This window comes from Pseudopipra pipra, chromosome W, assembly GCF_036250125.1.
Source record: "Pseudopipra pipra isolate bDixPip1 chromosome W, bDixPip1.hap1, whole genome shotgun sequence".
Classification (NCBI taxonomy): Eukaryota; Metazoa; Chordata; class Aves; order Passeriformes; family Pipridae; genus Pseudopipra; species Pseudopipra pipra.
Window position 1 is genome coordinate 1149182 of NC_087580.1, and position 121896 is coordinate 1271077.

The 121896-nt window shown below is 49.6% G+C and overlaps 4 protein-coding genes and 2 long non-coding RNA genes across 8 annotated transcripts; 4 read left to right on the plus strand and 2 right to left on the minus strand.

Annotated features, from left to right (window-relative positions):
- Positions 1–28994: 28994 nt before the first annotated feature.
- Positions 28995–66994, minus strand: LOC135404772 (dynein axonemal heavy chain 5-like). The gene is made up of 19 exons (XM_064639507.1): positions 66968–66994; positions 66529–66709; positions 66375–66430; positions 49976–50131; positions 49358–49540; positions 44364–44607; positions 43224–43338; positions 42597–42787; positions 41578–41699; positions 40989–41138; positions 39120–39365; positions 37591–37810; positions 36751–36956; positions 36212–36415; positions 35408–35623; positions 34364–34576; positions 32892–33044; positions 30811–31042; positions 28995–29467 (listed from the first exon to the last, which is right to left on the minus strand). The coding sequence occupies exons 1-19, from the start codon at positions 66992–66994 to the stop codon at positions 29316–29318; spliced, it is 3267 nt and encodes a 1088-aa protein (XP_064495577.1). The 3' UTR covers positions 28995–29315.
- A 1004-nt stretch (positions 66995–67998) lies between these two features.
- Positions 67999–75618, plus strand: LOC135404773 (zinc finger protein 239-like). Its single transcript, XM_064639508.1, has 3 exons — positions 67999–68071; positions 68209–68811; positions 75548–75618. The coding sequence occupies exons 1-3, from the start codon at positions 68020–68022 to the stop codon at positions 75616–75618; spliced, it is 726 nt and encodes a 241-aa protein (XP_064495578.1). The 5' UTR covers positions 67999–68019.
- Positions 75619–85590: 9972 nt separating this feature from the next.
- Positions 85591–86292, minus strand: LOC135405807 (uncharacterized). Its single transcript, XR_010426016.1, has 3 exons — positions 86255–86292; positions 85761–85868; positions 85591–85685 (listed from the first exon to the last, which is right to left on the minus strand). It is a non-coding gene; the product is annotated as an uncharacterized LOC135405807 (long non-coding RNA).
- A 4001-nt stretch (positions 86293–90293) lies between these two features.
- LOC135405808 (uncharacterized) lies at positions 90294–91727 on the plus strand. The gene is made up of 3 exons (XR_010426017.1): positions 90294–90351; positions 90932–91041; positions 91625–91727. It is a non-coding gene; the product is annotated as an uncharacterized LOC135405808 (long non-coding RNA).
- A 13239-nt stretch (positions 91728–104966) lies between these two features.
- LOC135405760 (class I histocompatibility antigen, F10 alpha chain-like) lies at positions 104967–111735 on the plus strand. Of its 3 annotated transcripts, none has more exons than XM_064640340.1 (7): positions 104967–105348; positions 108162–108425; positions 108651–108920; positions 109210–109482; positions 109598–109708; positions 109807–109845; positions 110431–111735. In XM_064640340.1, exons 1-7 carry the CDS (start codon positions 105273–105275, stop codon positions 110811–110813), a joined length of 1416 nt encoding a protein of 471 aa, XP_064496410.1. In that variant the 5' UTR covers positions 104967–105272; the 3' UTR covers positions 110814–111735. The 3 variants fall into 3 exon arrangements, with proteins under 3 accessions (XP_064496410.1, XP_064496412.1, XP_064496411.1); XM_064640342.1 differs by having other exon boundaries at positions 104982–105348; positions 110200–111735; XM_064640341.1 differs by lacking the exon at positions 110431–111735 and adding an exon at positions 110197–110317 and having other exon boundaries at positions 104982–105348.
- A 6756-nt stretch (positions 111736–118491) lies between these two features.
- Positions 118492–121120, plus strand: LOC135405797 (class II histocompatibility antigen, B-L beta chain-like). The gene is made up of 5 exons (XM_064640396.1): positions 118492–118766; positions 119279–119548; positions 120225–120506; positions 120774–120880; positions 120982–121120. The coding sequence occupies exons 1-5, from the start codon at positions 118682–118684 to the stop codon at positions 120988–120990; spliced, it is 753 nt and encodes a 250-aa protein (XP_064496466.1). The 5' UTR covers positions 118492–118681; the 3' UTR covers positions 120991–121120.
- The last annotated feature ends 776 nt before the right edge of the window (positions 121121–121896 follow it).

The following is a 121896-nucleotide window of genomic DNA, read 5'->3' on the forward strand; positions in this document are numbered from 1 at the left end:
GGGACGGCAAAATGGCAGCGACGGCCCCAAGATCCTCTAAACCATCTTGCCTGAACAGAGGTGGCCCAGGCAATGCCAGGGCTGCTTGCCGTGCCGTGCTGAGCCAAGGTGCCCCAGCTGGCAGGGGGACAGGGGTGCTGTGGCTGCTGGAGGTGCCGGCAGGGCTGGAGGAGCCAGGGCAGGCCTGGAGGCTGGAGGGGCTGGGGGGCAGGGAATGCCGAGGGGCCAAGGCAGATGGGACTGCCATACCTGCTGCTGGGGCAGAGGGAGCTGGCAAGGGCTGCTGCTTCTGCCCAGGCTGTTGGCCGAGGTTGGCTGATCCTGCGAGAAAGAGCAAACGCTGGAGGTCACATGCCAGTCGGGGGGTGTCGGGCGCTCAGAGGACTGAGGAGGAGGAGAGGAAGGGGCAGGGGAGCAAGGGCTGTAACTGTCCCCGCCGTGCGTCCTGGGGCTTTCGGGCTCAGGGTCTGTCCTCACCTGTGGGGCAGGAGGTTCCGCGAGAGACCAATGGCTGCAGGAGCTGGGCTATGGCTGAGCTCCAGCTCACACAACGCTGCCACAGAGCTGACAGGGCCATGCTCAGTCAGCTTCGGCGGCCGCTCCGGTCTGTTGACGGGACCCAGGTCTGGATGCTCCTCTTGGAGCGTCTCCAGGGACGGAATGTTGGGGCTCCCATTGTCATGTCAGAGAGGCAGCAACAATGTCATAGAGGTAGCAACGATGTCATAGAGGCAGCAACAATGTCATAGAGGCAGCTTCCCTTGTTCTGCCCCACCCCCAACAGCTTTGCCAGCTCTTCATGGGGAGACAAAGGGTTAACCAAAGAGTTAGAATCACAGAATATCCTGAGCTGGAAGGGACCCACAAGGATCATCCAGTCCAACTCCCGGCCTTGCACAGGACAGCCCAGCAACCCCACCACGTGCCTGAGAGCGTTGTCCAAACGCTCCTCGAGCTCTGGCAGCCTTGGGGCCAAGACCACTGCCCTGGGGAGCCTGTTCCAGTGGCCGACCACCCTCCGGGGGAAGAAACTTTTCCTAATATCCAACCTAACCCTCCCCCGACACAGCTCCAGCCGTTCCCTGGGGTCCTGTCCCTGGTCACACGCAGCAGAAATCGCTGCTGCCCCTTGGCAGGAAGCTGCAGCCCCCCAGGAGATCTCAGCTCAGCCTCCTCCAGGCTGAACAAAGCCAGCGACAACAGACCTCAAGCGCAAGGTCCTGCACCCGGGTCAGCCCTTGGCTGCTGGCACAGCCCTGGCACAGCATCAACTTGCAAATTTTGCAACACAACAGGGAGGACCAAGAAGGCTTGGATAGGAGAGACTGTTTACGAGGGACTGCAGTGACAGAACAAGGTGGAACGGCTTCACACTGGCAGAGGGCACGATTAGATGGGATTCTGGAAAAACATTCTTCTCTGTGAGCGTGGTGAGGACCTGGCACAGGTCGTCCAGAGAAGCCGTGGCTGCCCCGTCCCTGGAAGTGTTCGAGGCCGGCTCGGGCGGGGCTTGGAGCAACCTTGTCTAGATGAGCTTTAAGGCCCCTTCCGACACAAACTCTTCTAGGAGTCTAGGAGTCTCGAAAAACAGGGGGCACCTGCAGAAAGCAGGAGGGGAATAAAAACCTTGGCCATTCAAAGTCAAACTCTTGTTGCAGAAGGTCATAATCTCATGACTTCTCACCACTGGAAGTTAACATCGCTGGAAGCCATCTACATTGATACAAAACCACACAATGCACCCCAAACTGCCCGATGGAAGGATCCTGGAGCAGGCTCACCATCCTGGAGGCAGGGATAGGGCAGTTTCTCTGCCTCTGCCGTAAACCTGGCTGTTCTGGCCTTACACTGGAGAGTCCTTTTCTGCTCTCCATTCCATGGGAAGACAAGAGCGTGGACAACAAGAAGGGGGTTCTGTCAGGTCCCGGTCAAAGGCGCTTTAGGTGTGTGCTGCCATCTGCTGCGGTTGGAGATTTGGTCTAGGAAAGGGGGTTCTTGGGGAGTGCTCAGCATCTGGCTCCTCACGTGGAATCTTGAGGTTCAAAGCGGGCAAGGCCACATCCAAGACAGCTTCTGCCCACTTGAGCCGCTGAAGTGGTGGAGTTCTCCTGGCAGTTCTGGGCATAGTGATTGCATGTGTGTCAGTTGGCTGTTTTGGAGAAAACCTGGGCATTGAAAGAAACAGGGACAGGACCAGATTGAAAACTGTGAAACTGTTGCAGAAAGTGAGGCTGGGCAGCAAGAGCCCAACCATAAAAATGAGGGTGCTTCCCATTCCCTGGCATTCGGAGAAGGGCAAAGGGAAACAAGGAGCTCGGCCCATCAAGAAAGACTAGCTGGGCGGTGCTTTAGGAGACAGGGTGTGCAGCAAATCAGGTTGTGGGGTTAGAGCAGCGAGTGAGGGGAAAAAAGGACGTCAGACACGAAGGAAGAAGATCCCTGAAGAGGCTCAAGTCAGCTCTCCTGAGGTGCGTGTTCTGATCTTCCATGCTGCCCTGCTTCCTCCTCCCCCAGTCCTCAGCTCCACTCTTAGGAAGAAGAAAGGGTGCTTGCAAAGTTTGTAGGGTAGTCGCAGTTCGCAGTAAGAAGCAGTAAGTTACTGGTGGTTCAATTGTTGGCTACCAAGTGGTGCCCTTTGCCCAGAGACAGGGGGACCGATCAGCAGCAGAGAAGGTCTCGGGTGGCCACGTCCTCTGTTTTGAAGTGTGCTGTGGCCTCCATTTTGAAAAGCACCAGTGACCTTCCCAGCCCCCTCCGAGGGACATAATGGGGGACACAGAGCAGGCGTGTCGGGAAGCCTGTAACCCCGGCGTATGTCAGCCAGGGGAGAAACGCTGGGGAGGGAGCAGCGCTCCGGGCAAAGGGGATAAAAGGGGGCTGCGACCTCCACTGACTTGAGAGGCCTCACTGAGGTTTGTTCAGTGAACTCTCCCTTTCATTGGAATAAAAGTTTATCCTTCTTAGTTAGCTCCTCTGTCTCCTGGTATTTATGTGTTTCCCAATACCTGGAATTTCAGAAGACCACAGTCCCATGGTCTCGACAGCCAAGGCTGTCCCTTACCCTCCCATCTCCAACAAGGCCTTTCCTGTGTGTTAGTATGAGGTGGAGCAGCACGGCATTGCTTGTGAGAGGCATCACCCCCTTGGGTCGGGAAGCTGTCGCCACTGCTTTCTGGGAACCTCCGGGACTCTTTGTGCTTGGCTGTGTTGCTTTTCCAGCTGCTCTCAGGGTAGTTGAATGCCCCACGAGAGCCAGTGACTGTGACTGGGAGGCAGCTTCAAGCTGCCCGTGGAGCTCTCATCCCCATCCTGCTGCTGTTCAGGAGGCCTGCGGTGTCCCCGCAGTGCCCTCCGCAGTGCCCCCATCCCCGGCCTGCCTTTTGATCCTGACCCACCAACCGCCGAGTGGCTCGCCATCCACCCCTCGACAGAGCTCCATCCATTCCAAGTGCTGCCTCCCAGAGATCTACGGATGTCGTCTCCCTGCACTTCTGTGAGGCCCTGCATTAGGGTTCCCAGCACATTCTTCCCTCTCCCTTACCGCCCCTGCCCAATGCAGCCCCGGGGCAGCCTGGGGGAGCTCTGTCTGGGGCTGCAGTGGGATGACTGGGGACATGCTGAGGTCACTGGGAGCAGCGGGAGCAGCCTTCTAAAGCCCCAGAGTGGGAGGACGGTGCCCAGGCTGTGCTTGGGGCTGTTTTCGGTGGTGGGGCCGTGTGCGTGAGTCCTGCACGGACCCCTCTGTCCTGGCTCCCACGCCAAAGGGCTGCTTCCCCAGAGGAAGGGGACCTTCCATGAATGCCTGCACCTCCGGCACTGACTCAGGCCTGGAGTGCCCTTTGGGTGCCCTTGGAGCCCTTTCAGCCTTGGCGGATCTGCTTGGGACCATTTCCCGCTGCCGCCCTGCACTCCCTCCCCATTCCATGCAGACACAGACAGCTTATGCAATAAAATCTTTTAATTGATAACCACAAGAAAACGGTCATCAATATCTACATCAACACCCTCCCTCCCTCAGACTGGGATAGATCCCCAAACGATCTATCCCTCCCCCTGGGACAGATCCCCAAACGATCTGTCCCTCCCCCTGGGACAGATCCCCGAACGATCTGTCCCTCCCCCTGGGACAGATCCCCAAACGATCTGTCCCTCCCCCTGGGACAGATCCCCAAACGATCTGTCCCTCCCCCTGGGACAGATCCCCAAACGATCTGTCCCTCCCCCGGGACAGATCCCCAAACGATCTGTCCCTCCCCCTGGGACAGATCCCCAAACGATCTGTCCCTCCCCCTGGGACAGATCCCCAAACGATCTGTCCCTCAACAACTTTCTGCCCCAGCCCGGGCTGCGGGAGCCTTGCACTTGCTCCCAGTGCTTGGCTCAGAGCCCCTCTTCCTCTTCGTGCCCCGCCTTTTCAGAGCGATGTTGCTTGGTGACATGCTGCTCTGAGGCGGTGGCAGGTTCGTGCCCGCACCCTGCTGAGGGTCCTGAGGCTTGGTGCCGCCCGCCTTGCAGTGTCCCGTGCTCAGGACGGCTCTGGAAGGCTTGGGGACACTGCGGTGAGTGGGCGGCATCTTCTTGGGCGGGCAGAGCGAGGCGTTCTTGGGCTGGGGGCTGGTGCCACTGGTGCCAGCATGGTCCGTGGGCATGGGGACGCTGCTGCGACCATCCTGGCTGGTGCCCACGGCTCCCTGGGAGCAATCCAAGTGGCTCCGAGTCCCTTCCAGCAGGACCTTGCCACGCAGCACAGGCTCACTGGCTGGAGTCACCCCAGGGGCCCCGATGGCTTGGCCGTGGAGTGGGCCTGGGTGGCTGGCAGTGCTGTGACTGGGCAGGGAGATGTCACCCCTCGGGAAGGTGTCCTCATCCATGGGGACATCGCTGCTCAGCGAGATGTCACAGCTCGCAACGTGATCACTGCCTGGGCGGGAGCCACCATCCATGGGGTCGTCAGTGGCCAGCGAGAGGTCACGGCCTGACGGGCTGTCCTCGTCCATGGTGACATCGCTGGCCAAGGAGAGGTCACGGCCTGATGGGCTGTCCTCATCCATGCTGACGTCGCTGGCCAAGGAGAGGTCACGGCCTGACGGGCTGTCCTCATCCATGCTGACGTCGCTGGCCAAGGAGAGGTCACGGCCTGACGGGCTGTCCTCGTCCATGCTGACGTCGCTGGCCAGACTGATGTCAAGACCTGGGGTGGTGTCCACATCCATGGGGACGCTGGTGTCTGGAGGGCTGCCACTGCCCAGGAGCGTCCCTGAGGGGTTGGCTGAGCCGTGCTGCGTGTCCCGCACTGGTGGGACTGGGGCCAGGGGCTTCCTGCGGCCCCGGGCCCCCCCCAGGGCATTGCCTGATGGAGGAGCAATGCCATGGCTGCTTGCCAAGGGGGCTGGTGGAGGCAGCTGAGTCCGTGTCCCTGCCGAGCAGAAGATACGGGTGGGGGTTGGAGCAGTCACTGCCCGGAGCCATTGGCACACGTGCACAGGGGAGAAGGCAGACTGGGGGGGAGGCTCGGGGCTGGGAGAGTCTCCTGGGGCACCCGCTGAACCGGCCCGGAACACAGACTGAGTGGGAGCTTGCGTGAGGGACCATCCCTGCGGGGTGAGCTGCTGTGCCACAGCCATGGGGTTGCACAGGGGACGGCAAAATGGCAGCGACGGCCCCAAGATCCTCTAAACCATCTTGCCTGAACAGAGGTGGCCCAGGCAATGCCAGGGCTGCTTGCCGTGCCGTGCTGAGCCAAGGTGCCCCAGCTGGCAGGGGGACAGGGGTGCTGTGGCTGCTGGAGGTGCCGGCAGGGCTGGAGGAGCCAGGGCAGGCCTGGAGGCTGGAGGGGCTGGGGGGCAGGGAATGCCGAGGGGCCAAGGCAGATGGGACTGCCATACCTGCTGCTGGGGCAGAGGGAGCTGGCAAGGGCTGCTGCTTCTGCCCAGGCTGTTGGCCGAGGTTGGCTGATCCTGCGAGAAAGAGCAAACGCTGGAGGTCACATGCCAGTCGGGGGGTGTCGGGCGCTCAGAGGACTGAGGAGGAGGAGAGGAAGGGGCAGGGGAGCAAGGGCTGTAACTGTCCCCGCCGTGCGTCCTGGGGCTTTCGGGCTCAGGGTCTGTCCTCACCTGTGGGGCAGGAGGTTCCGCGAGAGACCAATGGCTGCAGGAGCTGGGCTATGGCTGAGCTCCAGCTCACACAACGCTGCCACAGAGCTGACAGGGCCATGCTCAGTCAGCTTCGGCGGCCGCTCCGGTCTGTTGACGGGACCCAGGTCTGGATGCTCCTCTTGGAGCGTCTCCAGGGACGGAATGTTGGGGCTCCCATTGTCATGTCAGAGAGGCAGCAACAATGTCATAGAGGTAGCAACAATGTCATAGAGGCAGCAACAATGTCATAGAGGCAGCTTCCCTTGTTCTGCCCCACCCCCAACAGCTTTGCCAGCTCTTCATGGGGAGACAAAGGGTTAACCAAAGAGTTAGAATCACAGAATATCCTGAGCTGGAAGGGACCCACAAGGATCATCCAGTCCAACTCCCGGCCTTGCACAGGACAGCCCAGCAACCCCACCACGTGCCTGAGAGCGTTGTCCAAACGCTCCTCGAGCTCTGGCAGCCTTGGGGCCAAGACCACTGCCCTGGGGAGCCTGTTCCAGTGGCCGACCACCCTCCGGGGGAAGAAGCTTTTCCTAATATCCAACCTAACCCTCCCCCGACACAGCTCCAGCCGTTCCCTGGGGTCCTGTCCCTGGTCACACGCAGCAGAAATCGCTGCTGCCCCTTGGCAGGAAGCTGCAGCCCCCCAGGAGATCTCAGCTCAGCCTCCTCCAGGCTGAACAAAGCCAGCGACAACAGACCTCAAGCGCAAGGTCCTGCACCCGGGTCAGCCCTTGGCTGCTGGCACAGCCCTGGCACAGCATCAACTTGCAAATTTTGCAACACAACAGGGAGGACCAAGAAGGCTTGGATAGGAGAGACTGTTTACGAGGGACTGCAGTGACAGAACAAGGTGGAACGGCTTCACACTGGCAGAGGGCACGATTAGATGGGATTCTGGAAAAACATTCTTCTCTGTGAGCGTGGTGAGGACCTGGCACAGGTCGTCCAGAGAAGCCGTGGCTGCCCCGTCCCTGGAAGTGTTCGAGGCCGGCTCGGGCGGGGCTTGGAGCAACCTTGTCTAGATGAGCTTTAAGGCCCCTTCCGACACAAACTCTTCTAGGAGTCTAGGAGTCTCGAAAAACAGGGGGCACCTGCAGAAAGCAGGAGGGGAATAAAAACCTTGGCCATTCAAAGTCAAACTCTTGTTGCAGAAGGTCATAATCTCATGACTTCTCACCACTGGAAGTTAACATCGCTGGAAGCCATCTACATTGATACAAAACCACACAATGCACCCCAAACTGCCCGATGGAAGGATCCTGGAGCAGGCTCACCATCCTGGAGGCAGGGATAGGGCAGTTTCTCTGCCTCTGCCGTAAACCTGGTTGTTCTGGCCTTACACTGGAGAGTCCTTTTCTGCTCTCCATTCCATGGGAAGACAAGAGCGTGGACAACAAGAAGGGGGTTCTGTCAGGTCCCGGTCAAAGGCGCTTTAGGTGTGTGCTGCCATCTGCTGCGGTTGGAGATTTGGTCTAGGAAAGGGGGTTCTTGGGGAGTGCTCAGCATCTGGCTCCTCACGTGGAATCTTGAGGTTCAAAGCGGGCAAGGCCACATCCAAGACAGCTTCTGCCCACTTGAGCCGCTGAAGTGGTGGAGTTCTCCTGGCAGTTCTGGGCATAGTGATTGCATGTGTGTCAGTTGGCTGTTTTGGAGAAAACCTGGGCATTGAAAGAAACAGGGACAGGACCAGATTGAAAACTGTGAAACTGTTGCAGAAAGTGAGGCTGGGCAGCAAGAGCCCAACCATAAAAATGAGGGTGCTTCCCATTCCCTGGCATTCGGAGAAGGGCAAAGGGAAACAAGGAGCTCGGCCCATCAAGAAAGACTAGCTGGGCGGTGCTTTAGGAGACAGGGTGTGCAGCAAATCAGGTTGTGGGGTTAGAGCAGCGAGTGAGGGGAAAAAAGGACGTCAGACACGAAGGAAGAAGATCCCTGAAGAGGCTCAAGTCAGCTCTCCTGAGGTGCGTGTTCTGATCTTCCATGCTGCCCTGCTTCCTCCTCCCCCAGTCCTCAGCTCCACTCTTAGGAAGAAGAAAGGGTGCTTGCAAAGTTTGTAGGGTAGTCGCAGTTCGCAGTAAGAAGCAGTAAGTTACTGGTGGTTCAATTGTTGGCTACCAAGTGGTGCCCTTTGCCCAGAGACAGGGGGACCGATCAGCAGCAGAGAAGGTCTCGGGTGGCCACGTCCTCTGTTTTGAAGTGTGCTGTGGCCTCCATTTTGAAAAGCACCAGTGACCTTCCCAGCCCCCTCCGAGGGACATAATGGGGGACACAGAGCAGGCGTGTCGGGAAGCCTGTAACCCCGGCGTATGTCAGCCAGGGGAGAAACGCTGGGGAGGGAGCAGCGCTCCGGGCAAAGGGGATAAAAGGGGGCTGCGACCTCCACTGACTTGAGAGGCCTCACTGAGGTTTGTTCAGTGAACTCTCCCTTTCATTGGAATAAAAGTTTATCCTTCTTAGTTAGCTCCTCTGTCTCCTGGTATTTATGTGTTTCCCAATACCTGGAATTTCAGAAGACCACAGTCCCATGGTCTCGACAGCCAAGGCTGTCCCTTACCCTCCCATCTCCAACAAGGCCTTTCCTGTGTGTTAGTATGAGGTGGAGCAGCACGGCATTGCTTGTGAGAGGCATCACCCCCTTGGGTCGGGAAGCTGTCGCCACTGCTTTCTGGGAACCTCCGGGACTCTTTGTGCGTGGCTGTGTTGCTTTTCCAGCTGCTCTCAGGGTAGTTGAATGCCCCACGAGAGCCAGTGACTGTGACTGGGAGGCAGCTTCAAGCTGCCCGTGGAGCTCTCATCCCCATCCTGCTGCTGTTCAGGAGGCCTGCGGTGTCCCCGCAGTGCCCTCCGCAGTGCCCCCATCCCCGGCCTGCCTTTTGATCCTGACCCACCAACCGCCGAGTGGCTCGCCATCCACCCCTCGACAGAGCTCCATCCATTCCAAGTGCTGCCTCCCAGAGATCTACGGATGTCGTCTCCCTGCACTTCTGTGAGGCCCTGCATTAGGGTTCCCAGCACATTCTTCCCTCTCCCTTACCGCCCCTGCCCAATGCAGCCCCGGGGCAGCCTGGGGGAGCTCTGTCTGGGGCTGCAGTGGGATGACTGGGGACATGCTGAGGTCACTGGGAGCAGCGGGAGCAGCCTTCTAAAGCCCCAGAGTGGGAGGACGGTGCCCAGGCTGTGCTGAGGGCTGTTTTCGGTGGTGGGGCCGTGTGCGTGAGTCCTGCACGGACCCCTCTGTCCTGGCTCCCACGCCAAAGGGCTGCTTCCCCAGAGGAAGGGGACCTTCCATGAATGCCTGCACCTCCGGCACTGACTCAGGCCTGGAGTGCCCTTTGGGTGCCCTTGGAGCCCTTTCAGCCTTGGCGGATCTGCTTGGGACCATTTCCCGCTGCCGCCCTGCACTCCCTCCCCATTCCATGCAGACACAGACAGCTTATGCAATAAAATCTTTTAATTGATAACCACAAGAAAACGGTCATCAATATCTACATCAACACCCTCCCTCCCTCAGACTGGGATAGATCCCCAAACGATCTATCCCTCCCCCTGGGACAGATCCCCAAACGATCTGTCCCTCCCCCGGGACAGATCCCCAAACGATCTGTCCCTCCCCCTGGGACAGATCCCCAAACGATCTGTCCCTCCCCCTGGGACAGATCCCCAAACGATCTGTCCCTCAACAACTTTCTGCCCCAGCCCGGGCTGCGGGAGCCTTGCACTTGCTCCCAGTGCTTGGCTCAGAGCCCCTCTTCCTCTTCGTGCCCCGCCTTTTCAGAGCGATGTTGCTTGGTGACATGCTGCTCTGAGGCGGTGGCAGGTTCGTGCCCGCACCCTGCTGAGGGTCCTGAGGCTTGGTGCCGCCCGCCTTGCAGTGTCCCGTGCTCAGGACGGCTCTGGAAGGCTTGGGGACACTGCGGTGAGTGGGCGGCATCTTCTTGGGTGGGCAGAGCGAGGCGTTCTTGGGCTGGGGGCTGGTGCCACTGGTGCCAGCATGGTCCGTGGGCATGGGGACGCTGCTGCGACCATCCTGGCTGGTGCCCACGGCTCCCTGGGAGCAATCCAAGTGGCTCCGAGTCCCTTCCAGCAGGACCTTGCCACGCAGCACAGGCTCACTGGCTGGAGTCACCCCAGGGGCCCCGATGGCTTGGCCGTGGAGTGGGCCTGGGTGGCTGGCAGTGCTGTGACTGGGCAGGGAGATGTCACCCCTCGGGAAGGTGTCCTCATCCATGGGGACATCGCTGCTCAGCGAGATGTCACAGCTCGCAACGTGATCACTGCCTGGGCGGGAGCCACCATCCATGGGGTCGTCAGTGGCCAGCGAGAGGTCACGGCCTGACGGGCTGTCCTCGTCCATGGTGACATCGCTGGCCAAGGAGAGGTCACGGCCTGATGGGCTGTCCTCATCCATGGTGACGTCGCTGGCCAAGGAGAGGTCACGGCCTGACGGGCTGTCCTCATCCATGCTGACGTCGCTGGCCAAGGAGAGGTCACGGCCTGACGGGCTGTCCTCGTCCATGCTGACGTCGCTGGTCAGACTGATGTCAAGACCTGGGGTGGTGTCCACATCCATGGGGACGCTGGTGTCTGGAGGGCTGCCACTGCCCAGGAGCGTCCCTGAGGGGTTGGCTGAGCCGTGCTGCGTGTCCCGCACTGGTGGGACTGGGGCCAGGGGCTTCCTGCGGCCCCGGGCCCCCCCCAGGGCATTGCCTGATGGAGGAGCAATGCCATGGCTGCTTGCCAAGGGGGCTGGTGGAGGCAGCTGAGTCCGTGTCCCTGCCGAGCAGAAGATACGGGTGGGGGTTGGAGCAGTCACTGCCCGGAGCCATTGGCACACGTGCACAGGGGAGAAGGCAGACTGGGGGGGAGGCTCGGGGCTGGGAGAGTCTCCTGGGGCACCCGCTGAACCGGCCCGGAACACAGACTGAGTGGGAGCTTGCGTGAGGGACCATCCCTGCGGGGTGAGCTGCTGTGCCACAGCCATGGGGTTGCACAGGGGACGGCAAAATGGCAGCGACGGCCCCAAGATCCTCTAAACCATCTTGCCTGAACAGAGGTGGCCCAGGCAATGCCAGGGCTGCTTGCCGTGCCGTGCTGAGCCAAGGTGCCCCAGCTGGCAGGGGGACAGGGGTGCTGTGGCTGCTGGAGGTGCCGGCAGGGCTGGAGGAGCCAGGGCAGGCCTGGAGGCTGGAGGGGCTGGGGGGCAGGGAATGCCGAGGGGCCAAGGCAGATGGGACTGCCATACCTGCTGCTGGGGCAGAGGGAGCTGGCAAGGGCTGCTGCTTCTGCCCAGGCTGTTGGCCGAGGTTGGCTGATCCTGCGAGAAAGAGCAAACGCTGGAGGTCACATGCCAGTCGGGGGGTGTCGGGCGCTCAGAGGACTGAGGAGGAGGAGAGGAAGGGGCAGGGGAGCAAGGGCTGTAACTGTCCCCGCCGTGCGTCCTGGGGCTTTCGGGCTCAGGGTCTGTCCTCACCTGTGGGGCAGGAGGTTCCGCGAGAGACCAATGGCTGCAGGAGCTGGGCTATGGCTGAGCTCCAGCTCACACAACGCTGCCACAGAGCTGACAGGGCCATGCTCAGTCAGCTTCGGCGGCCGCTCCGGTCTGTTGACGGGACCCAGGTCTGGATGCTCCTCTTGGAGCGTCTCCAGGGACGGAATGTTGGGGCTCCCATTGTCATGTCAGAGAGGCAGCAACAATGTCATAGAGGTAGCAACAATGTCATAGAGGCAGCAACAATGTCATAGAGGCAGCTTCCCTTGTTCTGCCCCACCCCCAACAGCTTTGCCAGCTCTTCATGGGGAGACAAAGGGTTAACCAAAGAGTTAGAATCACAGAATATCCTGAGCTGGAAGGGACCCACAAGGATCATCCAGTCCAACTCCCGGCCTTGCACAGGACAGCCCAGCAACCCCACCACGTGCCTGAGAGCGTTGTCCAAACGCTCCTCGAGCTCTGGCAGCCTTGGGGCCAAGACCACTGCCCTGGGGAGCCTGTTCCAGTGGCCGACCACCCTCCGGGGGAAGAAGCTTTTCCTAATATCCAACCTAACCCTCCCCCGACACAGCTCCAGCCGTTCCCTGGGGTCCTGTCCCTGGTCACACGCAGCAGAAATCGCTGCTGCCCCTTGGCAGGAAGCTGCAGCCCCCCAGGAGATCTCAGCTCAGCCTCCTCCAGGCTGAACAAAGCCAGCGACAACAGACCTCAAGCGCAAGGTCCTGCACCCGGGTCAGCCCTTGGCTGCTGGCACAGCCCTGGCACAGCATCAACTTGCAAATTTTGCAACACAACAGGGAGGACCAAGAAGGCTTGGATAGGAGAGACTGTTTACGAGGGACTGCAGTGACAGAACAAGGTGGAACGGCTTCACACTGGCAGAGGGCACGATTAGATGGGATTCTGGAAAAACATTCTTCTCTGTGAGCGTGGTGAGGACCTGGCACAGGTCGTCCAGAGAAGCCGTGGCTGCCCCGTCCCTGGAAGTGTTCGAGGCCGGCTCGGGCGGGGCTTGGAGCAACCTTGTCTAGATGAGCTTTAAGGCCCCTTCCGACACAAACTCTTCTAGGAGTCTAGGAGTCTCGAAAAACAGGGGGCACCTGCAGAAAGCAGGAGGGGAATAAAAACCTTGGCCATTCAAAGTCAAACTCTTGTTGCAGAAGGTCATAATCTCATGACTTCTCACCACTGGAAGTTAACATCGCTGGAAGCCATCTACATTGATACAAAACCACACAATGCACCCCAAACTGCCCGATGGAAGGATCCTGGAGCAGGCTCACCATCCTGGAGGCAGGGATAGGGCAGTTTCTCTGCCTCTGCCGTAAACCTGGCTGTTCTGGCCTTACACTGGAGAGTCCTTTTCTGCTCTCCATTCCATGGGAAGACAAGAGCGTGGACAACAAGAAGGGGGTTCTGTCAGGTCCCGGTCAAAGGCGCTTTAGGTGTGTGCTGCCATCTGCTGCGGTTGGAGATTTGGTCTAGGAAAGGGGGTTCTTGGGGAGTGCTCAGCATCTGGCTCCTCACGTGGAATCTTGAGGTTCAAAGCGGGCAAGGCCACATCCAAGACAGCTTCTGCCCACTTGAGCCGCTGAAGTGGTGGAGTTCTCCTGGCAGTTCTGGGCATAGTGATTGCATGTGTGTCAGTTGGCTGTTTTGGAGAAAACCTGGGCATTGAAAGAAACAGGGACAGGACCAGATTGAAAACTGTGAAACTGTTGCAGAAAGTGAGGCTGGGCAGCAAGAGCCCAACCATAAAAATGAGGGTGCTTCCCATTCCCTGGCATTCGGAGAAGGGCAAAGGGAAACAAGGAGCTCGGCCCATCAAGAAAGACTAGCTGGGCGGTGCTTTAGGAGACAGGGTGTGCAGCAAATCAGGTTGTGGGGTTAGAGCAGCGAGTGAGGGGAAAAAAGGACGTCAGACACGAAGGAAGAAGATCCCTGAAGAGGCTCAAGTCAGCTCTCCTGAGGTGCGTGTTCTGATCTTCCATGCTGCCCTGCTTCCTCCTCCCCCAGTCCTCAGCTCCACTCTTAGGAAGAAGAAAGGGTGCTTGCAAAGTTTGTAGGGTAGTCGCAGTTCGCAGTAAGAAGCAGTAAGTTACTGGTGGTTCAATTGTTGGCTACCAAGTGGTGCCCTTTGCCCAGAGACAGGGGGACCGATCAGCAGCAGAGAAGGTCTCGGGTGGCCACGTCCTCTGTTTTGAAGTGTGCTGTGGCCTCCATTTTGAAAAGCACCAGTGACCTTCCCAGCCCCCTCCGAGGGACATAATGGGGGACACAGAGCAGGCGTGTCGGGAAGCCTGTAACCCCGGCGTATGTCAGCCAGGGGAGAAACGCTGGGGAGGGAGCAGCGCTCCGGGCAAAGGGGATAAAAGGGGGCTGCGACCTCCACTGACTTGAGAGGCCTCACTGAGGTTTGTTCAGTGAACTCTCCCTTTCATTGGAATAAAAGTTTATCCTTCTTAGTTAGCTCCTCTGTCTCCTGGTATTTATGTGTTTCCCAATACCTGGAATTTCAGAAGACCACAGTCCCATGGTCTCGACAGCCAAGGCTGTCCCTTACCCTCCCATCTCCAACAAGGCCTTTCCTGTGTGTTAGTATGAGGTGGAGCAGCACGGCATTGCTTGTGAGAGGCATCACCCCCTTGGGTCGGGAAGCTGTCGCCACTGCTTTCTGGGAACCTCCGGGACTCTTTGTGCGTGGCTGTGTTGCTTTTCCAGCTGCTCTCAGGGTAGTTGAATGCCCCACGAGAGCCAGTGACTGTGACTGGGAGGCAGCTTCAAGCTGCCCGTGGAGCTCTCATCCCCATCCTGCTGCTGTTCAGGAGGCCTGCGGTGTCCCCGCAGTGCCCTCCGCAGTGCCCCCATCCCCGGCCTGCCTTTTGATCCTGACCCACCAACCGCCGAGTGGCTCGCCATCCACCCCTCGACAGAGCTCCATCCATTCCAAGTGCTGCCTCCCAGAGATCTACGGATGTCGTCTCCCTGCACTTCTGTGAGGCCCTGCATTAGGGTTCCCAGCACATTCTTCCCTCTCCCTTACCGCCCCTGCCCAATGCAGCCCCGGGGCAGCCTGGGGGAGCTCTGTCTGGGGCTGCAGTGGGATGACTGGGGACATGCTGAGGTCACTGGGAGCAGCGGGAGCAGCCTTCTAAAGCCCCAGAGTGGGAGGACGGTGCCCAGGCTGTGCTTGGGGCTGTTTTCGGTGTCCCTCAACAATTTTCTGCCCCAGCCCGGGCTGCGGGAGCCTTGCACTTGCTCCCAGTGCTTGGCTCAGAGCCCCTCTTCCTCTTCGTGCCCCGCCTTTTCAGAGCGATGTTGCTTGGTGACATGCTGCTCTGAGGCGGTGGCAGGTTCGTGCCCGCACCCTGCTGAGGGTCCTGAGGCTTGGTGCCGCCCGCCTTGCAGTGTCCCGTGCTCAGGACGGCTCTGGAAGGCTTGGGGACACTGCGGTGAGTGGGCGGCATCTTCTTGGGTGGGCAGAGCGAGGCGTTCTTGGGCTGGGGGCTGGTGCCACTGGTGCCAGCATGGTCCGTGGGCATGGGGACGCTGCTGCGACCATCCTGGCTGGTGCCCACGGCTCCCTGGGAGCAATCCAAGTGGCTCCGAGTCCCTTCCAGCAGGACCTTGCCACGCAGCACAGGCTCACTGGCTGGAGTCACCCCAGGGGCCCCGATGGCTTGGCCGTGGAGTGGGCCTGGGTGGCTGGCAGTGCTGTGACTGGGCAGGGAGATGTCACCCCTCGGGAAGGTGTCCTCATCCATGGGGACATCGCTGCTCAGCGAGATGTCACAGCTCGCAACGTGATCACTGCCTGGGCGGGAGCCACCATCCATGGGGTCGTCAGTGGCCAGCGAGAGGTCACGGCCTGACGGGCTGTCCTCGTCCATGGTGACATCGCTGGCCAAGGAGAGGTCACGGCCTGATGGGCTGTCCTCATCCATGGTGACGTCGCTGGCCAAGGAGAGGTCACGGCCTGACGGGCTGTCCTCATCCATGCTGACGTCGCTGGCCAAGGAGAGGTCACGGCCTGACGGGCTGTCCTCGTCCATGCTGACGTCGCTGGTCAGACTGATGTCAAGACCTGGGGTGGTGTCCACATCCATGGGGACGCTGGTGTCTGGAGGGCTGCCACTGCCCAGGAGCGTCCCTGAGGGGTTGGCTGAGCCGTGCTGCGTGTCCCGCACTGGTGGGACTGGGGCCAGGGGCTTCCTGCGGCCCCGGGCCCCCCCCAGGGCATTGCCTGATGGAGGAGCAATGCCATGGCTGCTTGCCAAGGGGGCTGGTGGAGGCAGCTGAGTCCGTGTCCCTGCCGAGCAGAAGATACGGGTGGGGGTTGGAGCAGTCACTGCCCGGAGCCATTGGCACACGTGCACAGGGGAGAAGGCAGACTGGGGGGGAGGCTCGGGGCTGGGAGAGTCTCCTGGGGCACCCGCTGAACCGGCCCGGAACACAGACTGAGTGGGAGCTTGCGTGAGGGACCATCCCTGCGGGGTGAGCTGCTGTGCCACAGCCATGGGGTTGCACAGGGGACGGCAAAATGGCAGCGACGGCCCCAAGATCCTCTAAACCATCTTGCCTGAACAGAGGTGGCCCAGGCAATGCCAGGGCTGCTTGCCGTGCCGTGCTGAGCCAAGGTGCCCCAGCTGGCAGGGGGACAGGGGTGCTGTGGCTGCTGGAGGTGCCGGCAGGGCTGGAGGAGCCAGGGCAGGCCTGGAGGCTGGAGGGGCTGGGGGGCAGGGAATGCCGAGGGGCCAAGGCAGATGGGACTGCCATACCTGCTGCTGGGGCAGAGGGAGCTGGCAAGGGCTGCTGCTTCTGCCCAGGCTGTTGGCCGAGGTTGGCTGATCCTGCGAGAAAGAGCAAACGCTGGAGGTCACATGCCAGTCGGGGGGTGTCGGGCGCTCAGAGGACTGAGGAGGAGGAGAGGAAGGGGCAGGGGAGCAAGGGCTGTAACTGTCCCCGCCGTGCGTCCTGGGGCTTTCGGGCTCAGGGTCTGTCCTCACCTGTGGGGCAGGAGGTTCCGCGAGAGACCAATGGCTGCAGGAGCTGGGCTATGGCTGAGCTCCAGCTCACACAACGCTGCCACAGAGCTGACAGGGCCATGCTCAGTCAGCTTCGGCGGCCGCTCCGGTCTGTTGACGGGACCCAGGTCTGGATGCTCCTCTTGGAGCGTCTCCAGGGACGGAATGTTGGGGCTCCCATTGTCATGTCAGAGAGGCAGCAACAATGTCATAGAGGTAGCAACAATGTCATAGAGGCAGCAACAATGTCATAGAGGCAGCTTCCCTTGTTCTGCCCCACCCCCAACAGCTTTGCCAGCTCTTCATGGGGAGACAAAGGGTTAACCAAAGAGTTAGAATCACAGAATATCCTGAGCTGGAAGGGACCCACAAGGATCATCCAGTCCAACTCCCGGCCTTGCACAGGACAGCCCAGCAACCCCACCACGTGCCTGAGAGCGTTGTCCAAACGCTCCTCGAGCTCTGGCAGCCTTGGGGCCAAGACCACTGCCCTGGGGAGCCTGTTCCAGTGGCCGACCACCCTCCGGGGGAAGAAGCTTTTCCTAATATCCAACCTAACCCTCCCCCGACACAGCTCCAGCCGTTCCCTGGGGTCCTGTCCCTGGTCACACGCAGCAGAAATCGCTGCTGCCCCTTGGCAGGAAGCTGCAGCCCCCCAGGAGATCTCAGCTCAGCCTCCTCCAGGCTGAACAAAGCCAGCGACAACAGACCTCAAGCGCAAGGTCCTGCACCCGGGTCAGCCCTTGGCTGCTGGCACAGCCCTGGCACAGCATCAACTTGCAAATTTTGCAACACAACAGGGAGGACCAAGAAGGCTTGGATAGGAGAGACTGTTTACGAGGGACTGCAGTGACAGAACAAGGTGGAACGGCTTCACACTGGCAGAGGGCACGATTAGATGGGATTCTGGAAAAACATTCTTCTCTGTGAGCGTGGTGAGGACCTGGCACAGGTCGTCCAGAGAAGCCGTGGCTGCCCCGTCCCTGGAAGTGTTCGAGGCCGGCTCGGGCGGGGCTTGGAGCAACCTTGTCTAGATGAGCTTTAAGGCCCCTTCCGACACAAACTCTTCTAGGAGTCTAGGAGTCTCGAAAAACAGGGGGCACCTGCAGAAAGCAGGAGGGGAATAAAAACCTTGGCCATTCAAAGTCAAACTCTTGTTGCAGAAGGTCATAATCTCATGACTTCTCACCACTGGAAGTTAACATCGCTGGAAGCCATCTACATTGATACAAAACCACACAATGCACCCCAAACTGCCCGATGGAAGGATCCTGGAGCAGGCTCACCATCCTGGAGGCAGGGATAGGGCAGTTTCTCTGCCTCTGCCGTAAACCTGGCTGTTCTGGCCTTACACTGGAGAGTCCTTTTCTGCTCTCCATTCCATGGGAAGACAAGAGCGTGGACAACAAGAAGGGGGTTCTGTCAGGTCCCGGTCAAAGGCGCTTTAGGTGTGTGCTGCCATCTGCTGCGGTTGGAGATTTGGTCTAGGAAAGGGGGTTCTTGGGGAGTGCTCAGCATCTGGCTCCTCACGTGGAATCTTGAGGTTCAAAGCGGGCAAGGCCACATCCAAGACAGCTTCTGCCCACTTGAGCCGCTGAAGTGGTGGAGTTCTCCTGGCAGTTCTGGGCATAGTGATTGCATGTGTGTCAGTTGGCTGTTTTGGAGAAAACCTGGGCATTGAAAGAAACAGGGACAGGACCAGATTGAAAACTGTGAAACTGTTGCAGAAAGTGAGGCTGGGCAGCAAGAGCCCAACCATAAAAATGAGGGTGCTTCCCATTCCCTGGCATTCGGAGAAGGGCAAAGGGAAACAAGGAGCTCGGCCCATCAAGAAAGACTAGCTGGGCGGTGCTTTAGGAGACAGGGTGTGCAGCAAATCAGGTTGTGGGGTTAGAGCAGCGAGTGAGGGGAAAAAAGGACGTCAGACACGAAGGAAGAAGATCCCTGAAGAGGCTCAAGTCAGCTCTCCTGAGGTGCGTGTTCTGATCTTCCATGCTGCCCTGCTTCCTCCTCCCCCAGTCCTCAGCTCCACTCTTAGGAAGAAGAAAGGGTGCTTGCAAAGTTTGTAGGGTAGTCGCAGTTCGCAGTAAGAAGCAGTAAGTTACTGGTGGTTCAATTGTTGGCTACCAAGTGGTGCCCTTTGCCCAGAGACAGGGGGACCGATCAGCAGCAGAGAAGGTCTCGGGTGGCCACGTCCTCTGTTTTGAAGTGTGCTGTGGCCTCCATTTTGAAAAGCACCAGTGACCTTCCCAGCCCCCTCCGAGGGACATAATGGGGGACACAGAGCAGGCGTGTCGGGAAGCCTGTAACCCCGGCGTATGTCAGCCAGGGGAGAAACGCTGGGGAGGGAGCAGCGCTCCGGGCAAAGGGGATAAAAGGGGGCTGCGACCTCCACTGACTTGAGAGGCCTCACTGAGGTTTGTTCAGTGAACTCTCCCTTTCATTGGAATAAAAGTTTATCCTTCTTAGTTAGCTCCTCTGTCTCCTGGTATTTATGTGTTTCCCAATACCTGGAATTTCAGAAGACCACAGTCCCATGGTCTCGACAGCCAAGGCTGTCCCTTACCCTCCCATCTCCAACAAGGCCTTTCCTGTGTGTTAGTATGAGGTGGAGCAGCACGGCATTGCTTGTGAGAGGCATCACCCCCTTGGGTCGGGAAGCTGTCGCCACTGCTTTCTGGGAACCTCCGGGACTCTTTGTGCGTGGCTGTGTTGCTTTTCCAGCTGCTCTCAGGGTAGTTGAATGCCCCACGAGAGCCAGTGACTGTGACTGGGAGGCAGCTTCAAGCTGCCCGTGGAGCTCTCATCCCCATCCTGCTGCTGTTCAGGAGGCCTGCGGTGTCCCCGCAGTGCCCTCCGCAGTGCCCCCATCCCCGGCCTGCCTTTTGATCCTGACCCACCAACCGCCGAGTGGCTCGCCATCCACCCCTCGACAGAGCTCCATCCATTCCAAGTGCTGCCTCCCAGAGATCTACGGATGTCGTCTCCCTGCACTTCTGTGAGGCCCTGCATTAGGGTTCCCAGCACATTCTTCCCTCTCCCTTACCGCCCCTGCCCAATGCAGCCCCGGGGCAGCCTGGGGGAGCTCTGTCTGGGGCTGCAGTGGGATGACTGGGGACATGCTGAGGTCACTGGGAGCAGCGGGAGCAGCCTTCTAAAGCCCCAGAGTGGGAGGACGGTGCCCAGGCTGTGCTTGGGGCTGTTTTCGGTGTCCCTCAACAATTTTCTGCCCCAGCCCGGGCTGCGGGAGCCTTGCACTTGCTCCCAGTGCTTGGCTCAGAGCCCCTCTTCCTCTTCGTGCCCCGCCTTTTCAGAGCGATGTTGCTTGGTGACATGCTGCTCTGAGGCGGTGGCAGGTTCGTGCCCGCACCCTGCTGAGGGTCCTGAGGCTTGGTGCCGCCCGCCTTGCAGTGTCCCGTGCTCAGGACGGCTCTGGAAGGCTTGGGGACACTGCGGTGAGTGGGCGGCATCTTCTTGGGCGGGCAGAGCGAGGCGTTCTTGGGCTGGGGGCTGGTGCCACTGGTGCCAGCATGGTCCGTGGGCATGGGGACGCTGCTGCGACCATCCTGGCTGGTGCCCACGGCTCCCTGGGAGCAATCCAAGTGGCTCCGAGTCCCTTCCAGCAGGACCTTGCCACGCAGCACAGGCTCACTGGCTGGAGTCACCCCAGGGGCCCCGATGGCTTGGCCGTGGAGTGGGCCTGGGTGGCTGGCAGTGCTGTGACTGGGCAGGGAGATGTCACCCCTCGGGAAGGTGTCCTCATCCATGGGGACATCGCTGCTCAGTGAGATGTCACAGCTCGAAAAGTGATCACTGCCTGAGGTCACATGCCAGCCAGGCGTTGTGGGGCGCTCAGAGGACTGAGGAGGAGGAGAGGAAGGGGCAGGGGAGCAAGGGCTGTAACTGTCCCCGCCGTGCGTCCTGGGGCTTTCGGGCTCAGGGTCTGTCCTCACCTGTGGGGCAGGAGGTTCCGCGAGAGACCAATGGCTGCAGGAGCTGGGCTATGGCTGAGCTCCAGCTCACACAACGCTGCCACAGAGCTGACAGGTCAGTCAGCTTCGGCGGCTGCTCAGCTCTGTTGAATGGACGCAGTTCTCCATTCAGGATAAATTTCAAACTCAAACTATTACACAACTCAATAAACAATCATATTATAATTCCTAAGTGATTCTTCTGTTGCTAAATTTCCAATGAAACCACTGTCATCAAAAAATAAACGAAAACTTTTTTCTTTCCAAATAAACTCTTTTTATTACAAGTATGCTTTTATTCTACACTCATTTAGTATTTTTCATAACTGATTTGGTTTGGCCCGAGATGCAAAGGATTATTGCTATTGGTTAATAAAACAAAGTGAATCATTTACTAAGATTTTAATTAATTGCAGTTAATATATTCAAAATTATTACTTCTACATTTACCATTAGAACAATAATTATTGGCTCCAAACAGTATAATCAAGGATATAATATATTCCCACTGAAAAAAACTAAAAAAAAAGGAAAGAAAAGAAAAAAAAGGAAAGAAAAGAAAAAAAAGGGAAGGGAAGGGAAGGGAAGGGAAGGGAAGGGAAGGGAAGGGAAGGGAAGGGAAGGGAAGGGAAGGGAAGGGAAGGGAAGGGAAGGGAAGGGAAGGGAAGGGAAGGGAAGGGAAGGGAAGGGAAGGGAAGGGAAGGGAAGGGAAGGGAAAAAGAAAGAGAAAGAGAAAGAGAAAGAAAGAGAAAGAGAAAGAGAAAGAGAAAAAGAAAAAGAAAAAGAAAAAGAAAAAGAAAAAGAAAAAGAAAAAGAAAAAGAAAAAGAAAAAGAAAAAGAAAAAGAAAAAGAAAAAGAAAAAGAAAAAGAAAAAGAAAAAGAAAAAGAAAAAGAAAAAGAAAAAGAAAAAGAAAAAGAAAAAGAAAAAGAAAAAGAAAAAGAAAAAGAAAAAGAAAAAGAAAAAGAAAAAGAAAAAGAAAAAGAAAAAGAAAAAGAAAAAGAAAAAGAAAAAGAAAAAAGAAAGTGAGGAGAGAAACAAACCAGACAAGATTATTTTATCTAACAAGTTTGGAAGTAGAGTTGCTTTTATTTCTAAAGCTTTCCCTGCTCAGCCTTAACCTTGTTCAGATGAATGACAGAAACTGCTTTGTTCTTATTTCAATAGTCTTGATCCCTCCTCAGATCTCTCTTATCTCCACTTAATGCAGGGAATAATTCCTTCTTGAGAAAATGCATGAAGATGGTTTTATTGACTGCCCCATTGCCATAGCTTGGCTTGTAAACTCATCAGGTGCAAGATGCAGTAGCTGCAACGAAGCTCTGAACTGTCTAAAAATAAAGGCATTTGTACTGTTTTGATGCTTTTAACTGTCAGAGCCTTTTGCAAATACCAACAATTTAATTCTTGGAACATACCTGATTTCCATATTCTCAATGCACCGATACCAGAAAAAGAAAAAAAAAAAACTGATGTGCCTAAATTCACGGAGAACTTCAAAATTCCAGATGGCCCAATTCCTCAACATAAACTGTCAAATACTGCTGCTTGCAGTATAGTCATAGGCAACATCTACCACGCAATTAAGCCATTAGGACAGTTTGGAATGGTAACAGAGTTCCAGAAGCTTTAATACAGTAATTAGTACCACAATGTACTCCTGAAACTTTCCTATCTAGTGTGAGAAAAGCACAAGTACATTATACATGTCTAACATCCAGCATCTGTATAACATATTGCCAATCTCAGCAAGTGTTCTACAGTTCAATATACAGGTGGCATTACAAACAAAGTAATGTATTTTAATTTTACATCAAAGAAATACATTTTTTAAATTACAAATTTTCATCACAATGCAGGCAACCAGCAGTGCATTAAACAGACTAAAGAGGCAGGTACACCACCCCTTTATATAGAATACACTTTTTGATTCATTTGAATAAATGTTTCTGGTAAAAACACAACAGTACAAAACCTGGAATAGCAAACCAATCGCCCCGCTGTACTTTAAATACCCACTGATGTGACACAAATGTAGTTAGGAACCAAACATATGTCAGCTCTTGTAAAAGAAATCTGCCATAAAATCTACAGAGGTACTGGAGAGAGCCAAATGAAAGGCCAGTAGTCTAATAAAGGGACTGGAGCATCTCTCCCATAAGGCAAGCCTGAGAGAGCTGGGACCGTTCAACCTGGAGAAGAGAAAACTCAGGGGGAATCTTATTCACCTATGTAAACACCTGAAGGGAGGGTGCAAAGAGGACAAGAGCCATGCTCTTTTCAGTGGTACCCAGTGACAGGACCAGAGGCAATGGGCACAAACTGAAACACAGCAAATTCTGCCTGAAGATCAGAAAACATTTTTTTACTGTGAGGATGACTGAGCACTAGCACAGGTTGTCCAGAGCAATTGTGTTTCCCCCTTGTGGAGGAGCAAGAACCAGAATGGGAACGGTTTCAGGAATGGAAAAAGATATACAGCGAATGAAAGAACTGTATTATATGGACTTTACAGTTATTGTGAGAAATAGAAACCCAGTCGGGTGATTTCCAATTAGAATTTATTATATGATAAAAGCAAATTCAGCGCTGGGTGATCAGGGAGGGGGTTCAACAACTCCCAACACCTATTACACTCAAAGAAGACAGTTGTTCTACATGGATTTCCAACTAATCATGAATATTCATTATACATACGCATAAACATTACACATTGTTAAGTCAGACATTCAACAGATGTTTTTCTTAAACAAGAATGTTATCTGTAAGCATCCATAATATATTGTCAAGTCAAGCAAACAGATGTTTGCTTGCTATCTATACAAAGTTAAAAATTTTTAAGAAAGGTGCTATTATCTAGCTAACTAAACAAAATTCCTTCACTATAAATCTTACACAAGGTAAAAGGGAGGTAACTTGTTTTATCTCTTTATAGGGGCCCAATTAAGTTTTACGATTTGTTTTCCTTTTCTCTCTCCAGGTCATATTGACCTTACACTGTTTTCTCTTAATTAGCCCAAATCATTTTCTCAGTTTATCACAGTTATTATGTGTTTACAAATACATACGTTGTATGATTTCCCCTACAGTTGTAACTGCCCAGGCATGTCCAGACCCGCCTCGTGGTGCCTGCTCCCTGCTTCCCCCTCTGACTGGCTGAAGAAGCTGCAGAGAGGAGAGAGCTACCATTCGCCCTTTCCTTCCCTGGTTCCTCCCCCGTTCTTCCCTCTTCACCTGAGTCCCTATCCCTATTCGTTTCCCTGGTTGTCTGTCTCATGCTCCACCCCATTTTCTGGTGCATTCCACACGAGAACTCATAAAACTCCCGCACACTTTCAATAAAGTAGCATTGCAACCTCAGACCTCGTCGGAGCTCTTCGTGCAGTGCCGCGATCCTTCTCCACTCCCCCTCGGACCGTGGCACCCCCTCTCTGGAGAAATTCAAAAGCTACTTAGACAAAACCCTAAGCAGCCAACTCTAGGAGAGGCTGTTTGAGCAGAGGTTCAGACCAGATAACATCCAGAGGTCCCTGCCAGCCTCAACAATCCTGTGATACCACAACACTCCTAGTTACAAGAAGTAGACCTAGAAAGCGTTTTCCCTAAAATTTAACTATTTCAGCAAATAAAATATACATTAATATATTGAGGAGATTCTGATCCACCCCAGCTTTCACACATGGTCCTTCCCATTCCCTTTTTTGCCAGGTTTTCTTCTTCTTCTCAAACATAAGGACTCATTCAACACAGATTGTCCTATTCCTGAAGTGATATTCTGAGATCTCTGGCTGTACAAGACTTCATTCAGCAAATACACGGGTTCATCCAGCGAATATAACTAGCTCCTGTACTATTATTATTACTTTTTTAATTTTCAAAAGGATTTTAGGCTGAAATCTGCCTAAAAGCAAAGCTCAACTCAGTATTACATTTCTTATTTAGTATGTAGGGATCAAGCATATTTTTTCATATGCTGACATAACACAGTTTGATACTAATGCCAATTGATCAAATTTTTGTAATTCAAAGATCACAAACAGCATGTCTCTTCATAAGGATTTAATTTCCATTATGCTCTGTCATACCTCCTGGTGTTGTGAAATTTCTTCTGTTATGCATAGATCATGCATTTCTTAATTGGCTTCTCACTTTATCCAAGGAACAAACATACTGAACTTCAAATATAACTAACCTGACATATCTTGCTTTGAGAGAATAAAGAACAGCTTTATTTGCCTTCGTGAAGTAAGGATTACTGTGCTGAATTTGCAGACTAAAATGCAAAAAGGAAAACATACGTCAAGTGTTTGATGATTGCAAAAGTTGCTTATTTGCTGGCTTACTTTTTTCCAGAATGATAAAATATCTTCTAAATGCTTAAAATGAAAATTCAACATGTAACTCTTCTATGATGTACATTTTTGAGCTTTACTATTCCACAATGCAGTGCCAAGAAGAAATGCAAAACATCTTATTTTATGGGTGACATGAAGTAAACATTTTTCTTGGATAGCACAAAGACATTTGATCTTTGGTTGCAATTATTACTATTTTGTCTCATTCACACATTTTATGCAAAACATTAACAGTACTGATTTATGCAAGTTATAAAATCGTAGAATAATAGGATGGCTTGGGTTGGAAGTGACTTTTAAAGGTCATCTAGTCCAACCCCCTGCAATCTTCAAGTAGATCAGGTTGCTCAGAGCCCCATCCACAACATGGCCTTGACTGTTTCCAGGGATGGGGCATCTCCACCTCTCTAGGCAACTCACCCAGAGAGGCGTCTCGCCCCCTTCATTGTAAAAAATTTCTTCCTTATAACTAGTCTAAATCTACCCTGGTTCAGTTTAAAACCATTATCCGTTGTCCTACCACAACAAGCCCTACTAAAAAGCTTTTCCCCATCTTTCTTATAAGCCCCCTTTAAATATTGAAAGTTAACACAAAGGAACCGAGTTTTTAAAATCATGGCTCAAAGAAGGAAGTTGAATTGAGCACATCTCCCTTCATAAAGCACTTCTAGACATTCTTTGCATAGACTCTCATCACAATCTTGTACAGTGTTTATGAGCTGAATCATCAGTTGACACACTTTCCAGGTATATATTGATCAGATTAGAAAAGAAAGATAAGATGAACTCCCTACAGTGATCTTCCCAAGCTAAGCCACTATTATTTTGCTGAAATCACAGTTCACACAGAGCAAGCAGGGTAGATAGGGACTAATTCAGCTTAAATAGAGGAAAGCATAATGTGATGTATAATATAGGAAGGTGAGTTACAAACCAAAAGGATTCCAGGTTACATTTTTCTCAAAAACTTACAATTTATACTCGAGTTATACAAGTTCATGGAGGAGAGGCTTTGAGAGAGGAGCTATATATATTGGCTTTCATTCTTGTGGCAGTTTAACAGAGAAACTGAAAACTAAATTATTTGCAAGCAACTCATGTAAAAACAGTGTTACACTGCCTTCTGTTAAATCACATTAAGTTCTTTTCATGAGTGGCTCATAGAGTTTCCTAACTCTTCTTTTTTTGTGTGCAGATTTTCTTGTTCTAATATAGCACCTTTGAAAGAAAATCATGTTTTTACATCAGCAAACATCTGTTGTTTTTCTTGCCAAAGTAGGATATCTCATACCCTCTGACAGCAAAACCTAAAATAACTACTTCAGTTCTCACAGTGATTGCAGTGCAAAAATAGCTCCATTAAAAAGCTAAAGGGCAGTATCCTTTTCAAATAATAGCTCTAACCAAAAAATACTTTAACCATGCCCTTTTTCCCCACTCTTTCTTCTGCCAGCTTTTCTAGTGTTCGTTCAGTAGTTTGTTTTAGATATTTCTTTAAAAGATTGAATATGCAAGCAAATACTAAGAAATTTCTACTTTTATGTGCAGACTTCACAGGCAAACTGAGATTGGTAACATGTGTTTGCTTTTTAGTTTTAAAAGCCCAGATTTTAATTTAATTTTTCTATATTAATATACAGAAACATATAATACATTATTACTTACATTGGATGTATTAATTTTATTATAAGAACAAAAGTTATAGAGGAGTACCATCATTGGAAAAGCCGCATATTAGCTGATTAAAAGATGCCAGAAGCTCCGGTGAGTGGTACATCTTGCAATCACAGACATATCAAGAACTATGTCTTTTTATTTCATCTGTTTAATAGACCTTTAATTTAACACAACTGATAAGCAATTTTCGCATATGAAACCACCTCTGCAGCACTGGTTTTTCAAGCCTTGTATGTGTTCTAAAAGCCTTCAGATATTTGTATACACCTACAATGCCTGTGCAATGTAAACATGATGGCTAAAAAATAAAATCACAGAATCACAGAATATGCTCATTTTAAATACTTTTAAAATTATGAGGGATTCCAAAGGATTCTGATGAAGCTCTAATATCTTCACCTTATTCAGAAGGTTATTTTAGCATTAATGTCCAATATAAATTTGTATAACATTTGTTTTTAAATATTCTCCAAAATCCATGTATTTATCATGCTCAATATCAGAAAGACATATAGAGAATACCTTCTGTAATCCTGAATTTTTCTGGACCCTAAAATTTATAATGCTGAATGATTAATAGCTGCACAATTGAAGTATGTGAATGGTATTTCTTGAGCAATCCATTCAGCACCAATAGCAAAGCCAAACAGTTCTATACATCCAGTTCTGTAATACACCAGGGTTGATTTTTTTTTTGAAATTCCTTTCTACAGAAGGACTTATTATCCATTTCAGCTATGAAGATGAACAAGAAACAGTTCATTTTCCCCCCTGTTTTAAGGCATATGTCAGGGAACAGCAAAGGCAAGCTGCTTGGAAAGGACAGTGGAGCTGGAAACCAAGAGCCACAGCAGGGTAGGTAGGGCAAGGCTCTCTCTGACAGGGACACAGTCCCATGGCACCTGAACAAAAAAGCAGAGCAAGTCCATGACAGCAACCAAGGCCAACTAACATAACAGTGACTGTTGCTTCACTAACAGTATTTGGCATAACTAGGATCACCAGTGTAGGGAACTACCCTTTTCCCCACTACCCTCATAGAAAATCACAATCTGAAAAAACGTGTATGGTTCACTCACTGAGGATTACCATCGAGTTTGACATCTCCACTGTGTCTGCAACAATGATGGTACAACAAATCCACTGTTTGAAAAGTGGGATTTGAAGTGCCTGTGGCTTGTAAATTCTCAGTGTGAATGACTTGCACAAGGATGAAGTATGTGCATCTCCTTCAGAGAGGAAGGTCTTAGTGAAAGACACAAGCCCACAGCAACTTACAATGAGCATCTGAAGGATCTCCTGGAAGGTGGAGCATGGTGCTTCAAGGTCCAGTAAAGAACATTTCAACCCTTGTATCTTTATTAATTTATTGCCATGTCTAAGTTAAAAGTATTTCCTAAAAAAGATTTCCACATATTTCATATGTTTTACTGTGAGCTATTTAAAATAAATTAAAAAAATAATAATTCCAAGATGGAAAGACCTCTACAACTAGAATTTTTTTGACAGAATCAATGTTCCACCTAAGTTTTATAACTGGTTTGACTGTAGAAATGAATGCTGAGGTCTCCCTGTATTGATTTGAGATAAAACTGAAAACAGCTTCTCGATTGCAGCATTTATGAATGACAGATGCACCAGGAATACTGGTTTTTATTGCTTCCTCTTCTGCAGTAGCCATTATCGGGAATGACTAGTGGACCACTAAGATACACAACCTACTGAACTCAGCAGCAAAAGTACACTGGCTTTTTAATGATTAAATAACTCTACTTGATGTGTGAAGCCAAGTGTCCAATAAATAGAGCTTCTAACATTTCTCTTTTAAGATATATTCCTACATGAAAATTTTTCTATTTAGCTGAGACAACAAAAAAGGCTGCAGCACATAAGTAAAAAAGTAGAAAGAAAAAAAAAACAGAACCCCATCTACTAATAACCTTGATGAAGATTGACTCAAATCTGGTATAGTGGCACACAAAAAAAAATATCCAGTCATTCTTATGGAACTATTTTCTTCCTATCCATTACATATTTATAAGTCATGAAAAAGAGAGTAAGGAATTCTGGCAGCTGTCAAATGCTTGTTTTCCTATGTAACACAATGACATTGTTTTCCAAGTAGTGAAACACGTGTGACGTTTTTCCAGTGTCACCTTCCTTATTTAGACAGCAAGCAAGCTAAAAACTATCAGCTAGGAAATAAGTCTTGGAACATCATCTTGAGAAATTTCAACTAATATGAATGAGCAACTGGGCTTAAGTTTCCATAGATACACACACCCAAAATAAAAAAAAAAAAAACTCCTGATACAAGAATATTTACTACCAAAAATTAACAACATTCAAATCAATTAATCTTTATTCAAGGTAGAATTAAGCACACAGGAGGACTGTTTATGCACATTTAGGAGACAGGAACACTAAATATTTGTCATGATTTGTCAAAGACATCAAACATAATATCACTCTAAGATTTAGCATTTATAAGCCTATTGTAGAGTTTTATTGAGAACAATTTTGTAAAACTATCATAATGGAGTCTGTGCCTTAGAAATAATACTTTTAGAAGTGTTCAATTGTATATCTAACTACAGATTGATCTTTACATTTAAAAACAGAAAAGAACTCTTGGAAACTTTTTTTTTCTTTAACGTTACTTGACATCACACAGAAGTGCTACTCCACGCAGTACCCAGTGCTCTGGAGGCTGACGAGTTTTAAGATCTATAGCAGCAATGTAATTCACATCTGTTCGACTGGTCTTTTTGTAGACTGGACATGAATACAAATGTGGATCTTTTGCAGCTGAAAAGACAGAAGAGACATAAAAAGCAATTTAAACTAAGTTGACAAAACAGGACCCTAAGGGACTGGTCATAAGGCATATGGAAAACTGAGTCAAAGTTCAATAGACACTCCTCTCTATCAGCACCAAGAAACACTTTTACTGGATTCTCACACTTTTCATTACTGTGCTAATGCCAGCTGAAGGCCATATGTGGTTTGAAATTTCTGTAGGTTTGAGATTTAAAATCAGCACATAGGAATTCTATGTGGTAAGAAATGTAAACGGACTCACTAGAGTAATTAGTGTTCTTATTAGTTCAATCTTCCCACTGAACATTACTCCTTACCAATATATTATGTCAAAATAAAAAATGCCCTATTTTGAAATGCATGTAGTATTTGAGAATACAAGTCGTCAACTACTTCACTTCAGAATTAGAACAGTGGTCTAGTCAATAGTTCAGTACTTCAGTGTTCATTATTTAGTATCTTGGCTGCTGATCATGCCTTTTATAAAAGATCAACTATTCAAAATAGCATGTAACCAAGCATTGCTTTTAGAGGTGGAATGCTTTTCAACAGACTTTTCCAATTTTACCTTCTGTGGTGGATAGTTCTATCCTATTTTACATCCCTATTCAACAGCATTTCCTATTCTATATGGAAAAAACCACCACATTAACACAAATTACACATTTTCACATAACAGTACTGTCCTTCAGCCGCACAAGTTTCTTTCCCATTCTTACATTCATTTTTTGCCTCAAGGACAAAACATTTTCCACCACTTCACTCTACCTCTTGCTTGCCTCTGTTAGCTCAAAAGCAGTCTTATCCAGGAAAAAATGCATTTTTATTATATAACATGTTCTCTATAAACACCTTATATAGACATGTACAACCCCATGTATATCTTTTATGTTGTGTATACGTGGTTATATGTTTTGTATATATATATATATGTAACATTCATTTAGCATGTGAGAAAGAGATTATTTGGGTTTAGGTTACAGAGGCTACAGAGGTTACAGAGTTTATTTATATGAATGCTGATGTTCTAAATCTGGGTCACATATTGTCAACATGTACAGTTCACCTGTAAATGGGTTAAAAAGTTATTAACGCCATTAAGACCAGAAGGTATCTATCTAATTAGGGGGGAAAGTGCCCATAATCAATTACCAAGGAAGTCTGAAAGCACACTTTAAGTGGAAGATTGGGAAGACTTCCCATTGAAAAAGATTTTATATGTATACAATGAATAGCAACAGCATCATGAAATCCCTATAGCCCAAAAGATTTCCATGTAGTTAAATAATGAATTCTATCAAAATAACATCCTTTACAATACAATTACTTACTGTTATTCTCTGCATATATCCTTATAACCGGCATCATCTCAAAAAGCACCTTCGGCTTAGATTCAGTCAGTCTCATGTTTCTTCTGTCCCAGCCAGCTCCCTCCAAATACAGCCCATACACATAGACACCTTCCAAAGGAGGGCTTGTGATATCATCCTTCATCCATTTAGTGACTTCATTGCACAGCACTACAGTGTCAAGAGCCCATCCTTTGTTAGCCCTTGTTATTTCCTGCCCAATCCAGACAAAAGTTAGAAGGTTACATTTTCGCATATGCACAGAGCCATTTTCCCCACCAATTATATTGTATGGTCATAACCTATCCTCTTCTGTACAAAAACTCCAACTTTTTATAATATTCATGTTTACAGCGATTTGACTTGTCTCTGAGGTACTGATGGTATGGCACTACAAAAAAAGCTTTCAGTACTTTATCTACTATATTTCATTTTCAATCTTTCTATTATATACAATACTTTAAGATTGTACTAAGTAATAACACAACCACTGAATGCCAAAGGTAACCACATCTTGTGAATATTAAAATTTCACAGATTTGATGAGATGAGAAAACATTAACTGCATGTGCAAAGTAAAATATATTTTCTGGGGTTACCTTTCCTTTCCTGCACCTGCACTAAGTGAATTCTTATTAATGAGCTTACTCAGCTCTAAAGCTATGCAAAAAAAAAAAAAAAACCCACAAAAAAAACAGAGAACACTTGAAGATAGAAATGCTTAAGATTTAACATATACCTCAAATTTAGTCTATTAGTTAATGCACTGGAAAAGACTCAGTTCCCAGTTGCCCAAGTCCTTACTATCCCATGTCACTAAGTTATGGCAAACCAAAGTTTCATCCCAGTCTTGTAAATGTTTTCCAAGATCTTTGTTGGAAGTAATGGGAATTAATGTTTCCCCCTTATTGCAGTTAATTAGATGCTTTAAAAGAACAGAAGATTTATAGTTAATGAGCATTCTAGCTCTTCATCTTTCTCATTTCTATTTGTTTCACCACATAGCAATGCCCAGAAGGTCACTTTGGTATTTACTTGGGATATTAGGTTGTTATGCATCCACAGTCTCTTTTTATGGAACCAGAAAGTTCTGTAGATTCCAGCTCTTTCAAATCCTTCTACTAAACCTTTTCCACAAGCTTGGGTGCAAAAAAAATTTGTGGTTTAGGACTGCTTACTCAAAAGAAATATCTTGTTACATAATTCCAAGGCTATTCCTGCAATTTTAACACAAGTCACCAATCAGAACTTCAGATTACACTACTCAGATCTCAGCCTAAGAGGGGAGATTTTTCCTTCTCCACAAATCTTCATTCTCTCCTCCAAAAGTTTGGGGGTTTTCCCTGAGATCCCATTATATTCCTGCCTGAGTATTCTTTTCCGTTCACATACTCCAGACACTTATTGTCTCCAATATGTCCCTTTATGCTGACCAACACAGGTATTTATTGCTTCCTTTTAATGTAAAAAGTAGTCCATTTGTCAAATGCAACTAGCGTGCTGAACAACCAACACAATCACCAAGCTGACAGCCATATGTACATTATCAAATACATCAAATCTCATATCCACTAATAAAGTCTTTCCCAGTTTGTGAAAAGATTTCCCTTCTATAGTTCAGCTACTGAACTATAGAAGGGAAATGTAAGATGAATTGGGATGAGTTTTTCTGCCCAATCTCCAGCCAGGTAAGTATTGAACACAGAGCAAAAAAGAAGGGGAAAAAAAAGGGGGAGGGAAATAAATGGCTTAACACTCATTTTCAAGGATACTTCAATGGAAACATGAGACAATCATTCTCCATAATGATGTAAGGTAGCCCCTACTTATTTGGGTCTTGGTCAATGCAGAAGTATATTTTAACATGTTAGTGGTTGAAATACTGAAAAAGTACGTGCAAAGGAAGAACAGTTCACTCAGGAAATGTTAAGATAGTCACGTATCTTCCCTGTTGACATGATGGAGTCACGTGTTTTAATTCATCTTTTATCACACAATATATTTTATTTTTAAAAGTATGTAAAAAAATATATAAGCAGAATGAGACTTCAAACCCACTTTACCTGCCTCATTGCAGTTAAAAATCCCTGAGGATTAAAAAACCCTGCCATCCAGAAACAGTTTGGTCGACTTTCAAAAATCCACTTGTAAAACTGGTGATTTCTTTCTAGAAGCTCAGTAAACCAGAAACCAAGAGTACTGGAAGCCCAAGATGCCTAAAAACAGTAAACATCTTTTAAAATAGCATATTCATGTCAAGAAAAGATAACTCCTCACATGGTAGTAAACAACATAATATTAGCAAGGGATATTTGAAGATCATCTTTCATATCTTGACTTTTAACCTGATGCTTAAATATTGCATCCTACTGAAACCCGAAGCAAAGTCTTTCTTTCTTCAAATTCATGCCTACTATTCCATTTACACATGCATAATGCTCTCCATAGTAATTGTTCATTTTATTACATTTTTGGAAAATTAGATAGCTGTTTAAACTAGGAAGAAAAATAGTATACATGCCTTTTTAATCCCAAGATCAATAAATCAAGATAACATGATTTCTGCCAAAACTGTTCTGGTTTTTTATTCCTCTGAAAAAAAAGCTAGGGAAAATTGATCTCAGACAATGTGGAGATATCAGGTTTGTCTCTTTGAATAGTTGTGCTGTGAAGCATCTGCTTTAGTCCAGGTTTTGTACCACGAGAACACTTTGTGAGTAAAAACAAACAATGAAAAAACCTCCCCGTTTTTCTTTCCATCAGTTGCCATCAACAGCTCTAGCTGTCCCTGAAAATAGTTTCTGAGAGTTGGAATTGTCTAGCCTGGAGAAGAAAAGGTTCAAAGGAGATATTATAAATATTTATACCTCGTGTGCAGAGAATGGAAGAACATGAAGCCAGATCCTTGTCAGTTATAGAAGAAAAGGTAGTAGGCACAAGATGATATGTCAGAAATTCCATTTAAACCTAAGGGTTTTTTTAATTTGGTTGGCTGGTGGCTGGTTGGTTGGTTGGTTTTTACTGTGAATGTGATCAAACATTGGAATAGGTTGCCCAGAGAGATTGTGGACTCTTGATTCTGGAGACCCCTGAGAAACCTGCTTTAATTGACCCCACTTTCACAAGTGTGGTCCTTTCCAGTGTCTACTATTCTGTGATGATATGACTACAAGTCTTAAACTCAAAGAATAGCACCAGTGTAGTCCACTAATGTGGGTGCTATGTTTTAAAATCCATCATCACATTTTAAATTACTCTCTTCTCTCTAGCTTTTTATCCTGTCAACATGCAACAGGCTGTTAAAATGGGAAATACCTGCAAACCCCACATTCATTTCTACTTTTATAAATGAAAGACGGCTTGCTTTGACTGTGTTTATTTTAGCACAAAATCTATTCCAGCAGTTTCACAGTTCTGGTTAACACTGTTTTAAAATACAGATTGAAAAAAAGTATTTACTATAAGTCTAACAGTTTAACCTAGCTCTTCAGAAATAGGGTTTTTTTTCTTTTCATAACAAGTGATGTACACGTACTTTTTTCCAGCTAGCAGGAATCCTTCCATCATACATGCAGTCTAAAGCATCCCTCAAATTTTCACTCATAACGATTGTCCCATCAATGGCAAGTTTTAGATCAGTCAGAGTGCTTCTCACTAAAGAAATAACTCTCTGCATTTGTTCAATCTCCTGTCGCAAAAATATGTTCATAGGCTGAAAAGGTCCCATGTTCTTTAGTTTTTCTTTTACCTGTAGGTAGAAAATCAAAGATCCTTCAATAAAAGTGAAAAAAACAAAGTTGGCCTTATGTCAAGATTAGGCACTAGTATGATTTTTAGGATGTAACACTTTTATTTATGGACTTAAATGGTCAGTTTGGCACCTCCCTTGAATTCTCTGCAAGACAGAAATACAGGATTTGTTCAAGAGAAATCTAGGATGATGAGATTGGCTGTGGTTTTAGTCTAACTCATGATTTAGTCTGTATATCATTCTATGAGCTAATCTCATTTAAAAAGCATGTGGGCTGTTAACCCTATTTCAAGGCATTCAGATGTAATTCCAAAAGACAGTTCCAAGGTTCACTTCACACAAGCCAATCAGGAGTAATTGTCCCAGCTACTTTGCCTCAACATAGTAGCACTATTAATCAGCAATGCCTGGGAATTATCACATTACCAGGCAGTTTTGTATTCTAACCAAACTCACTGATAAATTTTTAATTAAAAGTTAGTAATGTTAACAAATTAACAACTGCATGAACATAACTAGAAATTTTATAGTGTCAATAACCTCAGTCAAAAGCTGATGATTCTACCTCCTCTATAGTACAAATGACAACATAGGCATTAAATGGTTTAATATTTCTTAAAAAGTTCTTACAAAGGCACTTCAGTCCACATTTAGTGATCTCATTATAAACATTAAGAGTCTGGTCAGACTTCTCTACAGCATATTTTGGAAGTATTGCCTGTATGAATGAATTCAAACATGTTTTAAAAAAAGTTGTTTGGTTTTTCTTTTTTTATCCATAAAAAGCAAGATGAAGCAAATGTTTTTGACAGGATTTCATTAACTCACTTCATATGGCACATAATCAGCAGGAAGCTTTTCCAGCATATCATCAGCCAGTCTGGCTACAACTGCCTCTCGAGTTTCACCTCCTCCACCAGAGCTATCTTTAGGCTGGATACTGAGGATGGTGTCCAATACATCTTTGGAAACTTTACTTTGGTAAGTGATATCTGCATTGGGGTGCAAACCAAACACCTCGGGTGTGTCATAAGCAGGAAGGCTCTATATAGTAAAATATAAGAAGAGCACAACTGGATATGGATTTATAAGTTAATCAAAAAAAATTCCCCCCCCAAAAAAAATCCCAAACAAACAAAAAAACAACATAGAGCAAAACCAAATAACAAACAGAAAAAAAACCCCTTACATTGTAAAGTAAGCTAGATTTCTTCAGTCTTAGGGAAATAACTTGCTGTGGTCTATTTGTTGTGTCACAGCCCAAATCACACCAAACAAATTCAGTTTTAACATCCATGTGCTATTTTAATAGTAAGTTTTTTCTTTCATATATCTACATCTTTTATTTCTGTGAGGTTATACGCAATGTCTGGACTCCATTTTTACCCTCTTCAATAACTGTGTGCCTCTAGATAAGTCACTCAATCAAACCACAGGAAAAAGAAAATATTCCTGTCATGACGACGATAACATTGATCAAAACAATTAGTTGTCACTAATAGATATGCAGAATGCTAGAAATCAATGCAGAATCCATGAATAAAAGACAAAATACAGGCACTCAGAAGAAAAGAAAAAATACAGGGAATCAGAAACTCATGAGAAACAAGTGATTAGCTTTGATTTACCAACCTGTATGTACTGAAGGTATTGATCCACCATAGTACATTTAGGTATGCTGTATCCTTTGTAGAAGCTGAATTCCTGATTAAATGTATTTTCATTGAACCAAACCTTTACAAAGGTGTTCATGAGTCTTTTGTCATAGTCATCTGTCACACGACCACCATACTGGATCTCACCTATCATGTAACAAACAGTATTCCAGGAGATCCCCTGAAAAGAGTATTTTAAATACAGTCACCCATTTTTAACTAATTGATGCAATTAGCATTGAAAAGGTCTGTACTTCTAAGATTTATATTTCTGAGATGGCTGGGGGGGTGGGTTTAACATACAGGTTAATATAGAAATTTAAGGTGCACTGGATTAAAAATCTAATTTAAGTCTGCTGCCCTAATACACGTACACTTGGAATACTAAATGTTTATGGGGAAAGAAAACAAGTTAAAATCATGCTTGTATTTCAGTTATTAGGAAGCATTTATATCCATTCCACTACTATAAAGATCTATCATTTTAATATACCTTCCCCACAAAAGCATTCATACCTTCTTGGTATCCATGCGATTCAAGTGGTTCTGAATGAAGCGCACAGTAGCATTGAAATCAGCTTGATTAAACTCATAGGGTATATTCCAACCTAGAGATCCAAACTTGCGCCTTTCTTGAACAGTGGAGTGTAGAAAGGCTACAGCATACAACATTGGTTTCCATTGTACCATTTTACTGGAATCTAGTAAATCCTGGTTGACACCTATTGATTGTAAATGGACTTAATAAGAATCACAGTGATAGTCCTTTTTGAAACTACTTCAAATCAGTGCTAAAATCTCACTCTAGAGATCTTAAGTTGGCTCCCTGCCTCTCCCAAGAGTCTAATTATTGTCCCACAAAGTGTTCTATGCTGGGGACAGTTTATAGCATGTTATTAAGTTGCTCAAATTAAAAGAGTAAACTTCAGGGTAAAAAACCCACAATTTACTAATAGCTGAATTCACATAAAGTTGCTTTCCACACAGACTCTTTGTCCTTTGCTTTATGTAATGTAAAGAGCACTTGATTGCCAGCAAATATTAACACATCATTTTTCTGCCAAAAGACAGAAGAAGACCAAAGATTCGAACACTTTGAACTAAGATTCTAGAAGCCAAAATTTGAGAAAAGAAAAAGCATTTCCTGTTTTGCTGTCCAATTAGCTCTGGCAACAGAACTTCAGCAGACCTTCTCTTCTTAATTTTCAGAACTTCCAGCTCAAAACAGGGACCAAGATATGTGCTGGCATAATTGTGATCAGTCCCTCATATTAGCTTATATTGGCTGTAACATGACCACACAAAAATACCAAAGTCCAAAATTTGGTTTTAAATCGCTGCCATTCTAGCACTCACCACCATATGTTCTCTTTAGCCCAGCTCTGAGCCCTTGCGGTGGTTCATTGGTAAACTTAATAGACATTTGAAGTAGGGTGATGGGGAACCGTTTGTGAATGTCAGTTGTCAGCCATAGTCGAAAGCTTTCATGGACATTCTCTGTCTCTATTAGAGTGTCCATCAGCTCATCCAAAAAGTCAAGTCCAAGGTGGCAGTTTTGCAGAAGTGCCCAACCTCCCTAGTTTAAAACAACAAAATATGAAGTTATCAACATTGTTCACAAACTGAAATCACCCTTTGTGAGCTAAGATGCAGGCTTTTCCTTCTGGAGGTGGTGTTAGCTTATTTGTTTTTTTCATGTAAAGAAGTGGTCCTTAGTTGTCCCATCTGCTCTTCTCAAGAAATCTCTACCTTTTCCATGTCAGTACATTTAAAACATACCTTCCCATGACTATACTGCTGATAAACACTGATAAATTTTGGCTTACATATGGGAGCTCAGGAGTAGCTCCATAGAGGAAGCTGCTAAACCTTGTTCTTCACAAGGGTACCAGGCTTGGAAAATAGCCACATATACATACTTAATTAATCTATTGTTATCAATCAATAGGTATCAAACTTTCTCATATGAATTCCCATACTACATATAGACATCTCATATACCTCTTCATTAAGAGGATATGTGAGACAATGAGGGAAAATAACTGCATTTCTCTTAACTAAACAAAAGGTGCTCCTCCTCCCTATTTTTGAATGAGTTTCTTTTCATCTGATCTGCTAATTAGCTCTTTATGAGGAGTCGTCAAACAAGAACCAAGTTGTCAAGAGGCAAAAGTCAAAGAAAAATAGGTTATACAGACGGGGAAGAAGCTCATAACACAAGAGTGTAAGAAACTTAATTTTTTCACATCAGCAGGCCCAGCAGTACTATCACCTGAGGGGCAAAGCATGCTAAATTGGAACATCTCACCTTTTCTTTCTCATACAGATAATTTTGTTCTTTAATTGCTCCACGTTTCACTTGTAAAATGCCTGTGCTACCAGATGGGCCCTCCCAAGTACAAATCCAGACTACAGCAATACAAAATATTTTGCTACACAACCTTGTTTTTCTCAAGTTTATGTAGCTATCAATAGTATATTTGAAATTAATTTTCTCGATTTAACAAAATGCATTTGTATTAGTAAAAATACAAAACAAAAAATGTTCTGAAGTGCTTGCTCAAGAATACTTACTAGTCATGTAACCAAAAAAAAAAATCAATTCAACTACGTTTATCAGTCAGCAATCTACAACAAAAACTCTATTTTATATGCAAAACACTCCATTTTCAATGAAAAACATCTGTATAGTATCAAAAAACTTGTTATGGCCAACTAAATGACTGAAAAGACAGTTTTATCACTTAAGACACTTATTTATATAAATAAATATAGGTTCTTGCATTAGCATTAACTACCCACCAAACAACCTTATTTCATGACAGGATTTTTATTTCTAAGTGTTTAATACAGCTACAAAAAGCATTCAGATTTTTGTCACTTACATGAGCCATTGTCTGCTGTAGAAGTTTACGAGCATGGATTTCTTGTCCCTGGCCCATGGAAACACAGCACGTTTCTGTCTTTAGTCTTTTTCCCAGAGCAGTAATTGAGTCCGTAGGATCAGAGCCCATGGAAAGAAAGCAAATGAGGGGAGTACGTGGATCTGACTCTTCCCATGTTTTCTCCAAATCCAAGATGACTCCCTCTGCGTATTTCTCACCCATAGTTTCAGTGATGTATTTTCTTGCCTATATTAAAAAGGGCAAATTTAAACTGTGACCTAACCATTTAATAGTTTTCTTCCCAGTGTAAACCAATAAGTCAGTTGAAGAGCAAAGACTGATAAAAATTTATACCAGAAATAAAAATATGCAACAAGTTTATTTTTACATGTCAATACATCATACTGTCTTTGATGGTGTTATTTCTTACAGCATTATAAGACCAGTTAAAATTTTAAAAATAATTATTATATTACAAATATCTGCATGTATTGTTATAGGTAATACCTATAATTACACTATAAAAAAAATAACCTCTCTAAAACTTCAGAAAAAATTAATTTTTTTACATATCATATCTCCATTAGACAGTGTGACTCCTAGCCTTCAAATCTAGGAAAAAAGGAGGAAAGCATTAAAGATGGGTTTCAAAGCTGTTAAGCCTTTTCCACCTTCATGGTTAAACAAACAACGAATTAACAGTAGTAATGATGAAAATAACTATCAGTAAGTAAAAGATCCAGAGGAACAGGTGAAGACCATCTCTTTTATTTCTTTTTGATTTATCTTTAGAAGTTTTAGATTATTGTTCTTTCTTTTCTGAGAAATAAGAAAGGCTCATTCAAACAGTTTTGAGATGATCTTTCTTGTACTCTTTCCCACTACAATGCTTTCATCTTGGATAAATCTTCCCCTTAATACCTCTGGGTTATTTCTCAGAGACAAAAGATATTCAGCATTAAGCATTTGATGAACTATCAGCTTTCATAAAATTGTAAGATGAAAGTGTATCTTGTTCCCATTAACAGTAGTGAGGAACTAATTTTGCATGATCTGTTTCAGTCATATAGCACACATCATAGAGATATTCTTTAGACAGTACTGTTTAACCTACTGACTTCTCTTCCTATGGGATTTTTGTGAATCCAATCACAATGTCTAAAGATGTGCATCCATAAAATTAATACCACGCTTTTACTGATGCATTCCAATTTCAATAATTTGTCATTAATTGCTCTGAATTGCCAGGAATTCAATTGTTTTTTTCTTTTGCACTGGAGATAAAGATTAAAAATAGGCTCCTAGAAGTTGATTTTTCTTTAAAATAGTCTGTTTAATAACCTTCAGTTTTATACTTATCTTCTTTTTAAATAGATGGCTTTAAATTAAAAATTTCAAACAGACTTTAATACAGATTTTTCCAAAATGGGTCTAATTCTTCCATGCAGGAAATGGTTCCTCAATTAAATTGTTTTCATGTTTCCTTTTCCCTCAGACAACTGAGTTCACTAAAATATTTTACTTCAGCCTAACAAGGGGACACTTCTAAAATTCCAGGGAGTAAGCAAGGACACTGAAAAGTACCTTCTGAACTGATAAAGAGATCTGGATAAACACATGTGACTCCAGCAGAAATCCTATTCCACAGTGAAATCATTGGATAATATTTGTTCAATTCATTAGAATAACTTTGCTAATGCTGCCCTTGTAATAAATGCATAAATTTTCTAAAATGAATTTCAGAAAACGCAACGTAATGGTCCATTACAGGAAGGTGCTTAGCATTACATAAAACAGCACTGAACTGCAATCTGGTAACTATTTATTCTAGTGATACCTAAATAGACCATGTTGGCTATATAAAAGTACCTGAGCTATGGTCCTGTCAGGACACCACGATCTGATAAGAAGAAGATGTCTGAAGCAGTCCAGAGATTGACCATAGCCACTGGGAACCAATTCTTCTTCGGGATTCTTACTATCAAACCAGATTTTCCACTGTTTCTCTTCACTGGAAATCTGCAGTTATGTCATCAAAGGAATAAGTCTCACTAAACAGACAAGTCATATTTGCACTGCCACTAGGTCACAAATTTTTAATGATAGTCAGAGACACATTATCCACACACAGACATTTGTTTAGCAATATTAGTACACAGGTTTAATAAGGCTATTAAAAATTATAGGATAAACTTCCAGGTTTTAAGTATGGAATTACAGAATGCAACAACACCTTTATGCATTCATGTTCTGAAAAAAAGAGCTACTACTCAGTATTTTTCATTACTTTTAACATATACCAAATGCTACTTACTTAGTTAGCTGCAATACACTCAGTGTCCGCTAAAACTGTTCATACAAGTGTTGAATTTACTGAACACCCTTTCCACCACATGGTTTGATCACTACCAGACAATCACTGTCAAACGAGAGATTAATTTTAAAAGCTCTTACATACTTGATCAAGAATATCTGAAAATTGTTCAAGTTTACTGAGCTCCACCAAGTTCAGCCAAGTCATATCCAGAATCCATTTAGCTGGCTTAGGAGGACAAGCTTTAAGGTCTAGAGAAGCACCACCTGCAAGAAATTGAACTTAGTTACAATTAGAACTGTTGGAGACACAAATACAAACAAACAAAGAAATAATAAATAAAATAAGACCTTTGGAAAATGTAAACTAGATACTACAAGACTATTTCACATGATTAAGCTTTCCCAAACTGGAGAAATATGACTTAATAACTAAGGAAGGTCATAAAGAAATTTCTGAGTTAGGTAATATGCAAAATTTACTTTCAAATCCTATGTTTCATCTAAATTTACATAATTTTTTAAAATCCAGAACAGCTTCTCATTACAAAATAAATCTATGTTTTACTGCAAAAGAATTAACTTGGCTTTGGGTTCATTTCAATGTTTTTTTCTTTGATTTTTTGTTGATGTAGATAATGCAACAACTTTGCCAATGTATACATTTGCCTTCCTTGAAATTCAACTGAAACTAAAAGAAAGCAAAAACAAAATAAAAGGAAAACACCAAACACAAGAATCCAGATTTTTAATCATGAGGTTACAAGGGTTTTCTACTTTATAAAATCACACCATATTTTATGAAGCAGAGTTTATAGTTTGGTTAATTTATAATATTTTCTTATATTATATACCTTAAATGTAGTCTTTCTTAACCAATTTACCTTTTGAGGCTTTACTGGTTTTTTTGTGCAATGTGCCTGGAAATAAATGCTTTTTGGGAAAAGATATTCCAAAGATATATTTATCAATATTCAGTGTGCTGCTATAAATTAGAACTACCATACAATGTTATCTGTCACCAGATCAGAAAGATAACCATGTATTCTTACAATTGACTGGCTTCTAATGTACAAAAGAAAGAAGCAGGTTGGCTTGGAGAAATAACCAAAGTTTTCTATAATAATATGTATGCTCTACTTAAAATTGTTCCATAGTTTCAACCTTTAATAAGTGTCAGAAATTCTTCGTGCTTCACTCTGTTTCTTTGTATATCAATCTTCAAAGTAAGCAATAATGTGAAGAGAAATTTATGCTCCTCATAGAGTCCTCGAGCAGTATATTTGAACACTTCATATGTCATATATTCAATAATATTAGTAATCCTCTTGCTGGTTATAGGGCTCTTGGTAGACCTGTCAGAAGAAAGGTCTGCAGTTGAATGTTTGCAGTTGCAAATGACAAAAAGCCATAGTTCTGTATTTTCAAAACATGAAAGATAACAGATCACAAGCATAAAATATCAGCAGCAAGCTAGCAACAACTTTCAGATTGAAGGAACAACAAAAAAAAAAAATAATTTCTGATCAAGCCTTTTTGCATACCTGAAAATCAATGTAGTATAATAGTTTTTAACTGTCTAATGCCGAATTTTGAAGGACTGCAAGTACATTAGAAGATTCGTTGCCTTGGTAACTAACAGACGAAGTCTTATGGGTATTTAAACTGACAATTCATGGTCAAGACTGTAAGAAGCAAGTCTTCTTTCTGATATTAGCTTACAACAAATCTTTATTGTACTACAAGCACCTCCAGGACTGGGTAAATACAACTTATTGTTAGCTAAATTACCTGGCCAGGGAGCGGTCAAAAAGCCACAAAAACTGCCGAAGCGAAGTCTGATACATGACATTGACCATGCTCATCTCAGTAATAAGGAAGTACAAGATGCTTCCTCGAGTTGCAACTGAAAAAGAAAAGAAACAAGAATGTGTTCGAAGTAGAAATGCAGAGCAGAAAACTTTAGACCTCTACAACATGTACAGTGGGTTTAATACTAATGATAACGATAACTGAAGTTCCTTGAGTTATTGTATTCTTTACTGCATAGAAAAGCAATAAAATTATTCATTTAATCCTCATTTATACATCAGCAAAAAAAAATCTTTTCTGCAATTAATGCATACTATGTAAAGCCTAGTTTCAAATATGAGCATATCTGGAGAGCAGCTGGATGGTACACTGCAATGTTCAGATTGTCAGTAGAACATATAAAAATTATGGTTGTTTGAAGTACTGTTTGAATGTCCAAACAAATTTCTCTTTACAGACTTTTATAGGAGTCATCTAAAAGCCAAATGAACTATATTGATTTAACTTACCCAGCACTGATTTAACTTACTTTCAGTAGTCATTAGTTTTAAATACAAAGGTTTTACAAATTCTGCAAAGCTTTCTTATACACTAACTGTACCATTTCATACTTTCCCTAAAATGCAGGTAATTCCAGAGAGCTTTCCTTTTTTTCCTCCACTTTTTTCACATTTTCACCTGTCAGTTAAAATCCAAAAGACAGATGAAATGTGCTGACTGTAATAACTTATGGAGAAATGATGAAGCATTCATCAGAACAGATATAAAGAGGATTTACCAATATACTGGGCCTGTAAAAGAGTGTCAACATGTTGAACTCAAACATACAGTTACCTAAACACCCTAAAGACCAGCCCACTTGTATATAGAGCAATGGGAAGTCTACAATGAGAATAGATCACTCCATTTTATAAATTCCACATGAACCTTAACATTGAATATTTTCTCCATGATCACGCAATATGACATTTCCTAGATACATTTTACTTATGGGAAAACAAAGATCCTTCCCACAAATTATGGTCTTCCTGATCTTATCCTACTGTTTCTCCTACTCTGAGTATTGATGTTTTAAATACGTGGTCAAGCCATTTGTCTTTCATCACTACCTTCACTCACCAGGTCTATACTCTTCACGGGCTGAGTTGATCTGTATTTCAGTTTCAGCAGAAGTTTGCAGTTTCTCTGTTACTTCTTCAGCAGTCTTCTTAGTGTCAGTCAATACAATTAGTAGACTCTCATCATCTGCCAGAGAACTTTTAGTGCTTGTAAGTCGGAACAAAAGGTTATCTTCTAGGTCCTTAATCCTCCTTTTGTTCATAGTCACATCTTCAATAAGATCAGTTCTTTCTTTCTCTAATTCCTATTGAAATACGTGGTAATATTTGGAAAACAGAAAATCAATCAAAAATAAAAGCAAAATAAAACAGTTTAAAAAATACTGATCCTACTAAAACAGTGTAAGTCAAGAGTAACTGCAGTAATTTGGGGGTAAGAATTCCAGTGGTATTTCTGACACAAGGTCTATTACCAGGTTTCTGAACCGGCTACATAAGTAGGCATTAACAACTCTTTTCAATAAATACTATGGAACATCCTCATATCATGCCCTAAAAGAATAAGATGCTCAGAATAGTAATTGTTTTTCTTTCCTTTCTGTTTCAGAAAAGACAAGTGCAAAGACCTTTCCAGGTATAGGACTTTTTTTTTCCACTCCATCTGATCTCATCCTCATTTATGCCTTGTTTTTTAATCAGCATATTGAAAATTTAGTCTCAGTTACAATGGCCATCCTAAGTCATCAAATTAAGCAGCAAATATTTCAAAAAGTGCCTCTGAAAATATTCTTCCATCAAACAGGGATGATGGAAGCCTTTCACTAAAATGCTTCATTGATTAAGAAAATATGTAGAACGTAAGTGTTTATTTGATTATTTTTTATAATATAGTCTGTGTGGTTTATGTACCTAGTTTGTTTTCCAGTGCTCTTATATAAAAGATGGACACCTGTTAATCAACAGTTTCACATTAAAAAAAACACCAAACCTGTTTGAAATATCTAAAAAAAAATATTCTTCACAGATAATAGTCCTTTCAGTTCATTCTTATAATACTTTTTAAATTAACCTTTAAAAACTTATTACAAATTAATTGCTCAGAGATAAAAATCCTCTATTGAAATATTACAAAATGTTTCAATACATTACAGTGAAATAAAAAGAAAGAATAGAGACCGGATGGGTTAAGAGTCTTTATAAGATATGAATCAGCAGTAAGTGAGCCAGTTGGTAGAAATATTGGCTATGTCTACAGAAGTACTCCTTCTTTGTTTACAAAGGTCTGGTGAACAATTTGAACTAACTTGGAAGTTGTGTGTTCACCTTTGCCAAGTCCACTTCTGCACTGCTCACTGGCTGCTAATATTCCAAATAAACAGGGACAACACTAAGAAATACATAACCTCTCAAATAGCACTCGAGGCTTAATGGATCTGAGACCTCAGCAAGGCTTAAGGAAAGGGTTTATTCCCACATTTGAGTAGCCTTCATTTATACAGATTTGAAACACTGTTACAAGTTGGATATTGCTATTTTGTTTTCTCGCATTCCAAACTTGCGGTCTTCTCACCCTACATTCTCCTTACATTCCTAAGTAATTCAAGTATTCATTTCTTTCAAAGAATGTCCTTTTACCTTAAAAAGGAAATTAAGAAAAATCATTGTATTAGTATCAGATTTAGGGTTTTTTCTTGTCACTTGTACAAAAGGTACATTGAAACATCATCATCAGGTAGAAAATATTATTTTACAGTCATTATAGAATAATGTAAATGCCACATAACTTAAGAGATGTGCTTACAGATTCAAAAGATTCTGACAAAAACTGATGAAAACAGACAAGAAAACTACAGTTAACTGCATTTTAATCAACTGATGCCTTGTGAAACTAAAGAAAAACAGGTAACAATTTTAGGAAGCAAGACAAGCATCATGTAAGTTTGATGAATCAGAAACCTTTTTTTAAAAGTATAGTATTAAAAGAAAGTTAGCATCCAATTAAATATAATAATTAACATGCTGAGCCAAATTAAGTTTCACGTTTTGCTGAGTTCAGTTTAAAAGGTTAAACATACTTTGGAGTGCAATGCATTTTAAAAACTGAAAGCTGTTTTCCGCACAAGAAGAGCCTGAGAAACAAGTTGGAAACAGAATTAACAAACTAAAGTGAAGGATTCTTAGATGAGAACCTTAGTGAAAAAAATCCATCTATTAAGCTCTTAAAATACTTTTTGCAGATCAGAAAGTGGACACAGTTAAAAGTTTTCTTCGTAACTTCAAAAATTTCCAGTCAGAACAGCAAGGATGAAGAAAAACTAAGCCAAGTTGCCATGTACATAAATTTAAGGAACTTGCATCAAAGAGGCTGTTTTGAATCCGGCTTTATGGAATTCCTTTCACAAGCAGATGACATTTTACAGTCTGTAACAAAGTACGCTAGTTCTTGTTAATATCCATAAAATATAAAAGCTGCTAAATAGCTTATATCATTCTATCAAAAATGATTCACAAGTACAAGAATTTGTTCCTTACGAATCCTGAGCCTTTTTCCAGCACAGATCTTGAAATATGAATGTGAAAATTCAAAAACCCATAAACAGTTCTTGCATGTTATAACTCCACTACTAATCTGACATATCCATGACACTAAATAAAAAATTTTTTGTCAAATTTCTTAACAGCTAATGTATCAAAATAAGGATATCAATAAAATAACATGTTATACTACATTCAGACATATATCAAGTCTCTCAAATCCAATTATTCCATGAAATAGAGTATAATTAAATTTATACAGATGTGCCAGCTGCCCTTTGACCTTCTCATGCTTCACTCACATCTTGGAATTGGTTTAACATTCTGATAGAAGAGATCAGTACCAGCATTCTTATCAGTAATCAGTCAATTCTGTGAAATGTATTTGACACAGATTTTACTAATGAGCATACCAAACAACACAGTAGCAGACAGTTAGACTCTGCAGAAACTTCAAATGATGAGGTGTAAACACTCCTTTTCCTTCTTGCATGTCTAAATCTCATTCTTTCTAAGATCAGAACTGTATCAGAGACAGTGGAATGGCAAGAAGGATAGAAATGTGCATGCAAATCCTGAAGAACACTAATTTCAGAGAAATAATCTCTTTTTGGGATAGAATTTCCTCACATACATTCTAACACTGGATATCACAAAGCAGTGATACTGCTCAAATCATTTGGCAAACTGCCTCACAGCTAAACAATTCCATCACTTCCCTTCCAAAGGCTACAAAAGGTAGCAAGAATCCAGACACTTAAGAGAGGAATGCCCAAATTCCCAAAGATGCATAATTAGATACCACAGAAAAAAAGGTATTGGATCACAGGATATTTCAAATTGACTCTTCAGGAAACCTTGAACCACAGGATGTATGAACAGAGGCAAAGTAAACTGTAAAGTGGTACGTATATTCTATAGAACTCTCCCTTTCTGTCAGGCAGCCCACTTGTCATTTATCTAGCAAAAATATCCCCCAGGTGGTCTCAAACAAAACAGTAGTGAGTATACTACTCTGAGAATCTGGTTCAGAAAGCGTAGTATGTCCACTCATTAGACATTCCCTGTTAGTGGCAAAGAGACAGCCAGATAGTAGAATAATTTTAATTTGGAAGGCACCTACAGAAATTAGCTAGTTCAACCCCCTGCTCAAAGCATGTCGAATAATTCAGTTGCTCAGGGCAATGTCCAGTTGAGTCTTGAACCCTTCCAAGAATGGAAATTCCACAAAATCACACAGTAATCTGTTCTTGGATTCCTGGGTAATCTGTTCCTGGTTTTGACCGCTCTCAATGTAATTATTTTTTCCTAATATCTAATCAGAATTCCCCATGTACCAACTTGAGTCTGTTACTTCTCAGTCTATTGCTTTGCACCTCTGATAAAAGTCAAGCTCCTCTCTTTCTGTGTCTTCCAAGCAAGCATACAGAAACTGCAATGACTGGAGGAATTTGTTGATAAACTGACTTTCATCTGAAGGAATGTGCTGTATTGCAAGGCCCAAGAAGTGAAGTTTGGCATAAGGCTTTGTGAATATACACATCACAGCATGTTTCAGATAAACAGTGATAATTTCATTACATAGTGGGTTGTCAAGCTGTCAGTGGTTGAAGCAAAGCTGATGGTGCAATGAACCTGTCTGACAAAATATAGACCGTCACAGAATGAGTGTGATTTCTCTCATGAGATCCATGGACTGTTTGGGAATGAAATGCAACTACTTGACATGAACAAGATGACTGAGACCGTTAACGAGAAACATCTTACATTTGGCGAGGGGGGGAGGTGGTGCTGGAAGAACAAGAGAACCTCAACAAATGCCACACTAAGGGAACAAAGACATTCACCTCATTCCTCTCTAGTGAAGGTAGCCTGGAACTATTGCCAAAATCTTAGTAAATACACAGTCATAGTGTCTCCAACATTGCATGATTTTATAGCTACAGGGATTAGGTGTTCAGTAGTTTAAAAAATACCAATCAGCCTCTCTCCAGAACTGCTGGTGGCATGTTGATTGGGATTGTCATCCTGAAATTGGACTTCCTCAACTAATATATCTGCATAGTCAAAATCAGTAGGTTTCCCCTTGGAGCAAGAAAGTAGCTAAGTCTAAATCCTTTTCACCAAAAGGTTGGTGACACCAACTATCCATGGTTATGTTGCCCTGAGCTCCACAGTGTGTAGACAGAAGAACATCAGTTTTTATTCTAAGCCCTTTTCCTTTTCATAGGCCATTCTCATGAAGTTGTAAATCATTGAGGCAGAAAAAAATAAGGTGAACATGGTAAGGTTGCAACAATAAAGAGAAATAGAAACTTCCACATAAATAAGTCAATTGCTTCTGTGCCAGTTTTTAAATCATCACAAATAGGTTATATTAAGAATAATCACAATAGAGAGAGTCAGAAAGTTACCCTGTAATATGGTAATAGAAAGTAACAAATTAAAATTAAAGTAAAGCATTCTACAGGTAAATGTAAAAAGTACAACCAGGAAAACAGATACAATCAATTCTTTTACCTGTTTCTCTGTGAGAATGACTCTGCCTAAGAGTTGATTTTCAAGACCTTTCATCGTCACAGTAAAGTCAATTATGGAGGTTCGAGCACTGATTTCAGGAGAGTAACACGGATTTGACAGTTTTGTAGTAATGTAAAGTCTGAAGCCATCCATAACTTCTACTTCCTTATCACCAACTTTCACCTTAAGAAAAGTATTAAAAAGAAGTCTTGAGATATCAAGAACCAGTACACACTCTTTCAGATACTTCATATAGGAAAAAGGGCTACATTTTTTTGTTTAAAGGCATAAAAATACAGTTTTAAATTATACAACTGATGCAAACAATTTGCTGAGAATACCTATGGACCACTTAAAGTAGCCCATTCACAGATTATTTCATTTTTTTTGAATTGTCATAAGGAAAAGGATAAGGAACTCTATACACTAAATATATTGAGCATTTGTAATCTTAAACTCTACTTTTTTATTTTTTTTTGTATTAGCATTAATCAAATTTAAATTACTTTACTTTTTCATAGTCCTATATTTAGTAGGCGTTATTTTGTTAAGGGCAAAGGTGGGGGGAGGGAAGGAAAGGGGCATTTCCACTTGTTTGCTCATTTGTTTTATTTTTACCTTGTTAGCTGAACCTGTTTTAATGATGTTTCTTTCCAAAACATTATCCAGTGCTGGGTCAAGCTCTTCTCCAACATCTTCTACTAAGAGAGGCCTTCCCAAAGAAAGGCTGTCTTCTAAATGATTTCTAAAATACTTGTGATTCAAAGAAGTGATCTAAAAATATAAAAAGAGATCTATATATTATGATATGACTAGTTAACGAGCTTTATGGTTTTTTAATATTTATAAATTATTTCATTTTGTTTAAATTACTGCAAAAAACAATGGTCTGATGAGTAGACTAGTATTAAGGTGAGAATTGTGACCACAAGAAAAGGTAGCATCAAATTACCATATTCTCTCTCAGATCTCATAGAACTAAACTTCTATTTTGCAACTGCAAAAGTAGAAGCAAAGCAGCACTGAACATTTGCAGTTTTTACATCCTGTGAGTGCAACTACTCAAGAATTTCACAGTAGAAATTCACAGGGACCTTTTAGCACCTTCCATTTTATCCTGGATAACATCCCCAAGTCAAACTGCAGCAGGGTCAATTCCAAGACCAGGGCTCTTCTGGTTTGTTTTTTTTTCTCCTTGAAAATTAGGTGGTTACATCGGACAAGACCTTAAACATTCTTTGCTTTAAAATGTAGTCCTCAGTATAACCATGATTAATTTTTAACACATGCACAAAGCACAAAGCACATTCAGCTTAGATTTTAAAAACGCTGTAAAACAAACTAATAATAATTTTTAACATAACTAGCTAGGCATCCATTAAAGGGTTCCACACCAAGATAAAAATCAACATTAAACTGGTAGAAATACTTTCAGAGCCACTCTATTATCACCCCTCAAGTTCCTCTTTATGGTTTTCAGGCATCTTTTTTTCAAGGTGATTTATTGGTGTAATGATAATTGTAGAAAGTAAGGACTTTCTTTCTCATACTTTCATGTTTGCATTGAATTGGTGTTTCTTGCCTTAGACTGTACATTGTGGTACTACTGTCTTCCCTGTATACTTGCAGAATACTTAGCACCTGACCTCCATACTAAGACAACAGAAATTAAAAATAATTTCTGATTAAAAGGTGATAAAAATATCATGCTATGAACCTTGATTTTAAACATTTAGATGAAATTGTAATAATGAACTAGTTGATGTTTTTTTCCTAACATTTACAGTATTCTGCAAACATATTTATTTACCAGACATTGCCCATCCAGCCAATTACCCACAGTTTATGTTTCATTAAAATAAATTCATTAAACAAATGGAGTCACTGGTGCTAACAGGCTTCAAATGTACACTTTCATATCTAGTCAAATTTCAAATGTAACAAAATATATCTGAGATGTCCTTTATATCCAGACTAGACATTTTATGTAAACGGCATTTGCTAAGCATTATGTGAATCACTGAATTGTAATATTTTGTAAGCTAAGAGTTTCTAGGGATTATGAAAGTGTGGGAGCCCAAACCCAGCTTTCAGCAAAGGAAAACAAGGGCTGACAAAAACCTCGTGATCTGAAAGAGCTGGACCCTTCTCACAAGACCTGTTAAAGTTCTACCTCATGGATCAAGCTTGGCTCCAGCAGAAATCAGAAAGGACTTTTGAGATGATTGTATCAAACCATGTCTAAACCCCTGTAATCCCTCTGTCCCCCATGTAATCCTACTAGAAGAAAAATTAACTATTTGGAAATTGCAGTAAAAATTTGTGTAACTCCCCAATTAACATAGGTTATCCCCTTCATTAACATACAGCCCCAGATGCCTTTAAAATAGTGTTCTCGTGTTCAATAAACTATTCCAGTTTCCCCATACTGGGATCGTGTCTAGTTTTTATTTTTCAGACTGCCACTAATGTCGCCACAACCGTGGGGCTGAGAACCTTCTAACATTTAGAAGATTCGTCAGCCATCGGCTGGCTGGACCAAGGGAAGCAGCACTCCTTGTGTTTCGGTGGTGTGTGCGTAGTCAGAACTGAAAGAAGACGGAAGCCGTGCACGGAAACTTGTCCTCAGCAGGCGGGAACTGCTGAGTGAGCTGACTACGAACTCCGGATTGGGTAATTATTTTAAAGACTTTGTAACAATAAGTAGGGTACAATGGGGTCAAACGTATCAACTGAGCAAAATCATGCTTATTTAATCCTGCAAAAAGTGCTAAAGCAGCACGGAAAAACACTGGACGAATCGTCCTTACAAAGCTTGTTGCTCTGGGCTCAACATAACTTTGCAGAACTGAATGTAACTAACTTTTTAGACGATGCTTTATGGGACAGAGTGGGGGTGCGATTGTGGGAAGAGGCAACGCAGGGAAATGAAAAAGCTACAAAAGTTTTAAAGCCATGGAGAATTTTATACGAGACCCTGAGAAACCCGCGCCGGCGGAAGCAGCAGCGGGACCCGAGCGGGAACCACTCAGAAGGCAGGAAGGACCCGGAACCCGGAACCGAAAGAGGCACCGGGAAAAACAAACACAAGCAGCGCACGAGGTGTGCAAAAACCGGGGCTATGGAGCGTGAGCGGAGGAGAGGATCCCACAGAATCCCCGGGGGGCTCCGGGAAAGGTCCGAGGGAGGAAAGAGCCCCAGCGGGACCGTCGGCGAAGGAGGGAGCGAGCGGAAGCCCAGCGGCAGCAGCACGAGACAAACCCGGGAACAGAGGGACCCCAGGGAGTGGGGCAGACACAAAGCTGCCGACTTCAGCAGTAGTCAAAGCAAAGCAGCAAAAAACCCCTTCCTTGGTTTTTTTTCCTTTTTCTTTGCAGCCTAAACTAAGAACTGGTCTTTTTTTGGAAACCCTTTTGTTTATTAACCTAACTATTTCAGTTTCACAGTCTGAGTAAGGCGAACAAAACGCTACCAATGGAGAGACTGTCCCCCTGCGCAAAAACAAACAAACAAAAGGAAAAAGGGGGGGGAAGCGAGGGAAGCAAAGACCCTTTGCTGCATGAAGACACCCTTCCGTAACTAATAGCCAAATTGTTTTAAATGTATGCATAGCTGTATTTTTGAAAATTTTAAAGTTTTCACAATAACAATTTTCCTTAAGTCCAAAAGCCAAATTAACACAGAAAGACATATATTTGCCTTAAAAATAGAAGAAGTATATATTTTATCCTTGAACTATAGGAATGTTTATATATATTTGAAATTTAAATTGAACATGAAGTAAAATATGCTTATGTTTTTACAGGTTATACTATCATAAAAAACAGAAAACATATATTACTAATCTAAGGGTGAGAAACAAAAAACGCCAATTTCTCAGTTCATAACCAAAAGACACTGTAAAATGAAACCCAAAAGTATGTTTGTATGATGTTTGTTCGATGGCCATCGAGTATGAATGTGTGAATGTACGCATGCGTGTGAAAATACAATAATTAATATGTTCTGATTTATACACAAATGCATATTACCTCACATATGCACAAACACCCTTAGATGAAGAAAACATATCACCCTGAGTTGAATAGAATTTCATTTGCAGAAATGTTTTAAGTTAAATAAAAGTTTTCAAAAACAAACACTAAAAAACACTTTCAGGTAAAAGTCAGGAGCACACGAACCCTGAAGTCATCAAGTTATTAAGTTTGGTTCAAAATCAATTGCTTATAAGTCAATAGAATCTTTAGAGGATAGCTTAAAAAAGATTTTATAAGAGTAATTTCTAATAAGAAATAATAGAAATAAGTTAAGTTGTTTAAACAAGTTTTATATTAATCCAGAGTTATTTAGTTTAGCATTGTTGGGAATTTTTCCTTCTTGCATTTTGTTCCTTGTTTACTTTTCTATATCCAAAAGTATCTAATAGTCTTTCTGGTTGGTTTAATGTTCTTAATGTTAGTGCTAAGTTTAAGAAAACAATTTATGTAGCAACATGCAGAATGCCTTAAAACAGCTCGGATTCCTTCACATGCCTTTATAATGCCAAACCTTGTGGCCAAAACTATTCTGACACACAATGCCTTTGCATAATCATACTTTCCATCTCAGGTATATAAAAGGCTGTACATTGCCTTGAAAAAGGAGCCTCCTTGCTAACATTAATTTCACTTGTGGTATTAAAAGTAAGACTGCAATGTTTCTTGTTAGATCCATTTAAGAATACATTTGCTTCTAAAATGCAGCTATAGAATTTGTTATTACTCACTCTGAACTAATGCATCAAAGCATTGATAAGTTGAAGAAAAAAATAGTAATCAAAACTTAGATTACATGTTTAGTTAGCATGATAAATTTAATACTCTAGTTAAAGAAAACATTTAAGGTAATATTTGTATTCCCTTGTATTTTGTCTTGCATTAGCAAACGTTTGATCAAAGTTTTTTCCGAAATTTTTGTTTTTTAGAAAAATAAAAAAAAAAAAGGGGCAGATGTGGGAACCCAAACCCAGCTTTCAGCAAAGGAAAACAAGGGCTGACAAAAACCTTGTGATCTGAAGGAGCTGGACCCTTCTCACAAGACCTGTTAAAGTTCTACCTCATGGATCAAGCTTGGCTCCAGCAGAAATCAGAAAGGACTTTTGAGATGATTGTATCAAACCATGTCTAAACCCCTGTAATCCCTCTGTCCCCCATGTAATCCTACTAGAAGAAAAATTAACTATTTGGAAATTGCAGTAAAAATTTGTGTAACTCCCCAATTAACATAGGTTATCCCCTTCATTAACATACAGCCCCAGATGCCTTTAAAATAGTGTTCTCGTGTTCAATAAACTATTCCAGTTTCCCCATACTGGGATCGTGTCTAGTTTTTATTTTTCAGACCGCCACTCCCCCCCCTTGTGTCACCCTGTTCTGAGGGAGCTTTGGGGGAACATCTGCACCCCAACACAGCATCCAACGCATCCCAAAGTGTGCTGGGACCCCTTTGAACCTGGGAATTGAGGGGAACCATGGAAAACCCTTCTCAGAGAGAAAATTGGGTGACCTGAGTCCTGGATGCTTTTAGGAAAGAGGTCTAAACATTTCTTGAAGAATGGAGGGGGGTGACTTTTTTATTCTTGACCTTTCCAGTTCTCCATTTGGGGGCAGGATGTCCTCTGGGCCAATGTTTTGTTCCCTTTGCAGTGAGTGCAGCCTCAGAGGGCTGAGCCCTCTCTGGCTGGGCTTGGCCTCTCCTGCAGAGACTCAGGCCTGGCTGGGCTGCCCCAGGCAGACGCTGCAGGAAGAAGAGCTCAGGCCGCCTGGCTCTGGTGTCCCTGGGGCTCAGCCTGTGCCCCATTGCTGTGCAGGGGCTGAGCCCCACCTCTGCCTCGGGGCCTTGGCCAAAGGGCTGGCAAGGAAGAGGCCCAGCAGCCTTGGGGCCTGCCCAGCTTTCCTCCTCCCTGGGGGCTCTCAGTCCTCCCCTGACCCCGTGTGGGCCCAAGGCCTTGCTGGCTTCGGGCTCACGGCCCGCCGGCACCATCCCAGCGGCCTGACCCCCCTCCTTCCCCTCTCTCCAGCCTCTCCTGCCTTTTCTGGCAAGGGGCCATCCAAGGAAAACCCCGGTTCTCAGCAATGGCACCTGTGGCACGGCTGCAAGGCTCGAGTGGGCCAGGCAAGAGCAGGAGCACCGAGAGCCTGAGGAGCCAGGAGATGCCCTGGCTGGGCATCCTGCTGCTGCAGGACGAGCTGACACCTCTGCACAGTCTCTGCCCGTCCCTGCCAGACGACTTCTGCCCAGGCTCTGGGCACGGGGACGCAGCACTGACAGTTTTCAGCCACCACGCTGTTCCACAGAGGCTGTGATGTCACAAGGCCCTTGCCTGGCAGCCAGGAGATGGGCAAGGCAAGGCAAGGACGGAGCCTCTGAGCCACCAGCACGCTGTCCTCAAAGGCTGCAGTGGCACAGAAGCCCAGAGTCCCTGAGGTTGGTAGAGACTTGGGAGATCAACCGGCGTCCAGCCTACGCCCCATCCCCAGCACGTCAAGCAGACCACGGTACTCAGTGCCATGGCCAGTCTTTGCTTCAACACCTCCAGGGACGCTGACTCCACCACCTCCCTGGGCAGCCCATTTCAATACCTAATCCCTGTTTCTCTCCAAAAAGTCCTGCTCCTGTCCCTGACAAACAGCCCCTGACAGGCAGGTCCTCGTGTCCTCTTGTCCTGTCGCCTGTTGCCTCGGAGAAGGGGCTGACCCCCACCTGGCTCCAGCCTCCTGTCAGGAAGTTGTGGACAGGGAGAAGGTCAGCCCCGAGCCTCCTCTTCTCCAGCTTGGAGAAGCCCAGCTCCCTCAGCTGCTCCTCACAGGCCATGCACTGCAGACCCTTGCCCAGCTCCATTGCCCTGCTCTCCACCCACTCCAGCCCCTCAAGGTTCTCCCTGAATTGAGGGGCCCAGAGCTGGACACAGCACTCCAGCTGTGGCCTCACCAGTGCCCAGTCCAGCAGAAGCATCACTGCCCTGCTCCTGCTGCCACACTCTTTCTGATCCAGGCCAGCCTGCCCTTGGCCTTCTTGCCCACCCGGGCACCTGCTAGCTCAGGTTCAGCCTCTGTCCACCAGCACCCCCAGGGCCTCTCCCACAGGGACCCTTTGCAGCTCCTCTGCCCCCGGCCTGGAGCTGCAGGGGGTTCTTGTGGCCAGAGGCCCCAAAGGCACCAAAGGCACTCTTGAACCTCATGCCCACAGGCTCGGCCCAGAGGTCCAGCCTGTCCAGGTCCCTCTGCACAGCCTTCCTGCCCTCCAGCACATCCACACTGCAAACCAACTTGGGGTCCTCTGCCAATTTGCTCATGGAAGACTCAGTGCCCTCCTGCACATCCCCACGAAAAATAGGCAACAGGACTGGGCCTGTTACCCAACAAGTTCTAGTGCTTGACAAAGGAGCCCACCCAGCAGTGGGGAGAAACTGCTGGCAGGAGACTGAATGGGGGCAATAGACAATGGATGATGGACAAGTTCTGGGCCATGGCCATTTGTTAGAAAAACAAAGTGAAACCTTAAGGCCTGCCATACTTCAGTGGTCAGAGACCTGGCAGAGAAATCTCTTTTTGAGACCTGGACACCAAGAAGGCAGAATTTCCAAACCACAAAGACCCTTAGAGAAACCAGAGATGAAGACAAAACTAACACAGTTACTGAGGCTCTCTCTATCCAGGGAAAAGACAAGAAAAGGACAAAAACTGTGGACTAAGCATCTTGCAAAGTGAGAAATCAAGAACCAAGAGAAGAGAGAAGAAGAATTCCTGCAGAGAACGGGTAGGCTAATGGACAGGGATTCTTTTGTCTGCTAAAATGTAGAAATTGTTAAAAGTTTTGAGAACTGATGTCCAGGTGTTAGAGAGCAATTCCTGTGTCCCTTCAGTGCTGAATGAATAGGGTCACCTCTGGAAACCAACCAACTGCTCAGAGATTTTATTCCCCGGCTTTCACTGACAGTTTCTGGGGACCCAGTTGAGACAAAGCAGCACCGACAGGGCAGAGCAGAGGAATCGTTGGCCCTGCAGCGTGTACCAAAGGAGTTTTGGGGAGATCTTCCAATTCCCTGGTCTGGAGAGTTCACCACGCCTTCTTTTCTGGGAAAAAGAACAGGCCATGAATTTTGGGGACTTGATTTTAAGGCCTTTTGCCTGCACATAAGGCACAGCAATGGGAAGGACGCAGCGTGAGGCTGAGAGGTTTCTGTCATGGTTTGTGGGCTTGGGTGAGATTGGGCCATAATTACAGGACACCTGTAAAATCTGGGCTTTGGGAAAGGTTGGGGAGGGTTGGGAAAGGTGTTGAAAGTGTGGTTTTGCCTGAGGTGTTAAACATGGGAGTGGGTCTGTCTTTCCAATTCCCAAGAGAAGAGATCCCAGAAAGCTCCCCTGCAGGTTGTGTTTTAGGGAACAGGAGAAGAGACCGAGGGTAAGGGGTTTCTTTCCTGGAGGGCAGGGCTGTCGTTCACTTGCAGGAGCCCTGCGCTGAAATTGCCAGTCTGACTGCCCAAATTGAACACAGCTGAAGATTCCTGCAAGACAAAAAGTGCCATGACAGAAAGATCTTGCTGCCCATGGAGTGCCCAGGGTGGCCCCCAACTGCATGTGAAACCCAAAGGTTCCAGGCTTTCTTTCCTGGGGGAAAGGCCGTGACATCCCAATGAGTCCCGTGGCAGACAGGTGGGGCTGCACTGTGGGGGTGTGAGGTGTTGGTTCTTTGGTTTCCAGGGGCTATTCCAGAATGGAAAGGACAGGTCATGACATCACAATGGGGCCCATGGCACAGGGGTTGGGTGGCACTAGGGGCTGTGAGACATTGGTGTTTTGGTTTCCAGCAGCCATTCTGGAATAGAGACGACAGCCCGTGACATCACAAGAGGGCCCTTGGCACAAAGGTGGGGCTTCACTTTGGGGTTGTAGGGCTGTAATGGTTTGAGAGGTCCAAAATCCAGTTCTTGAGTTCAAGCCCCCCTCCCACATCTCAGCCCAGTGTGAGATGGGTTTTCCAGACAACACATGAGACTCAAAATGGGGGGAAAGGATTATATTATATTGACTGTACAGATAAATATTAAATTACATTAGAGACACAATCTCAACTATCTCTACCATGATAAATGAGTATTTACAATGGATCAAATCTCTTCTTCCTCCAAATAAAAGTCCAGGAGGGAAGAAGGAAGAGATCCTTTCCACTCTCAGAGCAGCAGTGTCTCTAGGGCAGCAGGCTCTCTTCTTCCATGCAGCAGCTGGAACTGGATCTCTGCCAGTACACACAAGGGGGGTCTCCAAGCCCCTCTTGGCCCTTCAACTCCAAGCGAGGGTCTTTCTCTTCTGTGGGCTGCGTAGCAGGGACAAGGCTCGCCTCACCACGTCATATCATGGGGTGTAAGACATCCCATGAAGGTCCCTTCCTCAGGGGATTCACCCCTGAGTCAGAACGTCTCGGGCAGCTTTCAGTTGAAAACCTTTGCCTCAAGAGTTCTATCAGAGCTCCTGTGCTCTGTCTCAGGCTGCCAGCCTGGCAGCAGCAATGCGGGGGCCAAGGTCACCCCTCCGCATTCCTTCTGGCTGTCCCGGTCCAGCTTCGGGATGCCTTGAGCTTCTCAGCTCCTCTTTTCGATGCTGTAGCACTCCAAGACTCTTCTCAAGAGTCCATCTCTTCCTCCTTCCTAGGAGGTCTCAGAGGGGTTTGGGGTGTTTGTTTTAGTTCTTACCCAAACTTTCTCTCTCTTCAGAAAACTCTGTGTCTCTCTGATTAGCTGCGTGCTTGGTTTGCTGCTTCTTCAGTTCTTATCTTCTTCTGGCTCTCTGCCACCGTTTCTCCTGTCAGTACTGCTCTGCCGCTGCTTCTGCTGCTCACGGTGGAGGGAAAAAACCTCCCAGCTCTCAGCTACAGATACTTAGCGCAGTCTAACACTGTTCCAAGTCCCCATAGCCCCCAGCAAGGGGCTGGGTGGGGGCCATAGCCCCCAACAGGGCTACTGCCCCTTCTCCTTGTGGCCTCAGAATATGGCTACTTGTCCAACAACAACTACAGCTAACCTTCTTTTCTGGTCTGGGTGATATGTTTATATTTTGCAGAAGTGCTCATTGGTTTAATCTTAAGGGTCACCACCCCCTGGGGGTTACCATTTTTTAACTTTAGAGGGAAAACTGTTTCTTCCCCCCCCACAAGGGCATTGGTTCTTTGGTTGTCAGGGCCCATTCCAGAATGGAGAGGACAGGCTGTGACACCACAAAGGAGCCCTTGACATATGGATGGGGTTGAACTGTCACATGGTGGGGGCTTGGTTCTTTGGTTTCCAGAGGCTATTCTGGAATGGAGAGGATAGGCCAGAATGGATAGGACAACAAAAGGGCCCAAAGCACATGGGTTGGTCTGCACTATGGTGTGGGGTGTTGGTTCTTTGGTTGCCAGGGCCTATTCTGGAATGGAGAGGACAGGCTGTGACAAGAAGTGCCTGTCAGAACTGCAAAGACGGGCGCACAAGTATCTTATATGGGCATATTCTCTGTTCTGCCCTGCACACCCTAGTGCTGGGGTCAAAACTCAGCCTCTCTGCTTCCCTCTCCTGAGGGACTTGTTCTTAGACATCCCTTTCTCCACCCGGCAATTCTGAAGCCTGGACCTGGCTCTTATCCCCTCTCTGCCTCAGAGCCCTCAACTTCTCTTGCAGAGAGCTGGGCCTGTCAACCCAGCTGCAAAAAGCACGGCCCTTGGGCTGCCTCGGAGGTTCCTGCAGTCGCCCCAGGCCCTGCCCAAGGCCCTCCCATCAGGGGCTGGGCCCTGGGGGCCGGGGGAGAACCCACCCGCGGCTTGGCCGTTCTTGCCCAGCCCTGCTCTGGCCCAGCCTCCTCCCCCTGCACACTCCCCACTGCCACAGCCTGCACTGGGGCAGCATTTCCTTCCTGGGCCATTTCCAGCTGCCCCCATGGGGACACTTCCATTTTCTAGGCCAGGCCCCAGAGGCAATCCCAGCCAGTCCTGCCCCTCGTCCCCAGCCCGGATCACTGACTCCTGGGGCCCCTGGAAGCCAAGAGCCAAAGACCGACCCCCCCAGAGTGCAGCCCCACCCATCTGCACTGGGGCCCCAGGGCTTCCCTTTCCCAAGCAGCCCCTGCAAAGCCTTGCCAGAGAGAAAACTGGGTGACCCGAGTCCTGGATGCTTTTAGGAAAGAGGTCTGAACATTTCTTGGCTAATTGAGGGGGATGACTTTTATTCTTGACCTTTCCGGTTCTCCATTTGGGGGCAGGATGTCCTCTGGGCCAATGTTTTGTTCCCTTTGCAGTGAGTGCAGCCTCAGAGGGCTGAGCCCTCTCTGGCTGGGCTTGGCCTCTCCTGCAGAGACTCAGGCCTGGCTGGGCTGCCCCAGGCAGACGCTGCAGGAAGAAGAGCTCAGACCGCCTGGCTCTGGTGTCCCTGGGGCTCAGCCTGTGCCCCATTGCTGTGCAGGGGCTGAGCCCCACCTCTGCCTCGGGGCCTTGGCCAAAGGGCTGGCAAGGAAGAGGCCCAGCAGCCTTGGGGCCTGCCCAGCTTTCCTCCTCCCTGGGGGCTCTCAGTCCTCCCCTGACACCGTGTGGGCCCAAGGCCTTGCTGGCTTCGGGCTCACGGCCCGCCGGCACCATCCCAGCGGCCTGACCCCCCTCCTTCCCCTCTCTCCAGCCTCTCCTGCCTTTTCTGGCAAGGGGCCATCCAAGGAAAACCCCGGTTCTCAGCAATGGCACCTGTGGCACGGCTGCAAGGCTCGAGTGGGCCAGGCAAGAGCAGGAGCACCGAGAGCCTGAGGAGCCAGGAGATGCCCTGGCTGGGCATCGTGCTGCTGCGGGACGAGCTGACACCTCTGCACAGTCTCTGCCCGTCCCTGCCAGCCGACTTCTGCCCAGGCTCTGGGCACGGGGACACAGCACTGACAGTTTTCAGCCACCGCGCTGTTCCACAGAGGCTGTGATGTCACCAGGCCCTTGCCTGGCAGCCAGGAGATGGGCAAGGTAAGGCAAGGACGGAGCCTCTGAGCCACCAGCACACTGTCCCCAAAGGCTGGGGTGGCACAGAAGCCCAGAGTCCCTGAGCTTGGAAGAGACTTGGGAGATCAACCGGCGTCCAGCCTACGCCCCATCCCCAGCACGTCAAGCAGACCACGGCACTCAGTGCCATGGCCAGTCTTTGCTTAAACACCTCCAGGGATGGTGACTCCACCACCACCCTGGGCAACCCATTTCAATACCTAATCCCTGTTTCTCTCCAAAAAGTCCTGCTACTGTCCCTGACAAACAGCCCCTGACAGGCAGGTCCTCGTGTCCTCTTGTCTTATCGTCTGTTGCCTCGGAGAAGGGGCTGACCCCCACCTGGCTCCAGCCTCCTGTCAGGAAGTTGTGGACAGGGAGAAGGTCAGCCCCAAGCCTCCTCTTCTCCAGGTTGGAGAAGCCCAGCTCCCTCAGCTGCTCCTCACACGACAGGCACTGCAGACCCTTGCCCAGCTCCATTGCCCTGCTCTCCACCCACTCCAGCCCCTCAAGGTTCTCCCTGAATTGAGGGGCCCAGAGCTGGACACAGCACTCCAGCTGTGGCCTCACCAGTGCCCAGTCCAGCAGAAGCATCACTGCCCTGCTCCTGCTGCCACACTCTTTCTGATCCAGGCCAGCCTGCCCTTGGCCTTCTTGCCCACCCGGGCACCCGCTGGCTCAGGTTCAGCCTCTGTCCACCAGCACCCCCAGGGCCTCTCCCACGGGGACCCTTTGCAGCTCCTCTGCTCCCGGCCTGGAGCTGCAGGGGGTTCTTGTGGCCAGAGGCCCCAGAGGCCCCAAAGGCACCAAAGTCACTCTTGAACCTCATGCCCACGGGCTCGGCCCAGAGGTCCAGCCTGGCCAGGTCCCTCTGCACAGCCTTCCTACCCTCCAGCACATCCACACTGCAAGCCAGCTTGGGGTCCTCTGCCAATTTGCTCCTGGAAGACTCAATGCCCTCCTGCACATCCCCATGAAAAATAGGCAACAGGACTGGGCCTGTTACCCAACAAGTTCTAGTGCTTGACAAAGGAGCCCACCCAGCAGTGGGGAGAAACTGCTGGCAGGAGATTGAATGGGGGCCACAGACAATGGATGATGGACAAGTTCTGGCCCATGGCCATTTGTTAGGAAAACAAAGTAAAAGCTTAAGGCCTGCCATATTTCAGTGGTCAGAGACCTGGCAGAGAAATCTATTTTTGAGACCTGGACACCAAGAAGGCAGAATTTCTAAACCACAAAGACCCTTAGAGAAACCAAAGACAAAACTAACACAGACAGTTACTGAGGCTCTCCCTATCTAGGGAAAAGACAAGAAAAGGACAAAAACTGTGGACTAAGTATCATGCAAAGTGAGAAATCAAGAGCCAATAGAAGAGAGAAGAAGAATTCCTGCAGAGAACTGGTAAGCCAATGGACAGGAATTCTTTTTTCTGCTAAAATGTAGAAATAGTTAAAAGCTTTGAGAACTGATGTACATGTGTTAGAGAGCAATTGCTGTGTGCCTTCAGTGCTGAATGAAGTAGGGTCACCTCTGGAACCCAACCAACTGCTCAGAGATTTTATTCCCCGGCTTTCGCTGACAGTTTCTGGGGACCCAGTTGAGACAAAGCAGCGCCGACAGGGCAGAGCAGAGGAATCGTTGGCCCTGCAGCGTGTACCAAAGGAGTTTTGGGGAGATCTTCCAATTCCCTGGTCTGGGGAGTTCACCATGCCTTCTTTTCTGGGAAAAAGAACAGGCCATGAATTTTGGGTGCTTGATTTTAAGGCCTTTTGCCCGCACATGAGGCACAGCAATGGGAAGGACGCAGCATGAGGCTGAGAGGTTTCTGTCATGGTTTGTGGGCTTGGGTGAGATTGGGCCATAATTACAGGACACCTGTAAAATCTGGGCTTTGGGAAAGGTTGGGGAGGGTTGGGAAAGGTGTTCAAAGGGTTGTTTTGCCTGAGGTGTTAAACATGAGAGTGGATCTGTCTTCCCAATTCCCAAGAGAAGAGATCCCAGAAAGATCCCCTGCAGGTTGTGTTTTAAGGAACAGGAGAAGAGACCGAGGGTAGGGGGTTTCTTTCCTGGAGGGAAGGGCTGTCATTCACTTGCAGGAGCCCTGCGCTGAAATTGCCAGCCCCACTCCCCAAATTGAATAGGGACAAAGATTCCTGCCAGACAAAAGGTGGCAGGACAGAAAGCTCTTGCTGCCCATGGTGCGCCCAGGGTTGTCCCCCAACTGCGTCTGAAACCCAAAGGTTCCAGGCTTTCTTTCCTGGGGGAAAGGCCGTGACATCCCAAAGAGTCCAGTGGCAGACGGGTGGGGCTGCACTGTGGGGGTGTGAGGTGTTGGTTCTTTGGTTTCCAGGGGCAATTCCAGAATGGAGAGGACAGGCCATGACATCACAATGGGGCCCATGGCACAGGGGTTGGGCTGCACTAGGGGTTGTGAGACATTGGTGTTTTGGTTTCCTACAGCCATTCTGGAATGGAGGGGATAGGCCGTGACATCACAAGAGGGCCCATGGCACAAAGGTGGGGCTTCACTTTGGGGTTGTAGGGTGTTGGTTCTTTGGTTGCCAGGGCCCATTCCGGAATGGAGAGGACAGGCTGTGACACCACAAAGGAGCCCTTGGCACACGGATGGGGTTGAACTGTCACGTGGTGAGGGCTTGGTTCTTTGGTTTCCAGAGGCCATTCCAGAATGGAGAGGATAGGCCAGAATGGATAGGACAACAAAAGGGCTCAAAGCACATGGGTTGGTCTGCACTATGGTGTGGGGTGTTGGTTCTCTGGTTGCCAGGGCCTATTCTGGAATGGAGAGGACAGGCTGTGACAAGAAGTGCCTGTCAGGACGGATGCACAAGAATCTTATGTGGGCATATTTTGCTGCTCTGCCCTGCACATTTCTGTGCTGGGGTCAAAACTCAGCCTCTCTGCTTCCCTCTCCTGAGGGACTTGTTCTTAGACATCCCTTTCCCCTACGCTCCTTTCAAAAGCCCTCCTGGTAATTCCCAAGCCTGTACTTGTATCTCATCCCCTCTCTGTCCTCTTCCCACTCCTCTGGTCAATCCCAACATCCCAGGACAGGGATCCCAGTTGCCTGGCTGCACTCCCACCTAGTTCCATATGCTGGGCCATGATATCCCAGCACTGGAGCAGCCAGGTCAGCAGGGGCTCTCCCAGCTGGAGGCTGAAATCTTTCCACATCTCTCACAGCTCATCTGGGGATGGGGATCGGGTGATTATCTCTGGCCCTGCCTCTTGCTCCTGTTCTGAGGGCTCTGCCTCCCCTTCATCCCTCACTAACTGAGCTGATTTGGTCTTGGATTTCTTCTGTAGAGGGACAACTGCTACTGGCACAGGTTGTTCCTCTGCAGTTTGAGTGGCCATGGTACCTCTTGGTCTCCTTTCCTCCTCCTCCCCCTGAGGGCACTGGGTCTTAATTTAACAAGATTACAACTTAGAAATTAAGAGACTTCAGGTGGAAGTGTGGAAAAGGAAAAGAAGCAGCTTTTTATTAACAAAATCTGAATAAACAGCAAATGGTGCAACCAAAAACTTTCAGAAGAAACAAAACAAAGTCCCAAATCCCCAGGTGGGGGGGAGAAACTGTCCCAGCAGTTCAAAGCTCTCGCAGCCCCGTGTGCTCGCAGCCAGCAGTGAAGGAGTCCCTTTTCCCAGGGGCAGTCCCCAAAGCTGAACACCTCACTCCCAGATGGGTCGGGCTCTCTCTCTCTCTCTCTCTCTCTCTCTCTCTCTCTCTCTCTCTCTCTCTCTCTCTCTCTCTCTCTCTCTCAGTTGCTCTCCACGAGGTGTCCTGGGGGAAAAAACTTCCTCTCAGGAAAAGAGAACAAGGTGGCCAAAATCGGCTCCCGCTCTGTCCGGTCCCGGACAAACCCCAAAAGCCCCCGAACAAAGGACCCCCCGCCCTCCCCGCGGCCACCGCGGTGTCCCCGAGAGCCGCCCTCCCCCCACTGCCCCTGCCCAGCGCCTGCGGCTCCGCTCCAACCCACCCCATCCCGGGAGACACAGATGGGAATGGGGGGGACACTGGGAAACAATTCCAACACCTCTTTTCAAACCTCTGACACCTGGTTCCCAGACATTCCCAAAGAAGGGGTTTCCCGTGGCCTCGAGCCAGGGACACGTTCCCATCCCTGTCTCCATTCCCATTCCTGGGGTTCCCAACCCTCTCCCCATTCCCACTTCCTGCTGTGCCAACCTGCTCCCAGTGTCCCTGTTCCTGTCCCCACTATCCCTATCCTGGCCTCCCATGTCCCCATTCCCATTCCTGGTGTCCCAATTCCCATTCCTGCTGTCGCCAACCTGCTCCCAGTGTCCCCATCCCTGTCCCCAATGTCCCCATCCCAGTCCCCCCTGTCCCCATTCCTATTCCTGGTTCCCACAGAGGAACTGCTGGATGCCGGAGGAGGGAGCCAGGATTTATTGCCCAAAGCAGGAGATTTTCACACCCAAATTAAAGCCTCAGGAATAATTGTGGTCCTGGGTTTCACATGGGAAAAAGCAGGAAGTTGATCCATCGGGAAGAGCCGCAGGGGGGCCGGAGTGGGTGGGAGCAGCGGGATGAGCTCTGCCAGCAGCTCCTGCCTTTCCGCAGGGAGAGGGAAGGGGTGGATCCAGCTCCGGGATCGCTCAGGCTGTGATTCCTGCTGGGATGAGAGCGGGGAAAGGAGTCACCATGTCCCTGTTCCCATCCCAGGGGATGGAGCCGGCTGTGGAGCCCAGGGAGAGTAGGAACTGCTCTGGATTCCCTCCTGATCCTGCTCCGACCATCCCACCCCAATCCCACTCCATCCATCCCACCCCAATCTCACTCCAGAATCCAGCCCTGATCCCAGTCCACAATTCCACCTGATCCCACTCTGGAATCCTGCCCTGAGCTGGAATCCCCTTCCAATCCCGCTCCAGCCATTAGGCCCCAATTCCTCTCTGGAATCCTGGCATCCATCCTGGGATCCCTGCCCAGAGGATCTGGATCCACACACGCTGCTGGGACTCACTGGTGGGTGTGGGGTCGTATCCATTCCCCTCCCTCTTCCCTATGGAAAGAAAGTGGGATCAGCACCCGTGGCACAGGATCCCCGGAATGCTGCCGGGCGGATCCGTGCCCCTTCCCGACCCCCATCCCGGGAGTTACCGGATCGGAGCTTCCAGACACCGACTCCCACAAGGCCGATGATGACGATGATGGCAGCGATGACGGACAGTGTCCTAGTTAGAACAGCTGGGACCGATTCCTCACTGGATGGGTGTAGCCCAAAACTGTGGATTCTATGGCCTTCCAAGCCATTTTCCCAGGAACTGTTGTCAGGAGAGGCCTGCGAGGTGGGGGGGATGTCCTGAGCACCCTCATAGCCTTTTATGGACTGAGCATCCTCATATCCTTTTTTGGACTGAGCATCCTCATAGCCTTTTATGGAATTGCCCACTCTGAGGGAAGAACTAAGCATCCTTTCATGGAATTGCCCGCTCTGAGGGGAGGACTGGGCATTCCTGCCTGAACTGGAGAATATATAAACCTGGAGTTTCGGAACCTTTTTAGCACTCGTGGGATCCAGAGGAGAACTGCAGCTCACCGCTCTCAACCAGCCTGAGACCACCATCCTCAACTGGACTGCAATCCCCACTTTTGACCAGACTGCAACAGCTCTCCCACCAGAAGGTATTTTTCCCCTCTCCCTTTACTTTGGACTCGGTGGGGCCCAAGGAACACCACTTTGTTCATGGCCCAGGGTGCTGGGTTCTACATTTGGGTTTTGTGGATTAAAACCAAATTGTTTGTCTGTATAATCAGACTTATTGGGCAAGGGGGGCCCAAGGGGGGCCCAAGGGGGGCCCAAGGGGGCTGGGCCAGGGGGGGAAGGGCTGCAGGGGGCGGATCCCGGAGGAGGAAACCCGCCAAAATTGGCGGCCCAGCCGAGGGAGGAGCCGAGCGGGAGCACAAAGAAGAGCAGTCAAAAGGTCCTGGCGGTCGCTCGGCAATGGCGGGGGGGGCGAGAGCGGTTTGGGGGCCCCCGTGAGAGCCGGGGGGGAACCCCGGTAGCCGCGGAGTGGGGAGAGCGGAGAGGGGCGATCCCGGAGCTGGGGGACCCCCGGAATGCTGGAGGTGGGGGAGCAGAGAGGGAGCGCCGGGCCCCTTAAGCGGGAGTCCCGGAGAGGGGGAAGGCCTTGGAGTGTGGAGAGGAGGGGGGGCCTTGAGGCGGGGTGGGAGCCGAGAGTGCCAAGAGGTTTGCGAGGGTGGGAGGCGAGAGAGGAGGGCCGGCCGGCCCCGGGAGGCAGAGTGGGGAGAAGTGAGCCCTGGGACCCCCCTGGCAACACTCAAGGGGACCCCGGTGAGTGGGAACCCCCCAGAGCCGCGGGACCTCGGCAGCCGGGAGAAGGGGGACCCCCAATGCAGGCAGAAGTGCCATCAGGCCAGACAGGGGGGACCCCCCTAACCCCAGAGAGCAGAGAGGGGGAATTCTGGGAGGGGATTTTGGGCTGAATGTTGGTGTTTTGGGGGTTTTTATGGCCACAAGTTATCCGGTGAGTCCTAGAACTGGACTTGGGCAGGACGAACCCCAAAGGCAACGCACTCACCCCTCGTTTCCCCCCCCATCAGGATTTCTGCTTCCCAAAGGTTGGGCGGATGGAGGAGGAGGCTGCGAGGAAGAGGAAGATGCCGCGGGCCCCCCAGGCAGGTGAGGAGGAAGTCAGTGCCCCTTTGGGTCGGTCTTTTGTGGCCGTCCTGCCGGGGCCAGAGTTGGGGGGATGTCCTTGGGCTTCCCTGTGGACCGGAGGCAAATCCCCTGCGTGTCCTTGTTGCTTCCTGCCCCAGGCCCCGAGGTGAGGCCGGAGAGCGCGGAGGACAAATCCCGGCGGCAGAGCCTGGTGGGAGAGGCCGTTTTGAAGGGCTCCCCGGCGCAGGAAGGCAGCGGGGAGGAAAAGGGCCAGAGATGCCCCCGCAGGAGGGGCTGCAAAGCCAGCCCAGGGGGCTGTGAGGAGGAAGGAGCCAGCGTGTGCGGGGAAGGCGGCCGGAGCTTGAGGCGGAGCTGCGAGCTGGTGGTCCCTGAGCAGCCTCCCAGCAGGGAAAAGCGCTTCAGGTGTTTGGAATGTGGGAAGAGCTTCAGCAAGAGATCCGACCTCCTAAGGCACCAGCACATCCACAGTGGGGAACGGCCCTACACGTGTGGGGAGTGTGGAAAGAGCTTCACTCAGAGCTCCCACCTGCTTCGACACCAGATGATCCACAGTGGGGAAAGGCCCTACATGTGTGAGGAGTGTGGGAAGAGCTTCAGGAACAGGCGCACCCTCCACAATCACCGACGCATCCACAGTGGGGAAAAGCCCTACACGTGTGGGGAGTGTGGGAAGAACTTCAATCAGAGCTCCACCCTGCTCCGACACCAGATGATCCACAGTGGGGAAAGGCCCTACATGTGTGAGGAATGTGGGAAGAGCTTCAATCAGAGCTCCAACCTGCTCCGACACCAGATGATCCACAGTGGGAAAGGCCCTACACGTGTGCGGAGTGTGGGAAGAGCTTCAGGGACAGCTCCAGCCTTTGCAAACACCGTTGCATCCACACCAGGGAATGGCCCTACAAGTGCTTGGAATGTGGGAAGAGCTTCAGCACAAGCACCAAGCTGCTCAGCCACCAGCACATCCACACTGGGGAACAGCCCTACACGTGTAGGGAATGTGGGACAGCTCCACCCTCTACACCCACCGTCGCCTCCACATCAGGGAGAGGCCCTTCCCCTGTGGGGAGTGTGGGAAGAGCTTCACGCAGAGCTCTTCCTTGACCTCCCACCAACGGACCCACCGGTAAGAGAAGCCCCGAGTGCCCCGACTGCGGGAAGAGCTTCGGCCGCTGCTCCAACTCCATCAGCCATGGGAGGACCCGTGTTGGATGATCCACAGGGACCCCCGTTGGGCACAGACCTGGTGTGCTGGTTTTAAGGTAAACCAGCAGGGGAAATGACAGCAGTGACACCTGGAATGGGATGGAACACCTGGAATGGGAATGAGAATGCCTGGAGTGGGAATGGGGACATAAAGAATGGGATTGGGACAATAGCAATGGGATGGGAACACCAGGAATGGAAATGGGAACACCTGGAATGGGAATGGGGACATTGGGAACAGACTGGGGACACTAGGAATGGGAATGGGGGCAGCAGGAATGGGAATGGGGACACATGGAATGGGGAGGGAACACCTGGAATGGAAATGGAGACACCTGGAATTGAAATGGAGACACCTGGAATGGGAATGGAGACACCTGGAATGGAAATGGGGACACCAGGAATGGGAATGGGAACACCTGGATATGAAATGGAGACACCTGGAATGGGAACACCTGGAATGGGAATGGAGACACCTGAAACTGGAATGGGGACACCAGGAATTGAAATGGAGACACCTGGAATGAGAACACCTGGAATGGGAATGGAGACACCTGGAATGGGAACACCTGGAATGGGAATGGGGACATCAGGAATGGGAATGGGGTCACCTGGGCTGGGAATGGGAACATTGGGAATGGGAACATTGGGAGCAGGTTGGGGACACCAGGAATGGGAATGGGAACATCTGGGATAGGAATGGGGGCACCTGGAATCGGAATAGGGAAAACAGAGGTGGGATGGGAACACCTGGAATGGGAATGGGGACAAGAGGAAGGGGAATGGAGACCCCTGGAATGGGAATGGCAACACTAAGAACTGGGAATGGGGAATTCAGAAGTGGGATGGGAACACCAGGAATGGGAGGAGGGACAATAGGTATGGGGACACCTAGAATGGGATGGAACACCTGGAATGGAAATTGGTTCACATGGAATGGGAATGGGAACACCTGGAATGTGAATGGGAACTCCTGGAATGGGAATGGGGACACCTGGAATGGGATGGGAACAACTAGAATGGGATGGGAACACCTGGAACAGGAATGCAAACCCGTGGAATGGGAATGGGAACACCCGGGCCCGGGCTGTGTCCCTGGTGAAACAGGAGGCCAGGCCCAAAAGAGTTCACTAAGAAATTTGGGCCTGCTAACAAGCTCCCAACAGCCAAGACCATCTGTGCTCGTTCTGTTCCACTGACTGGAGCAAAGCTTCAGAGAATAGTACAGGAACATGTCCTAGGCCTAAAGGGGATAAATTAGAGAGACAGCAGGATCAGGGAGACATTGGAATAGGAGGAATAGGCCGGGAGCCAGGGCTTTTTCCAAGCTTCAGGGAGCGGGTCAAGAAGAATGGAAGAGAAGGAAGGTCAAGCTGAGGAAGATGAGTTGAAGCCCCCAGAGCCATGGAGGAAGAGTGGAAGTCCCCTCAGGATTGAGGGCCAAGAGAAGCACCGCCCCAAGCCCCGCCTGAGCTCCACCTATACTCCACCTATTATTAATATGCAGAGATAGATGTTGGAATCACTTGAATATGCATTTAATCCCAGCTGAAGATTGTATAAAAATGCTGATTTTGTGTGAAGCCTTGGAGCAAGTTTGTCCAGCGCGAGCTGGCTTGCTCCCAATGTTTAATAAACAAATACCTTGCTGCTTAAAGATAAAAAAGTCTCTGAGCAGTTTCTCTGACTGATTTTTCGGATTCAGCGCCCAGTCAGTCCCAGGATGATCCCAGTCCCTCCTGGTCTCTCCCAGTTGCTCCCAGTTTTCTCCATGTGGTCCCACTCATTCCCAGTTGTCCCCAGAAGCTTCCAGCATGATCCCAGTTGCTCACAGCCACTTCCAGTCATCCCCAGTGCACTCCCAGTTGCTCCCAGGATGATCCCAATCACCTCCAGCACGATCCCACTCACTCTTGATATGATCCCAGTATGACCCCAGTCACCCTCAGTGTGGTCTCAGTTGCTCCCAGCATGGGCCAAGCTTCTCCCACCGTGATCCCAGTATGATCCCAGTTGTCCCCAGCATGGTCCCAGTTGCTCTCAGTTGCCCCTAGCACAGATCCAGTCACTCTAAGTATGATCCCAGTCTTCCCTCCTGACTGTCCCACTCAATCCCAGTTGCTTCTCTTGTAGATCCAGTCACTCACAGTTCCTTCCAGTTGCCCCCAGCCTGGTCCTAATTCCCCTTCATGTAGTCCCAGTCACTCCCAGTATGGTCCCAGTTCCCCCCACCATGGTTGCAGACACTCCCAGTATATCCCAGTAGAGCCCTCAGCATGCTCGTAGTCCTTCCCAGTCACTCCCAGATGCCCCAGTAACATTCCAGTTTTTACCAGTATGATCCCAGTGACTCCAAGGCACTCCCACTATATCCTATGTGGCCTCCAGTTGCTCCCAGTAGTCCTCAGTGTGGTCTCAGTTGCTCCCAGTATGATCCCTGTTGCTCCAGGTCTGGTTCTGGAAAGTCCCAGTGTGCTCAGATCCTGCTCCCGGGGGGTCCTGCTGGGTCCCAGTCCCGGTCCCGGTGTATCCCGGTGTCCCAGTCCATCCCAGTCCATCCCAGTCCAACCCACTCCATCCCAGTCTGTCCCATTCCATCCCAGTCCATCCCAGTCCATCCCAGTCCAACCCACTTCATCCCAGTCCATCCCAATCCATCCCAGTCCATCCCAGTCCATCCCAGTCCCTTCCCAGCAGCCGCCGCCGTTTCCCGGGTCCTGCCCCCCCGCCCCCCAAGATGCTGACGGGGGTCGGGGCTCCGTCTTTGCCTTCGTCTCCCTGGGCCTGCCTGGAATGAAGGGGCCGCTGGGACACTGCGGGACCTCCTGAAACCAAAGGAACCCTGGGAGAATTTGGACACTCCTGGAATCAAGGCACAATTGGGACACTGCAGGGCCCTATGGAAAAAAAGGAACCTTGTGACACTGCGGAATTCATGGAATCCAGGGGCCTTTGTGACAGGGGGGCCTCATGGAACCAAAGGAAGCCTGAGGTGTTTCAGAAGGTCATGGAATCAAGGGGCCACTGGGACACTGCAGGGCCTCTGGCAATTAAAGGAACACTGGGACACTGGGGCAGGACATCCCCCCTGCAATGGCACCAAGACAATGCCCCATTTGCAAAGGGGTCAGTGCTGAGCTGAGAGGGGGCCAGGACAAGGCAGGAGATGTTGGACCCCAGACTGGTTTGACCCCAAATGAAGCCCCTGATGGTGAGGGAAGCCCTGGAGTCCAAGGACTGTCAGTCCCTGGGTTTCTACCAGAAAGGGCCAGTCCCCTTTCCCAGGGGCAGGTTCTTCCAACAGAATCCTTCTTGGGGGTTGTGTGGAGATTCCTGCCTTGGCTGGGGACCCCCCAAGGTCACTGCTGGAGGTTGAGAGCAGAGATCTCCTCACGAGCGCTGGTCTGGGGGAGTTCCATCCATCTCTAATTAAGAATTCTTGCTTGTTTGCCAGCTTTAGTAGAATTGCTTCAACAATTGCTTTAGTGTCGTGCCCTGTCCTATCTTATCCTGTACTCCTGGTAGTTTTAGTGTTTCTATTGTTCACTAATTAATTCTAACTAAAACCTTTTGTGTCATCATTTACAAAAATAAATAATTCATTTTCTATCAATTGATCTGATTTGCCATCATTAAAGTCTGGGGGACAAACGTGGTTCAGTCCCCCCTCTAGAATTGCTCTAAATTTCAACTGTTGGCACAATGCAAGGCTGAGATTGGATCCAGCAGCCCCCAGCACCCCAGAGGAAGTTGGGAGCTCAGGGGGACCACCCCCCTTTCCCAACCCCCAGTGCCCAAAGACCCCCATGGGACCGTCCATCCCTCCAGACCACCCCCCTTTTCCACCCCTCTTCCTGTTCCTCCCACTTTTCCATGGTCCCCTCAATCCCCAGCCACCCCAAGATCAGTTTTGGGATCTCAGCCCCCACTTTTTCCCCCTCTCCCACCCCTTACACATCATTCCCCCAATCCCCAGCCCCCTCCTGCTCACTTTGGGGGTCCCACCCTCCCCTTTTCCCCACTCTTCTGACCTCTCCCACCCATTTCCCATCATCCCCCAATCCTCAGCCTCCCTCCCCCTCCACTTTTGAGGGTCCCACTCTCCTCTCACTCAATTTGGGGTCCCACCACCCCTTTTATCCCCTCTGACTCACTGACCCCCCCCTTCCCAACACTCCCTCTCACCCGAGAGCTCCTCGCCTGCAACGGGGGAGGCTCCCAGTATCACCAGAGCCCATGAAAGTCCCCCAAAAAAAAAGTTAGGTGGAGTCCTGGATGGACTCTGAGTGGGTTTGGGGGTTCCTTGGGGGCTGTGGGGTGTTTTAAGGGGGTCCCAGCGCACTTTGGGATGTGTTGGATGCCGTGTTGGGGTGCAGATGTCCCCCCAAAGCCCCCCCAGAGTAGGGTGACACAAGGGGGGGGCACAGAGGGGTCCCCATTCCTGATCCATCCTGGAGCAACCACACTGGGGGCAACTAGGATCAGAGTGGGAGCAGCTGGGCCCCTGCTGGGCTCATACTTGGACCAGACTGGGAATGACTGCAATAATACTGGGAGTATGGGAGAGGGACTGCAACCATACTGGGGATGACTGGGATCAAACTGGATTCATTGAATCCACTGGAAGTGTCTGGAATTTACTGGGATCATTGGTGGGGACTGGAGTCATAGTGGGATCATACTGGGAGGAACTGGGACCATGCAGGGACAAGTGGCATCCTCCAGGCAGTGCCTCCCCTTTCTGAGGAGAGAGTTAAAAAAACCCACACCCCCCCACAGCCTTTGGAGGGTCTTCAGCTTGGAATGTGGATCTGCTGGTTGGTTCTTTTGTGTGGGTGTCATGGTTTGAGATAGTCCCAAAATCCAATTCCCTAGCTCCATCCCCCCTCCCACATCTCAATCCAATGTGAGATGGGTTTTTTCAGACAAAACACACCAGACTCAAAGTGGGGGAAAGGGAATATATTACAATGACTGTACAAATAAATATAACATCACATTATACACACGATCACAGCTATCTCTACCATGACATATAGTATTTACAATGGACCAGATCTCTTCTCCCCTCCAAATAAAAGTCCAGGAGGGAAAGAAGGACAGATCCCTTCCAGTCCTTAAGCAGCAGCATCTTCTGAGGCAGCAGCCTGTCTGTCTTCTCCACATGCAGCAGCTGTGGCTGGATTTCTGCCAGCACTCACATGGGAGATATCCAAACTCTCCCTCGGCCCCCTTGACACAGGCAAAGGGGTCTTCCGTGGGCTTCGTAACCCCAGACAAGGTCGTTTCACCACGTCATATCACGAGACACAGGGGGGTCTTCGTGACGGTCTGGTATCTCTTGCAGGGCCTCTGTGCCCTGTCTCTCAGGTCGCCACCGTGGCAGCAGTGCAAGGGGGGAGCCAAGGTCAACTCCCCCTGCATTCCATCTGGCCGTCCCAGTCCAGCTCCAGGACGCTCTTTTGAGCTTCTTAGCTCCTCTCTCTCTGGTGCTGCATGTCTAAAACTTTTCTCCTTAATAGGAGTCTATGTCCCTCTTCTCCAAGAGGGTCTCCAAGGGAGTTTTGGGGAATCTGGTACAGTCTTACCCCAAACTCTGTGTCTCAGCTGCTGGCTCTCTTTCTCCTCCCTTTCCAGGAGTCTTCTCTGCAGTGCTGCATGTTGTTTCTGCTGCTCCTCTGGTTCAGGTCCTTATCTCTGGCTCTCTGCCACCGTTTCTCTGGTCAGCGTCGGCTGCTGCTCTGCGTCCATAGAGAAAACATCTCCCGGCATAACTACAGGCACCTAGCCCAGCTTTATGCTGTTCCAGGTCCCTGCAGCCCCCCAGCCAAGGGCTGGGAGGCCCCAGAGGGCCCAAGGGGCTTGGAGCCCCTTCCTCGTGGCTCTACAACATGGCCACCTCTCCTACAACAACCAAAACTACAACTCATCTCTTCCGGTCTGGTTGTGATATGTTTACATTTCTGCAGGAGCACCCATTGGGCAGAACTTCAGAATTTCCAAGGGTTTCCACCCCTTGGGGTCTACCACTTTTCTTTAGCCTCTGGGGGAAAACAAGGTCCAAACCACGACACTATGACTCAGTGCCGTCATCATTCTGCCAAGGATATCCTGATGAACCCGTCTGTCACCGCAGTGTCAGGTGATAGCCCTGACCAAAAGGGGACAGGGGGAGGTGCAGAACAACTGTCCATAAGTGTCCCTTGGCTCAGGGGATACGCAGGGCAGCAGGGATCCGTGCTGGTCCCCTTTCCTCCTTTCCCCTTCCAGGTGACACTGGCCAAGGCCCCAGCACCTGCTGCCACGAGCTGTACACAGCTCCCCTGATGTTCAAGGTCTGACAAGCTTAATAAAACAGCTCCCACCAGAGGTTTGGTCTGATCCCCCTGATCGGAGGGGAAACCGTGTCTATGGGGGAGGAAGGCATGCTTTCTGCACCTCCTTTTTGTACCTCATCAAAACCACTTCAAGATTTGGACAAAAACCAAAGGATAAGCGACCAAGAAGGCTCCTGATAGTCTTAAACAAAGCAGATGTTGGATCCTGATTGCTCCCTTTGAGCTAGAATAGTCCCATTCCCTGTCAGAAAACTGCCTGAAGCCAGACACAGTCCCATGGAGAGCTCAGCCCTGCACTTGGCCACTGGAGCTGTTCTACAGCTCACACCGCCTGACAGGGTGGCAACAGAGCCCCTCTGCTCCCTGTAGCTCAAAGCTAGTGGGCTCTGGGCACAAAGGGGTGAGGCCAGGAATGGGCGGGGGAATCCAGAGCAAGGGGCTACGGGGATCGTGTCGCTACTCTGAAGGGGACCTTCCATGGGCAGTCAACGGTATTTATTTGGGAGCGGGCCGTAGGGGTGCGTGGGGAGAGCTCTCGACTCTGCAGTTCCTCACGTGTCTGACAGGGCGTCTTGGGAGGCACTGCAGTTCCCCCAGCTGCTCCAGATCCATAGCACTGAGATTTCCTTCTTTCCTTCCCTTCTTCCCTCCCCAGGGTCTCCTGTGGTGTTCTTCTGGCATTGGGTGTAGCAGGAGCCACCCCCAGGGCTCTGCATGGGGCAGGCTGGGTTGTGGCAGTCTAAAAATGTGTAATTAATAAGGAAATTGTAGATTTTGCATATAAGTTGTTGTATTGTATTGTACTGTGCGTATGTTCTGTCCTTTCATTGGTTGATACTTGACGCAGTACCGTATAGGGTTATGTTCAGCCCCTATCTCCTAGGATTGGTTGTAATTTGCATGCTCCGCCTAAACCCCATCTTCTGTTCCAGTGCCTTCCTTACCCACGTTATTTAAGGCTGGAGCCATTTTGCGCAGTGCTTTTTGTGCCCTTTTGTTCCTCCCTTTAAGCAGTTCAGTTGCCCCGCTACTTTTATAACAAAATCGCCTTACCAGCTGCACCCAGAAAAGTTGGGGAGGTCTTTATTCAAGCGCTGACCTCCACACTGGGTGGTACCTGCTACTCCTCAGGTGATTGGACAGAGCCATTCGTTGGTGTGAGTTTGGCATTCCCCACCCAAAGTGCTACAGGAGTGCCAAGCTATTCTGAGGAATGGGGAGTTGTTACGAAGACTTGACCGGAGCCCTGCTTAGAGGGGCTGGGAGAGGTCCAGCAGCATGGAGTGAGCCTGGCCAGTGCAGAGGGGCCCCGAGCAGGAGATGAAATCTCTTGCAGAGAGGCGCCACTTGCCACAACAGCAAACGGGGAAATCTTCCTCTCCCTTCAGGTCAGAGGTAGAAGTGGATGTGATCAGTGGTGTTCAATCCCCCTGCAATGTGGAGGTGGAGATCCAAACAACCTATAAACAGACTGGCTCGAGCAAGGAAAGGCTGGGATGCTGCGACAATTATTGTGGCATGGTACTAAGGCAGGCCTGGTAAATCCAGATCAGATGCTCTGGCACCTCTGTTAGGAGGCAAAGTCATCCCAAGGGCTGGAGGCTTCTGCCCAGATGATGTCAGGAGGGGCTGCACTCACTGGTGTCTCTGAAGGTGTGAATCTCTCTGGGATTCTCCTGGTTCTTGTGCCATTTCCCAAACAACATGGGCAGGAGGAGGACTTTGCTGTCGCTTGTGGGAGAAACCTGCCTCTGGCTTTAGAGTGTTTTGAGAAAGTCCAGCTCAGACCTGCTTCATTTTCTAATGAGGGAAGTTGTCTTCCTCCATAGGCTGAAAAGGCCAGGAGCAAGTTACCATGTGTGTACATTCCCATACTTTCCTTTTGCTGTGCATAGGGGCTTTGGTCCCGTGGAAATGCATGGGGCAGAGGACAGGGGACCTTGGGATCAGGTGGCAATCTTGGCTACTGGAATGTTTCAGGATTCTTGTCTGCAAGCTGCAGTTGAGTGCGTCGTATCCCTACTGAACCAGAGATGCTCCCCTGCCGCTCCCATCAAGTGGACTTGCTTTTGGGGGTCTTGTATTTCTTTCTTATTGTCTTTCACGAATCCAGGGAAGAATGTGTGCGATTTTCTGGTTCTTCCCCTCACCTAATCCCCTAGCTGCTTTTTGGAAGGCCTCTTGCAGAACCTGATCCTGAAGCAGTGCTTTCAGGGTTACCCAGGGACTCTGAGAAACTGGAGGGGGAGAGATCACAGATTCAGGGCTGCTTGTGGTCAGGGACTAACGGAATGGCAAGCAGCTGGCTCACTGGAGAGAGATATCCCATTTCTAGCTAAATGAAGCTAAATCTCTTATCCACAAACTTGTGATTCAAGTCCAGGCAGTTCTGTCTAGACTGGCCAATGGGGCTGATGATGCCTGAGACCAAATCTTCCTTCCTGGGGCATTTCAAAAGAGCCAGCCATACTGAAATCAGGAGCTTTTCTACATGTGCTTGATGAGCTCAGCTGCCTCAACATCTGTAAGTTTTCTTTTTTCAGACCCCATTGACGATGTGCATGGTGACCTCCTGGGATCCCATGGCAAAATGAACCTTCTTTGCCCCTGCGACTGTAGCATCTTCCCCTTGCACTCCCTTCCTGGAGCAGTAGGTGCTGGCACAGCAGCCCTTCATCTCCAAGGAGTCCCCAGGGTTGTGAGGGGGGATGAAGCTAGGTGGACAGCAGATCGCAGTCAGAGGCCATGGAACAGGTTGGACATGAGCTTGGGGAGACCAAGTGAAGTTCATCCCATATTAAAAGCCTCTATGGCCCATGAGGAGACAGCGAATCTCCCTCTGGAGAGCCTAGGTCAGGAATATACCCGCATCCATCATCCTAACGTCTCTGCATCTTGTTTGCAGACAAACCTCCTGTTAAAACTGCCAGAGCTTCCAAGCTGACTGCAGGCAGCAGTTGTAGAGCCCACGGCACCAGCTCCTAGGTCAGCAAGGAGTGCCTTTCAGATGCTGTCTCTCTCCCTTGTAGATCTCTTTGTGCTGCCCCAGTCTTTCTGATCTGCCTCATCCTTGACTTCTCCACCCTGCTCCCTGCCATTGCTTGAGAAGGAGTTATCTGCAATGCCTTTGGGCACCAGGAGCCCAGAGACTGAAGCTTTCCAGCAAGAGCCCCAGGCCTGTACAGCAGCTGTAAATTTCCCTTGTAAGAGCACTATCATCTTTCAGCCCAGTGTTTATTTAGCCTCATTGTCTCTGTTGTACAATGTGGCTGCTTCAGAGAGCCCCTGTGGTCCTTCCACCTCTCTCTGCCTGGCCTGGCTGTCCTCAGGGCATCTTGCCAAGCTCTCATGTGGTGCTGCTGACCCCTGGGCTGGTGTCATATATCTTTTCTAGAAGATGATTTTGTTCAGCAAACGCCCTGTGGAGGACAGCAAAGCTGCAGAGATGAGCCCACATGTCAGGAGAGAGCCTGGCTGTCCCAAGAGCTGGTGCTGATGGGGGCCAAAAGTGCCCCTGGTCTCCCCCCATCCCAGTCAGCAGTGGGCTATCAGGATTGAACTGTGAAGTTTGTTAACTCCTCGGCAGCATCCCTGTGGGGTGGGGAAGACAGGGCAGGGGAGCGGCTGGATGGTGAGAGAAGGGCTTCCAGGTGTTCTGGATGAGATGTAGCAAAGCCATGGGGGCCATGTGCTGCTGCAGCCCAGCCTTCCTGGGTGCACTTCAGGAAAAGTGTTCTAAGAAAGACCTTCCCTCAAAGCAATGGCCTTGGGTTTTCTGGCTGCTTTTCCCAGAGGAAGCAGCATGTCAGCAAAGGAATCAAAGCTCAGGGGATTTCCAGTGAGAAGGACACTGGGAGGAGTTGGGTATGTATTCTTCCATCCCATAAAATGAGAACAAATGGGCCGGAGTGAGAGGTGAGGGATTTCCAAAGTCTGCTCATCTCTGATGTCTCCCCTCCCTGGCATGGAGGGATCCAGAGCCTCCGGTGCAGACCCGAAAGCTGTGCTGCACATCCTGAAGGTGATTGTCCTGCTTCTGGTCAGGACAGTGTTAATTTGGGCAGTATCCAGGAGGGGGCACAGCCAGGACATAGAGGTTATTCCTCATTTTGTCAAGGATGGGGGAAGGGGTCTCTTCCAGGTTGTGTGCGTGGTGGCAAAGTTGGGCACCAACTGGTGAGCAATCACGTGTGAGTCATTTGCCTCCCTTGTACACTCTGTTATTAGTATTGTTTCTGTTACTGTTCTGTTGCTGTACTGTTTTCTTATTTCATTGCCGTTTCCAGTAAGTTGTTCTTATCTCAGCCTGCGATCTTTACCTTTTGTGCCTCCAATTGTCCCGTCCAGCCTGCCTCAGGATGGAGGGGGAGTGGGAAGGAAAGGAGGAGTGGGAAGTGAGCGAGTGGCGCACGATTTGCATGGTTTCAGTGAGAACACTAAATTATGGAACACCCGTCTTAAACACATCATCGTGGCTGGGCTTCTCGAACGAAGATTTCAGAAGGCTCTATCCACATTTGTTACAAGCACGCTGGTGGCTTAGGAGGCCAATGCGAGATAGACATATCCGATTGCAAAAGGCACAGCAGAAAGACTCCCTAGGTGGTATCTTCTGCAAGACATGATTCTTTCTGCCTTGTCTTTTCTCCTCAAGAGTGATTCTGCGTGCGTTCTCAAAGGAAACAGCAGCGTTAGAGATGGTGTGTCTCCAGGCCTCCCGATTTGAGGCCAGAGTAGACCAGTTCTGTTGATTGATATGGCCGAGGCTGAGATGTTTGTAGCTATAATTGTCTACAACGTGGAATAAATAATTCTGATTACAGTATTTTAGTATTTCTTATTTTATTATTTTAATAATATTTCTTATAACATTACTATCTATTGCTGAATATATATAACATGTAATAATGTATTATAAAGTATTACTTCTCTCTATATTTCTATATGATATTTCTATATATATTTCTATATTTCTATATATACTTCTCTCTATATATATTCTATATTTCCATATATATGTCTATATTTCTAATAATATTTCTATATTATTATAACTCTCATCTTCTTAGCTAAATCATTCACTCATGTCTGAGAAGGCGTGTCGAAAACAAGGATGCCTTGGCTAATAAACGCAGTGCTAGTCTTCCGTTCTGCTTGAGCCAGGGCCATAAACCAACGCCATCATTGCCAGAGTGCCCTGAATGCTTGTCTGACGTGAATCTCTGGGGCGTGGAAACCCTCCTCTTCTTCTCTGAAGGGCGGTAGTCTGTGTGCTGCACAATCTCTACTTAATATATGTTTTCTAAGCTTTAATATAATTACTTCAACACTGCTTCCAAATACTGCACTATGTTTCTAGCTATAATTATCTACAACGTGGAATAAATAACTCTGCTTAAAGTATTTTAGTATTTACTGTTTTATTATTTTAATAATATTTATTATACTATTACTATCTATTGCTGAAGATATATAACATGTAATAATGTATTATAAAATATTACTTCTATATTATATTTCTATATATATTTCTATAGTTCTATATATATTTCTATATATATATTCTATATTTCTATATCTATTTCTATATTTCTATATTATATTTCTGTATATATTTCTATATTTCTATATCTATTTCTATATATATATTCTATATTTCTCTATATATTTCTATATATATATTCTATATTTCTATATATATTTCTATATTTATTCTATATTTCTATATATATTTCTATATTTCTAATGATATTTCTATATTATTGTAACTATCATCTACTTAGATAAATCATTCACTCAGGTCTGAGAAATGTAGAAATGTCTCGAAAACAAGGATGCCTTGGCTAATAAACGCAGTGCTAGTCTTCCGTTCTGCTTGAACCAGGGCCATAATCCAACGCCATCATTGCCAGAGTGCCCTGAATGCTTGTCTGACGTGAATCTCTGGGGCGTGGAAACCCTCCTCTTCTTCTCTGAAGGGCGGTAGTCTGTGTGCTGCCCAAACTGGCTGTGGCAATCACAGCCCCGCCATGTTGATCTTCTCTGCTTTCTCTGCCTCTGTCGGGTTTGCTCCCGAGCAGCCCGGAGCATGAGAGCCTGCTTGGAGCTGGCTTTGGAGGGCCCTGGAACTGCAGTATTCACTAAGACTTGGTCACAACGTGGAGGACTTGTTCTCTCCCTCTTTCTCTTCCGCAGTGAGCGGTCATAGTCTGTGTACTGCACAAACCGGCTGCCAAGGTTGTAAGTTCCCCGCACAGATCTGCTTGGCTCCCTCTGCCTCAGCAAGGTTTGCTCCTGAGCAGCCCTGGGAGCGGGAGCCCACCGGCAGATCCTCTTGGAAGGCCTTGCAGCTGTGCTATCCCTAGGACCACGGTCACGACTTGGAGGACCAGTTCTTCTCTCTGAAGCGTCCTCATAGTCTGTGGTGTCCCCAGAGCAGCTGCGGAGATCCCTGCCCCACAGAGGGAATCTGCTGCGGGACCGCTCCCTGCCAGTGTCCTTCATGCCCTGCCAAGAGAGCTGTGGAGAGTTCCTGCCCTTTTCTCCTGAAAGGATCAGAGCAGTGGGGAACCCCTACAAGTTCTGGGACAGGACAGTTTAGGGCCTCCAAAAGGCTCTTTTGGAGGGCTACTAAGACCAAAAGGCCAGAGGCGCACAAAAGGGATGGATCCAGGTGGGATGCTTTGAGAGGGAGCAGCGTTGTGGCTGTGAAGAAAGGTGCGGTGTGTGAGGGACAAAAGAGAAATGCTGAGATCCCAGAAAGAAATCCACTCTTCCTCTGATGCCCTGACCCATGACCCCAAAGTTACCTTAGTCCTACCAGTCAGAGCCTGTGGTCCAACAGAGCCCGCCTGCTTGCTGCTGGCCACACACTGACTGAGGAAGGAAGGGGCATGTGATGGTGCCAGTGAGGAAGAAGGCCTTTCTCCAATTCTCAGATCAGAGCATCTGGAGAAAAACAAAAGAGTGATCTCAGTTTAGAGCTGTTGTTGCAACCTCCTCTGGGGTTCAGTCATTTTCTCAGAGAGGCTTCTATGACAGAGAGAAGACTTAACCAAGGACACTAATGGGAAACTCAGCTAGGGTCTTCCCACCAAGTTTGCCTCTGTCCCAACAAAAACCTCATCTCTATACCTCCCACAACCTCCATTTCCTGAATTCACAGACTTGTTTGGGTTGCAAGGGACCTTTAACTTTATCTTGTTCCACCCCGCTGTGGTGGGCAGGAACACCCTCCACTATTCCAAGGTTTCTCCAAGCCCTGTCCAACCTGGCCTTGAACACTTCCAGGGATGGGGCCCCCACAGATGCTGTGGCAACCTGTGCCAGTGTCTCAGCACCCTTACAGCAAAGAATTCCTTCCCAATATCTAGTGTAAACCTGCCCTCTGTTAGCTGAAAACTGATAGCCTTCATCCTGTCACTACATTCCCTGACAAGTGGTGCCTCCCCATCTTTCCTGGAGGTCCTCTTTAAGTCCTCTTATCTACAAGAGTCAACATCAGAGACCAGGCAAGTAGCAGATTCCATCCGGGCCGCAGCCTGAAGCCCAGTAAAGGACAGACACGGAGTAGTTCAGATTTGACAGCACTGAATGATGCAGGTAGTAATTTCATTTGATGAGAAAAACACTCCGGAAGGTGAGAAGCACAACTGCAAATGAGGCAAAGGAAATGTATTCTGAACCTATTTGAATCCTGGTTATTACCTGGCATAGAACAGCAGGTAGGCTTGCTGCCTGAGAACTGTGTCAATGGAACAGAGCTGCACAGATTCATCGTCCATCCGGTACCACAATCCATTGCTGGCCTGTAAAAAAAAGGCAAGGATCTCTCCATGGTTTCTCTCCAAAAACACAGGTAGGAAACTGCCAAACCGAGAGCATGTCAAAACAAATGCAGTCCAGCCACTAAGGAGGCCTTCTGCCCCAAAACTTTGGCTGTCAGTAACACTGACAAGAAAGTTTATCTTCCCCAGCACACATTTTTCCCCATTGGGAAGGAAGTTGCTCTTTTACCTTTGTGTAGCAGAAATAGTGTCCTCCATGACAGCTGACACCACTGTGCACCAGGACAGCATATAAGGAGTAGAGGAGTGCTTCTCCATCTGCCTGAGACATGTATGGGCGAAGATCCAAGTACTCCGGATACTCTACAACCTATGGAGAGACCAAGAGGGCTCAGAAATGACCCTGGTCTGTGACATGAAATAGCCTACCAAGGGCAGGGGCCAGTCCAGGGGTATCAATACATCTCTGGGGCTCATGAGCACTTGGTTTTCCATAAAGCAACATAACATCGTTTGGGTGGCAGGAAACCCTTCTCAGTCAAAGCAGCCCTATCAGAGCACAGTGCTTGCCTGTCTTCCCACAGGAACTTTCCACTCCCCAGAAGGGACCCCAAAAAACCCAACACAAGCAGCTTGTGACAAGCATACTGCTTTAGGAAATCTGCTTCTTGAAGAGAAAGCTGCACACCAATAGTGTACACACCTTGCTGATCTTGCCACCAGTGAAGCAGTCAAACCTCTTCAGACACACAGTGAGAACCTTGGGTGCACAGTGGACAGTGAACCTCTTAGTGGCGGCAACATTCTTCTCACACCTTGAAACCAAGCACAGAGCACAGCGCTGAAATGCACCCTATCTTCCACCAAGGCAGTCAGACAACCTTTCTTGTCTCCTGCATCCTTATGCTATTTTAAGGCAATTCGGTGCCATATTTAAAACAAACAAACAAACAAACAAACAAACAAAGAAAAAACCCCAACCCCCCTCCCCCAAAAAACCAGACAAACAAAACTGTGTCTCATCAGTGTGCAGTAAACTTCCACGAGAAGATGACTTCTGCTCAATGACTTGTAGCCCCCTCACACAGAGTCTCGTGTTAATATGTTGTTAGTAATCATCTTACTTGCTACATTTAAAGCAGTTTTCCCCATCCAGGTGCTCCGGTGTTACAAAGTCCTCCAGAGCTGCAGTGAGGGATGAGGCTGCCTGAAGAATTGAGAAATCGGTGCACTGAGCTACAGCAAATGCCCTGGCCCAAACATTTTCCAGGAGCTGACAAGAAAACCCCTGTAGCTGATGCTGAGGAGACCCGCCATGAATCTGCAAGCTGTATCCAGAAGGAGCCAGAAAGAGAGTGTGGTGCTGAACATTTCCCCTGTCCCAGAGGTTCTCAGGGGCAATCAAGAGCTCCCTCTCTGTATCACCTGCCATTGAACTACTGATGTTATGTAGGGTCATCAGTAGTGAAAACAATCCAACCCATCAGCCTGGAAGCCAGACAGGTGTTGAAGGAGGGCAAAGGAAAGAAGGAGGAGGCTATGTCAAGGGTGCAGAGCGCATAATGGGTGCTTGTCCAGCTTCAAGCCAGCACCTACAGAGAGACCAGTGCCATGGGCTCTGCAGGAGGACAACATCCCTTCCCCTTCCCATCCACGACCAAGACCTCTTGTGTTCACAGTATATGCTTTCAGGACAAATGTGTGGACTCTGAAAAGCCTTGCCATGTCTTGAAGCACAACTGCAAAACCTCTTACTTTGATATCCAAGGGGACATCCAGGAAGGCCTCATAGGAATCAGAAATGGCTTTGCAGCTGAAGCAGATGACTGGAAGGAAAAATCAAAATGCCGAGCAATGGTGAGCTGAACGATGGTACTGCTTTGTGCTCATTGTACCTGTCCTGCTAGTCCCAGGGCCAGCTGTTGGGCACAGGCAGACAGAAGGGCACAGGCAGTGCCAAGGAGAGCAGCTGTTGTAGAAACATACCTCTGGATCTCAGAAAGCCTCCAAATATTTGATGGACAATGGTAGTAGATTGAGATGATATGTCCAAGCTGGAAACAAGTCGTAAGACAGAGCATTACTTCCTCCAAGCCCCGGCTGTAGGTTTTCCTTGATGAGGCCACATCAAGGAGTCCAAAGGGCTCAGAACTTTGTAAAGGTAACTTGCTTGTGCTTACTCGTTGCTTGCACTCAGACAAGCTCTCTGCATGGCATTGACAGTACAGCATAAGAAGTCATGGGCATCTTCCTCCCTGCCAAGCTGAAAATGTTCTCCTATGACTAAGAAACAGGAAGTTAGTAGTTGTCTCCTACAGGAAGGGAAGAAAACCTGTCAAAGAACCTGAAATCACATACATCTGAAACCCCTGAGAACAGCCAAAGGCAGGATGGCACTGACTGAACGCAGGACCTTGTTAACATGCGCTTCCATGATGCACATCATGCAGAAGCCTTGTTGGCGACCTGAGGAGGGAGGGAGAGAAGGTCCTCTGGTTAGCAAAATATCCCTAGTGGTGGAATACTCCTCTCCTTCCACTCCCACTCCAGTGCAATATGCCACTCCTCCCAGTGTTTCAGCAAGCAGGGGACGTTTTAGTGCATAGAAAATGTTCTTCAGAGGAATGCTAAACTGAGGTTTTAACTTGCAGGAATAGAGACCCAGAGCTAGAAAGATGTGCCTTCATGAAGAATAAGACAGCTGGACAGGACAGGTGGCTCCTGAGTGTACAAAGAACACAAGTTCTGGGGCTGACAAAGGGCTGCTTTTCTCCTAAATCAAATTTCAGGTTCTGGGAATCCTTGGGATTTGATGAACAGATTCACAGGGAGATGTCCCTAAGAGTACTCACAGGCCTGGCTGTGCTCCCGGGAGAGCAGATAGTTGGCCAGCGGCGGGGTGTATGTCAGGCATTGCAGGACAGCATTAAGGAAGCACGTGTTGCCCACATTGAGGAGTCCTGCTCCAGCACTCTGTCTTTGCTGCCAGACCATGCAAATCTTCTCGGGGGGAAAGAGGATCCTTTGTGGCGGAGTCATTCCCTCGGCAATGACTGCAGGGAAATTCCATTTGAAAAGAGATGAAATGAGCCACAAAGGCATATTTAAACAGTGAGGTCTCTACAGGAGCACTCAGGACCATCTGCTTCAACTGCCAACCCAACAACATCAGGGGAAGCTTAAACAGTGCCATTTAAATTTACTGTTTTGGAAAAATCCATTCCCCTGTTTACGTTGCTGAGAGTCCAACAAACCCACAATCTGGTTTCTGGGCCGCAGGCTACCTTCCTTTCTCAGTAGAGTTCTAGACTGGATTATCAGTGAAGCCATCCCTTTTCCTGATTGTAACTTGTTGAAAACAAGGAAATACTGAGCACGGAAGGTAACCCAAAGGATGGCAGACCTCTCTACGAGCAATGGCAGCTTTCAAAGTCTTATACCTAGTGTCAGAGGAGCGACAAAAGGTGTTTTCCTGGGTCTAATTGTAAACACGGGGGTCAGTTTGACTGCTCTCAGGAAACACCCCAGAGATCACTCTAGGTTGTGAGCACATCATTCTGGGATTTGACCCCCAGCCATGTCAGTTGTCTGTGGCAGTTCACAAAGTCCAAAGCTGCTGGTGAAGCTATTACTCACAGGAGTCGTTCCCTGCTGTGGCCATTGCCTCTCTCAGGAAGAGAGTGCAATGCTTTAGATGACCAAGGATGTCTTTCTCTCCAGAAAGAGAACAGCACCAATCCCGTCACCTAGTTGCAAAGAAATTACTGTAGCTCACCGAAAGTATCAAAACTCTAAATAAACGCAGAACGGCATCCCCCACCAAGTCTTTCAGTGGTGCTCGTAACTGCTGCTGAGCTGCAGCTCACGCCCTTATGATCAGGCGCGGGGCACCAACTCACAGCGGGTTCAAAGGCCCTTTTGAAATGCTCCAATGGACGTTACCTTCTCTGAAGAGGCCCTGCTGCTCTCCTGACACTGCTTCAGCAACAGAGCCCTCTGGCTTTCCCACCTCCTAGGAGTGACCGTCTTTCAGCCACTACTTTAACTGCTGCCTTTGCTGCTCTCCTTTTTCTGCCTCCCTCCCTCCCACAGCAATCAAGGTGGGCTGAGCCCATCCCCTCAGACTACAGTCACCTCCCTGCTTACCTATCCTAGGCTATGGAAAAAAAACCAAGAATCAGCAAACTGGAATTCTAGCCTAGGTCATACCTGGCCAGCCTCTAAAAGTTGTAACAGCTCAGCCTACAGCTAGGAAGGTATAAATCAGCCTATACTTTTATCCCATATACCCTGCTCTATGATCTGGGCCAAAAGTCAAAGCATTACCTTTGAAAGAGGAGGAAAGTTGAGGAGAAATGGTCAGTAAACAATAAACCATCCAAAAAAGGCAGGCACACAAGTAGCAAAGGAAGGAGCTGAGTTATCCCGAAGGCCAACTCTGTCCAACTGATTTTCGTTGGCGCGCTCCTCAGGATACCGGATGGGTGCCACATCTCTGCCCCTTTGTGACATGGGGTCACATGGAACCCCATGGAACCACATGGAACCACATGGTTCCTGGGCACAGGAACCCACATGGCACGTCCGCCAGGTGGAAGCCACTGGACCTCCCCCCGTGCTGGTGGCAAAGGGCTCGTCATCCTCTGACAGAGCTCCCACACCTTCCCTGAGCCACACGGCCTGAGGAGTAAAAGCCTGCTCAGGGCTGTAACTGAGCCAGGTCACAGCTTTTCTGGCCCCCAAGACGCTGAGGGTTTCACTGCCACTCCTATCAGGGAGACTCTTAGCAAAGCACCTGGACTCTTATGGGTTCATTTCCAATTAATTTCATCTGCCCCCAGGGTACAACCATGGGCTGACCCTGAACTGGGACTGCCAAAGGAACCCTTCAGAGGCTGCGCTGGGAGGACCTTGGCTGGCTGCTGGCCCCCGCCCAGCTGCTGTCTTGTCCTCAAGCTCTGAAAACGTTCCGGGATGGCTTTTTAGCAGCTTCACATTTACTCCTGCCGCTAGGGTTGGTCAGGTTTTGATCAGCCGCAGCTTTAGCCAGACTCCCACTCTGGATGGTGAGGGCAAGCAAAGTAATGCCCGAGCTGGATGCCCGAAGTCTAAAAGAAGAAACACCTCGGAGTGGAGCAGGAGCCATATGAACTGTGCTGAGCTGGGCAGGAGTGAAACCACCTGTCCTGAGAAGAACTGAGTAAAACTTGATGCCCCATTCCAGGCAGGGGCCAAACCAGCCAGGTCAAGTGTTGTTAAATAACAACCAGCTGCATCCTTGGCGCATGAGAAACACTATCTGCCTGCTGAGCAGAGGTTACACCAGGTGTCCAGAGGACTGCCTGTTGCTAAACACCTCTGAAACTGTCGGGATAAATAGGACCCTCTAACAAATTGGCTTTTTAGTGTTAGAAAGCAAGGGATTACTTTTATTTGCAGCCCTGCGTGTGCATGTGGCTGACAAAAATCCTGCCTCCGTACTGACAGCAAGACATCGCTTTTCACCTATTGATACAGATTTGGCAAACAAAGAAATTAATGTTCATTGCTTCCAAATTACATCACTCACTCCCTTTCATTAATTAGTATTCTATGTGGGATTGGTTATTAATTTCTCCCTTTCTACTGTAATAACTTCGTATCTTTAATCTTTTTTGTATATTTTCCCTCCCCTAGGGATTTTCTGACACAAATGCTGAGCCTTTGTTAGTCTTCTTCTTTAGCTGCTGGTTTCTGCAGAAAGTCCTTGTACTCCATAAATCTTGTGTTCCAGATCTCCTCTTTCAACAGGACATCTTTCTCTGACAGGCTTTCTCCACTGAAGCATAACAGGGTTAACTTCAACAAAACTTACAGTTTTCGTACTTTTCCCAGGCTGTGTTCTCCCAAAGGAGCTTATGACAATTTTTACTCCATGCTGGCTAAAGTTGATTTAAGGCTGAACGCACCGCCTATGATGTGTGTTAAAAACAACTAATCAAAAAGTTAATTAGGAACACTAAAAAAATTAGAAAAGTTTTATGATTTCCAACAAGCCCAAAACAACATAGGCCAAGTGCAGCAGGGACAGAACTGTCTCTATCCATTGATGCCAGGAAAAGGCAACAGTAGTAAAACTCAACAGCCACAGGTGCTATTAAGCCGGTATTTGTTTATTTCGGCCCCGGACGTGCAGGGGATAGCTCCGCCTAACACGCGCGTGCCCTCACCATCCAGAGTGGGGGTCTGGCTAAAGCTGCGGCTGATCAAAACCTGACCAACCCTAGCGGCAGGAGTAAATGTGAAGCTGCTAAAAAGCCATCCAGGAACGTTTTCAGAGCTTGAGGACAAGACAGCAGCTGGGCGGGGGCCAGCAGCCAGCCAAGGTCCTCCCAGCGCAGCCTCTGAAGGGTTCCTTTGGCAGTCCCAGTTCAGGGTCAGCCCATGGTTGTACCCTGGGGGCAGATGAAATTAATTGGAAATGAACCCATAAGAGTCCAGGTGCTTTGCTAAGAGTCTCCCTGATAGAAGTGGCAGTGAAACCCTCAGCGTCTTGGGGGCCAGAAAAGCTGTGACCTGGCTCAGTTACAGCCCTGAGCAGGCTTTTACTCCTCAGGCCGTGTGGCTCAGGGAAGGTGTGGGAGCTCTGTCAGAGGATGACGAGCCCTTTGCCACCAGCACGGGGGGAGGTCCAGTGGCTTCCACCTGGCGGACGTGCCATGTGGGTTCCTGTGCCCAAGAACCATGTGGTTCCATGGGGTTCCATGGGGTTCCATGTGACCCCATGTCACAAAGGGGCAGAGATGTGGCACCCATCCGGTATCCTGAGGAGTGCGCCAACGAAAATCAGTTGGACAGAGTTGGCCTTCGGGATAACTCAGCTCCTTCCCTTGCTACTTGTGTGCCTGCCTTTTTTGGATGGTTTATTGTTTACTGACCATTTCTCCTCAACTTTCCTCCTCTTTCAAAGGTAATGCTTTGACTTTTGGCACAGATCATAGAGCAGGGTATATGGGATAAAAGTATAGGCTGATTTATACCTTCCTAGCTGTAGGCTGAGCTGTTACAACTTTTATAGGCTGGCCAGGTATGACCTAGGCTAGAATTCCAGTTTGCTGATTCTTGGTTTTTTTTCCATAGCCTAGGATAGGTAAGCAGGGAGGTGACTGTAGTCTGAGGGGATGGGCTCAGCCCACCTTGATTGCTGTGGGAGGGAGGGAGGCAGAAAAAGGAGAGCAGCAAAGGCAGCAGTTAAAGTAGTGGCTGAAAGACGGTCACTCCTAGGAGGTGGGAAAGCCAGAGGGCTCTGTTGCTGAAGCAGTGTCAGGAGAGCAGCAGGGCCTCTTCAGAGAAGGTAACGTCCATTGGAGCATTTCAAAAGGGCCTTTGAACCCGCTATGAGTTGGTGCCCCGCGCCTGATCATAAGGGCGTGAGCTGCAGCTCAGCAGCAGTTACGAGCACCACTGAAAGACTTGGTGGTGGATGCCGTTCTGCGTTTATTTAGAGTTTTGATACTTTCGGTGAGCTACAGTAATTTCTTTGCAACTAGGTGACGGGATTGGTGCTGTTCTCTTTCTGGAGAGAAAGACATCCTTGGTCATCTAAAGCATTGCACTCTCTTCCTGAGAGAGGCAATGGCCACAGCAGGGAACGACTCCTGTGAGTAATAGCTTCACCAGCAGCTTTGGACTTTGTGAACTGCCACAGACAACTGACATGGTTGGGGGTCAAATCCCAGAATGATGTGCTCACAACCTAGAGTGATCTCTGGGATGTTTCCTGAGAGCAGTCAAACTGACCCCTGTGTTTACAATTAGACCCAGGAAAACACCTTTTGTCGCTCCTCTGACACTAGGTATAAGACTTTGAAAGCTGCCATTGCTCGTAGAGAGGTCTGCCATCCTTTGGGTTACCTTCCGTGCTCAGTATTTCCTTGTTTTCAACAAGTTACAATCAGGAAAAGGGATGGCTTCACTGATAACCCAGTCTAGAACTCTACTGAGAAAGGAAGGTAGCCTGCGGCCCAGAAACCAGATTGTGGGTTTGTTGGACTCTCAGCAACGTAAACAGGGGAATGGATTTTTCCAAAACAGTAAATTTAAATGGCACTGTTTAAGCTTCCCCTGATGTTGTTGGGTTGGCAGTTGAAGCAGATGATCCTGAGTGCTCCTGTAGAGACCTCACTGTTTAAATATGCCTTTGTGGCTCATTTCATCTCTTTTCAAATGGAATTTCCCTGCAGTCATTGCCGAGGGAATGACTCCGCCACAAAGGATCCTCTTTCCCCCCGAGAAGATTTGCATGGTCTGGCAGCAAAGACAGAGTGCTGGAGCAGGACTCCTCAATGTGGGCAACACGTGCTTCCTTAATGCTGTCCTGCAATGCCTGACATACACCCCGCCGCTGGCCAACTATCTGCTCTCCCGGGAGCACAGCCAGGCCTGTGAGTACTCTTAGGGACATCTCCCTGTGAATCTGTTAATCAAATCCCAAGGATTCCCAGAACCTGAAATTTGATTTAAGAGAAAAGCAGCCCTTTGTCAGCCCCAGAACTTGTGTTCTTTGTACACTCAGGAGCCACCTGTCCTATCCAGCTGTCTTATCCTTCATGAAGGCACATCTTTCTAGCTCTGGGTCTCTATTCCTGCAAGTTAAAACCTCAGTTTAGCATTCCTCTGAAGAACATTTTCTATGCACTAAAACGTCCCGTGCTTGTTGAAACACTGGGAGGAGTGGCATATTGCACTGGAGTGGGAGTGGAAGAAGAGGAGTATTCCACCACTAGGGATATTTTGCTAACCAGAGGACCTTCTCTCCCTCCCTCCTCAGGTCGCCAACAAGGCTTCTGCATGATGTGCATCATGGAAGCGCATGTTAACAAGGTCCTGCGTTCAGTCAGTGCCATCCTGCCTTGGGCTGTTCTCAGGGGTTTCAGATGTATGTGATTTCAGGTTCTTTGACAGGTTTTCTTCCCTTCCTGTAGGAGACAACTACTAACTTCCTGTTTCTTAGTCATAGGAGAACATTTTCAGCTTGGCAGGGAGGAAGATGCCCATGACTTCTTATGCTGTACTGTCAATGCCATGCAGAGAGCTTGTCTGAGTGCAAGCAACGAGTAAGCACAAGCAAGTTACCTTTACAAAGTTCTGAGCCCTTTGGACTCCTTGATGTGGCCTCATCAAGGAAAACCTACAGCCGGGGCTTGGAGGAAGTAATGCTCTGTCTTACGACTTGTTTCCAGCTTGGACATATCATCTCAATCTACTACCATTGTCCATCAAATATTTGGAGGCTTTCTGAGATCCAGAGGTATGTTTCTACAACTACTGCTCTCCTTGGCACTGCCTGTGCCCTTCTGTCTGCCTGTGCCCAGCAGCTGGCCCTGGGACTAGCAGGACAGGTACAATGAGCACAAAGCAGTACCATCGTTCAGCTCACCATTGCTCGGCATTTTGATTTTTCCTTCCAGTCATCTGCTTCAGCTGCAAAGCCATTTCTGATTCCTATGAGGCCTTCCTGGATGTCCCCTTGGATATCAAAGTAAGAGGTTTTGCAGTTGTGCTTCAAGACATGGCAAGGCTTTTCAGAGTCAACACATTTGTCCTGAAAGCATATACTGTGAACACAAGAGGTCTTGGTCGTGGATGGGAAGGGGAACGGATGTTGTCCTCCTGCAGAGCCCATGGCACTGGTCTCTCTGTAGGTGCTGGCTTGAAGCTGGACAAGCACCCATTATGCACTCTGCACCCTTGACATAGCCTCCTCCTTCTTTCCTTTGCCCTCCTTCAACACCTGTCTGGCTTCCAGGCTGATGGGTTGGATTGTTTTCACTACTGATGACCCTACATAACATCAGTAGCTCAGTGGCAGGTGATACAGAGAGGGAGCTCTTGATTGCCCCGAGAACCTCTGGGACAGGGGAAATGTTCAGCACCACACTCTTTCTGGCTCCTTCTGGATACAGCTTGCAGATTCGTGGTGGGTCTCCTCAGCATCAGCTACAGGGGTTTTCTTGTCAGCTCCTGGAAAATGTTTGGGCCAGGGCATTTGCTGTAGCTCAGTGCACCGATTTCTCAATTCTCCAGGCAGCCTCATCCCTCACTGCAGCTCTGGAGGACTTTGTAACACCGGAGCACCTGGATGGGGAAAACTGCTTTAAATGTAGCAAGTAAGATGATTACTAACAACATATTAACACGAGACTCTGTGTGAGGGGGCTACAAGTCATTGAGCAGAAGTCATCTTCTCGTGGAAGTTTACTGCACACTGATGAGACACAGTTTTGTTTGTCTGGTTTTTTGGGGAGGGGGGTTGGGGTTTTTTCTTTGTTTGTTTGTTTGTTTTAAATATGGCACCGAATTGCCTTAAAATAGCATAAGGGTGCACGAGACAAGAAAGGTTGTCTGACTGCCTTGGTGGAAGATAGGGTGCATTTCAGCGCTGTGCTCTGTGCTTGGTTTCAAGGTGTGAGAAGAATGTTGCCGCCACTAAGAGGTTCACTGTCCACTGTGCACCCAAGGTTCTCACTGTGTGTCTGAAGAGGTTTGACTGCTTCACTGGTGGCAAGATCAGCAAGGTGTGTACACTATTGGTGTGCAGCTTTCTCTTCAAGAAGCAGATTTCCTAAAGCAGTATGCTTGTCACAAGCTGCTTGTGTTGGGTTTTTTGGGGTCCCTTCTGGGGAGTGGAAAGTTCCTGTGGGAAGACAGGCAAGCACTGTGCTCTGATAGGGCTGCTTTGACTGAGAAGGGTTTCCTGCCACCCAAACGATGTTATGTTGCTTTATGGAAAACCAAGTGCTCATGAGCCCCAGAGATGTATTGATACCCCTGGACTGGCCCCTGCACTTGGTAGGCTATTTCATGTCACAGACCAGGGTCATTTCTGAGCCCTCTTGGTCTCTCCATAGGTTGTAGGGTATCCGGAGTACTTGGATCTTCGCCCATACATGTCTCAGGCAGATGGAGAAGCACTCCTCTACTCCTTATATGCTGTCCTGGTGCACAGTGGTGTCAGCTGTCATGGAGGACACTATTTCTGCTACACAAAGGTAAAAGAGCAACTTCCTTCCCAATGGGGAAAAATGTGTGCTGGGGAAGATAAACTTTCCCGTCAGTGTTACTGACAGCCAAAGTTTTGGGGCAGAAGGCCTCCTTAGTGGCTGGACTGCATTTGTTTTGACATGCTCTCGGTTTGGCAGTTTCCTACCTGTGTTTTTGGAGAGAAACCATGGAGAGATCCTTGCCTTTTTTTTACAGGCCAGCAATGGATTGTGGTACCGGATGGACGATGAATCTGTGCAGCTGTGTTCCATTGACACAGTTCTCAGGCAGCAAGCCTACCTGCTGTTCTATGCCAGGTAATAACCAGGATTCAAATATGTTCAGAATACATTTCCTTTTCCTCATTTGCAGTTGTGCTTCTCACCTTCCGGAGTGTTTTTCTCATCAAATGAAATTACTACCTGCATCATTCAGTGCTGTCAAATCTGAACTACTCCGTGTCTGTCCTTTACTGGGCTTCAGGCTGCGGCCCGGATGGAATCTGCTACTTGCCTGGTCTCTGATGTTGACTCTTGTAGATAAGAGGACTTAAAGAGGACGTCCAGGAAAGATGGGGAGGCACCATTTGTCAGGGAATGTAGTGACAGGATGAAGGCTATCAGTTTTCAGTTGACAGAGGGCAGGTTTACATTAGATATTGGGAAGGAATTCTTTGCTGTAAGGGTGCTGAGACACTGGCACAGGTTGCCACAGCATCTGTGGGGGCCCCATCCCTGGAAGTGTTCAAGGCCAGGTTGGACAGGGCTTGGAGAAACCTTGGAATAGTGGAGGGTGTTCCTGCCCACCACAGCGGGGTGGAACAAGATAAAGTTAAAGGTCCCTTGCAACCCAAACAAGTCTGTGAATTTAGGAAATGGAGGCTGTGGGAGGTCTAGAGATGAGGTTTTTGTTGGGACAGAGGCAAACTTGGTGGGAAGACCCTAGCTGAGTTTCCCATTAGTGTCCTTGGTTAAGTCTCCTCTCTGTCATAGAAGCCTCTCTGAGAAAATGACTGAACCCCAGAGGAGGTTGCAACAACAGCTCTAAACTGAGATCACTCTTTTGTTTTTCTCCAGATGCTCTGATCTGAGAATTGGAGAAAGGCCTTCTTCCTCACTGGCACCATCACATGCCCCTTCCTTCCTCAGTCAGTGTGTGGCCAGCAGCAAGCAGGCGGGCTCTGTTGGACCACAGGCTCTGACTGGTAGGACTAAGGTAACTTTGGGGTCATGGGTCAGGGCATCAGAGGAAGAGTGGATTTCTTTCTGGGATCTCAGCATTTCTCTTTTGTCCCTCACACACCGCACCTTTCTTCACAGCCACAAAGCTGCTCCCTCTCAAAGCATCCCACCTGGATCCATCCCTTTTGTGCGCCTCTGGCCTTTTGGTCTTAGTAGCCCTCCAAAAGAGTCTTTTGGAGGCCCCAAACTGTCCTGTCCCAGAACTTGTAGGGGTTCCCCACTGCTCTGATCCTTTCAGGAGAAAAGGGCAGGAACTCTCCACAGCTCTCTTGGCAGGGCATGAAGGACACTGGCAGGGAGCGGTCCCGGAGCAGATTCCCTCTGTGGGGCAGGGATCTCCGCAGCTGGTCTGGGGACACCACAGACTATGAGGACGCTTCAGAGAGAAGAACTGGTCCTCCAAGTCGTGACCGTGGTCCTAGGGATAGCACAGCTGCAAGGCCTTCCAAGAGGATCTGCCGGTGGGCTCCCGCTCCCAGGGCTGCTCAGGAGCAAACCTTGCTGAGGCAGAGGGAGCCAAGCAGATCTGTGCGGGGAACTTACAACCTTGGCAGCCGGTTTGTGCAGTACACAGACTGTGACCGCTCACTGCGGAAGAGAAAGAGGGAGAGAACAAGTCCTCCACGTTGTGACCAAGTCTTAGTGAATACTGCAGTTCCAGGGCCCTCCAAAGCCAGCTCCAAGCAGGCTCTCATGCTCCGGGCTGCTCGGGAGCAAACCCGACAGAGGCAGAGAGAGCAGAGAAGATCAACATGGCGGGGCTGTGATTGCCACAGCCAGTTTGGGCAGCACACAGACTACCGCCCTTCAGAGAAGAAGAGGAGGGTTTCCACGCCCCAGAGATTCACGTCAGACAAGCATTCAGGGCACTCTGGCAATGATGGCGTTGGATTATGGCCCTGGCTCAAGCAGAACGGAAGACTAGCACTGCGTTTATTAGCCAAGGCATCCTTGTTTTCGACACGCCTTCTCAGACCTGAGTGAATGATTTAGCTAAGAAGATGATAGTTACAATAATATAGAAATATCATTAGAAATATAGAAATATATATAGGAATATAGAATAAATATATAGAAATATATATAGAAAAATAGAATATATAGAGAGAAATATATATAGAAATATAGAAATATATACAGAAATACAATATAGAAATATAGAAATATATATAGAAATATAGAATATATATAGAGAAATATATATAGAAATATAGAAATATATATAGAAATATAATATAGAAGTAATATTTTATAATACATTATTACATGTTATATATCTTCAGCAATAGATAGTAATAGTATAATAAATATTATTAAAATAATAAAATAGTAAATACTAAAATACTTTAAGCAGAGTTATTTATTCCACGTTGTAGATAATTATAGCTAGAAACATAGTGCAGTATTTGGAAGCAGTGTTGAAGCAATTATATTAATGCTAAGAAAACAAATATTAAGTAGAGATTGTGCAGCACACAGACTACCGCCCTTCAGAGAAGAAGAGGAGGGTTTCCACGCCCCAGAGATTCACGTCAGACAAGCATTCAGGGCACTCTGGCAATGATGGCGTTGGATTATGGCCCTGGCTCAAGCAGAACGGAAGACTAGCACTGCGTTTATTAGCCAAGGCATCCTTGTTTTCGACACGCCTTCTCAGACATGAGTGAATGATTTAGCTAAGAAGATGAGAGTTATAATAATATAGAAATATTATTAGAAATATAGACATATATATGGAAATAGAGAATATATATAGAGAGAAGTATATATAGAAATATAGAAATATATATAGAAATATCATATAGAAATATAGAGAGAAGTAATACTTTATAATACATTATTACATGTTATATATATTCAGCAATAGATAGTAATGTTATAAGAAATATTATTAAAATAATAAAATAAATACTAAAATACTGTAATCAGAATTATTTATTCCACGTTGTAGACAATTATAGCTACAAACATCTCAGCCTCGGCCATATCAATCAACAGAACTGGTCTACTCTGGCCTCAAATCGGGAGGCCTGGAGACACACCATCTCTAACGCTGCTGTTTCCTTTGAGAACGCACGCAGAATCCCTCTCGAGGAGAAAAGACAAGGGAGAAAGAATCATGTCTTGCAGAATATACCACCTAGGGAGTCTTTCTGCTGTGCCTTTTGCAATCGGATATGTCTATCTCGCATTGGCCTCCTAAGCCACCAGCGTGCTTGTAACAAATGTGGATAGAGCCTTCTGAAATCTTCGTTCGAGAAGCCCAGCCACGATGATGTGTTTAAGACGGGTGTTCCATAATTTAGTGTTCTCACTGAAACCATGCAAATCGTGCGCCACTCGCTCACTTCCCACTCCTCCTTTCCTTCCCACTCCCCCTCCATCCTGAGGCAGGCTGGATGGGAGAATTGGAGGCACAAAAGGTAAAGATCGCAGGCTGAGATAAGAACAACTTACTGGAAACGGCAATGAAATAAGAAAACAGTGCAGCAACAGAACAGTAACAGAAACAATCCTAATAACAGAGTGTACAAGGGAGGCAAATGACTCACACGTGATTGCTCACCAGTTGGTGCCCAACTTTGCCACCACGCACACAACCTGGAAGAGACCCCTTCCCCCATCCTTGACAAAATGAGGAATAACCTCTATGTCCTGGCTGTGCCCCCTCCTGGATACTGCCCAAATTAACACTGCCCTGACCAGAAGCAGGACAATCACCTTCAGGATGTGCAGCACAGCTTTCGGGTCTGCACCGGAGGCACTGGATCCCTCCATGCCAGGGAGGGGAGACATCAGAGATGAGCAGACTTTGGAAATCCCTCACCTCTCACTCCGGCCCATTTGTTCTCATTTTATGGGATGGAAGAATACATACCCAACTCCTCCCAGTGTCCTTCTCACTGGAAATCCCCTGAGCTTTGATTCCTTTGCTGACATGCTGCTTCCTCTGGGAAAAGCAGCCAGAAAACCCAAGGCCATTGCTTTGAGGGAAGGTTTTTCTTAGAACACTTTTCCTGAAGTGCACCCAGGAAGGCTGGGCTGCAGCAGCACAGGGCCCCCATGGCTTTGCTACATCTCATCCAGAACACCTGGAAGCCCTTCTCTCACCATCCAGCCGCTCCCCTGCCCTGTCTTCCCCACCCCACAGGGATGCTGCCGAGGAGTTAACAAACTTCACAGTTCAATCCTGATATCCCACTGCTGACTGGGATGGCGTGAGACCAGGGGCAGTTTTGGCCCCCATCAGCACCAGCTCTTGGGACAGCCAGGCTCTCTCCTGACATGTGGGCTCATCTCTGCAGCTTTGCTGTCCTCCACAGGGCGTTTGCTGAAAAAAATCATCTTCTAGAAAAGATATATGACACCAGCCCAGGGGTCAGCAGCACCACATGAGAGCTTGGCAAGATGCCCTGAGGACAGCCAGGCCAGGCAGAGAGAGGTGGAAGGACCACAGGGGCTCTCTGAAGCAGCCACATTGTACAACAGAGACAATGGGGCTAAATAAACACTGGGCTGAAAGATGAGAGTGCTCTTACAAGGGAAATTTACAGCTGCTGTACAGGCCTGGGGCTCTTGCTGGAAAGCTTCAGTCTCTGGGCTCCCGGTGCCCAAAGGCATTGCAGATAACTCCTTCTCAAGCAATGGCAGGGAGCAGGGTGGAGAAGTCAAGGATGAGGCAGATCAGAAAGACTGGGGCAGCACAAAGAGATCTACAAGGGAGAGAGACAGCATCTGAAAGACACTCCTTGCTGACCTAGGAGCTGGTGCCGTGGGCTCTACAACTGCTGCCTGCAGTCAGCTCGGAAGCTCTGGCAGTTTTAACAGGAGGTTTGTCTGCAAACAAGATGCAGAGACGTTACGATGATGGATGCGGGTATATTCCTGACCTAGGCTCTCCAGAGGGAGATTCGCTGCCTCCTCATGGGCCATAGAGGCTTTTAATATGGGATGAACTTCACTTGGTCTCCCCAAGCTCATGTCCAACCTGTTCCATGGCCTCTGACTGCGATCTGCTGTCCACCTAGCTTCATCCCCCCTCACAACCCTGGGGACTCCTTGGAGATGAAGGGCTGCTGTGCCAGCACCTACTGCTCCAGGAAGGGAGTGCAAGGGGAAGATGCTACAGTCGCAGGGGCAAAGAAGGTTCATTTTGCCATGGGATCCCAGGAGGTCACCATGCACATCGTCAATGGGGTCTGAAAAAAGAAAACTTACAGATGTTGAGGCAGCTGAGCTCATCAAGCACATGTAGAAAAGCTCCTGATTTCAGTATGGCTGGCTCTTTTGAAATGCCCCAGGAAGGAAGATTTGGTCTCAGGCATCATCAGCCCCATTGGCCAGTGTTACGACCCGCCCCAGGAAAAGGGGAGAGGGGGGTAACTCAGGTTCCATCAAAAATTCCTTTGGGGTGGATTACAGCGAAACGACACTAAATAATTGGTGTATGAAAACATATATGGATAAGATTTATTTTAACAATTTTGAATCAGTAGGTAAGTTAACATTTTTGGGTGTTGTAACCTTTCTAGGGAGGAGAAAAATGCATAGGGGAGAGAAAGACAGGGTGAGAGTAAGGGAGAGCAAGAAAAAAAAGAAGATGAGATAATCACCGCCCACTGGATCCAGCGATGTCTTGATCCGCAGGTGGTGGGGGGAGAAGGAAAAGCAAAAACCCCGCCAAACCCCCAAAGTCACCAGTCAAAATTCATATACTTAGCACCTCCCCCAGGGTGGGGAGCCGTCCCCATAGGTTGGCGTCCCCCTTTTTTGGCGCAGAGTCCACGAGGAGGGCGTGGCAAACTCAGCTCTTCCCGCCTTTTTGGGTCTTGACATCTTCTGCCCTGGAGGAGGGGGGGATGGGCCCAGTTGCCCACCAGAAAGTCAAAAGCCTGTAGAAGTCTCTTAGAATGCATAAATCATTAACTGTTCCAGTCTCTGACACCACCCCGTGATTTATGCAGTCAATGATTTTTGTTCTCTCTGAATCTTCTTTGTGGATGGTGCTTCTCGGATAGTGGACAGGAAGACAGAAGAGTAAAGGAAAGGAAGAGGTCGCCCCAATGCACTGCAATTCTCCTCTCTCAAAAAACAACTTTATAATAAAATAGTAAGCTAATTTGTATTAGCTACTCTCTCTCCACCCTGTGAGTAATCAGGGTGAGTAATAGGCTACAATCAAATTTCTTAACATTAATAAGGTTACAAACATATATACATACTTGAAATTATACATCAAAAACATTGAGTTACTTGGGAGCTGGTAAAAGGCTTTCTTATGTTCTCTTTGGGCCTAAATTTAGTTCTATTTGTTAAATTTAACCAAATATGAAATTCAATGCCTCTCAAGGCAGAAGGCTAATGTATATAATACATATTTGTATGATTTCAAATATGCATGAATACTTGTACTAACTCCCAGGTTATATTTGGTTGAGGTTAGATATTTAAAAAGACAAAATACTTGGCAATAATTAAACTAACAATACATCTCAGGAAAACTACACAAACAAATTAACAATCCTTAATACAAGTAATTTTGGGAGTAGGGGAACACAAACACAATGTTTGTGGTAGGTTTTTACATATTGCAAAATTATTAGGTTCATAACATTTTTAAGATAAAACACATGCAAACAACCAATGTGGCAAAAAAAACCCCCAAACCAGTATAACTCTTCAGTTCTGTTGTCACTTCATGTTCTCATAGGATAATGAGAACTAATGGCAGCAGCGGTAGAAGGCTTTATCGGTCTCATGTGGTGTGATCTCTCCTGCTGGTAGGTTTCTGCAAAAGGAACAAATCTGGCCCATTGTGGACTGATTGTTAAAAAGAAGGAAGAATCCATCGAGTGTTTATTGGATGGTCCTTCCCGTGAGCATCTGTGGCTCCCCATGTGTGAGGGTTAACCGGGGTTTTCAGAGTGAGTGGCACCTGTCCCACAGAGGGTAGATTTACTGATACAGGCTGGCCTGGATAATGGAGTGGTTTTACAGGATCTTTACTTTTGTTTTCCCTCAGTAGAATAGTGGGAGGTTCAGGGCAGAATGCTGTAATTCGAGGGCAACCATTTATTGCCCATTGGCTCTTGATTTTGGTTTCTGCATCAGAAACTCTGGAGGCCCACTCAGGGTTATGAGGTTTTATGGCTCGCTTTAGGAGCCCATTGGTACCTTCCACAATACCATTTGCTTGTGGATAATATGGAGTGTGGAAGGTCCATTGAATTCCCTCTTCTCGGGCCCATTCTTGTACCACCCCGGCAGTGAAATGGCTCCCATTGTCTGATTGGATAGACTTTGGTTTGGGTAGATGACTGAACCACAGTTTTAGAGTTTTCACAGTATTCTCTCCCTGGCTCGTCGCACAGCTTCAGCCAGGGTTAGTCCTGATATTATCTCTACCCCAACCAGGATGTATTGTTTTCCATAAGAAATTCGGAAAGGACCCATGTAGTCTACCTGCCAGGTATCCCACAGTCCCTTGTTATCCCTCAGGTGCAGGGGTGGATCTTTCAGTGGATCATGATCTTTCAGCCTGGTGTGACACAGACTACAGGCAGAGATCACTGTGTTGCACAGCTCCCTGGTAACTGGCCACCCTCTACTGATTGCTTCTTTGAACAGATCTCTGTTTCCTGAGTGGTCTCTTTTTACGTGTAACCATTCTAACAGACCTTCCCATTTTTGTCCCTCTCCCTCTGTTGTTATCTTAGCTAACGGTGTCAGTGAGTCTACTTGATTGTTTAACAGCTGAGCGGGGTTGTTATCTGTTTGGTGTGCACCAACCCATCCCACAAGGAATGTTTTTTGTTTCAGAGAACCGGGACTGGCTTTGTTTTCCCAACTCAGCCTTGGCTCCTGCCGGCTCTGTGTGCCCTGGGAAGGTGTTGTCTCAAGGACTTGCACAGCTGAGAATCCCCCAAACTCCCCCCAGGCAGTCACAGCCTTTTTTTAACCCTCTTCCTTTCCCCAGGGCTGGTTTTTGTTCACTGTTTCCTGTCCCAGCCTTTGCTCCCTCCTCTTGTCGCTGCTCCAACCTCCCACATCAGGAACATTTTCCCACCTGGTTCATGGTTTTTCCTGAATTCTTTCCCTGCTCAGCCTTTCCCTGGCCATGCACTATTCCCCAAGGCAAAGGTCAAAATTCACAGGTTCACCAAAGCAAAACTGACCCCACCAGAGCCATTTGTGGAATATTTGGAAGGAAAGAACCCAAAGAAACAGGACAAGCATCCACTGGCACAGAATGTGGATGCTGCTGGGGGGGCACTGGCAGCTGCAAAGAGTTTCCACACTTATTAAAACTCTCTCTAAACCCTGACATCGACAAATTGCAGTTATTACCAGGAAATGCACCTGGCATTTCCTCCATAGGTAAATATTCTCCAGGTAAGAACCCTCTGCCTGTGTCTGCAAAGGAAGAACTGAAAGGATCATTTTTGCCACCCAAACACTTGATTTTTCAATAAGGTTTGGTTGATGCAGAGCTTTTTACTGTCCCCAACCCCCAAATTCCTCCTGCCCCAGGCTGCAGTTTTGGGCATTTTGGAGAGAAAAACAGGTGGGGGAGGAAGAGGAGGAGAAAAGAGACCTAGTGGGGAACAACAGAGGAACTTCCCATGGAAAATACTCCCAAAGACACCGAGTTTGGGGAAATAAAGTACTTTTGTGTCCCAAAGAGCAGTTCAAAACTACTGCAGGCCAATACAGTTGTGGCCTTTTTTTGCTGCCCAGGGAAGGGCAATGAGTCCACAAGCGGCCGTGGGAGTGATTGAAAGGGGCTTTTCTGTAGTGACCAAAGGAGAGGGAATCCAACCAGTCACCAGGAATTTCCACTTTTTGTCTGCAAATCAAAGAGTAATTCAGCCCTGACCTGAGGGGTCCCTGCAAGGAGACACCTGGGGGTCACGGGGACCCCAAAGTGGGACCCCCAGGCTGGGCTGGGCTGGAGGGGGAGGCCCAGGGGAGACGGAGCAGGACGGGCAGGAGAAAGCTGCTTCTTCTTGCTCCTCTCAGTCTCACCTCCTCCTTCCCCCTCCCAAATTCCCTCTGGATCTGGCACAGCAATCTTGAGAAGAGAGAACTGAGCTCAAATGCAAACTTGCTTCATCCTGGGCCAGCCCAGCCCCCACACCCCCGATGTGGCTCAACACCCCCATCCCGGTCCATCCCACACCCCCATCCCAGTATATTCCCAGCCCGGTCCATCCCACATTCCCATCCCAGTATATTCCCAGCCCGGTCCATCCCACAGCCCCATCCCAGTATATTCCCAGCCCGGTCCATCCCACAGCCCCATCCCAGTATATTCCCAGCCCGGTCCATCCCACATCCCCATCCCAGTGTATTCCCAGCCCGGTCCATCCCAGCCCGGGTCTGTCTTTCAGTCCCAGCCCGGCTCGGCTTGGCAGGGACTCCAAGCCCCTCCCGTGCCAGCCCTGCCCCAGCAGGGCCATGTGGCAGCAGCCGATGCGGCTGCAAGGCCGGTCCCCCCCGGGCGGGAGCAGTGGCGGGCCCGGGGCAGCCAAAGGGGTCGGAGCGAGAGGAGCCGGGACGAGGCAGCGCTGCTGCGGCAGCGGCTCCTTCCGAGCCCGCCGGGGCTGGGCGGGAAGGAGGAGCCCGCGGGCAGCCGCTCCCTGCGCGGGCCCTGCGGAGGGGACAGGGCGGGACGAACCCGCCGGACCCCCCTCCCGGCCCCTCCAGCCGCGCCGGGGCCGCGCCCGAGCTCCGCCACCGCCTCCCCGAGTGCCCGCCCGGCTTGGCCCAGAATCCCAGCTCCCTGTGCTGAACCGACCGCGGTTTACGGGAAACAGCCCTGGCGATGTGCCCGGAGCCGCTGCTTTAGGAGTCCCAGTCCTAGCGATGTGCCCGGGCTGGCAGCAGTCAGTCCCAGTCTGTCCCAGTCCATCCCAGTCTGTCCCAGTCCATCCCAGTCCATCCCAGTCCCTTCCCAGCAGCCGCCGCCGTTTCCCGGGTCCTGCCCCCCTCGCCCCCCCAAGATGCTGACGGGGGTCGGGGCTCCGTCTTTGGCTTCGTCTCCCTGGGCTGGGGCTCGGCCTCCGCCCGCGGGAGGAGCTGAGGGGGGTCCCCGGGGGCCGTGTGTCCCCCCCGGAGCGTGTGTGCCCCCCGGGACCCCCATCCCGCTGTCCCCCCCTTTTCTCTCCCCACGGAGCTCCTGCCCCAGCTCCCGCTCCCCCCTGGCAGGGGCTTTGGGAGCCCCCCTTTGCCTTGACCCCGGGACCCCTGCGGGGGGCGGTGGGGGCTGCCCAGGGCGGGCACTGGCCCAGGGAGATCGCCCCCCGCCCCCGCGGCATCCGCTGATCGCGGCGCTTCCCCCGCTTTGGCCCCAAAGCGGCGCCTTTAAGGCCGAGTTTAAGCGCAGGGCCCGCGAGTTCAGCTCGGCCCGGCCCGGGGGTCCCGCCGCTCGGGCCCGTCCAGGGGGCCCGGGGGTGGCGGGGGGACCCGGGCCGGTGCCGGGAGGGGTCCCGAAGGGGATCCCGGGGCATTCCCGGCAATTCCCCCGGGCCCGCCCCCCGCGCTCCCTCGGCCACTTTCGCTTTCGCGTCTCCCGAACTGCGCCCAGCGGGGCCAGCGGAGCAGCGCGATGGCTCCAGCGCTGGGGCTGGGGGCGCTCCTGGCGCTCCTGGGGGTCTTGGCGGTCTCGGGGGGGCAGCCGAAGGGTAAGTGGGACCCCCGGAACGGGCAACTCCTCAGCCTTTATTCCCGGGCACCGGCACTTCCCTGAACCTCCACTTCCGGGCACCGGGACCCCCCTGCACCCTCTCCCTCAGCACCGGGACCCCCTGAATCCCGATTGCTGAGCACGGGAACCCCCTGAGCCCCCATTCCCGGAAGGAGACCCCCCTGAACACCCACTCCTGGGTACCGGGACCCCCCTGAACTTCCATTTCCGGGCACCGGGACCCCCCTGCACCCTCTCCTTCTGCACCGGGACCCCCTTAAACCTCCCTATGCGGCACCGGGACCGCCTCATTTCCATTCCTGGGCACCGAGACCCCCTTGAACACCCGTTCCCGGGCATGGGAACCTCCCTCAACCTCCATTCCCGGGCACAGGGATGCCTCTGGAGCCCCATTCCTGAGTCCTGGGACCCCCCTGGACCCCCATTCTTGGGCACAGGAACCCCCCTGGACCCCCAACTCCTGCACCAGGACCCCTCTGAACCCCCTTATGCTCAACAAATACCTCCCTGTGCCCCTTTTCCTGCCAATCCTGCCTCTCCCAGCCCCCTCATCCTCCCTTTTCCTTGTCCCTGAGACCCCCTGGACCCCCATTCCTGCCTTTCCCAGACCCCGTTTTCCTCAACATCAGCCACCCCTGGACCCCCCTTTTCCTGGGCACAGGGACCCCCTGAATCTCCATCCCACCTCTCCCAGTGCCCTCCCCCCCTTCTCCTGACCCTGGGACCCTGTTACAGACCGGACAGGGGGTGTAACCTGGTTCTTTTAGATGATTCCTTCCAAGGCGAGATTAAGGCCCAAACCTCCAAATGCTGGGTCTCACACACACAACTGACTTTATTGGTACCAATAAGGAACGGTAAAAGCGAGGGGGGGAGGAGAAGAAGGAGAGATGAGGAAAAGGAAAGGCTGCCAAAGGAAAGTGCAGAAAGGTTCCCAGCCCAGGGAGAGAAGCGGGTGCAGTCAGGCTCGGGCAGGCAGGGAAGCAGCGCTGGAGGGAAGCGGGTGGGGAGCAGAGCGGATCCGAGCCGAGCAGCAGAGCAGGGAGGTGGGACACGAGCGGGACGGAGCGAGGAGCGGGGCCAGCAGCCAGCACGGGCCCCTGGCCAACAGCGACCGGGCTGGACAGGACCGAAACGCGGGCACTGCCTTAAATCCCCCCGGTGGGCGCTCCCTGGCCAGCTCGGCTCCGGGCAGAGCCTTGACTTTGAGACCCCCTGGAGCCCACGCAAGACGTGGCCGCGGAGGGTTGCAGAGGGTCTCAGGAGGACTCAGGGTGGTCCCAGCAGGGCTCCCAAAGGACATTCCGGTCAGTTCCCAGGAATTCCCCCGTCCCCTCCCCTCCCCCGCGCTGCCTCGGGCACTGTCGCGTCTCCCAACCTGCGGCGGCGGGATCTGCCCGGTGACTGGTGACGTCACGGCCGAGTCGGGTTGCCATTGGTGCAGAAGAAGTAGCGGCGCCGGACGCTGCTGTGTGGGCGGGGCCAGCGGAGCAGCGCGATGGCTCCAGCGCTGGGGCTGGGGGCGCTCCTGGCGCTCCTGGGGGTCTCGGGGGGGCAGCCCGAGGGTAAGTGGGACCCCCGGAACGGGCAACTCCTCAGCCTTTATTCCCGGGCACCGGCACTTACCTGAACCTCCATTTCCGGGCACCGGGACCCCCCTGCACCCTCTCCCTCAGCACCGGGACCCCCTGAATCCCGATTGCTGAGCACGGGAGCCCCCTGAGCCCCCATTCCCGGAAGGAGACCCTTCTGAACACCCATTCCCGGGCAGGGTACCCCCCCTCAACCTCCAATTTTGGTTACTGGAACCCCCCTGCACCCTCTCTCTCCGCACCAAGACCCCCTTAAACCTCCTTATCTGGTTCCTCATTTCCATTCCTGGGCACCGAGACCCCCTGAACACTCATTCCCGGGCAGGGGAACCCCCCTGAACCTCCATTTCTGGACACTGGGACCTCTCTGAACACCCTTATCCTGCACCAGGACCCCCTGAACCCTCATCCCTGGCTCCAGGACCCCTCTGAATCCCCTTATCCTCAACAAATACCCCCCTGTGCTCCTTTTCCTGCCAATCCCGCCTCTCCCAGCCCCCTGATCCTCCCTTTTCCTTGACCCTGGGACCCCCTAGACTCCCAGTCCTGCCTTTCCCAGCCCCCAGACCCCACTTTCCTCAACACTGGGGATCACTGGACCCCCCTTTCCTGGGCACAGGGACCCCCTGGATCCCCTATCCCGCCTCTCCCAGTCCCAGCCCCCCCTTTCCTTGAACCTTGGACCCTTCCCAGCTCTCCCAGTTCTAATTCCTTGACCCTTGGACCCCCCAAACTCTCCAATCTCTGTGACCCCTCAGTTCTCCACTCCCTGTACTTCCCACGGGGGGGGGTCCCAGACACCGGGAACGCCCTCGACCGCAATTCCTGGGCACCAGGACCCCCCCTGGAACAAACCTTATCCTGCACCAACACCCCCCTACACCCCCTTTCCAGGCCATCCTGCCTCTTCTGGAGCCCAGATCCCCCTTTTCCTTGACTCTGAGACCCTCTGGACCCCCATTCCTGCCTTTCCCAGACACCAGACCCCATTGTCCTCAACACTGGGGCCCCCCAGGTCCCCCTTCCCTGGGCACAGGGACCCCTGGATGCCCCATCCCACCTCTCCCAGTCCCTACACCCTCCTTTCCTTGGCCCTTGGATCCCCAAACCCCCTTCCCGGCTCTCCCAGCTCTCCCAGTTCCCCCTTTCCTCGACCCCTGGACGCCCCCAGACCCCCCAAATCTCCGTGTCCCCCCAGTTCTCCACTCCATGCGTCTCCTGGATGTGGCGGTGACAGAGCCCAGCCCAGGGATCCCTCAATACATGGCCTTGGGATACGTGGATGGGATCCCCTTCACGCGCTACGACAGCGAGCGGGGCCGGGCGGAGCCGCTGACGCCGTGGATGGCGGCCGGAGCCGAGCTGGGATATTGGGATGGACAGACCCAGATCAGTGAGAGGAACCGGCTCGTGGCTGCCCACAACCTGGGTGTAGGGCGTGATCGGTACAACTGGAGTGGGGGTGAGTGGGGGGAGCTGGGGAATGGGGAGATGTGTGGGGCTGGGATGGGATGTGTGGGGCTGGGATGGGATCTGTGGGGCTGGGATGTGGATCCAAGGTGCTCCAAGGACTGGGATGAGGCTCTGTGGGTCTGCATCAGACTCTGGGGCTCCATAGGGATGAAATGGGGTCTGTGGGGCTGGGACACAATTCCAGGGTCTCAGTGGGTCTGATCCCTCCCCCCAGGTCTCCACACGGCACAATGGCTTAAAGGCTGTGACCTCCTGTCCGACGGGAGCGTCCGCAGAACCCTTCGGCACGGCTACGATGGGCAGGATTTCATCTCCTTCTCCCCGGAGACCGGGACCTTCGTGGCGGCCGATGGAGCTGCCCGGATCACCGAGAGGAAATGGAAATCCGAAGGGTACGAGGCTCTTCAGCCTGACCTGGCACAGAGATGTGCGGAATGGCTCCAGAAATACATCGGATACGGGCGGGAGGCACTGGAGCACAAAGGTGAGGGAGACAGAATTCCCATGGGAATGTGGGATTTGGGAATGTGGGATTTGGGAGGGTGGAACTGAGGAACATGGGAATTCCTGTGGGAATTCTGTGGATGAATCTGAGTCATCCAACTCCCATGGGAATTCCATGCACGTATCCCACTGTTGTCCCATTCCAGTGGGACTTCTGTGGGTGCATCTCACTCCAATCCCATTCCCATGGGAATTCCATGGATGGATCCCACTGTTGTCCCATTCCCATGGGAATTCCATGCATGGATCTCACCGTTATCCCATTCCAGAGCCCCCCGATGTCCACGTGTCCGGGAAAGAGGAACACGGGATCCTGACGTTGTCCTGCCGCGCGTACGGATTCTACCCCGGGATGATCGGGATCAACTGGCTGAAGGGGGATGAAGTGCGGGATCAGGAGACGGAGTGGGGCGGGATCGTTCCCAACAGCGACGGCACCTTCCACAGCTGGGCCAGGATCGAGGCGCTGCCGGGGGAGCGGGAGCAGTACCGGTGCCGGGTGGAGCACGCCGGAATGCCGGAGCCCGGGATCTTCGCCTGGGGTGAGGCTGGGAACGGGCAATGGGGGAACTAGGGGTTTGGGAAGGAGGAATTTGGGAGTGTGGGACAGCGGGATGGGGGTAACCCTCCCCCTCTTCCCCCTCCTGCCCTTCCCAGAGCCGAAATCCATCTGGAATTCCAGCCCGGTGTTGGTGGCTGTGTCCGTCATCGCTGCCATCATCATCATCATCGGCCTCGTGGGAGTCGGTGTCTGGAAGCTCCGATCCGGTAACTCCCGGGATGGGGGTCGGGAAGGGGCACGGATCCGCCCGGCAGCATTCCGGGGATCCTGTGCCACGGGTGCTGATCCCACTTTCTTTCCATAGGGAAGAGGGAGGGGAATGGATACGACCCCGCGCCCACCAGTGAGTCCCAGCAGCGTGTGTGGATCCAGATCCTCTGGGCAGGATTCCCAGGATGGATGCCGGGATTCCAGAGGGGAATGGGGGCCTAATGGCTGGAGCGGGATTGGAAGGGGATTCCAGCTCAGGGCAGGATTCCAGAGTGGGCTCAGGTGGAATTGTGGACTGGGATCAGGGCTGGATTCTGGGGTGGGATTGGGGTGGGATGGATGGAGTGGGATTGGCGTGGGATGGACAGAGCAGGATCAGGAGGGAATCCAGAGCAGTTCCTACTCTCCCTGGGCTCCACAGCCAGCTCCATCCCCTGGGATGGGAACAGGGACATGGTGACTCCTTTCCCCACTCTCATCCCAGCAGGAATCACAGCCTGAGTGATCCCGGAGCTGGATCCGTCCCTTCCCTCTCCCTGTGGAAAGGCAGGAGCTGCTGGCAGAGCTCATCCCGCTGCTCCCACCCACCCCGGCCCCCCTGCGGCTCTTCCCGATGGATCAACTTCCTGCTTTTTCCTGTGTGAAACTGTCAGAGACTGAAACAGTCAATGATTTCTGCATTCTGGGGTTGCCAGGAGACTTTTGGTGGCTTTTGTAGGACTTTGGCATTATCCCTCTGATGGGCAGCTGGGCCCATCTCCCCCTCCAGTGCTGCTGAAGGTGTCAAGCCCTGGAAAGGAGAGAAGAGCTGAGTTTACCAGGCCCCTCACAGGAACTCTGCTCTGGGCTGTCCGAGGTGTTGGGGGTTCATGGCATGGCCCATCAAAGCCCATCCCCCCCTCTGCCAATCTTGGAAGGTGGATAAAAGCCTTTTCCCTGCCCCTCACGGGAACTCTGGGCAGGCCTGGGAAACGTTGGGGGTTCGTGGCATGGCCCGGGACATTGTCCATGGATATAATAACTCATAACTTCCCTGAGTGTGGGGACTTCCCTCCCTCACCCCCAATGGATCAAAGTGTAAGGGGGGTACTTTTGAATTAGATGATCAATGGAGCATAGAGGCGTGAGAAAGGAATCATATTAGGATGTGAAACCAACCAGAGTATGGTACAATGTAACTTCATGGCACAAGCTAATTGGAAGGTCCACTGTGCTTTTTAGCAAGTCAGCTTGATATCCCCTGTTATCAGAGCTGAGTTCTTCCTTGGTTTTGCCACATACTGCAAGATGGATACATCTACCCTTGAAACACAATGGTAGAGGTCATGCATAGGGGTGAGAAAGATGATGATGGGAGGAAGATGGTGTGGGCAGGGGTCGCTGGCCCCTTGCCCTACAAGTAGGGCAGGCACAGACTGTTGCCATGAGGTGATGATCAGGCGGGGTTTGGCTGCCATTCAGGCATCACCTTATACTGGGTACTGGCCCTACGTGGTGTAATGTGGAACTGATAAAATGGGGTGTCGGGACTGCTGAGCTGAGCGATCCTCATCCTGCCACCGAGACTGTGGCTCCGCGGGGACGCCCGCTAAGCACGGGCACCGACCAGCTGCTGCAGATCCTGACAGCCCTGGCCTGTCTGTGTGGTAAGCACAGTTTATTGACAGGAAGCAACTGAGAGAACAGACTTTTTAATATCCCTTTAGTGTCACTTTAATTCCCATTTTATTTTTGAATATTGTTACATAAATAAGTTGTTCACAGTATTTCCCTTTAATTTCCCTTTTTACTAACCAATATTGTGTTAATAGTTATCCATAATATTGTGTTAAGACACCTTTTTTGGTATCCCTTTAACCCCCTTTTTTCACTAGTTAATACTGTATTAAATGCTGTTTGTAGTATTTGTTTTTAAGGCCACACAATAAGATATGTTATATCCTTTTTTAGTTCTTGATTCTCTTTGCTAAGATGATTATTATTATTATTCTCAGTGTAATAAAAGATATTTTTTGTGTTTGAATATTTCTGGCACTTGTCTTTACTCCAGACATGTATCCAAAGGAACTGTCTTTTCCCTAGATAGGGAGAGCCTCAGTAACTGTCTGTGTTAGTTTTGTCTTTGTCTCTGGTTTCTCTAAGGGTCTTTGTGGTTTAGAAATTCTGCCTTCTTGGTGTCCAGGTCTCAAAAATAGATTTCTCTGCCAGGTCTCTGACCACTGAAATATGGCAGGCCTTAAACTTTTACTTTGTTTTTCTAACAAATGGCCATGGCCCAGAACTTGTCCATCATCCATTGTCTATTGCCCCCATTCAATCTCCTGCCAGCAGTTTCTCCCCACTGCTGGGTGGGCTCCTTTGTCAAGCACTAGAACTTGTTGGGGAACAGGCCCAGTCCTGTTGCCTATTTTTCGTGGGGATGTGCAGGAGGGCATTGAGTCTTCCATGAGCAAATTGGCAGAGGACCCCAAGCTGGCTTGCAGGGTGGATGTGCTGGAGGGTAGGAAGGCTGTGCAGAGGGACCTGGCCAGGCTGGACCTCTGGGCCGAGCCCGTGGGCATGAGGTTCAAGAGTGCCTTTGGTGCCTTTGGGGCCTCTGGCCACAAGAACCCTCTGCAGCTCCAGGCCAGGGGCAGAGGAGCTGCAAAGGGTCCCCGTGGGAGAGGCCCTGGGGGTGCTGGTGGACAGAGGCTGAACCTGAGCCAGCGGGTGCCCGGGTGGGCAAGAAGGCCAAGGGCAGGCTGGCCTGGATCAGAAAGAGTGTGGCAGCAGGAGCAGGGCAGTGATGCTTCTGCTGGACTGGGCACTGGTGAGGCCACCCCTGGAGTGCTGTGTCCAGCTCTGGGCCCCTCAATTCAGGGAGAACCTTGAGGGGCTGCAGTGGGTGGAGAGTAGGGCAATGGAGCTGGGCAAGGGTCTGCAGTGCATGGCCTGTGAGGAGCAGCTGAGGGAGCTGGGCTTCTCCAAGCTGGAGAAGAGGAGGCTCGGGGCTGACCTTCTCCCTGTCCACAACTTCCTGACAGGAGGCTGGAGCCAGGTGGGGGTCAGCCCCTTCTCCGAGGCAACAGGCGACAGGACAAGAGGACACGAGGACCTGCCTGTCAGGGACTGTTTGTCAGGGACAGGAGCAGGACTTTTTGGAGAGAAACAGGGATTAGGTATTGAAATGGGCTGCCCAGGGAGGTGGTGGAGTCAGCGTCCCTGGAGGTGTTTAAGCAAAGACTGGCCATGGCACTGAGTGCCGTGCTCTGCTTGACGTGCTGGGGATGGGGCGTAGGCTGGACGCCGGTTGATCTCACAAGTCTCTGCCAAGCTCATGGACTCTGGGCTTCTGTGCCAGCCCAGCCTTTGGGGACAGCGTGCTGGTGGCTCCGAGGCTCCGTCCTTGCCTTGCCTTGCCCATCTCCTGGCTGCCAGGCAAGGGCCTTGTGACATCACAGCCTCTGTGGAACAGCGCGGTGGCTGAAAACTGTCAGTGCTGCGTCCCCGTGCCCAGAGCCTGGGCAGAAGTCGGCTGGCAGGGACGGGCAGAGACTGTGCAGAGGTGTCAGCTCGTCCCGCAGCAGCACGATGCCCAGCCAGGGCATCTCCTGGCTCCTCAGGCTCTCGGTGCTCCTGCTCTTGCCTGGCCCACTCGAGCCTTGCAGCCGTGCCACAGGTGCCATTGCTGAGAACCGGGGTTTTCCTTGGATGGCCCCTTGCCAGAAAAGGCAGGAGAGGCTGGAGAGAGGGGAAGGAGGGGGGTCAGGCCGCTGGGATGGTGCCGGCGGGCCGTGAGCCCGAAGCCAGCAAGGCCTTGGGCCCACACGGTGTCAGGGGAGGACTGAGAGCCCCCAGGGAGGAGGAAAGCTGGGCAGGCCCCAAGGCTGCTGGGCCTCTTCCTTGCCAGCCCTTTGGCCAAGGCCCCGAGGCAGAGGTGGGGCTCAGCCCCTGCACAGCAATGGGGCACAGGCTGAGCCCCAGGGACACCAGAGCCAGGCGGCCTGAGCTCTTCTTCCTGCAGCGTCTGCCTGGGGCAGCCCAGCCAGGCCTGAGTCTCTGCAGGAGAGGCCAAGCCCAGCCAGAGAGGGCTCAGCCCTCTGAGGCTGCACTCACTGCAAAGGGAACAAAACATTGGCCCAGAGGACATCCTGCCCCCAAATGGAGAACTGGAAAGGTCAAGAATAAAAAAGTCACCCCCCTCCATTCTTCAAGAAATGTTTAGACCTCTTTCCTAAAAGCATCCAGGACTCAGGTCACCCAATTTTCTTTATGACAAGGGTTTTCCATGGTTCCCCTCAATTCCCAGGTTCAAAGGGGTCCCAGCACACTTTGGGATGTGTTGGATGCTGTGTTGGGGTGCAGATGTCTCCCCAAAGCTCCCTCAGAACAGGGTGACACAAGGGGGGGCACAAAGGGCTCCCCATTCCTGATCCATCCTGGAGCAACCACACTGGGGCAACTGGGATCAGAGTGGGAGCAGCTGGGTCCCTGCTGGGCTCATACTGGGACCATCCTGGGAGTGACTGCAATACTACTGGGAGTATGTGAGAAGCACTGCAACCATACTGGGGATGACTGGGAACAAACTGGATTCATACTGGAAGTGTTTGCAAGTTCCTGGGATCATACTGGGGGTGACTGGACTCATAGTGGGATCGTACTGGGAGCAACTGGGACCATGCAGGGGCAAAAGGCCTCCTCCAGGCAGTGACTGAAAGTGCCTGGGGCCATACTGGACTCAGACTGGGAGTCCTTGAGAGCGAAAGGAACCATCCTGGGGGGTACTGGGAGCAACTGGGACAACCTTGGGGGCAACTGGGATCCTATTGGGAGTGACTGGGAGTGACTGGGATAATAATGGAGTGACCAGGACCATACATGAACCATCCTGGGAGTCACAGTCAGTGACCAGGATCATACTGGGAGCAACTGGGTCATGGTTGCGGCACAAAGAACAGAGGGAGGGGAAGGGAACAGGGAGGGGAGGGAAAGAGAGGGGAGAGGGAATTTTAGAAAGGATAAAGAGGAAAGAAAGACAAAAAAAGGAAGAAAAATAAGAGAAAAAGCCGAGTTTAAACATTCAGTAAATGTGTGAGTCACTGAGAGCTCCCAGGTCAAAGGCAGGTGAAGTGTTTGCAGGGGACAGGAGCCTGTTCAGGGCTCAGGAGCTGCTGCTGCCCAAAGGGAGGAAACGCCCCGAGGGCTCGGAGCAGAGTTTGTGCTTTGGGGCCTTTGCCAAGAACCCGCAGGAGGGAAAGCAGTTCCAGCCAGGGGGGCCCAGGGGCTCCCAGCACGGGCCCAGGGGCTCCCAGTCACCCCCAGGATGGGCCCAGTCACCCCCAGATGGGCCCAGTCACCCCCAGGATGGGCCCAGTCACCCCCAGGATGATCTCAGTCACTTTTAGTCACACCCAGTCTGATCCCAGCATGATCCCAGTCACTCCCAGTCTTATTCCATTCTCTCCTAGTAGGATCCAAGTTACCCCCTGCAAGGTCCCAGTTGCTCCCAGTCAGTCCCAGTATAATCCCAGTCAATTCTGGTGTTTCCCATTATATCTCAATTGCCCCCAGTGTGGTCCCACTCACTCCCGGTCCTTTCCAGTAGCTACCAGCATGATTCCAGTTGCTCACGGCCACTCCCAGTCACCCCCATTGTGGTCCCAGTCACCCCAGGATGGCTCCAGACTCTCCCAGTATATCCCAGTTGCCCTCAGCATGCTCACAGTCATACCCAGTTACCTCCACTTTCCCCAGGATGCTTCCAGTTCCCATCAGTACGATCCCAGTATCTCTCAGTCTATGCCAGTTGCCTCCAGTATGCACCCTGTCACTCCCAGTTACTCCCAGTTCCACCATACTTCCAGCATGGCTTCACTGGCTCCCAGTTCCACCCTGTGTAGTTCCACTCACTCCCAGTATGATCCCGGTCACTGACAGTCACTGCCAGGATGGTTCCAGTATGGCCCTGGTCACTCCCACTAGGATCCCAGTCACTCCCAGTCACTCCCAATAGGCTCCAAGTCACTCCCAATTGGATCCCAGTTACTGCCAAGGTGGTCCCAGTTGCTTCCAGTATGATCCCAGTTGCCCCCCGTGTGGTTCCGGTTGCTCCCATTCACCCCTTCTGTGCTTCCAGTCACTCCCAGCAGATCCCACTTGACTCCAACAGGCTCCCAGTCAACCCCAGTATCATCTCAGTCACTTTCAGTCATGCCCAGTATCATCCCACTATGATCCCAGTCACTCCCGGTATGATACCAGTCTCTCCGAGTAGGATCCAAGTTACCCCCTGCATGGTCCCAGTTGCTCCCAGTCACCCCAGTCAAGTTCAACTCCCTCCCAGTCCCTCCCAGGACCATCCCAGTAGGATCCCAGTGACACCCCAGATGGTGGCACTCACACCCAGGATGAACCCAGACATGCCCTGGCACTCCCAGGATAAAGCCATTTGCCCCCAGCAGGCTCCCAGTTCCTCCCAGTCACTGACTATGGTTCCAGTTGCTCCCAGTATGATCCCTGGCACTCCCAGTCACTCCCACTATGATCCCAGTCAGTCTCAGTATGATCCCAGTCACTCCTGGTCTCTCCCAGTATATCCCAGTTGCAGTCAATGTGGTCCCACTCACCCCCAGTTGCTCCCAGTAGCTGCCAGCATAATCCCAGTTTCTCACAGCCACTCCCAGTCACTCCCAGTGTAGTCCTAGTTGCTCCCAGTTTTTCCACTGTTATCCCAGTTGCTCCCAGTTGCCCTGAGCAGAGACCCAGCTGCTTCCAGTATGATCCCTGTCTGATCCCAGTCTGATCCCAGTAATATCCCAGTATTATCCCAGTACAATCACAGTTGTCCCCAGCATGGGCCAAGCTGCTCCCAGCTGCCTCCAGCACAGATCCAGTCAATCCAAGTATGATCCCAGTCTTCCCCCACCATGGTCCCAGCCAATCCCAGTTGCACCACTGTAGATCCAGTCACTCCCAGTGTGCTCCCAGTCACCCCCAGGATGGTTGCAGACTCTCCCAGTAGATCCCAGTTGCCCTCAGCATGCTCACAGTCCTACCCAGTTACTTCCACTTGCCCCAGGATGCTTCCAGTTCCCATCAGTATGATCCCAGTCACTCCCAGTCTATGCCAGTTGCCTCCAGCATGCACCCTGTCACTCCCAGTTACTCCCAGTTCCACCATACTTCCAGCATGGCCCCACTGGCTCCCAGTTCCCCCCTGAATACTTCCAGTTATGCCCAATATGATCCCAGTCACTGACAGTCACTCCCAGGATGGTTCCAGTATGACCCTGGTCACTCCCACTAGGATCCCAGTCACTCCCAATAGGATCCCAGTTGCCCCCAAGGTGGTCCCAGTTGCTCCCAGTATGATCCCACTATGAGTCCAGTCACCCTCAGTACAATCCCAGTAACTTGCAGACACTTCCAGTACGACTCGTTTGATCCCAGTCATCCCCAGTATGACCCCAGTCACCCTCACTGTGTCCCCAATTTCTCCTAGCATGGGTCAAGCTCTCCAACTATGATCCCAGTATGGTCCCAGTACTCCCCAGCATGGTCCCCGTTGCTCCCAGTTTCTCCCAGTGTGATCCCAGTTGCTCTAAGTTGTCTCTAGGATTGACCCAGTCTCTCCCTTTAAGATCCCAGTCCGATCCCAGTATGAGCCCAGCAGGGGCCCAGCTGCTCCCAGGATGACCCCAGTTGCCCCCAGCGTGGTTCCAGTTACTCCCATTCACCCCTGTTATGGTTCCACTCACTCCCAGACACTCCCAGTATATCCCAGTTGCCCCCAACATGCTCCCAGTTGCTCCCAGTATGATCCCAGTTGCCCCAGTTCTGGTCCCGCTGGCTCCAGTCCAGGTCTCGGTGTATCCCAGTGTCCCCTCAGTTCCCCCACCCCGCTCTCACCCCCTTTTCTCTCCCCACAGAGCTCCTGAGCCGCCGGCGGCCGCAGCCCCTCCCCGTGGCCTCGGGCCCAGCCGGGACCCCCCAGTCCAGCCCCGCCTGCACTTTGGGGGGGTCGTGTGTCCCCCCCGGCCCTGCTTTTGTTCACACCCCAGTCGGCTGCTCCCAGTGTTCCCAGTAAAGCTTTCCAGTTCTCTGCAGTCCCTGTTATTGGGGGGCAGTGAGGGGGTTCTGAAAATCCCAGGAACGGGGGGGGGGGGGGGGTTGGGCACTTCCAGACCCACAAAATCCTTTGAACAGGGCTTTTGGGGACATTCAGACCCCAAAAATCTTGGGAACATGGGGGCTCTCCTAGATCCCAGAAGTTACAGGAACATCGTGGTTGGGGCACTCCCTGACCCCAAAATATTGGAAAAGAGGGGCTTGGACACTCCTAGACCATAAAACTCATGGGAATAGGGGGTTGGGGCACTCTCAGACCCTAAAAATCCCCGAGAAAGTTTGCTTGGGCACGTCCAGAGCCCAAAATATTGGAAAAGAGGGGACTGGACAGTCCCAGACCAAGCCCCCAAATGCGGAGAAGCTCCAGGTCCCCAAAAGTCCTGGAAAAGAGGGATTTGGATACAATCAAAAATCCGGAAATTGGGCACCCTCAGCTCCTCATCTGCCTCTTGTTTTGGGCAACTCCGAGCTCAGGGACAACTTTATCCTCTGTTTAAGGCTCACTTAAGCCCCAGGAGTCCTGGATGCCCGTTTTTGGATTGCCCTGAGCTTTGGTAGCCCTGACTGGGCATTTTTGGTGGGCCCTGAGCTCCCCCCTCCCCGGAACCCACGGACCCCCCCGAACCCCCCAGCCCCGGGGCTGCCGCGGGGGCCCCCAAGGGCCCTCAGCCAATCCCAAAGCGCCCACGCCGCCCGCGCCCAATCCCAGCGCGCCGCGCTGATGACTCATCAGTCGCCGGGAAGACGCCTCGAAAAAAGGGCCCCAACTGCGCCCTCAGCCAAGCCCAGCGCGCCCCAAACCCCCCAAAACGGCGCCGCCCGGCTGGTTTTGGGCTGTCAGCAGCTGTCCGGCGCTGGGCATGGAGCGTGTGCGGGGAACTGGGGCCGTGCTGGCGGTGCTGGTGGTGCTGGGAGCCCCCCCGGCTGCGGGCGAGGAGCTGTCGGGTGAGCGGGGGGGGCGGGCAGGGGGGTCGGGTGTGAAAGGGGGGAAAGAGGGGAGAAAAGAGGGGATGGGAGCCCCAAAAGTGAGTGGGAGGGGGGTCGGAAGGCCCAGAGTGAGTGGGAGGGTGATGGGAACCCCAAAGTGAGGTTGGGGGGTCTGGGGATTGTGGGGACAGTGGGAAAGGGGTGGGAGAGGGGGGAAAGGGGTGGGTGGGAGAGCAGGCAGAGGGGTGCCATGGGGGTCCCTGGGTGTTTCTTGAGCCCTGGAGCGGTTCCTTGGGGCTCTGGGGGGGTCGAATCCGCAGTGGGGGGGTCCCCAGCCACCCTTGTCCATCCCCGGGGGCTGATGGGGGGGTTCCCCCCCAGCCAAGAGCCGGTGCTGGGGCGTCCGTGGGGCAGAGGGGATGGGAAAGGGGGGTCCGGGGTGGCCCCCTGAGCTCCCAGCCTGCTTTGGGGGGATGGGGATGATGGGGGGGGGGACGGGGCACCCCCTGACCCGTGTCCTGCACACACAGGGGTGTTCCAGTGGATGGGAAAGGCCGAGTGTTACTTCATCAACGGCACCGAGCGGGTGAGGTACGTGGACAGGTACATCTACAACCGGGAGCAGTACGCCCACTTCGACAGCGATGTGGGGGTCTATGTGGGGGACACCCCGGACGGAGAATTCTGGGCCAGGCAATGGAACAGCAACCCCGTAATTCTGGAGTACGAACGGGGTGAAGTGGACAGGCTCTGCCGGCACAACTACAAACTTGGTGCTCCTTTCATCCTGGAGAGGAGAGGTGAGCGTGGGGCAGAGCTGGTCCCCTCAACCCCTGCCCCGGGAATGACCCTGGAGCCCTTCAAACCCTCCCTGGGAATCATCCCAGACCCCTCAGCCCTCCCTGTGCCCTTCCCTTGGCCTGTTGCCCCTTCCCAGTTCTTTCCTGTCTCTCCCAGTCCTTCCAATGCCCCCTAGTCTCTCCTAGTCCATTCCACTTTTTCTCACTCCATCCCAGTCCATCCCAGCCTCTCCCAGTGCCCCCCCCGCCGTCTCCACCCCGCTGGGGCCACCGAGCTCACGCCCCTCAGCCAATCCCAGCGCGTCTCTCTGATGACGCTCCAGTTGCCAGGCAGACCCAAACCAAAGAATTCCCTCCCCAGGACTCAGCCTCCCAGTCCCCATCGCTTCCTTCCCAGTCCACACCAGTCATTCCCAGTCCTTTGCAGTCATTTCCAGTCATTCCTAGTCCCCGTCACTCCATTCCCAGATCCTCTCACTCCATTCCCAGTCGTTCTCACTTCACTCCCACACCTCCCAACTCTCTCCCCAGTGTCCCCTCAGCCCAGCCCCCTCTCCCCCACTCTATTCCCAGTCCCTCCCACTGCCATCCCAATACCTACCAATGTCCTACAAGTCCTCTCCCCTCCCTCCCAGTGCCCCCCAGCTCAGCCCAGTGTCTCCCCCGTCCCTCCCAGTGCCCCCCAGCGTGTCCATCTCGCTGGTGCCGTCGAGCTCCCAGCCCGGCCCCGGCCGCCTGCTCTGCTCCGTGATGGATTTCTACCCTGCGCCGGTGCAGGTGCGGTGGTTCCAGGATGGGCAGGAGCTGCCAGAGCACGTGGTGGCCACCGACGTGGTCCCCAACGGGGACTGGAGCTACCAGGTGCTGGTGCTGCTGGAAATCCCCCCCCGGCGCGGGGTCACCTACAGCTGCCAGGTGGAGCACGTCAGCCTGGAGCACCCCCTCAGCCGGCACTGGGGTACGGCCCGGCTCCCCCAGCACCGGGGGCACACTGGGGGCGACTGGGAGGGAGTTTGGTGGGTGCTGGGGGTGCTGGGAGAGGGTTGGAGTGTCCTAAAGGGGCTGGGAGGGGCTGGGTGGGATCCCTACAGGGGCTGAGAAGGGACTGGCAGGAGGTTCGAGGGTCCCCCGGGTGGGCTGGGGGAGAGCGGGCCGGGCTCTGTGGGGTGCCGGGGGGTGCGTGGGAGGAGGTTTTGGGGGTGCTGACCCCCCCGGCTCCCCCCAGAGATGCCACCGGACACCGTCCGCAGCAAGATCCTGGTGGGGGTCGGGGGCTTCGTCTTGGGCTTGGTCTTCCTGGCGCTGGGGCTCGGCTTCTACCTGTGGGAGAAGGTAAAGGGGGGTCCCCGGGGGTTTTGTCCCCCCCCTTGCCCACAGCCTTTGTGCCCGCCCTGCCCCCCACCCTGCTCTCACCCCCTTTTCTCTCCCCACAGAGCTCCTGAGCCGCCAGCGGCCGCAGCCCCTCCCCGTGGCCTCGGGCCCAGCCGGGACCCCCCAGTCCAGCCCTGCCCACACTTTGGGGTGTGTCAGAGACTGGAACAGTTAATGATTTATGCATTCTAAGAGACTTCTGCAGGCTTTTGACTTTCTGATGGGTAACTGGGCCCATCCCCCTCCTCCAGTGCAGAAGATGTCAAGCCCCAAAAAGGCAGGAAGAGCCGAGTTTACCACGCCCTCCACATGAACTCCGCGCCAAAAAGGGGGACACCACCCTATGAAAACAACTCCCCGCCTTGGGGAGGTGCAAAGGATATGGATATTGACTGGTGACTTTGGGGGTTTGGGGGGGATTTTTCCTTCTTCTCCCCTCCCCACCTGCGGATCAAGACCATTCCTTTTACATGGCTGGATCCAGTGGGCGGTGACTATTTACATTTTTACCACTCTTATCTTTTCTTTTTTCTTGCTCTCCCTTACTCTTACCCTATATTTCTCTCCCCTATGCATTTTTCTCCTCCCCCAAAAGGTTGGTCTTGTTGTATGACAGCCCCCAAAATGCTGGCATACCTGTTGATACAGAATTGTTAAAATAAACCTTGTCAATATGTTTTCAGACACCGATTATTTAGTGTCGTTTCACTTTAATCCACCCCAAGGGAATTATTGATAAAACCTGAGTTACCCCCCCGCCTTTTTCCTGGGGCGGGTTGTAACAGTCACTGCTGTCCCTGTGATGTCACTGCTGTGACTGTGATGTCACTGCAGTCTTTGTGATGTCACCAATGTCCCTGTGATGTCACTGATGTGCCTGTGAAGTCACTGCTGTCTCTGTGATGTCATGGATGTCTTTGTGATGTCACTACTGTGCCTGTCATGTCACCGCTGTACCTTTGAAGTCACGGATGTCC

Bases quoted from the DNA above. Each gene is read 5' to 3' on its own strand.
- LOC135404772 (XM_064639507.1), bottom strand. From the start codon at position 66,994: ATGGTGGTCTCAGGCTGGTTGAGAGCG. The intron at 66,431-66,528 runs GTAACTCCCGGG...TTCTTTCCATAG, and splicing joins TGTCTGGAAGCTCCGATCCG to GGAAGAGGGAGGGGAATGGA. The intron at 49,541-49,975 runs GTAAAAATAAAA...ACTTTTCTTAAG, and splicing joins AAACAGGTTCAGCTAACAAG to GTGAAAGTTGGTGATAAGGA.
- LOC135404773 (XM_064639508.1), top strand. From the start codon at position 68,020: ATGGAGGAGGAGGCTGCGAGGAAGAGGAAGATGCCGCGGGCCCCCCAG. The intron at 68,072-68,208 runs GTGAGGAGGAAG...TTCCTGCCCCAG, and splicing joins GCCGCGGGCCCCCCAGGCAG to GCCCCGAGGTGAGGCCGGAG. The intron at 68,812-75,547 runs GTGAGGAATGTG...TTCCCCTTCCAG, and splicing joins TGGGGAAAGGCCCTACATGT to GTGACACTGGCCAAGGCCCC.
- LOC135405760 (XM_064640340.1), top strand. From the start codon at position 105,273: ATGGCTCCAGCGCTGGGGCTGGGGGCGCTCCTGGCGCTCCTGGGGGTC. The intron at 108,921-109,209 runs GTGAGGGAGACA...ATCCCATTCCAG, and splicing joins GGAGGCACTGGAGCACAAAG to AGCCCCCCGATGTCCACGTG. The intron at 109,846-110,430 runs GTGAGTCCCAGC...TGGCTTTTGTAG, and splicing joins ATACGACCCCGCGCCCACCA to GACTTTGGCATTATCCCTCT.
- LOC135405797 (XM_064640396.1), top strand. From the start codon at position 118,682: ATGGAGCGTGTGCGGGGAACTGGGGCCGTGCTGGCGGTGCTGGTGGTG. The intron at 118,767-119,278 runs GTGAGCGGGGGG...CTGCACACACAG, and splicing joins TGCGGGCGAGGAGCTGTCGG to GGGTGTTCCAGTGGATGGGA. The intron at 119,549-120,224 runs GTGAGCGTGGGG...CGTCCCTCCCAG, and splicing joins TTTCATCCTGGAGAGGAGAG to TGCCCCCCAGCGTGTCCATC.